Genomic DNA, 144179 nt, shown 5'->3' with positions numbered 1-144179 from the left:
ACTTCGCGGGTGTCTTCATTGCTTTAACGGCATAAGGGGGTGAGGCATCTTCTGTATCATGATTCCCTTCCAGGATGACCATTCCTTGTACTTGACCTTAAATACGGTTATATCGCGGTACTATCCTTGATGGGCGTCTTTGGGAGTCTGAGGGTTCCAAGGTATTGTACTGTGCCTTTTTTTAAAGGGAAATTTATTGTATCCATGGCCTCTCAGAGATTTTTCTTATTTGGGTCCTTGTGGGATTTTTCCTTGCTATGTTACTTGGGGTGTCAATACCTCGATCTAATTCGTCATGCAGGGATAGGAGTCTTTCTATCAGGGTCGCCGGTGAAACCATGTCATCTGGGAATCATTTTAGGACGAAGGGTGAAATTCCTGTCTGGAAAAAAAATGAGTTTCTGGGGAAAGCGTATAATCTAGCTCTTCTGAACTATCTGAGGATGAAGCTTCATTTCTGTTATGTTTTGTTGGGCTTCGCATTTTGTGTTTAAGGACAATAAAATTTTTCATCGCTAAGAATTCATTAAATTTTTAATCATCGCTATCATTTTCGAAATGACCTCGTTTGAAATTAAAAGGTTTTAATTCTCCTAATCTCGACTGAGGTGGAGTATTTTCCGTGTCTGACAAATCAGTTGTCGTAGGTTGTGACACCCATCTTTGTGGAAACTTGGCCCTTTTTATTCGACTAACATGGGTCTTGTAAGTTTTCCCTGTGTCGGGGTTCGCGACTTTGAAGGTGACGTCATTATTTTTTTTTTTATTATTATTCTGTATAGGTCCAGAATATTGACTAGAGAGTTTCTTGCCTTCAGCTTTTGTTTCATTTTTTAATTAAGCGCAGTCTCCTATTTGAAATTTATTTCCTCCTTCATATTTGGTATATTTTTCACTTCTTGATTTACCTTAGACTTTTCTAACTCTAGCCTTACAATTTTGTAAGTCTTTTTCGTTCTATTGATGATTCCTACTTTTAATCCTCCTTGTTTTTGTAATGCTGCTTTGATTCAATAATTTCCTTGTAAGGTATTTTGAAATCATGGCCAAATAATATATAAATAGTACTTTTTTCCCTCTGAGTTCGCACTACTGATTATATTTATCAAATAGGGTAAAAATTGGTCCCAGTTGTTTCTAATGTCCTTCGTGTATATACTCAAGACATTTGAAAATATCTTATGTCTGTTTTTTCGTTAGCTTCCGCGTGATGAGGATAAGTTACTAATTTCTGTATGTACAGGGAGCTTATCAATTCTTTAGTAACTTTAGAGATAAAGTTGCTTCCGTTGTCACTTATTACCGTATTCGGTATCCCGAAGTTCACAGTGATTTTCCTAAAGCCTTGCTTGTCGCGTCTGTGCTTTGATTTTTCAATGCTTTCGCGACACTAAATCCGGAAATATGATCGATAACCGAGTGGATGCAAGTGGATGCGAGTGGATGACCTCTGTTTGAAGCAGGTAGGCCTCCACTGGTTCCATATAGGTCAAAAGAGATAATGTCGAACGGGAATCTTGTTACAGCGGTTCTTCCCATTGGTTGGTTAGGGTAAGCTTAGGGATTTTTTCTCAGGTTGCATTATTCGCATCTATTTACAGAATCGCTATGTTTTGTCAAGGCCGACGGGACGAAAAAATATTGTTTTTATTTGTGAAACGTTTTTGGTTATTCCTAAGTGTCCGCCCGTATCTGAATGAATAAATTCAAGCGCAGGTTGTTATAGATTTTGCGGCAATATGGGGATTACAGAGGTTTGGTTTCTATTTGCTTCGTGGGTTACTATTCCACCAAGAATTTTTTCATCGAAATCATAATAAAATTATCTATTTCCTTTTTAAGTGCCTTTAATTCCTCAGGTAATTCCTTGTCGTGCAAGAAATAATGAATGAGGGCTACACATTTTTTAATCTTTTCTCTGATTCTTTTTTATGTTTCCTAAGGATAAAATTTTATTTTTATTAGAGATAGAATCAAGCATTTCATCTATTCTAGGTAGAGAAAATTTGTCACTAACAACTTTTTTGTTCAAAGCCCTATAATCCACATCTAGCCTAAGGCCATTATTCTTCTTTGGGACTAAAATTACGGGTGCTGAATAAGGGCTTGTGCTTGGACGTATGACATTATTCTTCTCCAATTCTTTGGTTTTATTTATTAACCAGTTCTTGTGCCTTTCTGGAATACGGTAAGGCTGTTTCCCTACTGGTAGCCCTGTAGTTTGGATAGAGGGTTCATAAAATGGTATTAAACCGATATCTTCCTTAGAAATAGAAAATACGTCCTTAAATTCCCATAATAATTGTACAATGTTTGCTTTAATGATTTGACTCAGGTTAATTTTTTCCAAAAACTGGGTTTTGGTTAAAGGATATCTTTCATTTCGAGCGTTAATAATGTTGATAAAATTCCGTCTGGAATTTTCTCCGATACTACTTCCGATTTGCGTTCCGATACCACTTGTATGTCAACTAGGGACGTTCCTTTCTTTAAGGTAATTGTATCATTTTCATGCATAATTGTTATCCATATAAAGCCTTCCCCTGTTTTGTAACTTAGAATCTGTTCCTCACATAACATATGCTTGGGTAAGTTGGCCGCTGAAGACGCAGTTCAAGTCTTGTTTCTACCATTCACCGTATCAATCTTTTGAGAAATCTAAATTCTTTGCACTCTATGGGGGGATTTTTGTTTTGTTCGCGGCAAATTCGTAATATTTTTCCTCAGTATTATTCTCAGTTGAATTCAAACTAGCGTTTTGTTGCGGTCAGTCCACCGAAAATAGTGTCGGTTGCGAGTGAGTCGCGTTAAGATTTATCACGTCCTTCCATAATTCAGGTATTTCCTGAATTTGTTTTTTCCATATTGCTGCCTTTCCCCTATTGTTGCTTTTACTGATTCTATCAACTTGTTGTTTGCATTTACTTTCCTACGAGACAAGAAATGAGGTATAAAAGTCGGTACGGCATTCACTGTTGCATTCCCTTTCCCTACCCGTCCAGGATAAAGATCCGACGGATAGATGAAACTAGCGTTAGCTATATCCAACAACACCCTATTGGACTTTAAAAATTAGCCCCGATTGTCGCTTCATAGGGGACACTTTTACATATTATGAAGCTAGTGGGAATTTGTTTTGTCTTTTCTCACGTTTAGATAAATGGAGCCTTTTAGTCTAATTTATGCCCCGTGATACTAGTCAAACTGCGAGAGGCATGACTCTTACGTTGTTTAATAAATGCCGGTAATTTATTGAACACAGTCGAATTTATTATATTAATAGTCGCACGAGAATCCAGAAGCGCTTTAAAACAAGTATTTGCGACACTAAAATCACTAATCACTAAATGGGTAATATTTTGTTATGAGCACTTAAAGAGGGTACCATTACTGGTTGGGACCTGTAAAAAGTTTTGCCGTCAAAGGGTCAGTCCTACTGGTTTTGGTGGCTTGAGTCGTTTCCCTGAGGGTTAATTGGACAAGTGGGCTCCTTTGGGGAATTTTCACTAACTAAGCTTTCATTGAATTGGCGTGATTGCCAATTATTGTCTCGCAAGTTCGAATTTTTTGTTCCGACGCCTTGCGTTACCTGCTCGCTCCTTGCCAACGAATTTAAATTGGTCCTGTTTCCTGTGGTGCCCCTTTTAAATTTTGTAGGGTAGACTGTCCTTGCATTGAATTGATATGCGCTGCGGTGAAAAATTTGGTTAGGGTTACGGTAATTACTTTGTTTGAAGGGGGTTTGATATGTAAGGAGGTTGGCTAGGGAAATTTAGGGGGTTATAGGGAAGGTTTTTATATCTTCTCTTGCGGTACCCGCTATTGTTTGTACTCCTGGGCAAACGATTTCCATACTTCGAGGGATTTGGGCAGTAATTATTTTCTGGATGACACTCCTTGCAATGTGGCCTAGGCGATTACACCCGTAACACCTTATACGCTGTGGTGAGTTTACTTGTCTTGTCTGGTGTTTAGGCACGAAACGTATCATTCTCTGCCTTGCTGGGGTCAGTGATCTATTTTGATTTGGTCTTTGGGGAGTTGTCTCTTGAAAAGAATCTTTGGGGCGTGTCTCTTGATGTTGTAGGTGTTGTTTCGTCGACATTATTTGTTGATAGTTTCTTGTGTTGTAACGCAATACTGTCTATTTCCACGACTCGTTCTATTTCTTGAACAGCTTGTTCTAAAGGTTCGATATTTTTCACTATTAGTAGGCGATATAGTTGTACAGTATAACTGAGGTGAACTTGTAATTGTTCTTTTTGTTTTGCAGACATTTTCTAAATATTTTTTTTGCTTTTACGGTACCAGGGTTTGTTATTTTCTTACCTTATTGTTTTTGAAGAAAAAAATGATTTTTCCATTAACAATGAACATAACAAAACCTGAAACAAAGCTTGTTTAGGTAAATAGTCACACCACTTGGCCTATATATAAATTAACTTAAGAAAGGTAACGACAACTAAACACCAAAAGCAAAACAATAAACGACAAAAAAAAATAAATAAAAAGCCATTTTGTACCTCCCGTCACCAATCCATCAAACCAAAAAAAACAATTTGATTAACTTAATAAATAAAGAAACCAGAGAACTCATCACCCGTCCTTCTCATAAACCCTAAAACAATGGTCTTTCATCAAACCTCTGAACTTTCTTGGGTTTGTTTTATGTACAATATTATGTGGCAAAATATTCCAGGCAATAAGAAAAATATGGTGCACAGAAAACTTTGATCGTGTAGTAACTATTCTAGGATTCCTATACTCACTTGAACTTCTTGTATTATTCTCGTGATCACTAGAATCCAGAAGAAAAGATCGCTGAAGCACTTTGGCAACAAATTATTTTGGTACTTAATTATAAATAGAGCATTATATAATTTGACCAGACCAAAAATGGACAATATCTTAAGTCCAACATACCTGGACCTCACTGAATAATGTTTATCAACAGTCGTCAGCCCTCTAACCACTTTATTTTGTTGCACTCTCAATGGATGACGATGAACTGCGACCGTAGAAGACTATACAGTAATACAGTATATTAGTTGTGTATGGACAAGAGAGAAATAAAGTGTCCGTGGGATATTATCCGGGAAAATATGCTTTAGTTTTCTTATCGTTCCGATGCTACAAGCAATCTTTGCAGAAATATGACGGACATGATTCTTAAATCTGAGGCACTCATCCTGTGCAACTCCAAGGAACTTAACTGATTTAGCGCGTAAGATGACGTTTCCTCTAATCTGAATCTGCTCAATCCAAGGATAATAATTAGGACTTCTACCATACATCACCAAGCAGCTTTTCTTGTGGTTCAATTTTAGTTTATTTAGTCTTATCCATTTTTAGTTCATTCAATGTATAGCATACCACTTTTCAGAAGATTTAGCATCTCCTTTTATGTCCTAGCAGCCACCGTGTAATTGATAAATCTGCAAAGCTCGGTAAAATAGTCTTAACCTTAAATACTTCACTGGGTAACAGACCACAGCTTACCAGGCACATCCAAGTCATTTATATAGATATAAAACAATAGAAGGCCCAGAACCGATCCTTGAGGAACGCCACATGTTACACTTTTGTCACTATATTTAAAATCCCCTGTTTTTACGTACTGGGTCCGTTTATTCTGAAAAAAACTTGATAATAGCATTGAATTACCCCGAATACCACAATTCTCCAATTTTTTCACTAATATTTCATAATCCACGTAGTCAAAGGCCTTCTTGATATCTAAGAATACTGACGGAACTTTTAGACCACAGTCCAACGCATTATTAACAAACGACGTGAAAAGTGAAATAGCTTGCTCAGTCGACATCGCTTTCCTAAAGCCAAATTGAGCAGAACGAAAAATGATCTTGATACAAGGTGTTGTGAAGTGTTATTTGTGGTATTTGGGGGTTGTTGTAGTCGTAGATGCCTTTATTCTCCCTTTATAGGGGAGATAAACTCTGGCCCTAAGGTAATTAAACTTTGGTAGCGTGCCTTAGGCTATGACCGAACTAATGAGGCGTACCGACTGGGGATGTTCTAGAGGCTAAAATATAGATCGTAGAGAGGTTGACTAAAATACAATACTTTTATTCATTTACCATATAATATAATCGGATATAATCTGTCTACTGGGACTGGCTGTCCCAAGTAGACCACAAGTCTCAATAAAACAACAATAATATATATATATAGATACTTAGGCACTTACAATGATAAGACAAAGTCCAAGGTATTTCTAATGAGAAAACAAACGGGCAGAGGTTCACCCGGCAAGTCAAAAAGTCTGCCTTCAGTCTCAAAAATCGGGGTATATATATAAAAACCTAACCACGTTCTTCCGGTAAATTGACGCATTTAGCCAGGAAATTTGTTATTGAGCAAGTTCCCTCCAAGCCCACACATTCCACGATTTGTATCCTTATCTTAAAAAGTGGTATTTTAAAACTTTGTTTTTGCGTCTTAATATATTTTTATCAATTAATAATTAACTAAATTAGAAAGCTTTACCACAATACTCCCCATTTAAAGAAGAATTGTCCCAATTCTCAATATTTTACTTTTAAAACAACTTAATTTTGTTTAAAGCTATTATGCTGCCATTTTTGGGTCATTTTGTGCATCTATGTTAAATGGGTTTTCTTTGGGCTATGTTTCAGTGCCAACTTTGCACATGTTCCTTTTTTTTGTCAAATAATTACGAATTGAACTTCATCCTTTTTTCCCTTTTTCGCTGTCTATGGGAATGACGAATTCCCTTTTGCACTCTTCTTGTGCATCTTCTGTTTTACTTTGCGCGAAGCGGTTTATACATAATGTTAGTGGTTTTGCTAAAATTATATTTCAAGTTATATTATACAAGTTTATGAATCTTTTGATTTTAAATTTAAGTCTCATTAATAATTTAATTTATACGTGTTATGTGGCTGATACACTATATATATTTCGTTTTAGAAATGCCTTTGTAGTTTTCATATAACATTTTGATTTTTATATTTTCACAAAGCATTTATATATATTTCAATAACATAGGCCATTGGGGTAGGTAGCACATTCTCTAGGCCTAAATTAAGTTCTGATTTTATCGCACTTTTGATGAACTTTAGTAAAGTCTGTATTTCTGCTATAGTTTCCAAATATCAGTTGATCAAGTATGTTTTGGCTTCCGATGGTATGTGATGATAGTATCAGGATATATTTGAACTGGCTTTGAAATTTGCTACTTTCCAACAATGCATCAAAGAAATGAATGATAAATGGATCAAACAGGATGTTATGAAAAATTTGATTTCCAAAAAAATAGATGAGGTTGTCTCTAAAATAAATATCCACATTAGTATGTATATAAAGCTCATGTTTTAGCATGCATAGTAGAAAGAAACACTCAACGTTCGAAAGTTAATTACTTTAATTACTTTCTCCACCTTTTTTTTAATAACTCCAGGAATAATACCCCGCTTATATTGAAACAGTATGTTCCTTGTTGGATTATTATTTCAAACTTAAATACTAAACTGATTATTTTAAATAAAAAAAAAGTATTAATACTTTGACTCGAGGTCAAACATTTACATATACCATTACATCACTAGTTAAATTTTAAAGTAAATTAAAACATAGTATATACACAAGCATTGTGTAATAAACTTACACAAGCATTGTTAAGTAAAAAAAATTAGATAAAAAATTTGTCCAAAAATACATTTTTTTAAAGTTTTAAAAGTTGTTTTAAAACACTCAATAGTCATTTAGTTATACGACAAGCATTTTTTTTCAATGTAAATTTCTCAAAAAGCAACACTAAAATGTGTTATAACTTTTTTTTTCCATTAGCAAAACGATCAAAATACCAATTTAATTACAATCAAAAGTATTACTACTGTCATAGCAAAGAACTCGCTTCACTATTTATCGTACTCTTTTATTTTCATATTTAAGCACTCGTAGTGCCAACCGTTGTAATTATTTTCTTACTCGCTTTCTAAACACAATGTGCCGCTAAAATAGAAACATTCCGTTTCTGGTTCATTTTAATTGTATTTATATTCTTTACATATTAAAATTAGCATTAATTATTAAACATTTAATACCATATTAAACACTCATATTAGTAAAGCATTAATAAATAATTTTTTTTTTTTTTTTTTTTTTTTAACAACACCGCTGATTTATCATTTGACCAGAAGTTAAAAACTTGAAAAGAACAACTACCCCATAAGCATTGGTTAAATTTTTTTTCAAAGTTAATTTAAGACAATATTTAGTAATATAACCACACAAGAAGCTTTTTTTCAAGTAGATTTGTCACAAAGCAAAACTAAAAATTAGTATAACTCTCTTTCTAAAACAGAACACTCAAAATACCAATTTAATATATTTATATATAGTTTATACTGACATAAGTTATGTTGATCCATAACTTAATTGTTTAAAAACAGACAATAACTATGTAATCTTACAATTTATTTAAATATTGCAATGTTTATTCTTTGTACAAATCTTAAATCACTCCAGCAAGATTTTTAATCTGATAAGTCTTAAATGACAATTAAAATAATTACACAATTTTTTTTCAACCTTAACAAATAGACTTATACACTATTACATAGAACTGTGATTAGCCGCTATTTAAAGGCTTAGCAACAGTTCTTACAATACGACTTTGTTATTAAAATTTATACATTTTCAATTTTATACGATGAAAATTTCCATATTTATTAAAGGTTAGCAAAATACATTTATAACTGTATATTTCGTCAATAACATTTGTTCAGCTTACTCTATGTCGGTTCGTTTACACCAAAACTTGAGCATTTTTTTTTTTGAATTTCCGGTCATTGAGACAGTCTAATAGAGTATTCGACTGTCATCTCTTTTTTCCAGTTTTAATGTCCTTTTGGGACAAGGCTTAGCTTACAGCTTATATCTGATAAGCTAAAAATTTTAGCTATTCGTCTTTTTACCTGTTTTGGCACTACCAATTGACTTGTGCCCGTACCCTGAAGGTTTGCTTACCAGGGCTGCCTTCTGGTAGCTTCTATATCGTTTCTAAGTTCTCTTGTCATCTAAAAAGACTATTATGAACCTGCACACAAAATAAATCTGCACACAATAATCAAATTCTTAAGGCTATTATTTGCCTTACTTTCAATTTATGTCATGCTAGTCGTTTTTCTGAAAACGACTTTCACATGTGAGAGCCAAATTTCTTTTCTTGCCTACTTCGAGCAGTTGTCCAATATTTCTATTTATACTGGCCCAAGATTACTCATGTAACGGTGGTTCCGTAGATCAATGCTACTTATTTGTACTTATTTAGTACAATTTTTACACTAGTTCGTTCGGCAAGTTCAGTAAGTGCGTATAACCGAGTTTAACTGACTTCATTCAGTTTATTTTCCTTTTAGTTTCGTCTGACTATATTTTGATTTTCCTTTTTTTTCTTTTTTTTTTTTACTTCAGTTAATCCTAAGTGGTTTTTTCAAATCTTTTTAAGATTCTCCATTTCAATAGGTATTTTAAAAGCATATATTCCTACTTCTCAATTTTTATTAAACAAATTTTACAATTTTCTACGTCGATAGCCATTAGTCGGTCACTGTCATTCTCTCCGAGGTTTTAAGGGGGGGGGTCAATTTTCGCAACATGTCTTATTTTGAAATTATTTAAATTTATCCGTCCAAAAGTGTTTGTGTTTTAAAAATACTGTATTCTCCAGTTGATTTTTAGACCACTTTTAATTAAGTTTTGCGCCGTATTTTTTAGCCCTCATTTTTTCATAAAAATGCAATTTTTACGATATACTGGTTGCAAATTTTATTCTAGATTTAATTACGATCCTTTTTGCCAAGGAAAGAAAGAAAATAATACCATTGGCAAGGCTGAATAGCTTTGAATGCCGTGCTCCGTATCTGCGGTTTATTGATAAGCTTGAGTTTTTTTTGTTGTGAAAGGTTATTTTCAAAAAAAAAGTGGATACGTTTAGTTTCTGTTAGGGTTCGACGGCTTGGGATTTGGGTGTTTGGGTTGGCAACGTGAAAACCAATTGTTTAAACTAGGGATCTCCTGTGCCAATTCGTTTTCTCAGATCCAATACATCGCTAGAGTAAAAATTATTATCTTGAACAATGAACTGTGGTTTGCTTGTGACAATGGGGTTAATTTTTGGCTGATTTTTAATGGATTTTATCGTTGGCTTTTACCTCCTGGTAAGTTTTTAGGTTATACTTTATTTTTATATCGTTTTTCACTCGTTTTGCTTTCTAAGCTTATTCTAAGTGTTGCTTAGCCCTTTTTATCGCTTCTTTAAATATTTTTTTTTCTTTTTACCATTTGTAACTAATAAAAAAAATATCATATTAGACTATAACTAATTATAATAAGATTACAGCTAGCTTGTACATGTTCGGATTCATGTAAACTCTCGCTGTATTTTCCTATTATTATTTTTTTTTATTTTCTTTAAAAAACAAATTTTTTTTAATTTATCCCCCCTGAAAGAAAAAAGTATTTTTTTTCGATATACATATCAAAAGAATCGCATTTCAATGCTGATTCTAAATATGTATAATTTAATTAAATTACTACACCCATTTAAAAGTTACGTGGCCTTACTTATTTTCTTTTTCTATGAAACGAAGCCTAATTCGTTCTTCTAATCTTGACATTTCACCGCCCGCACAGTCTTGTCTCATATTGGAAACAAAATTTGTTGCAGGAGCTTACGATGTCACTTACGATCGGAAATAATAATTTGGCGTTGAAATATGACGTTCGTAATTTTTACTGGTGATATGTATTTGAAGAAAAATTGATATTATGTATGTACCGATTAAAAAGAAAATATAGATATTTCTTTAGTGGCTTTTACTCGTTTGATTTTTATTTAATATTTTTTTTATTATTATTGTTTTATTCAAATATTAATCTGCTGAGGGATGCGCTTGTTCTGCCTTTCTCCGTTTTCTGGTCCGAGTTCTGGACTCCAAATTTTTGCTTTTCTTCTTTATAATATTCGCAAGTTTTGCCGTAGTTCCTATAGTGTGGCTTACAAGGCTCTGATTCCGAGTGCTGTTTTGCTGCCTCGTCAAATCTCTTTAATCGTTGTTTCTCTTGATGTTTGGCTTTTTTCATAAGTGTTTTGGCGACTTGTGCTGCTGACAAAGGAAATTCTTGCTGCCCCTTTGGTTTCTTTACTGTTCTCCATAATTTTTCTCTCAAAGAAGGTTTTCTTGACGATGGTCCAGGTTTTGGAAAATATCCCTTTTTCATTCTATTATGGTGTATTACTTCTTCCTTTTCCTTATGCTGATGTTTTAGAACATATGTTAAGTTATTTGGTAGAATTTTGTCCCATTTCGGTTTTAAGTTTTTTGTTCCTTCCAGATTCGTTTTGTGAACATAAACCAAATCTCCTAGACAGTAACTCTCCTTATTTTTGCTTTTTCTGTCATATTTTTCTTTTTGTTCTGTTTTCGCATCTCCAAGATTGTCTTTAACTTGGTCCATAGCTTTTTTCATTCGCATCGCTATTTCGTGCTTATATTGGTCTAAATTTCAATATATTCCGTCGTTTTGTATTTCATTTAAACACATTTTTGGATCTCTTATGTGTTGCAAAAAAAATGGATTTTCTTATAAGTAGTTGAAAAAGCGGTATTTTTTTCAAATACTGAAAATTGTAAATGTTCATCCTAATTTTCCTTTTACTCTCTAGAATGTATTCCCAGCATTTAAGCTAACTCCCTATGCTTACGTTCAACTTTCCCATTAGCTGCTGCAAGGTAAGACGAGGTAAACCATCGTCTAACCCCCAGATATTCTTTAATTTCGTCTAATAATTTTGCTCTAAAACATGGCCCATTGTCGCTAAGTAAAACTCTAGGAAAAACCCTGTGTTCCAAAAATAGGCGATTGACCAAAACTTTCGCAATGGTTTTTGTCTTTTCATCTCTAATTAGAACAGCGTAAAAATATGAATTAAAATGGTCTACGGTAGTGAGTACAACCTGTTTCATTTCCTATTAACAGGTAAACTTCAATTTGTTCTCAAAACGCGTGTTGACACTATTTTTGTTAACCTAATTCAGCCCCAGGGGTCTTTGGTGGCGACTTTTATTTGGCGCACTCTTGGCATCTTTGTATAAAAGCTTTTACTTTTGAGTACATTTTTGGAAAATAAAAATTTTCCTTCAGCCTCCCCATAGTTTTTGCTTCTCCCATGTGACAGCCAATGGTTGCGTGTGCCATCTGTAAAACTTCTCCTTCCAGAGATTTTGGAATCACTGGAATAATTTTTAAGTCATTTTTTCTATATTCTTGTGATGGTCTATGATGTCTTACTAGAAGATTTTTACTTTCGTCTAGATCAAAATTATCTTATTCCGTTGAAAAATGTTTAAAGTGTTCCGGCAGTTCCGTTCCTTTTGATAAAAAGGATTTCATTGCTAAGCAAAAATCGGCTTTATTTTGATGCTTTGAAATATTTTCATTAGACAGTATTTTTACCCCTTCCAGTTCGTTCTGGATGGTTGTTATCACATCTTCTTTCGTTATCGGGATTTCGTGATAAATAGTCTGGTAAAATATTTGTACGGCCCTTTATATATATATTGGAGTATATGAATATGCTTGCAGACGCAGTATCCACAGTGTTAGCTGGGCTGAAGTATTTTGCACCGTATGTAGCCAAACTAACGATTTTTGGTTTAGTCGTCAAATAATATTTTTCCCAAGTAAAATATTCAAAAATTTTCTTCAAATACTATAACTACGAAACACTCCATTTCAACTGTCGAGTATTTTTTTTCTGATTCCGTCAGGGCTATACTGGTGTAATGAACTATTGATTCTACTCCCTTAATTCTACTATTGATTAACTACTACTATTGATATTGATTATTATTGATTCTACTATTGATTAATGTTTAATAATATGGCCCCTATACCGTACCCCGAAGCATCTGTTTGCAAACAGAAGTCTTGTGACAAATCTGGCAGTTTTAGTAATGGTGCCAGTATTAATTGCCTTTTTATTTCATTTAGCGCGTGTTTTGCGTCCTCTGAACATTCAAATTTACCTGATTTCTTTAAAAGGTTCGTCAAAGGTTGTGCTATTGTGGCATAATTTTTAATATATCTTCTGAAATAGCTTAACAGCCCACAAACTGATCTGCAGCTTTTTTATCTTAAGGAGGCTGTAAACTTTCTATGACTGTAATTTTTTCTGGATTTGGTGAAATAGTACCTTGGTTTATCAGGTGTCCAAGAAATACTAAATCTGGTACCACTATTTTTAACTTTTCTCGTTTTAATTTTATGCTTGATTTTTCAAAATTTTCCAGTTTTTTTCTAAGTCCGACTATAGGGTCTTCCAAGTTTTCATTAAACAGAATTACATCATCTAAATAAGCCAAGGTATCTTTTTTCTTCCTGGTTCGTTGTCTTTTAACACCAAATTCATTAGGTGACTAAAAAAATTTGGACTAAATGATAAGCCAAATGGCATACGTTCAAACGTGAAAGTTCTCCCATCGTCTAAGATTACTGTAGCCTTATGTTTAGTTTCGGAATCTAAAGTGATTTGCCAATATCCTGCTATTAAATCAAAACTAGTGTAATATTTTGAACCCCCTAAGGAATCTAAAATCGAATCAATTCTTGGTATCTTCATTACGTCTTTAACCGTGGCGATGTTTAGTGCTATAAAGTCTATACATAACCTCCAGGTACTATCTTTTTTTCAGACTATCACTTATGGAAAACACCAATCACTAAAGGTTTCTTTAATTATACCCTGATCTTCCAGTTCTTTTATTTGGCTTTCTAGCCCTGGCTTTAAATGATAAGGTGTCTTATACGGTGACGTTTTGATTGGAGGGCCCTCTGTTGATATCTTGTGTGTGATTAAGTGAGTTAGTCCATAATATGATTTGTGTCTTGCAAAAGTCCATTTAAAATCCCAGAGACCATTTTCCATCCTGGTTCTTAAGTTGTTTGTTAAGTTTTTTACACCAAACTGTTGCAAAAAAATCCATTTCAGTTATTCCATACTCTTCTTGGGGGTGGAGGTAGAATGAGGATAGTTGTTTCCGGTTATAAATGAAGTTTTCGATAAATTCTGGACTGTTTAGCGATTTTATTTCTGAATTTGAAATCTGTTCTACTGATCCAAGTTCTACCTGGTTCAGTTTTATTTTATCATTACTTAGATTTGATAGTTTTAAGTATGTTATACCATTTTCAATTTTTATAACTTGATTTTCCACGAAAATCGTTGGGTATTCTTTTATGGCGTACCCCCCTATCACGGCATCCATCGTTTTAACCTTTCCATCTTTATTATTTAGTTTACATAGAACTTGAGTTGTCATTCCCCCTTCTATTTTGATTTTTCCGCTTATTTTTAGGTTATAATTAGAATATTCACTTTATCTATTTGTTGTTAAGCAAATTTAACTATTACTTTCATGTGCTTGGTTTATTTTGATTGTATTGTATATGGTTTCCCATACAATCACATATTTTCTAATCACATCTACTCCTAGAAAACAGGAAAATGGTAGCTGCTTACATATTATTGCTGTTACTGTTATTTCTTTATCCCCTGCACTAAATTTTTGAGGGCATTCTCCCAAAATTGTCAGCGTTTGCCCTGTCACTGATGTCAGAGTATTTAGGCATTTGCTTATTCGATTTTTGACACTAGGAGGAAGATTAATGAATATTTCCTATCGAATTAATGATTTAGATTCGCATATTTCTAGTAAACCTGGTAAATTTTGAAAACACTCGATTTTAAAACAACGCATAATCGGTAAATTATTATTATTTGAATTTGTATCACAACATTCTAAACTATATAGGGGTCTTTGTAAGGAAACAGCTCTGTCGACCCTTACAGGCTGGTTTCTCCGTTTAAATGCCCACTGTTTGGCCAAAAATTTCTGGGATTATCCCAGTTTTCTTCAGCGCTGCTACTTTAACTCTGGGTATTATTAACCGTTTGCCTTCTAGGCCTAAATTCAGGAATATTATTAGGTGTTTGCCAAGTATTATTTGTTCCCTGTCTTCCTAAATGTCTCCCCCCCTGTGTTCTGTATTGTTATCTTGCCTTGTACGCCTGGCCTTCTTTGTGTATTTTATGCCAGCAATCTGCTGCATAGTGGTTCTGTTTGCAACAATAATAGCAATTAAATTTTCTCTTAATTTGTTTGTTTATTTCCTGGTTATTTCTAAATATTTTTGATCTATCCTTGTTGGCTCCCCAACTATCTGTCGTTATTGGGGAAGGGTGTCCAAATTTTCTATAATTATTAGCTGCTAATCCCTTAAGGTCATGAAATCTGTCAGTTATTTCCCTAGACGGTGACCCTCGGCCTCCGTTGCGCCTTTTTGGTTCACAATTTGGCTCTTCAAAGTTCACCGTTTTTTGTCCTCTTTCATATTTTATATTTTCTTGGAGTTCTGCGTTATTTATTGATATCTGATCAAACCTTTTCATAGCCTCGTCCTTTTTTACCTCTGTTTCGAATAGTAATATACCCTGCTCTAAATTTTCATGTTTTTGCAAGAACAATAGACTTAATAAATGTTTTGGAAACCCTTGAGTAAAATTAAGTATTTGAATACTATGTATTGTCTCGTTATTTCCAGCTGTGTCAAACTGTAAACAAATGGATCTACAAATTTTGTCTGCATATTCCCTGATACTAGTTGAGGTATCGAATGTGACTACCTCTGTTCTTAGCCTCTCGGAGATGCTTGTCTCAATGAATCTTGTTTCCTTAATGGTCTCAAAATGTTTAAGGTTGCTTCCCTTTATTCTGGCTGCAACGCATTGCTCTTTGACCTTATCTTCAAAGGATTCAGTTAGTTCGTCGAAAATTTTTAATTTTTCGATAAACTCATCAACATCTTAATTCCCTGCGTATTCTGGTATAATTTTTGCAATTTCAAGTATTGTAGATAGGGAAGTCATTTTTTCCTCTGGTAATGTCATTATATTTCAAATTACTGTTTGGATCTAGCCTTCTCGACCCAGTTTTTCCAGCGGCCACCAGTTGTTATAAATCGTTATTCTAATGTAATTTAGGGTTGTAGTTTTATATGCCTTTATTCTCACTTTTTGGGGGAGATAAACTCTGGCCCTAAGGTAATTAAACTTTGGTAGTGTGCCTTAGGCTATGACCGAACTAATGAGGCGTACCGACTGGGGATGTTCGAGAGGCTAAAATATAGATCGTAGAGAGGTTGACTAAAATACAATACTTTTATTCATTTACCATATAATATAATCGGATATAATCTGTCTACTGGGACTGGCTGTCCCAAGTAGACCACAAGTCTCAATAAAACAACAATAATATATATATATATAGATACTTAGGCACTTACAATGATAAGACAAAGTCCAAGGTATTTCTAATGAGAAAACAAACGGGCAGAGGTTCACCCGGCAAGTCAAAAAGTCTGCCTTCAGTCTCAAAAATCGGGGTATATATATGATAAACCTAACCACGTCCTTCCGGTAAATTGACGCATTTAGCCAGGAAATTGGTTATTGAGCAAGTTCCCTCCAAGCCCACACATTCCACGATTTGTATCCTTATCTTAAAAAGTGGTATTTTGAAACTTTGTTTTTGCGTCTTAATATATTTTTACTCAATTAACTAATTAACTAAATCAGAAAGCTTTACCACAAAGGGACTTCCCAGTTCGCTCATATACTAAATTTTCAATTACTCTAGATAAAACAGTAAGTAGCGATATCGGTCTGTAATTATCCATGTCTTTCGAGTCGCCTCCTTTAAACAACGGTTTCACCTGTGCTTTTTAAAACAATGAGGAAACACTCCAAATTTTAAACACTCATTAATTAAAAACATGAATCCCATACAGATCACTGGGTAAACATCATGAAAAAACTGTAGAGTAATGAGGTCAGATCCGGCAGCAGCATTTTTCATATTTTTAACAGCTTCAGATACTTCTCTTAATTCCTACTGTCTTTAAATAAGCTGACACATCACATTCTTCAGGAAGGAACTGCGTAAACTCACCATCATCATTCTCAGGCGAGACACTCGATCCAATTTTAGATCCAACGGTAGAGAAATGTTCACAAACTGATTTGATATTCACAGTGCCCAGAATAATTTCATCCACACGAGACTGATCTAGTTTAATCACAAATTTAATTAGCCTCCATGTTTTTCCAGGATTACTCTCTGTTTCTTTAAACTTAAATGCAAAATACCCAACCTTAGACTTTCGTAATAAACTATTTAATATGTTATTATAAGACTTATAATCTTCTTCAGTCGCACCTTTCTTCTGAACAAAATCTGAAAACATCTGGTTTCTTTTTTTCATAGATAATACGCGTAATAAACTTTTCGTAACCCAAGGTTTTTAAGTCACGCCGTATCTTCCTACATCTTTAATCCTAAAACACTTTTGAAGAAGACCAACTACTGTATAATACAACTCATCAAACTTATAATAGATATACATTTCATTCTTCAAAAAACTAAAACCAGAATTTTCAAGCTCCTGCTTATACCTTGTCGTCACTTCTGAGTCAACTACACATTTGGAAACTTTAGTTCTCCCACCTCCACTATTTATCTGTCTTGCCTGGGCTACTGTAATCATTACTCCAAAATGGTCAGAAACATCATTTAGTAAGACTGATGGTTTATAGCTGGCTTAAGACCCAAACTTAAAATCAAATCAAGAAACTCTTGAACTAGGTGATTGGAAATCAAGGTGTCACAAATCCAAATTAAAGTCACTACATACGAAACACGGCTGATTAGAGACAGGTAACATGTTCAATTACTCTTCCCGTAAACAAATAAATTCCACAGAATTTCCTGGTGGAGGCCTATAAATCACCGCGACAAAATAATTAAATTCATTACTAGACAAGCTCTAACGACTCAAAAACCATTTCCTTGGGCTTTGTTAATTCCGTCTTAATTGTAACACTTAGACGATTCTTTATATAAACCGCCAAACTTCCGTGTTGATGCAACTCTATTTTCATCACTAACTGATAATTTGGAGTATCTAACAACGACGAATTGTGATCATTTAACCAAGTTTCAGCTAGTGAAATAACATGCGGTCCACTTTCACGTAATAGATCCTACAAGTGCTGGAAAGAAGTGCCAATACCCTGCCAATTCAGATGAAAAACAGAAAGACCATTCGGTCTAACATCACGGCACAGATCTGGAAGAAACTTATAAGTGGCTTTCAAATATCGCACACCAGCACTATTAGAATCATAATCCCGATGAAGAAATTCATCTCCTATATCCTCAAGATGAGTGAAGTATTCTCCAGTTCCCTTAATAAATTTCAATCAAAATTAACCATTATAAAACAAAATATACCTTGTTGATGGACTTGAATAATGGGAGAACCAGAATTAAAATCATATTTTGTTCGCAATACAAAAGGTGAATGTCATTGTAATACGTAACCACACCTAAATAAAAACGAAAACAATATCATGATCATATTCAGTATATCCATTACAAGAAAAATTGAACATACCGTGGAACGGGGTAACTTTGAACTAAAAATCGTGAAAAATTGAGATTTTTTTGTAGTATTTTTCTTTAAACTAGTATTTACTCAAAACTATTTTTGACGTTTGGGGAATACGTCATTCTGTACCGAATGGCAACTGTCCCAAACTGCTAGTCTTCATGTTGTTAGAGCTATACCTGTCCAAAAATGGTGTTCAAAGTTACCTTTAGGGGTTTTTAACTTTGAACACTCAAACACTTCAACAGGTAACTTTGAACAGTCGATGAGTTCTTCTGGCGTAAGACTTCCAGTTAAAAAACACTCGTTTACTGGGAGAAAAGCATTACTTCTAAAATGAAAAGGCAAAAGAGAGTCAAATTAGTGCAGTATCAGCTGACCAAAGTCATAATCAAATACAAATTTTGCGCCGTGAGTGAGTCGGGGGGCTGGAAGGTCTCCCTGTACCTGGTCAGGATGGATTGATGCTGAGTCTTTCACCCTGGGAAAATAGAAGGATCTATCCTTGTTTTTTTCGCAGGCAGATCACGTTTAGCGATCCGTCAGAGGAAGGAGCATCTACCTCCAAAACTGCAAAACACTTGTAAATACGGCCCATGAAGAACTTTGCGATGAACCAACGTCAATCCACGCAGGTTGGTGGGTAGTTTGAACTCGTTGTGGCTACTGCCCCGCTTGACAGCATAGAGAGCCCAGCGCTCGCCCACTCATCATCGTCCATTTCAGACTCGCTCTTGCATCCTGTTGGGACGTCAGTCGTGTCGAACTCGCAATTTGAATGACTTGAATCCTCTGCGTCTCCAATACTTTTCCCTGGTGCGACGCTAAGACGTTTGCGCAAAATTGAAAAATTATTGATTTTCAATAATTCTTCCCTCCAATATTTTTGAATTAATTAAATTAAACTTATAAATTAATTTATGAAAGAGTATCGATTAAAGAAACTGTCTATTGATATAATTAGTATTTACAGAAGAACATGTTTCAAGAATCAGATTCATACTGTAGAAAATGGTATCAGGACTGTTCAAGAGAGAAAGGGAAACTAAGGCAAGCTTCTATTTTAGTATGACTGGGGGTAGAGAACTTCCATGGAAGCTGTTTTTGTAGGGTTAGAGAGGAAGGTTAAATTTTCCAACCCCCTACCCTCTTTAGTTTGCTTTGACATATTTTCCATTTTGGAAAACTATCTTCATGGGCTTTCAATTCCAGTCTTAATTCCCCGACACAGATCAGATTGGTTCTAATCAGGGGAGTGTTACAGCGATTAGACACTCAATTTCGGAAGGTTAGACCACCCCCCCCCCCCTGTTTTGGGAATTATTCCATATTAGTGTGTGTAGTAGCTCATTTGAAAGTCCTTATTTCTCCGATCCAAGAAATATACTTTTTTCCGTGTTTAGAAGCCTTGGATTCAATTTGGTTCCTAAATAAACTTTTTCCTCTCAAATTGAAAGTCCTTGCATAATTTCTATTATGAGGAAGGAGGGCAATGACCCAGCTTTAGCTGGTTATACCCTATAAACCTTTTTTATTTATTGAAAAACAATGTACAGTAGATTCATCATAAAATTCAATTTGTTTCGTATTGTTAAAGGTGTGTGACTTTTTCATTAAAAAAAACAAAAAACTCAAGGAATAAGGACGGAGCTCCTATTCCTCTCCATGTCAAAAAGTTGGTGTGCTGTCATCAGTTCGATGAGACATTTCAAATGAGCTGTAACTCGGCACAAGTTGGAGCAGAAACAAAATCAGCTCAGTACAGAGGAGACTTCAAGGGGTCGGATACTCTGTTTTGAGACTGCTCCATATCAGCTGGTGTAGTAGCTCATTCGAAAGCCCTTTTTTATTCAGTTCAAGAAATATACTTCTCATCATGCTTAGAAGCTTTTGATGCAACTTTGTTCCCAAATCAATTTTATCCTCTCCGATTGATGGCAACGCAGGGCGAATGTCCTGCTTTGAATGGGAATGCTCTACAGAGCATTTTTATTTAGTGAAGAATAATTCACAGTAGACTAATCATAAAAGTCAATTTGTTTCGTATTTTTAAAGGTCTTTGCGACTTTTTTTATTTAATAAAACACTTTTTTTTTCATTGCCCCGATCTTGAAGTTCCATCTATAAGGTCACAGAATCAGAACGAGGTTCCTATCTATTTCAAAGAGTGGATTTGTGTCACAAGGCAGATTAGACATTTACAATGAGCTTTCACTCGGCAGAAGTCAGAGGAGAAACAAAATTACCTCAGAGCAAGAGACTTCCAGGGGTCAGATACTCTGACTACTTCATATCAGCTTGTTTAGTAGCTCATTTGAAAGCCCTTTTTCTCCAATTTAAGAAATATACTTCTCACCCTATTTAGAATCCTTAAAGCCAATTTAGATCCCAAATAAATCTTATCCTTGCCAATTGAAGATCCTTGCGTATTTCAGTTGTGAAAAAGGATGGTGATGGCCCTGCTTCGGCTGCTTTGGCTCTATACAGCGTTTTTATTTAGTGAAGTATTATTTGCAGAATATTTATCATAAAATTCAATTTGTTTTGCATTGTTAAAGGTCTTTGTACCGGAAGAGCGTGTTTCAATGCCCACATAATCTTCTAGGGGAGATTTTTGGGGAGGGGGGGGGATTTCTCCTAAAAAAATTCCACAGAGGGAAGGGGCATTCCCCTGCATGAATGGAGCAACGATCAGACATTAATTAAACAAAACGAGTCATTTCAACTGAAAGTAAGAAACAACATTGAAATTAAAAACGAACAGGGATTATTTAGTATATATAGGGTGCTGCCCCATTCTCTACCCCTCCCTCGTTAGAGTAGAGTTTTTAGTGCTTTAAGAAAGCTTTTTATTCCAATTCAAGGGCTTTTGTGGTTCAGCAGTTGCTCATAAAAAAAAATGGGAGAAAGTTAAACTTAAGCTTAGCATGAGGGGCAGAAGAGGGGGACAGCCCCCTTTACATACATAATAGTATGTGTTCTTCTTAAGCTTTAATGTTTCCCATTATCTTCCGTTGAAAATAATATTTTGTGTTAATGAAATAATAATTTTAGCGTAAAACAAAGATAGATCATTATCAATTGATAAATGAAACTCAAAATTCACAACAACAAATAATTATGTAAAAATTGAAGTCATGGTTTTTCGACCTTTCAACTACGATAAGCAAAATGGCTAATGCAAAATTTTAATCAAATGAAAATAATGAGTGACTTGAATCCAATAAAAAACTGAGTCAAGTAAAAAAAATCTGAATAAAAAAAATATTCATAGTTTTGCATACCTTATACAATTTGGGCATGGTTTTGTCAATATGCCCTATGCCCAATACGGCCAATTGGCTCTAAATTAAAATTACAGAAGTAGATAGGGTTAAATGTTGGATTGTTAAATTACTTTGTGTTTAAAAACCACTATATACAGAATTCAAACTAATTCGTTACTGTACATAAGGAAATCAGTCATTTCATTTTTGTACGCTGCGGGCGTATATGCTGACGTATTATTTTACTTAAAAATAAGCTAGTCAAATAAAAACCTGACTTTTCAAGTCTGTGTTAGAAGCTGATCTATTTTCGTTGCTTGTTTCGTTTTGTGTTTTATGGGCCTCTTTTTTTTCTTTTTTTTTATAGCATCGTCCAAGCAGATTAACTTAACAATTAGTGGCGAGTTTTGTCATCCCGAAATCATCCGCAGTCAAAGAACATGACAAAATTTTTAAACGAGAAAAATCATATTCATGGGGAGGAACCTCGTTCTCATTCTGTCACCTTAAAGATAGAAATTCAAGATCAGGGTAAAAAGATTTTTTTTTCTTAAATAAAAAAGTCACAAAGACCTTTAACAATGCAAAACAACATTGTATAAGTAAACCAAAGGAAAGAGAGCAGAATAGGGAAAACCATGAAAAAAATTTTTGTTGCCCCCTTGTTGGCTACCAGCCAATTGATTTTGACCCATAATAAGGAAAATATAGGTTATAATTTGTGACTGAGTAACCCTAAACCAGTTTTCCACAAGCATTCTTTCTATATTACTTGGTTGGAGCAAAAAAAAAAAAATATCAAATTCTTCATAGTAATGAATAGTAAGTAAATAACGATCCTCGTCAATAACGAACGTATAAGAGCCTAACTATTGATAACATTCAGTCAAAGAATCAGCTTAACACAAGAAAGTTTGTATAATTATAGAAAACACAAGGAAAACAACTTAATAAGGGGCAATTTCGGTAAGAATATGTCGCCAACTTTTGCTTGCATTGCAAGAGTACCCATGAGCTGAGATATTAAGCCACTTTAATCAGAAATGTTTCCCCTGAACGGAATGCTGGGAATTTCTGTATTTTCCCTCTGAACGAATACGTGTTTCACTTTTTATTTTTTATTTTCCGGGAGTGATAGTATTTATCTAGTTGTCACTTTGAAAAAGATTTAATTTTTTACAGTTATGAAGCGTAAAGGTGTCAAATATACTGGCTTTTGGTATTCAAAATTAAATTAAAAATATTGAATTAAAAATTTGTATTTGATTTTTTTAATCCTAGTTTCAATGTTTTGTTTTTAACAAACTACTTTGATAATGCGTTGCTTTTTATAAACACTGAGTCTAAAGACATTAAATATTTTCGTGTTTGATAACCAAATTCAAAACTGTCGTTATTGTTAAAAAAAATATCCGTCCAACGCTTCGGCATTTCTCAACTGAACTAAATGCTAGGAGTTTATATCTTAGTTTTTGTAAGCAGGCTATTGTTTTATAAATTTTTTTAAATTAATTACTTTTTTATTTTTATATACTTTTACTTTAATTGACATACTTTTCCATTGCCTTTATAAAATTGTTTGTCTCTAAGTTTCATTAAATAAAGAAAAAACAAGTTTTTTCAACTGAAAGTAAGGAGCAGCATTAAAACTTAAGACGAATAAAAATTATTACGTATAAGATGGGGGCTGCTCCCCTCCTCAAAACCATACTCATCACGCTACAGTTTTTTGGCACTTTGAAAAAAGTTACTTATTGTTCTAGTTAAACGACCCTTGTGTTTAGGAGTCGTTTTTAAAGAATTGGGACACAATTTAAAGTTTAGCCTAAAGACCGAGATGTTGACGATGGGGAATCCATCTCATAAACGTAATAATTTCTGTTGGTTTTAAGTATTAATGTTGCTCCTTACTTTCAGTTGAAAAACTTGTTTTTTTTCTGTTTTTTTTTAAATAACGCTAGGGTACCTGGCTCCGCCTCGACGGAAAAATCCTCACCCCATAGAAACATCCCCTGGACAATTCAATCCTGGGGAAAATTTACCCGGGACAATTACACTTGACATCTCCACGCGTAAAACTAAATCGGTAAAGACAAAGCATGACATATAAACAAATTTCATGTATGAATTCTGGAAAATCAACCCAGAGTAAAATTTCCTCTGAAAATTTAACCCCCTGGAAACTATCCTCTCCATTGAAAATTCTCCCAGCAAAAAATTCGTCCTCCCCTCCCCACCCGGAAAATGTATGCGTACTTCCCAATAACAAATAAAACAATGAGCGACTTTTATAACTTTTCTCCAGGCACTGTAGGGGGTCATTTAATCTCCAAAGACATAGTTATTGGGCCTTTCAACTATGCTGAATAAGAAAGCTATCTCAAAATTTTGATCGGACAATTTTGAGAAAAAAGTGGCATGGGAGGGGGCCTAGTTGCCCTCCAATTTTTTTGTTCACTTAAAAAGGTCATTTCCGTTAGAATAAGCCCTTCCCCGACGTTCTAGGCCCACTAGGTCTATACAATCACCCTGGGGAAAAAAACACGAACTGTTTGATTACCCATCAAAATCAAACAGTTCGTGGTAACGAACTGTAAGTAAGGAGCGACCCGGCTCAATGGTAACCGAAACTCTAAAAAACGGAATTTTGACACCAATAGATACATCAAAAGAATTAGATTTTAATTTTGATTTCAAATATATAAGTTTCATCAAGTTTAATCTGACCTATCAAAAGTTACGCGCCTGAGAAAATTTGGCTGATTTTCGAAAAAGGGGGGAAAGACCCCCTAAAAGTTATAGAGTCTTAATGAAAATCAGACCATCATATTCAGCGTATCACAGAACCCTACTGTAGAGGTTTCAAGCTCCTATCTACAAAAATGTGCAATTTTCCATTTTTTGCCAGAAGAAAGATCACGGATGCGTGTTTATTTGTTTTTTTTTTTTTTTTCAGGGGTGATCGTATCGACCCAGTGGTCCTAGAATATCGGGGGGGGGCTCATTCGTAAGCAAATTCAAATTTCTAGTGCCTTTTCGAAATGACCAAAAAACTGAGGGCAACTAGGCCCACTCCCACGCTCATTTTTTTCCAAAGTTATCCAATCAAAATTTTGAGATATTCATTTTGTTCAGCATGTTCGAAAATATTATAAGTATGTCTTTTAGGATGATTTAATCCCCCGAAGTTCCCGGGAGGAGGGCTGAAAGTCATGAACTTTACCCAATGTTAACATATAGTATTGGTTATTGGGAAGTATACCGTACAGACGTTTTCAGGGGAGATTTTTCCTGGTAGTGAGGGGGGGGGTCGGGGGTTATGTGGGAGGATCTTTCCATGAAGGAAGTTTTCATGGGGGAAGGGACATTGCTATTAAGGGGACGCCGGACTTCCCAGCATTATTTAAAAAAAGATCAGAAATTAAATATAAAAAACAAGTTTTTCAACTGCAACAGCAGCAACATCAAAACTTTAAACGAACAGAAAATATTACATATATGACTGGGTTCACCCCCTAGTCAATGCCTCACTCTTTAAGCCAGAGATTTTTTAGTACTTTCCAGGGGCGCCAATTAGGGGGGCAGGGGGGTGCCATGCCCCCCCCCCCTAGACTTTGAAAATTACCTTCTTATTTATATTTCACAGCTATTTTCTATTTTAGCTATGTGCTATATTAAACCAGCAACTGGTCCAATAAATACGACCAACAAACTGGTGCCCTAATTTTATAATCTTGTTTTGAAATGTCTAAGAGCGAGCGCGTCTACACTATTTTATTTCCGAGGAGGGTTCATTCAAAACTAAGCTTCATGTGGTCAGTACCCGTTTCGTTATTGTTCTTGTGAAGAATTCGTTGTAAACCATGAGTTTTGTATATTGCCTTTTTTAGTAGCTGGGAAAGGAAATGTGTTCTAGGGTTTCAAGGGGGTTTTGGGCAGCAGATTCTTGACGTTGCTGAATAGTTTATGGGATGACTAGTCCCAGTGGAGTGTATGGGACTGTCATGAACAGGAAATGTGATTGGTTTATGGGGTTTCTAAGCGGGGTAGTTTCACCGTGGAGTATGAGAGTTATTTTCTAAGTGAGTTTCTACGTGTTTCTTCAGTTCTTCTCTTGCCGTGTCTGAGTGAAGTCCTTGTCTACTACTCGTTTAACTATGAGTAAAAAGTGACAACAAACTTTGGATTTTTTTTCGGTGAATATGCGGAAGAAAAATGAAGAAACTTTAGTGCAAGAAACTGGCAATAGTGTCAGCGCCAAAAGTCTCGGGTTAGTTGAGATAAATTCCACCACCTGTGACAGAATTTCTGAAACAAGCGGAACAATAAATGGTTTAGATCAACATGAAAGTTCGGTCTGCATCGCTGAACCCTTTGCGAGTTCCAGTAGCAGTCGAGAAACTCTCTCAGATATCTCTAGGACGTGTCACGACAAACCAGCTCAACCTATTCTTGAGAGATATCCGGCTTCCACTTCTAACGGAAGGAAATTCAGTGCACATCACTATAAGACTTATGAATGGATTGAATACTCAAAAAACTTGAATTCCGTGTTTTGTTTTGCTTGCCGCCATTTTTCTATGGGGACTCTAAGGGCTGGAGAAACTGCTGGAAAAAGGGCTTTCATTGAGTCAGGATTTTGCAAGCGGAAAGACAGTTCTGCTCTATTAAAGCAACATGATGGTTCTGAAAGACATAGGCATTGTATGTAAGCATCGACGGAATTTAAGATAATGAGTAATGATACTTCGAAATCTATAGCGAATGCCTTAATTCAATCCAGATCTCAAGAGTTTCAGGAAAATAGAGATCATGTGAAGTACATTTTTCGCGCTATTTGCTTTCTTGGCCGCCAGGGTCTTGCTTTGAGGGGTCATGACGAATCAGAAACATCTGCAAACCGGGGTAATTTGGTTGAATTGATGGAAGAAATGTCTAAAGGTAACGAAAAGCTGAAGGCCAAGTTACAGCGCCGATATGGTCAATATTGCAGTCATCAGTACCAAAATGACACAGTTAGGCTACACTGATAGGAAATGCCTTGCGCCAAGATATTATTTCAGAAGCAAAATCCGCTAAATACTTCGCTATTCTTCTCAACGAGACAAAAGACATTTCTAGAAAAGAACAATTAGCAATCATACTCAGGTATATATTAAATGGGAAAGTTGGAGCGATCGATCGGCTGCTATCGTATGCAAAAATTAGACGCCAAGAGCTTATCCATCTCGATTCGTGAAACTATAGAAAACCTTGGTGTAGATTCGATACTGTGTATTGCCCAATGTTATGATGGCGCATCCGTTATGAGTGGGGAATTTAACGGAGTTCAAGCAAAGTTTAGGGAGAAGGTGCCTCATGCAGTTTATGTACACTGTCACGCCCACAGATTAAACTTGGTTTTGACTGACTGCCTAAAAAATATCAGCGAACTTCCTGAATTTTTCTCTGTGGTGCAAAGACTTTACGCATTTATATCATGCAGCAATACTCGTCACGAGCTATTTTTGGAATCCCAGCGTATTAGCGGGTAAATAGTCTTGGAGCTAGAGAGGACCGTCCAGACTCGCTGGTTTTACGCAGTCCGCTCTATTTCGAAGGTAAAGGCCAGATTTGATTGTATTGTTGCTGTGCTTGCCGCAGTCTCTGATAGTTCCAACGGCGAGGCAGCTTGTGAAGCAAAAGGACTACTGGACAAAATCAACTCTGCCTCTTTTGTTTCAACTTTACACATAATGGAAAAAGTATTAGTCATTGTAAATTGTTTTTGAGAGCCACTTCAATCCGGAAGTTTTTTGATTTATAAGGCACTTGCACTGATTTCTGGGACATATGAGACACTCCAAAAGCTGAGAAATGATAATGAGTGGAACAACTTAAGCAAAAACATATCTGAATTCTTGGCTTTAAACGATATCCAGGAATCGAAATCTCCACAATCTAAAACCAGTGCTCGAGGCAAGAGATGTCAAGCCAGTTCCATTCGTCTCAAAGGCTTTGTTTCAAACTCAACAACCGTTAAACGCAATATCATTCAGCCAGTTGAATCAGACTGCGGTAAACTTCTGTACTTTGAGGTACTAGATCGTTTGACGAGTGAGTTGGACCAACGTTTCATGCAGAATATGCCTATGCTCGACGCTTTATCTGCCTTCGACCCCTCAAGTTCCAATTTTCTCAAACTTTCGAAAGTGGAAAGAGTTATGTGTCATTATCAAGAGATTCTCAGTGTCGATGACCATGTCATAGAATCCCAGCTTTCTCTTGCAAAGCTGCATCTGTCAAAAAGTGATATTTCAAAAATGGATCTTCTTCGAGCTATCGAAATCTTATCCGACCTTCCAGTTGCCTATTCTGCAGTGCTAAAACTGATGAAGCTAGTTGCTACTTTGCCTGTGACCACTGCCAGTAATGAACGATTCTTCTCGGCATTAGGGCGTGTGAAAGACTATCTGCGATCGATGATGGGAAACAACAGACTCAGTGATCTCATGATAATGGCCGTTGAAAAAGAGGAGGTAAAGAAACTGGATTTGGATAGATTAGTCGACGATTTTGCCAAGCAGCGACCTCGCCGCCACCCCCTGTTTTAGGTATGTTTGCTAAATGTTGTTCTTTTTTTTGCATCTTAATTAAAAGAAAAATCGAAAAAAAATCCTTGCCCCCCCTACATTTTCGTGACTTGGCGCCACTGGTACTTTCATAAGAGATATTTATTCTAATTAACGGCCTTTGTGATTAAGAGGCAATTTTTAAAGAATTGGAACAAAATTTGAACTATCGATCAAAGAGCAACGTATCGACTAGGGGGTAAACCCCCTAATGTATGTATTAAAAATATATGTATATAGAAGTTCGTTACGTAAGTTAATTTGTAAGTTACGTATATTTATTACTAATAAAAACGTTCGTAAATAAAATAAAACAAGTTTCGAGAAAGCCATTTAACCAAATTAAATTAATATTAAAATTGTGTTTTAATTATTCATTTAATGTGAGCCAAGATCAAAACCTGCATTATTTCAAAAACGTTAAAAAATTAAATAAAAAAAACAAGTTGTTTTAACTGAGAGTAAGGAGCAACATTAAAACCTTAAAAGAACAAAAATTGTTCCGTATATGAAAGGGGATGTCCCCTCCTCAACGCCTTGCTCTTTACGCTAAAGTTTGACTCTCTCACAACTCTATTTTTTTTAAACAATAAAAAACTTTTTTATTTAAAAGTTCTTATCTTTTCCAAATCATACCCAGGCCTAGCCAATATATAATTTGAAGTACCGGTCCCTTGAATCCCTTGTCAATTGCTTTTAAAATATGTAAATCAATAATTATACGTTGGTTAGTACCGTCCTACGATTAAATTAATAATTTCAATTTTGGATAAAATTTGAATATACTTTTGGTGAAAGTAATTTTGGTGAAAAATCCTTGTTAATTTTACTACTAAAGAATTTTGATTGAATGAAAAGGAGTATTATTGTTTGTATGGATGGAAATTCTTTGAGACTTTTGATCTTCTACATAAGTGAAGCCATCACAACCTCTAAAATAGGATTTTTTATCGATAAATGCATTATATATATATATATTTTAAGCACATTGAAGTACTTCATATAAATAAAAAAAGAAAAATATTACCATTTAAAATTGCTGAAAACTAAGTTCTTAGCAGAATTTGCCACCCCAAGGAAATTTCATGGCGGGGCTGATGATGACCTACCTTGCCTTTTCCACCTCTGTTTTGGTAGATACGGTAATGTAACAAATGAGCTGTATAGAGAAGCATTCTAATTAATTCCTACTCCCCCTTCCTCTTTCAACGTTTATCTGAACCCCATGAAGAGTAAGCAGTTTGTCTAGTAAAATGCACTTTTGTAGGAATCTACCCAACCCCCACCTAAGCAATGACTCACCCCCCCCTTATTATAGCTGATACGCAATTACATATCACGAAACGTAGCTTAATTTCATTACAAATAAAGCGAATCAACTTGATTGAATCCAGTACTACCACCGTGTCGCATTACTTCTTTTGTAACTGGGAAGCCTAAAATATACTTATTGATACTTGTAAATCTAGCAGCTTCTCAGGATTTTAAGTTGATTGCAAATTCGTCCTTTTCGGGGTAAAGTCGTAGTTTGGTGCCCTTAACCACCTAAACTGTCACACAACCACCACTGCTATTTTGGCGTTCTGCCGGCACACTTGTTACAAAGTTTAAAATTCTCGGGTAATATATTACTTGTTACCCAAACAAAGTTAATCGTGAGATTCTTCTGTATTCTGCTGCACACGGAGAAAAAAAGCTGCTTCACTTTTGTGACCCATGCTGGGTTGAAAGGCATGATACTGTGATGACTTGATTTCATTGATTACAAGGACAGGTATCACGAAAACCCAACCATGGAGGGACGCGAACACTACTGTTTATTGAATAGCAAGAGATTAACATTATCATTATCAACTCGATTGAGAATGAAAGAATTACCCTCAACGACGACTTAAGCGAGGTCTTTGGTTTTAAAATTAATATAATTAAAGCTAAGAATTTCCGTGAAAAGGATCATGTTATTTATGCAAACTATGCACCCAGCTTCTCGGACTGTTGTATATTTATTTACAGCTCGTTTGTGGAACCCTCCAGAAATGGTAACACCTATGTTCCCCGTCTACGAGTTTTAGAGAGAAAAACTTTGCAGAACAATGTTCACCACTCCAATATAAGACATCTCCAGCACATTGGTGCCCATGAGCTGAATTTTAGGGGGGGCTTAACTGGTCTAATCGGCACCTCCAAAGCTGTATAATAGAAATATCAAAACAAAAATATAAAATATAAGGCAGCATCATTCAGCCAGGGGGACTGGAGCCCCCCTCTGCCTCCCCTCCATATGGGCCCCATGCTCCGGCATATCCCTGTAAACACTTTGTATCTGGAACTCGCTACAGGAAATCACTGCAGCAGCAAATCTGAGCTTTTGTTTGAGTTTTTGTTTCTCGTCTTTGTTATTGGTTCGATGTATTTTTTTTTCTTTTTTTTTCTTTTTTAGTGATACTCCATCTTTTGTTTTTTTTTGTTTTTTTTTGTTTTTTTTTGACGGGTAATAAATAAATAATAATAATAATAGTAATAAATCTTTTGATCTATATTTTGATGTGAAACACATCATGCAATTGTATTCTGTATGTCTGTAACCCGTCCAGACTATCCGCTGTCAGGAATAATGGGACGAAAAACTGGAAACATGAAAAGTACCTTTTTCTGTTCTAAGCCACGTTAAAAAACTATTTTTCTTAATCACTTATCGTCACCTTCTTCTTGCAATTTTCCAGAAAAGTCTTCTGTACCACCGTTTTCCTTCGCATTTTTTAATTTTCTGCTCCACTGTTCTTCTGGCCCCAAAAAGGGAAAAATGGCCCGGAAGTAGTAGTACCCAGTTCCCAGTTTTACGTCCCATTTTTCCAGAAAGCATATAATGTGGTTGCGCTACAATAAGAAATTCATTTCTAGAGTTTCACAGATCAACAGCCTGAAGTTCTACTCACAGATCAGCTTTATAGTTTCACTCACAGATCAAAAGCAAAAGTATTCACATTTTTTTTCCTGGGGGCTACTTTTAGCCAGCTTTTTCTAGCAGAACTACTGATTTTCTTTTTACGATCCATGTCTGGTTATTTCAAACTCAGCACCAATCTTTTGAAGCAAACACAGCAAAAACGCGGTCCACGGTTTTTTTCTCATCCCTCTGTTTTTTTTTCTTCAAAATCCTCATTATTTCGTCCAAGACAAAAAGAAAAAATTGTAGCATGAAAGTGCAACAATTTGATCATATAAGAGAAAAGTGTTATATTCAATACAGCACGTTCTACAATACTACACATGATGAAATAGTGCTGAGTAGCACTTCCGTGCTACAGGTGGCAACCCTGCCCTCAAGGTAAGCTCTTATCTTTTGAAAAAATCTTTCATGACACTGAATATGCGTCAAATATATATATTTTCATCTTTAAATTGGTGTTATTCATCTAACACCAAAAGTGATACTGCCAGAATGAGAAGAAAATAAGGATTCGATTGATGCGAATTAAATTGGAAAAATATTATAGAACTATTTCAGTAAAGTTATTTATTTAGCATATACAAACACTGCAATACATATATAAACAATTAGCTTCTATGATAATCAATTTAGTTTCATGAATTTACTATATTTTCTCTTAGTTAAGCAGCCTAGAAAAACATTTTGTGGAAAAATATCGGAACTAAATATCTCTTCATGAACTAACCCTATCCTGATAGTGAGGTGCGTGTTTGTGTGTGTGTGGGGGGGGGGGGGGTGATGTCTAAACATTAACTTAGTTAAAACACAAAAACAAAAAACATTAGCTCAATTAACGACCAGGAACTCACCAGCCTAGCCGCCAACACTCAGGAACTGCTGACAAATGAATCACAAACTCCTTTCACGCCTGCAGAAATCCACTCAGCAGTAAAACGCTTGAGGAACAACAAAGTGGCAGGTATGTGCGGGATATCCGCTGAGCTCTTGAAGTATGCCGGTTCGGCTATGCTACTTTGGCTCCAGAAGCTGTTCTCTGTAGTGTGGGGCACTGAATGGATCCCGAAGGACTGGCATAATCCTGCCTCTCTGGAAGAGAAAGGGGAGCAAAGGAATCTGTTCTAACTACAGAGGCATAACTCTTCTTTCAGTACCTTGAAAGCTATTTGCTATGACCCTGCTGGATAGATGCACGAATATCCTCTGTAGAAAGAGGAGAGTCCAGCAGGCTGGGTTTATGTCCAGGAGGTCCGTTGTAGAACAGATCTTTACTATGCGCCAGCTAATTGAGAATACAAACAAATTCGGGAGGAAAGCATACCTAGCCTTTGTTGGATTCAGGGCTGCGTTCGACTCGGTGGATCGCAACTCGCTCTGGCTGATACTTCGATCTACTAGGATGCCGGCCAAATACACCAAACTGTTTGAGAACCTCTACGAAGAGACAAAGAGCTGCATTAAAGTCAACGGCAAACGGAGCACGACATTCGGTATCAAAACTAGTGTCCGTCAAGGGTGTGCCGCCGCCCCGGAACTTTTCAACTGCGTCACCGACTATGTCATGACACGAACTATAAATCGCCTGCCCTTCGGTCTGTAGTTTGGAGATCGGGTTCTGACGGATGCCGACTTCGCAAATGATCTTGCTCTTGTTGCCGATTCAATTGACCAATTGACTGACGCGCTGTAAGTCCTACAGGAAGAGGCAGAAAATGTGGGGCTGAAAATCAACTAGCTCAAAACTAAGATAATGGCAATAGAGTCCTCAAGCCCTGTCCCGCCCCCCGAGAACATAACTGTCTGCGGAGCTCCTGTTGAAGTTGTAAGAAAATTCACTTATCTTGGCTCCGTGCTGTCCAGTGATAGCTCCATAGATGAGGAAATACGCAGTCAAATGTCAAAACCCTCGTCTATCGTCGGAAGGCTCAACGCTCTCTGGAGAACACCGGACATATCTAGGCGCACGAAGATGCGAATTTATAACGCATCTGTAAGCTCCGTCCTGCTCTATGCAGCAGAAACATGGTCCCTTAAGTTGACAACCCTCAATATTATAGGTGTCTGCCAGACGAAACAGCTCCGTCAGATTGAATGACTTCGGTGGGACGATTTTTTGAGCAGCGCAAGGTTACATACGCTCACCTCCCAAGTGCCCTTCTCAATCCAGATAGCATAGCGCACTCTCAGGTGGTTTGGACACCTGCTACGCATGCCGAAGACAAACCCAGCCATAATAATTTTTATTTTGACCCAAAAGCACATGGCTGGTCCCACCCGAGAGGCAGACCCCGGACCAGGTGGAAGGATAGTCTCAATAAATTCCTGGAGATGGCCAACATTGCTGTCGACGAGGCCCCAATCTTAGCACCAAATTGGTCAGTCTGGAGGAGCAGAGTTGCGACGCTCTCTAAGCCGTCCCCAACGCGGCAGAAGCCCTAAGTCAAGTAAGTCAAGTACCGAAATAATATGCGGCGCATCGTACACCTCAAAGTCCAAAACTTGCAGCCCTGCTGTTTCTAGTGGTGATAAACTACGTTCTTTCGGAAGTTGAGGATCGTTTTAAATACGTTGGTGACTTATTCATCCTGCTAAAATACCTAGTAGACGAATAGTAAGTCGTTCCACAATTCAATTGTTATCTCATATCGACTTTTTGCCCAGTGTAACACACAAGGGTTGCAAATCGACGAAAATAGAACAAAAGTGAAGAGGTTCAACCCTCTAAAATGTGATCTCTCCTGTCCTGAGCCATGGTACCCAGTTAACTGAACCGCAGTTATGCTCGGTGGCACTTTTAGCTCAGACTGCTGCTTTAGTCCACATGTTGTAAACTTAGTAAAGAAAAGAAATTACGCTTTAATATCGGTGGTTACTTTCGGCAACTGGGTTGTCCTACGATGCAACTCAAACTGGCATACCTGTTATGTGTGGCCACTACTTGAGTACGCATGTTCTGTCTGGGGCCCGCAAATGTAAAATACAGAATATTTCAGTGGTGACATGGAAACTGTGCAGAAACGTGCTGCAAAAATCATACTCGGTGCATATTATGTATCTTATGAATTTACTCTAAAGTTTTTAAAAATGCCCTCTCTCCCTGAGCACAGATACGAACTTATCCTAAATTCTGGACCCTCACTACTCGCAAGTCAGAGGCATCGTTTATTGCTGCCACCTCCTTGCTCAAAGCGTCTGCCTATCCAAATCAAGAATAAAATCGGAAAATTGAGATGCCATACCCATCGTTTTGCAATCTCTTTTGTTCATTTTTTTTGTCAGTGCATTTAATCGTTCCTAATTTCTTCACCTTGCAATTTATTGATGTTGTAAAAGTAGCAAAACTAGTTGCGGCCTAGGCCAAAATTATGAAATATTAAATGAATCTTGAATTTAACTTAACAGCTTAGTTTAACGAACTTAAAGATTTGACCATGCAAAAGTAAATCTTACAAGCCTGTCACCATTAGCTTTATCAGAGCATATTGACGGGCGTTAAGATGTTCTTGTAGGTTATTCAATTAGCTAACAATTTCAAGTGTTTAAACTTGAATAATTTTAACAATATCCATATTGATGCTCAGCTTAGATTTTTACCTATTCAATTATATGTACAATTCCTTTAAATATATGTACAAATCTTTCCTTGTTTGTAATAAGATTATATTCTTTTATAAATTTACTCCTGTAATCACTAGTTTTTTTTTATCCAGTTTACTGCCAGTTAATGGGAATCTTTTGTTACAGCAATCATGAAAGCAACACTTTTTGAAGCGCCATGATGATACTTATTTTTGTTCAATTTCTGCGGAATTCTCAAACATCTTCCTTATTTTCAAATTTTGCGCCAATTCAGTAATAAAATTGCATTACGGTAAATAGAGATCTTTTTCATTAAAAATCGAGTTCTAAGTTTCTACCAATTTTTTAAGCCCTATATGGTTGTGAAAGCTTCCGCTGCATCGATTTAAAGAATCAAATTTAATTTTTACTGTCTTTTCGACTTTAAACTATCAAAATTAGCGAGGCGATTATATCACGCAAACTTAAAAAGCTAAGACAGAATCTGGCAGCACACAGTGGCTTTTAGTGATAGAAAACAATTTTTTTTGTCATCTGTGATGAAGAAATTGTGTTTCAATGTTTTGGAAAAATAAATTAGTGACAGCAACGCGGCTTTTAGGCATAAAATTTTTAGCATTTTTTTTTAATTTTTAAAATTTAGAAGCATTTTTAGTAATTTTTAAGGATTCCTTGTTTATTTATTCATATTTCTGGGTATTCTTTTTTCTTTTTTCGAGAAGCATGCCTTTTTTGTTGGTTTCGTTTTTTGCAACAAATGAGACACATAGACTTCGACCTCTCTGTCTACTATTTTTAAAACTAGGTGTCCTGCGTATTGTGTTTAATCAATAAAAAAGTAAAGTATAATAAGTTGCTTTATTTTTAACAAACATCTACAAAAATTATTTAACTGAAACTGTGGTTCTTGGCAAATACCCGAACTTTAGGTAGGATCCAGTGAGAAAACTGGTCTAATGGAAGACCTTAAGTTAACTACAGTTTATATGTTAGTAAAACAACCATATTAAACCCAATACGAATTAGATTTCTCATGGATGGCAAACGGGCTTCATACCTTCCACACTAACTGTTAAAGAATCTGCTTGTAAGTTATTTTGTACTAAAATATAAACGAATACTGGTAATTAATATCATAATAATAAGACTAGATATTTATGGAATTTATCAACATTGACTTTAAAACAGAGCCGTTCTAGCTCAGTGGATTGGTGCGCTGGGTTTGGCATCCTTTGTCCGAGAGGACGGGGTTTCAAATCCTTGTGTACCCAATTATTTGGTTTGGGATGGGGGTCAGTGGCGTGACTCTGTAAGCTCAGCCAGAATCTACCCAGCTTTGAATTTCTCCAACCTGGAGAAATCTGGGGAAGGTAAAGAGGAAGGGTGTGCGAAATCATAGGATGGTTGCCCCCCCCCCCATTGCAGTTACTGAAGGGCCCCTGACTGAAGGGCCAAGAAACGGAGATCAGCACCGCCGGTAGGGACTGTAAAGTCCAATGCCATATTCTTTACCTTTTAAAAGTGCCCCTGTTCTTGCACAAATGAACAGTCATATTTCCCTAATCCCTTTTCCATGCATCGGATTTTCATCCACATTTAGACAAAAGTTACAATGCGTTTGCCATCCACAATGAAATGACCATGAAGATGTTTGTAGGGTCTTTGGTTCTGATATTTAAAAGTCAACTTTAGGTTAAAATTCCAGAATTGTTTACAATTTATCCCTTTTATTCTAACAAGCGCGGATGGCGAACGACCACGAAGATCCTTTCGCCTTTTAGAAGTAGTCTGTAGAGAACAGTTATTATGGCTGATGCGGACAATCAAGGGATCAATATATCATCTTCTTTAAGATACGAATAATACGTTTAAAAATTATTGGTTCTGTTTGATGGGAGAAAGGGCGGTTAGTAAAAACCCCAAGTTTTTTTTGGATTTTTGCACCTCGGTAATATTGCTTTAATATCTTGGAATCACCTACAGAAAATGGAAACTGATACAAATTGTGTTGAATATTTTCCATCAGGTAGATGACAATGTTGGCAGAGAGGAGAGTGATGTAGACCCAACTAAAAAGGGTATCATTCAGAATAAGATATCCATCATTTAGCCTGTAATAAACTATGAACAAATTCCAAGACTAGACTGGAGAAAACAGTATTTGAACGTTTTTTCGCAGGGGAAGGGTTCAAAGACATTTCCTAATGGCGGAAAGGGGTCTGTTTGCACCGTTGCTCCCCTTTCGTCCCCGGACTGGGTGGAAAGATGTCATAAGTAAGGATTTAAAGGGAACTAGAACTTCATAGGAGAGTGATGTCTTGAATAGATTGGGGTGGAGGAAGAACGCTCGCAGCTGTTCAGGCCTCAGGCGGCTTAATGCTGCACCGTGTTGTTAGTAGTAGTAGCAGTGAGTGCTAAACATTTTTAGTATGCCCAAAAACACTCTATAAGTTTGTGGTAGCGAAATGGATTGAGGTCTGCTTGGTCATCTGAGGCCCGAGGTTAGATCCCAGCTGCCGCAAGGTTGAGCGACAGGCTTCCTACCTATCCCTGGACCCGGCAACTCAAACTTCACCAACTCTCGACACCCCACTCAATGGCTCTGGAGGACATTTATCCTTTTTATTGGAGGACGTTCTGTGCAAATGCGAAGGAAAGCTCAACAAATGACCAGTAACGTTAATCCTTATTTGCTGCTAGAATTTGAAAGTTCTCTTGAAAAAGGGATCTTTCAATCTTCATAGAAATTTCCCAGCTAAAACATATTAACCTTCACAAAGAAAAATTACAATATGTACAAAAGGGGCAAATACAGAAAGATGAGAAGACGTACGGCATATGAAACACTACGCTTTTCCACACAAAATACGAGGCTTTAACAACAAAAGGCACCTATATCAGTGATGGAACTCAACAATTTCAGAATTGCTCAACAATTAGTGATATTACAATTCAATTTTAGTGCCATCCTGGTATCGATCACATATACTGTTTTGACCAAAAAATTCACGCAAATTTTTAAATTAATATTTTATAGCTATTTCTGTAAATATTCTAAAGTTTAATCTTTAATTTCAGCAATAACTTTCAACTACTTAAATTCTTTTTCACCATTCATAAGAGTTTGACCAATAAATTGAAGTAACTTCCTTTTGTGACATTCTTTGGTAAAAACAATACAGGCGTTCAGCACATGAACGGTGCTAAAAATCGAACTGAAATAGTGCTAATAGAGCAAACTTGACACAAGGACGGAAATAAATATCAACTAAAATTCTGCTATTAAACTGTATCTTCCATTGACATCAAAAGTGGATTCACATACTCGAAACCTTCGAACTCGGATTGATCTATTTTCTCAATGGCAGTCCTGCAAACAATAAAAAAGATATAAAAAACACTGACCAATGTGCCACTGTTGTTGATCAATGTGATCAATTTTCAGTTGATCATTGATCAAACAACGAAAGAATGAAAAAAAAATAATAAAAAAAAGACAAATAAACTTACAAAGGGGTAAAAACACAACAGACAAAAATAACAAATCTGTACACCATTAATATTTAAAGGTAAACAATTAAACATTTAAGTAATTTGGCGCTGAGGCCAGTGTTCACACTTCTATAGTTTTGCTGTACATTTTTTGGCACTGAATTAAGGGTGGGAAGGCCCCAGGGGTCTAAATTACCAATTTGCACCATTCTTTAGAACTATAGTACTAGAAAAATCAGATATACACATTTTTGAAGTGGTTTACGAAAAATCGAAAACCACTTATAAAAATCCTATTACAAGAAAAAGTGAAAATATTGGCTGAATTAATACAAAATAATTTTAAAATTCCGATTATAACGGGTATTTTTTTTTAATTAGACTGAAAAATCTTCTGCAATTGATAAACGTGATAAAACAATGAAAGGTCAAAAAAAAAATAAACAATGAAACGACGACAACCTGACTTACAAATAGGTAAAGACGTGACGAACAAGAATAAAATCACAACTAAGACTCAAGAGATTTGGCGCTAAAGCCAGTGCTTATACTTCTGCAGTTCGGCTGTGACAATTAGAAGGGGTGACATACGCCATTTTTACAACTTTTCAGGAGAGCCAAAAAACGGAAAAAAGTTTGCCCATGTCGTATGTCTCTTTTTTAGCTTCAAAGTTTGTCCACGTCCAAGATTGGAGTATGTTTCTTTTTTATCTTCGTAACGACACACGCATAAGAAAATTTTTTAAGAAAAACCATATGTCGCCCTTTTAATTATCACAGCCGTCGACTCTGAGCTAGGTTAAAAGTAGCGTATGTCTCTTCTTATCTTCGTAACGGTACGAGACAGGGCATTTCTGGCTGAACCATTCGATTCCTCATGCTAAGTTGACCGAAGACACATACATAATTCATTTTCGACCAAAATGGCATGTCGCCCCCTTAATTATCACAGGCGAATTTTGGTGTAGATTTTTTTTTGGCACTGAGTTCAGGTAAAAAAAAAAAGATGAAACGCTTTACGGCCCAAAATTACCGGTCTCCATCATTCATTAGTTGTACAGTATTTGATATATCGGTTATGCAGGAATTTACAATGCTCCGCCGTGTTTTTTACAAAATCCAGTTAGAAGAAAAAAAATTAAAACCACGACTAATGTCTTACAGAAATATAAAAAAAATATTTGATCAACTAAACCTCTGGACGACTCAATACGCTGAAGATCTAACCCTTTACCGGGAAAAATCTATATTCTTCAGCTTACTTGCTTTTTTTTACTTTTTAAGGAAACTACACGATAGCCGATCGTACCCGGCACCAATGGCCAACCGGATGACTGACGTGGTCCAGCTTGATTTATCGGCAACAGCCTCTTCAGCAATCGTTAGAAATAAAGCATAGTTTTTAAAGTTTTTCAGCATATATTTAATTTCTTCAACATATAAAGTTCTCCTTTTCTTTACATGTTTTGTTTAATTTAGCTTAATCCATTTCTTTTTTTTTGTTTTTTTTTCCGTTGATAAAGGCTTTTGGACGTAAAGTCGAAACATTCGAATTTCTTTACTATTAATTTTTTTTCCCACTGTTTTGTTTAAAATATTAAAACCCGTTTTCACTATATTTTCATTCGTTAAACTTACCTTTTAATAAAATCAATTTTTGGCCAAGAAAATTTGGCGGTTTTATCCGCGAGCCTACGGTTTTAATGATTCTATGTAAGATGACAATTTTCTCATCATTCAACAGCTGAGATCCAATTTTACCCATTTATCAAAACACACTTTTGAAATGCACTTCGCATTATTATTATTAGACTGAAAAATACATTTAAAATAGACAAAAACGCGAAAACGGCAACATTTTCATTTGTTTCGCAGGTTAGATCACTCTCTAAGAAAAAACGTATGCAATACCATAATTCTAGATCGGTGAAAGGACAGATCTGAAACTAAATACTCTAACATTATAAGTCCCTTGTCCTTTCCGTGCAAGTTACACTTGTAGGCTTGTTGCAAAATACTACATTTCACAGGGAAGATAATCCTTAATAGATTAGCAAAGAAAAATAAAATAAAAAATTAATAAGGATAATAATATAATAATAAATATAGTAAAATAACAATATATAATAAATAAGAAATGTGTATGCAGAATAAAAACATATAATAATAAGTCTATAACATATATCAAAAATATATAATATAAATAAATATGTAATATATAAATATAGGAGATATGATGAAAAATATATAATAAGTAACGTGTAATGAATAAATAGTAATAAGATATTATAAATAATAAATGAATAATAATAATAACACTAAAAAAAATAAATTAAAAATATAATAAAACTACTACTTACGGATCATCTGGGGTGAGTTGAACAGGCTCATCAGTGAATTCTGGCGGGAAATGAGCCAAATCTCTTTCATTTTCAGTACGTGGAATATACGGAGGGGATACTTGCTTTCTTTCAAGCTGAAAATATTTAATCAAAATTATTTCAATCCGTCACTATAGAAATTGAAGTACCGAATTTATTTTGAAGAAAAAAGTAAGGTGTTCTATATTCATGGATAAATATTTATTGGTTGGCCTCTTCTGAATGAAACATGCTACAAGAATAAAAATACTCCCATTAGATTCCTTATTCTACGTTATTTCCAAAAATTAAAGCTGCTTTTCTAACAATACACCCTTCCCCTCTGATGGTCCCAGTTATAGCCCGAATAATAAAGTCTAGATCTAGAATTATCACTCTTCTGAATGAAACATGGTATAGGAATAAAAGCAGAAGCATTAGATTCCTTATTTATTCTATTTCCCAACATCCCAGGTGCTTTTTTGACAATGCACCCTCCCCCCTTTAATGATCCGCGATATAACCCTAATAATAAAGTCTAGATATAGAATTATTACTCTTCTGAATGAAACATGCTATACGAATAAAAGTAGAACCATGATATCCCTTATTTTATGCTATTTCCCAATATACCAGGTGCTTTTTGACAACGCGCCACCTCCCCCTTCCTCTGATGGTCCTCGATATAATCCTAATAATGAAGTCTAGATATAGAGTTGTGAATGAAACACTTTTCTGAATGAAACATGCTATACGAATAAAAGTAGAAGCATTAGATTCCTCATTTTATACTATTTCTTAATATCCCAGGTGCCTTTTAACAACGCACCCCTCCCCTCTGATGCTCCTAGATATAGCCCTAAAAATACAGTCTAGAATTACCACTCTTCTGAAGGAAATATGTCATACTAATAAAAATAGTAGTTCAAGATCTTTATACCAATAGCTTCCTTATTGTGCGCTCCTTCTCAAAATCGGAATTATTACTGACAAGCACACTCTATATTATTACTTTAGTTCACTTTATATTTTATACTTTACATCTCATATTTTTTACTTTATATTTTATACTTTTATACTTTATACTTATATTTTATACTTTATATTTTCTATATTTTATTTATATTTTAGTTATTACTATAAAGCACGGTCGTATCCAGAATTTTTGTTCGGAGGGGAGGGGGTATAGTTAAAAACTGTACAAAACCCATGAACAAATATTTTATATGCATTTTTGTTACTTTTTTGCGAGTCGGACAATTTTTTTAAGGGGGTAGTCAAACCCGGTAACACCCCCCCCCCCCGAAAATGTGAAACTGCACTAGGAATTTTCTAATATTAGAATAATAAAACGAACAAGTCATTGGTGCTTTGTTGAAACAGGTTTCTATATTTTTTACCACTGGCGGATCAGGGGGCCGGGGGGACCTTGCCCCCCCCCCCCAAGAATTTTTCTGGTGCCCTCATTCCTTGTTTTTTCTGTTTTCACTTTTTTTAAAATATATTTGTCAATTTCATCAGTTATTGGCGCCCTTGTCATATCCCCCCCCCAAGATTTTGCTCTAGATCCGCCCCTGGTTTCGACCGGATAAAACATAGTTTAGCCTGGGTGAGAGGAATAGAATTATTTCAAATGATTTTAAAATACGGATACAGTATAGAAGGAAACATTACATGGGCGCAGGCACTGGGGGGAATGGCCCCCCTGGAAATTTGGAACTATAAAGTAATTATAAGGAAAGCAAAGGAAAGGTAGCAGAATAGGGGAAAACCATAGGGAAAAATGTGTGTTGCCCCCTTGTTGGCTGCCTGCCAATAGATTTTGACCCATAATCAGGAAAATATAAGTTCTAATTTGTGACTGAGTAACCCTTCACCAATTTTCACAAACATTTTTTCTATAATAATAATAATAATGTATTATTAAAGCTTTTTTACAGCCATATACAAAACAAAAAGAAAAGAAAAAGGATAAATAAAATGAAGACATACTAAAATTACTATCCTTTTAATCAACATTCATACCTTTCAATGCAAAATTTACCACACTTACTACTGTTTGTGGTGAATCTGAACTTAAAATCCTCCGAAGTAGCCAATCATTACCCTCTTTCAAAATTTCTCCCCTTATATGAGAAAGCCGCCGGCATCGCAGGAGGAAATGACCCACCCCAAAACCAATCTCACCACATTTTAGACAAGTACGCTGCGTTTCCGGACCTTCTCTATTTTTCCAAACTTCTTTTCCTTGTATTGGTAGACAATTGGCTCGAAGCTGAATCCACGTTTTCATATACTTACTAGGTAATCTCAGGTTCAAATATGTCTCCTGTCCATAAATCCGCTTTATATCTCTATATAAAGTAAGACTAGTCGACTTATCTAAAGCTGTCCACCAAAGTTGAATTTCCTGGTCGTGCAATCTTGCTTGGAATTCTTTTATGAAGTTTTCTTGGTCCAGTGGTCCCTGTCCTCCATTCCACGCGTTTGAAAAGCCTGTTTCCTGTAGAATTTTTCTGATCTGTGCTGTCCAAGTGGTTTTACTTTTTTGGGTGAGAAGATCTTTATAAGCAGCAAAAATAAGTCTTTCCTTGGGTAAATTCAGGATTTTGAGCCAAAACTTGATCATCTGTATCTTTATTCGTATTTTTAAACTGTAGATGCCTAGGTCACCTTTCAATACTAGAGAGTGAGTTGTTTTATGCAGCCCATATGCATGCCTGTAGCATTGTAGTTGTAGAGTTTCTAATCCTTGGGCAGTCTGGTAGCCCCAAATTTCTGCCCCGTAATGCAGTATGGGTCTTGGAAATTTGCAAGAAATATATGCTTATGAAGGCTGAGATCGCTTATTCCTGTTGTAACGTTGCTTCTGTAAATACCGAAAAGTGCATTTTTCCCTTTTGTCGTAGTTGCTGATATATGTTGTGTCCATTTACCATTTTGAGTTGCTGTAAAGCCCAAATATGTTGCTTTCTCTTCTATTTTTAAAATTTGACTTCCCAAATAAAACTTGGGGGGCAGCTCTGGTTGCTTTTTGTTAAATATCAATATTTGGCTTTTCGATACATTAGCCTTCAGTTTCTTTTTCTGCAGATATTCTGCTAGGATATTCAGTAGAGACTGTAGATTTTCTCAGAATCAGCCAGTAAAATTATGTCATCTGCGAAAAGCAACATTGAAAGATTCAAATTTCCAAGACGAAGTGTTGGTGCCCATTGGCGTTGGAAAAATTGCACTATATCATTAATAAATATACAAAATAATTTTGGAGATAAAGTACTTCCCTGTAAAACTCCCTTACTTACAGGAAAAGAGGAAGAGACAGCCTGTTGTGGAATTTTAACAAAACTTTTAGTCCATGAATACATCGAAGCTATTATATTCATAAACTGATGTGGTAATCCAATTTCACTCAAAGCTTCAAACAACAAAATTCTATCTACGTTATCAAACGCTTTCTGTAGGTCTATAAGCGCAGCGTATAATTTTCTATTTCCTTTAGAATATTTTTGTATCATTGCATTTAAAATGAATACTTGATCCACTGTCGAATATCCCGGTCTGAATCCACTTTGTTCTTCATTTAGAATACTATTCGCCTCCATCCATTTTCCAAGCCGTTTGTCCAAAATTTTTTCCAAAATTTTCCCCCCACTGTTTAAAAGACTTATAGGTCTATAGTTTGCATGAACGGCCGGGCTACCTTTTTTAAATAGGGGAAATACGAGTGAGGTCTTCCAAGCTAGTGGCCAATGTGTCGTAGATATTACTAGGTTAAAGAATGATGTTAACACGGGGATGATGATATTCCTTATCGATTTAAATATCTTAACTGGGATTCCGTCTGGCCCAGGTGCTGAGCCCCCTCTCATTTTTTGCAGTGAATCATTGATTTCTTCTGGGGTAATGGGTTCAAAGAGGGCGTAATCTGTTTCTCTAAGAGGGAAAGGTCCTTGTTCGCAATCTGCTTGATTTATCCTTTCCTCTAGTGTGTTGTTCGTTTTTTCTGCATCTTTCTGTAGTGATTGAAAATGAGATGGCCATGTTTCCGGTGGTGGAATTTTCAGGGAATTCTATATGATCTGGTCGGAGCAAAAAAAAAATCAAATTCTTCATAGTAATGAAAGGTAAGTATATAACGATCCTTGTCAATAACGAAATTATAAGAGCCTAACTATTGACAATATTCAGTCAAAGAATTAGCTTTTTATGGGGATCCTAAATATGTATTTGCTTATTGGTAATTAGTGCAGTTATTAGAACAAAAGAAGGTTCGTACAATTATAGAAAACACAATGAAAACCACTTAATAATGGACAATTTCGGTAAGAATATGGCGTCAACTTTTGCTTGCATTGCAAGAGTACCCATGAGCTGATATATGAAGCCACTATAATCAGAAATGTTTCCCCTGGACGGAATACTGGGAATTTCTGTATTTCCCCCTGAACTGATACGTTTTTTTGTGTTTCATTATCAATTTTTTCCCCAGGAGGAATTGTATTTATCTAGTTGTCACTTTGAAAAAGATTGAATTTTTTCAGTTATGAAGTATAAAGGTGTCAAATATACTGGCCTAATACCGAAAGGTATTCAAAATTATATTAAAAAATATTGAATTAAAAATTTGTATTTGATTTCCTTAATCTTAGTTTTAATGTTTTACTTTGAAAAAACTACTTTGATAATGCGTTTCTTATATAAACACTGAGTCTAAAGGCATTAAATATTTTGGTGTTTGATAACCAAGTTCAGAACTGTGGATATTATTTAAAAAAAATATCCGTCCAACGCTTCGACATAGCTCAACAGAACTATATGCTGGGAGTTTATACCTTAGTTTTTGGAAGTAGGCTATTGTTTTGTGTATTTTCTGTCATTACTTACTTTTTTTATTTTTATATACTTTACTTTAATTGACAAAACTTTTCCATTGCCTTTATAAAATTATTTGTCTCTAAGCTTCATTAAATAAAGAAAAAAAAACAAATTTTTTTCAACTGAAAGTAAGGAGCAGCATTAAAACTTAAAACGAACAGAAATTATTACGTATATGACGGAGGTTGCCCCCCTTCTCAACACCTCACTCATCACGCTACAGTTTTTTGGTACTTTAAAAAAAGTTATTTATTTTTCTTATTAAACGACCCTTGTGTTTCAGGAGTCGTTTTTAGAGAATTGGAAAAAAATTTAAACTTAGTGTAAAAAGAGAGATGTTGGAACCCTTGGTCCCAGTTTTTCAGATAAATGTCCCTCCCAGATTCATTTCTTTCGGCCCCTAATTATTTTCCTTCCTTAAGTAATAAATGTTAATTTTCCTATTATTTTTTTTGACGCCATTTTGGGTCCTCTTAACTGCGTACGTGTTTAATAGACCACGAGGAAAAAAGTGCGCAGTTAGGGAGATTGGCCAGTATATTAGTAGTCCTGGGATTGTCTGGAAAGATTCATTTACCACCCCTAGTAACCCCCAGCGCGTGCTGCGGTTAGCGGGCTTGGAGAATCTGTCCTGTTTCAGTTCAGTTCATTTTATACGTTTGACTTTGAATATAGTACGAATTTTCCCTTTGTACCTATTTTACTTTTCAGCTCATGCCGAAACGAAAGAATTAACTAGAAAATCTCATCAGTTAACAATCACATTGGATGTGGACAGAGATCACCTGATAACTTGATCATAAGGTAACCGTTGAAGCCGTCATGCATGCCTCACTAAGTTGGGGTCCAAGAGGGACTGACCCCCTTCTAAAGAGGACATAGCAATCTTATGTCCCATTTTTGCCTTTAAAAGTGGTGACCCCGCACAATAAACCTCCAATAAGTGGTGCCAGCGGTGCCCACAAATCCAATAAGTGGTGCCAGCGGTTCCCACAAGTCCAATAAGTGGTGGCAGCGAGTTAAGGTCCTATCAGTAAATCTGATAATTAACAGAAGTCCGCGCGGTCGAAGAGACAGGGTCATTTAGCCTACAAAAGTAGCCTATTGTAGTTACAGAGCCTATATATAAAAATCGTAAGGAGAAAATTTTCATCTGAGCTGTGCCTAGTCGGGTAATGATAGGTAATAAAATTTAATAATCAATAAATCACGCGAATAATTAACTTGAGAGATAAGGGAGGCTGAGCCCCCCACAGATAATCGACAAATTAAAAGAAAATTTTTCACAAAAGAATAAAAAGAAACATTGATAAAAGGATTTTCATTTGAACGAAACACGTTAGATAAACCTTAAAATAATGGCGGACAAACGAAGAATGCAGACAAGATCTACCGCGGTAAAACAAAAATCGGATTCGGACACACAATTATATGCGACTCCCGCTGGAAATACCCTAAGAAAAACACCATCAGATAGAACCATATATCACTCAACAGGTGAAATAGACATTTCTGAGACGTGTCCGTTGGAGTAATCGCGGAAATCCAACTAATTTTGGGCCAAAGAGGGATTGTCCCCCTCCAATAAGTGGCATAGTAACTCTTTGCGCTATTTTTGCCTTTAAAAGTGATTACCCCGCATAATAAACCTCCAATAAGTGGTGCCAGCGGTACCCACAAATCCAATAAGTGGTGCCAGCGGTGCCCACAAATCCAATAAGAGATGTTAAGGATGGGGTAAACCCTCATATACTTAATAATTTCTGTTCGTTTTAAGTATTAATGTTGCTCCTTACTTTCAATTGAAAAAAACTTTTTTTTTCTGATCGTTTTTTAAATAAAGACAGGATACCTGGCTCCACCTCCACGGATAAATCGTCCTCCCCATAAAAATATCCTCCACACAATTCAATCCTGGCGAAAATTTACCCCGGACAATTACCCTAAACATCTCCATGCGTAAAATTGAATCGGTAAAGACAAAATGACATATAAAGAAATTTCGTAAATGATTTCTGGAAAATTCACCCAGTGTAAAATTTCCTCTGAAAATTTCACCCCCTGGAAACTATTCTCTCCATTTAAAGTTCTCCCAACAGAAAATTCGTCCTCCCCTTCCCACCCGAAAAATGTGTGCATACTCCCCAATAAGAAATAAAACAATGGGCGAAATTTATAACCTTTCTCCGGGGGCTGTAAAGGGTCATTTTATCTCCAAAGACATAGTTATTGGGCCTTTCAACCATACTGAACAAAAAGATATCTCATAATTTTGGAAAAAAAGTGGCATGGGAGGGAGCCTAGTTGACCTCCAATTTTTTTGGTCAATTAAAAAGGACATTAGAACTTTTCATTTCTGTTAGAATGGGCCCTATCCCAACGTTTTAGGCCCACTGGGTCTATACGATCACCCCTGAGAAAAAAAAAACACGAACTGTTTGATTACCCATCAAGATCCAAACAGAGATCATTGAAATATTGATCGTTTTTTCTGCGTTACCTAAATTATTGCATTCATAAAACTTTACAGTTTCACGAAATGTAATTAAACAAAAAGAAAAGGTATTTCAACTAAAGTAAGGAGCAAGTTTAAAACTTAAAACAAATATAAATTACTCTGTATATAAGGGAGACTGCCCCCTTCTCGACAACTTACTCATTAACAAAAAGCTTTTAGTGCTTTGAAAAAAAAAATCCAATTGCAAATTTTCTTTAAAAACTTGGAAAAAAAGTCAAACTTCACAGTAAAGAGGAAGGAGCTAAGGAGAAGACAACCCCCTTCATACAAAGAATAATCTGTTCGAATCAAACAAATACAACTTAAAAACAATAGGGAAATTTTTTTTTTTCCAAGACAGTGTAATTTATACTAGTGAATATTTCGGCCCAATGTCCAAGGGCCGTCTTCAGCACAACATTAAATAAAAGAAAATATATATATATAAAAACAAACTTACATTAAAATACGAAGTTAAAAAACCGCTTTTAAAAACCTTTAAAATAGCCCTAGTATCCTTACTTCAACGAAGTTCAACCAGGACTGATAAATAAAATGACGAGAGAGGATGAGTTCATTAAAACGAAATAAAATGAAATTATTAACTGCAAGTTTTCAGAGCTAATCTTGATTTTTTAGCAGCTAGTCTTAAAGGCCTTTTTGTAACGGGTTCAATACTATTGTCAATTCGTTTAATAAAACGTTTTGTTAGATCATTTTAAATTAAATTTGAGTATAAAGAATTTAGTGAGTATACTCCCAAGTCCCTATTTAAGGAAATATTTTTATTCATTTTTAGCCTAAGTTTGATTGATTCCCGGACCACCTGTTTTATCCACAAATCACTACTAATGATAGAAGATTTTTCAAAAAGTATTTTGTGGCTGGGATTATCAAATATATGGTTAGCTAAAGCAGGATCAAAGGAGTTATTGGAACTATTAGCAATTACCGCTTTGTCTATGTCTTATTTATGCTGGTGTATCCGTTTTTCTAGATTCTGATGAGTTCTGCCAACGCAGTATTTGCCACAATCGCATGGTATTTGATAAACCCCTCTTTGGCGAGTAACTGGGGTTTTATCTTAACCGGAGTTTAAGAAATTTGTGATTTTAAAATAATTGGTGAAAACTAAATACAGATTGTTTTTTGTGCAAATTTTTTTTATTTTTGTGGTGATTCTTGGGATGTACGGAAGATAGATTATATTAGAGGGGTTTTTTTTTTAAACCTATTGTTCGAATAAGTTTGAAATCTTTTCCTTGCTTTCAGTTGAAAAACTCCTTTTTTTATTTAATCTCTGATTATTTTCCAAATCATACCCAGGCCTAATCAAGATATAATTTGAGGTACTGGCCCTTAAATTCCTGGTCAATTGCTTTTAAAATGCGTGAATCAATAATTATACGTTGATTAGTACCGTCCTACGTTTAAATTTGTAATTTTAATTTTGGATAAAATTTGAACATACTTGAAAAATCGGCGATGAATAGTAATTTTGGTGAAAAGTCTTGTTAATATTACTACTAAAGAATTTTGGTTGGATGAAAAGGAGTATTTTTGTTTGTATGGATGGAAGTTCTGTGAGACTTTTGATCTTCTGCATAACTGAAGCCATCACTACTTCTACAGTAGGATTTTCTTATCGATAAATACAATACATATATTTTATAAATACACTGAAATAATTTATACAAACAGAAAAATATTACCATTTAAAATTGCTGAAAGCTAAGTTCCTAGCAGTATTTGCCACCCCAAGGAAATTTCATGGCGGGGCTGATGATGACCTGCCTTGCCTTTTCCACCTCTGTGCTGGTAGATATGGGAATGTAAAATATTAGCTGTGTAGAGAAACATTCTAATTAATTCCTACTCCCCCTTCCTCTTTCGACGTTTATCTAAAGCCTCATGAAGAGTACGCAGTTTGTCCATTAAAATGTACCTTTGTAAGAATCTACCCTACCCCCACCCAAACAATGTCTCACCCCCACCTAAACAATGTCTCACCCCCCCCCTCATTATAGCTGATACGCAATTACAGATCACCAAACGTAGCCTAATTTCATTACAAATCAAGCGAATCAACTTGGCTGAATCCAGTACTGCTTCCGTGTGACATTACTTCTTTTGCAACTGGGAAGCCTAAAATATAGTTATTGATATTTTTAAATCAATTAGCTTCACAGGATTTTAAATTGATTGCAAATTCGTCCTTTTCGGGGTAAATTCGTAGTTAGTCGTAGTTAGGTTAACCGCCTAAACTGTCATCCAACCACCACTGCTATTTTGGCGACTACCCCCCCCCCCTGTAAAATTTTCTGCCGGCGCCCTTGAAACAGGTATTTTGAAGCACCTGCCCTTACTCCTTCTCCCTCTAGAGGGTCCTGAAATTTGGCTGCATGACAGGTGCATACCTGTTGAAATTTTGACAAAAAAACATTTTACCTTAATTTTCAGTTATCAGTTTCTTTTTCTCTGGCTTTACTTCTGAAAATGCAATTCGTGTTATTTGAGTAGAATTTTTAAGCCATATCAATGTATTTATTTCCAGTTTAGGAAATGTATTTGCATATCTTAGTAGGGGAAAGATACGGAAAAAAATGGTCGAACCAGGAAAAAATTGGTACAGAAATTATTTTTGCACCACTGTGTTCAGAAAAGAGAGCTCTACAACATATCAAAAATCTAAACCTCCATCCCGTTGCGAAATTCCCGTTTTTTCACGTTTTTTGCGCCTATTTTTTAGATATTTCCAGAATCCGAGAATGAGGAACCGTGAAAAAAAAAAGTAGTTTATTGATTGTTTCCCTTTTAAGAAATGATTGTTTTTGGGCTCTTTTATTAGACAGAAACATCACGTTTAATCATTTAATTCTTTTTTATGTTTTGTTTTTGTATGAAGTAAAAAAAATCAAGCGACACACGATCACGGGGTATTTTTCGAAGAGGAGCACGAATTTTCGGTTCATTTTTCCCCATCTGAACAAATAGCCTAGCGGCGTTCCGAATCCATTTCTTTTCCCACCGAGCTTTATTGGTGACGACATTTTCCACCAGCTGGAAAGTCCCTTCTGATATTCTCTTTCTGTTGCACCATGCCTTGATCTTACACTCTTTAGGAAGTTGCTTCAGTCTGCTGAGCCTTGTAGAGCCACCTATCTGCAAAAAAACTCCTCAGATGGAAAGTATTTTGGACAATTTGCACAAAGGTGCAATATGAGAAGATCCCTGGCAAAAATGTCAACGACCCGTATGCCTCACTCGATCAGCTCTGCTTAGCTACCGGGTTCCTGAATGTCCCAAGACCGAGCTGGAATGGATTCATGCAGTCAGTTTTCTCTAACCAAATACATCATGAAACAGGAAACCTTCGCAGCAAGGCAAGCGTCTTGTTTTTGCCCATGATTGACCTCCTGTCTAGCATCAAATCCTGCCTTTACTCAACCTTGGACTTTTTAGCTTCACAAGGCAGAATCTACGGATTCAAACCCGTTCTCACATTTGACCAGCCGCTATAGTGGAAGTCTATGAAGATCCTCAAGTCCAACACGACGAATGAGCTGAGTAGTATTGTTCTCAAGTTAGGCGGTTTTCATTTGATGATGAGTTTCGTCGGAGGCATAGGACCCCTTATGCAAGGTTCTGGTCTGAAAGAGGTTCTGAAATTGGTATACGCGACTGGTGCAGTGCCACACATTCTTTCTGGAAAAGCGATTTCTAGAGCTGTTCGAGCTCACATTCTCGTGAGCTCGGCCATATATGCTCGTCTTCTCGAAGAAGAGCAAGCGACGTTGACGTCTCTAGACATGTCTACTGTCTTCGCTAACGTACTGGATGGATACCTCCCACCCGAAGATTTCAGTCAAGATCCCCAGCTCAAGCAACTTGAAAACTTTCTCAAGCAGAGACGCCAAGACCTGCTGACTCAGCGAACTGCGAAGCTCTGGTTTCAGTATCTTGAAATGGTTGGGATACTGCTTAAGTTCATACGTGCCGAGAGACTAGGTCTGTGGGATATGCACCTGAAATCCGCAGGAGATATACTTTTGCTTCTAGTAGTATCTGCACATAGCCTCAATGTCAAGTCAGTCTGGATATACCAGCAAGAGATGGCTAAGCTTCAAACTAGTCACTCACCTGCCTTTGAAGCATTTGAACAGGGAGGTCACACCATTAGAAGATCAGAGCGACGCTGGGCTGGGCTCTCGGCAGATCTTGTCATCGAGCAGGAGTATATGAGAAGTCTGAAAACATCGGGCGGTCTTACAACTGGAGGTAGGATGACAGAACAGCAGAGAGCCATTTGGGTTCTGTCAAGACCAGCATGCCTGGAGATCAACCTCTTGATGCAAAATTTGACAAAAATTGGTTACTCGACAAGTGAGCAGCGCCGCGACATGAGTTCCAGTAGAAAAGAGCATGACTTCGACGATACCCAGAAGCTCGTCGGATACTTCGGAGAATTTTCTCCGTTCAGAGGTGACAATCAGCTTAGAAACATTGCCAACGGCATAACTTCTTCCCAAGATGTTAATTTTGACGAGGCCGATGTGGCTGGAAAGTTGATTCTATGTAAGATGACGGGAAAAACCTTGAAGGAGCAAGTCTTCAAGAAAAAAGACCAAGTGACCCTAAAGAGTGCCAAAAAGGCGGGGTCCTCTGTGGTAGCGCACATAGATCCGGCGCTCCTTTTCCAGCGGTTTATAATAGTAGCCCAACGAACTGACCTCCGAGAAGAATACTTCAAGTACAAACTTTGTACGATTCCTCCTTCTCTTTTCGAAAGCGATGGCCTTATGAGAAAAGCAAATAAGCCAGAGATTGCAAAAGCAATCTTCCAGGCTTGCGGGATTGAGACTCAGTCACCCTCAAGACCTGCTTCTGCGTGTAACATCGTCTTGGATGATGGTTCTCTTCTAGATCGAGTTCCATGGAAGGTAGGGTCAACCTTCAAGGTCATCTTTGCTTCATACGTCCATTACGTACAAGCAAGGTACCCTAGTGCGATCGTTGTGCTTGACGGATATGAAGGTGGTCCAGCAATCAAAGATGCTACCCATTTACGTCGAGCAAGGATGGTTGGCCGCCAAGTCTTTTTCAGCGAAGAGATGACCCTCTACATGACGAAAGAAGAGTCTCTTTCATGTAAGACAAACAAAGGACGTTTCCTGAAGCTGCTCGGCAACCATTTCGAAGCCGTTGATTTTTGAATTTTCCACTCGGAAGCAGACGGCGACGTTCCGATTATAGAAAAAGGTAGAAGCTGCTAGTCATTTAGACATAATCGTGGTTGCCGATGATACTGACATCTTGGTTCTTCTGATCAGTCGATCTGATTCGCGTTCCGTTCGTTTATATTTATAACCAGAATCTAATTTTTGTAGTAATAGTTCAGCGTGGGATATTATTGAGATGAAGCAGAATCAAGGAACAGATGTCAGCAATCTCAACCGTTCTGTCATGCCGTGCTAGGTTGTGACACAACCTCTCACCTTTACGGAATAGGAAAGGGCAAAGCCGTTCAGCTGCTACTTTCCAACAAGAGTTTCAGGGACAGCGCTGCTATATTTGGCGATAAGCTCGCATCGCATTACGATTTTGTGGCAGCAGGAGAGCGAGCATTGTTGATACTGTACGGTTGCCCTGATGTTTCGAACCTGGACACTGCCAGAAAGCTAATCTTTCACAGAAAAGTGAGCACTGCCACCACTTTCGTGTATCCACAAGTACTGCCACCGACTCAGGCAGCAGCGAAGTACCACTCGCTACGTGTCTACTGCCAAGTTCAAATCTGGCTCGGGAACCCAGTAGACCCTTTACGCCTGGGATGGAAACTGCAGGATAACGAAGTTTTTGCGCCAATAAAAACAGATCTCCCTGCCGCTCCGTCTCAGCTGCTGAAAATTATCAAATGCTCGTGTCGTATTGACGGCTGTGATACTGAAAATTGTACCTGTAAGAAAAACGGAGTTGAGTGTACTATAGCCTGCCGTACCTGTAAGGCAAGCTCGTTCAACAATTCGAAGTTTCAAGAAGAAGAACTTAGTGAAGAAGAATAACAGTTAACTGTGATGATGAAAAATCTAGTTCCTACATTTTGATGATGTGCAATTTCTATATATTTGAAAAATAAGATAAAAGCTTTTCTCTGAACACATTAAGTTAGAACCTTGTCTTGGCGCTGAGGTGTTTGGCGCTGAGGTGTTTCGTCATTCCTGTTTATTGTTGTTTAGTCTTTTTTTTTCTAAGCCTTTCGTTTACATAGCCAAATATACTACAATACCGACAAACTTTTTCCGCAGAAGACCTTGATAAACGCTGGTAAGAGTTTTTTTTCACAACTAAACAGTTTTTTTTCCCCCTTTTTTTTTTTTGCTAATAAATATTTTTCTTTTGGTCAGGTAACGAAATGAGTATCAGAAATGAATTCAGAGCCAAAAGCTGATCTAAAAAGATGTGTAAAACATTATAGTTTACGTTTTTAATTTTTTTTTCCCGATTTTTGAGAAAATAAATAAAAAAACATTAAAAAAAAAAACATTTCGCATCGAGCTAGAGATTTAGATTTTTGATATGTTGTTAAGCATTTTTTTTTCCGGTCCGGATGGTGAAGAAACCATTTCTGTACCAATCTTTTCCTGGTCAAAACTTATTTTTCTCCTACTATCTTTAAAACCTTATAAATTGGGATTGAGCTAAGTTGTGAAGATGAAAACAATTATGTTGTACTTCCTTTAAGCAGAAGATCTATTTCGCAAGGTTTCACTTTTATACCACACAAATTTTTAAAGGTCATCAAAGGTCAGGACCAATTAGAGCGAGAAGGAATGGAGGTAGGTATTCCAAAATACCTTCCCAGGACATACTTTAGCCTGTAGACCCATCCCTGAAAGTTTCATTTTCCTAACCCAAATCCAAGATAGCCATAAGTGGCTAAAGTAGAATTTTACCCTTCTTTTATCTTATTCACACAAGCCCGTACCCAAGATGTTTTTTCGGAGGGGGTTTTACTCAAAGATTTTTTTCGGGGGGGGGGGGGGTGGCGTTTACACAAAAAAAAACTAAAAAAATGTATAATAAAATTTTTTTTATCCATTTTTGTTACATTTTAACGAGTCGAAAAAAAAATTCGGAAGGGGTTCAAATCCCCCTGGTAAATTTTTACCAAATCATATTATTGACTTACGAATTGACACTCGATGCCTTTTTTATGCTCTTTACGAATATAATAACATTTTTTTCGGAAATGAATTTTAGCCCCCACCCTTATATATACCAATTCAGGGTATATATTTGCATATAGGGGGTGGGGGAAAGTTTAATCTTACCTCTCATTTACATCATAAATAAAATTTACCCCCACCCCCCTAATGTGCAAATATATACCCTGAATTTGTATAAATAGCAGGGGCGGATCCAGGATTTTTTAGGGGGGGGCGCAAAATAGGTTGATCCGAAAATTTGAGTTAATTAGGTAAATTACACTACTTTGGACTACGCTAGATGGGAGCGCCCCCTTCCCTGGATCCACCACTTATAAATACGGGTGGGGGTAAAATTCATTTCCAACAAAATGCTTATTATAGCCTATTTGGAAAGTGCATAAAAAAAAGGCATAAAAAATCGAGTGGTATGTTTACTTTATTCATAAGTTAATAATAGGATTTGGTAAAAACTTACCACCCCTAAAGCCCTTCTGGGTACGGCCTTGTATTCACATATTTGCTTCAGAAGGGACCAGCCACTAAATATTTACATCCATTCAATTTGTGATCTACGTAGATATTTCCAAAAAATGGGCTTATAACAATGAAAACCTTTTTATCAGCTTGATATTTACAACGGCTTGTTAGCTCAGTTGGTTAGAGCGTCGTGCTAATAACGCGAAGGTCGTGGGTTCGATCCCCTCACGAGCCATATTTTTTACCTTTGATTAAACTTCTTTTCGGGTACCTTTTTTACATTCAGTTAGTAAATTTTTATACCAATAGATATTACTTTATTTTCTCTTATATTTCATTAGCCTAAATGAGCATTTTCAAAAAAAAGAAATGGGATTAACATCATTTCAATAATAGAGAATGGTGGGTAAAATGAACAATAGTAGGATTATAATAATTACTTTGTAATAGTATAATTACAAAAATGAATGTTATAAACAAAGAATATTACCAAGATAATCTTTGAATATTACCGACACAGACACCCCTTTTAAACTGAAATTAAATTATAAATAGATACAAGAAATGGTCCCTATGTAACATGCCAGTACTCACTAACTTCCCCAACTTCTTAATCCCCATATAACATCTCCCATTTGAAATCGTATCCACCCATTCCTCCCGGGAAAATTTCCTGCTTCAGGAGGAAATTTTCGAAACAAAACGTATTTCAGCTGAAAACAAATTTTTTCATTGTTTATTAAATGTAATAAATAAAATGAAATGTTGTTTTATTAGAGCCTGGTTTAAATACAAACTTGTACAAATTTGACAATTTACAAACTGATTTTTCACCCAAATTAACTGTTGTCAATTTTTTTTTGCCAAATTACCAAATACATTTACTAATTTGGCATATCAAAAATTGACAAGTCACCCAAGTTATCCCTTGTGAATATTTTTTGACCAATTACCAAACAACATTACTAAATTACCGTTTTGACAAATACGACAAGTTACAAATTAAGATTTTAGCCAAATTATCCATTGTCAATTTGTTTTACGAATATACCAAACAGTATTATGAAATTACCAACTTGACAAATTCCACAAATAAAAAATTTACATGAAAAATTAATTTAAGTCTGTCAAAAAGAACAAAAACTTGTTTTCACTTTTAGAACATTGATGATATACTCATCATTGTTCTCAGACCGCTGATAAGAGCAGAATGGTGATAGACGTGTGCATAAATCGACCAAAGATGTAAGATCTTAGTTCAAAGGTTTCACTTTTAAGCGTTTTCTGACAAAAGATGTAAGATCTTAGCACAGTGATGAGTTAAAAAACGGCCCTAATATACTCAGATAATCTTCTGACTTTTAGATCTTGTATATTCTTGGATCTTGTATATTCTTAGATCTTGCATACTAAGGTAATTATTGTAGGATAGCAACATATTTAGTTAAACAACAAAGTTTAATTATTGCATAATAATCCGACGACTAGTCACACTATTAAAGGCCACAAAAGCCATAATAGGCAGTACATACCATAACCCAGTCGACCGACTTATAGAAGGGATGCTGCATGATATCGTCGAATCCGGATTCTTTCCTACATCCAAGACGATCAGCTGGGTTTTTGTTCAAAAATCCCTTCAAAATTGATGACGCTTTTACGGACAGAGAACGAGGAATGCGAATTGTCTTCTCCAAAATAACTATAAAAACAAATAACGACATAATATCTAGGGGAGGATCTAACGGGCATATGCCCCCTGGCAGCTGACACCAATTATCATTATAACCAAAACCTTCAAGTACTAAATCCTTCAGAGGGGAACTCGAGACAAATAGATTTCTCACGGACGATAAATATGTGATTACTAGTTGGGTAGCCAATGAGAAGCCAGAAGAAAATAGCACAACTGCCCACTCGTACTTCGTCCTTTAAGATGGCATGGATGTATAAAGAAATAGGTTCCGAACATTTTTGTAGAAGACTTGATAGGATAAATAAAAGACGCTCTCCTTCTCGTTCATAATGAAAAGACGCGTGGGTATCGCTTGGAATTGTTTTGTTTAGTGCCTTACAATGTCAGGTCTTACCAATAAACGGGAAGACACTTATGATAAAAATATGGAGGTCTGCATTCTTACAAAGCTACTGATTTCCTATACTCTTTGGCGGCATTTGCACTACACATGCCTCAAACCGAAAAAATAAAAAATTGTGGCTTGCTCGTATCCATTCAATTAGCAATACATCCTGCTTTTTAAGCCTTCCCTCAATATGTCCCACTCTCTCGCTTTTCTGTTGATAAGACTGCCTTTTTCAAGCTTCATCCAAGGTATCCAGATGGGTGGTTTTGTAAGCTAAACAGCAGTTGGTGACTTTGGTCAGAGACCTCGAGCATGGCTAGTGCCGCAAGGCACCAACCCCTAGCCCTTTTGAAGGTCATCACAAGCCATGAAGTGGCATTACTTGACATCATTGGCCTTTCCTTATATCATAAAGCAAACGAGAATCTATGTGACTTGAATACACAAACCAATCCTATATCTGGTGATTAACTAACTACCATGACTATCGGCATATCATTAAGTAGCTGATGGCACCATGAGTCTTACTATAATAAATAGCAACAAATGACTTCCTTTTTAACTATTTTTTATATATAATTCACAAAACTAACCAATTAAACAATTTCCTATACAGAATCAGAAATAGTGACACTCTACTCAACTCGCGCAGTGATTCCTAAAATTGCTATCGCCCCCTCTTGGAATGCACAAATTATTCATTTCCTCGCTAACGTTGGAATTTCAATTAAAATGAATATGTATTAAAATAACCATAAAAATAATAAAAGACATAAAGAAAAAGTGAAAATACGAATAATTAAATTAAAACATTAAATTAAATAAAAAATGATTAAAGTAAACGCTAACCATTCTTCCACTCAATTTGCCCTTAGCTAATGTTTACAAAGTAACATGTCTTTAATATTAAAACCTCTCATTGAAAAGAACTTTTTCAATTAATGAAAATAGTTGAATCCCAAGTGGTGCTTTTACAATTTAGTTTTTTGTCTTTTTTGTATTGTTTGTTTTATGTATTTTGCTGGGTTTATTTTTCTTTTTTGTGCTGCATCAGTTCTTATTTACTACAAACGTGAAATACTGGGTTTCCAGTTTTATATCTTCATTTCTTCTCCATTCTACATTATATTCTTCATTTATTCTACATAATAGTAAAGTTCAAAAAACTTAAATAACAATTTATTAAGTTATTAATTCAAATAAACGTAATCTATTAATTCGCATAAGCTATTGATTATTAATCACACATATTCATATCTCTTATGGACTAGATAGAAAGAATAGTTACCTTGAAACAGGAAATCCTCGGTATTTTGATCGGGATTTTCTGACGCCCCAACTATGTCAAACGGACTTCTTCCAGCCAACATCTCAAAGAGCAGGACACCCAAAGCCCACCAATCGACACTGGGAAGGCAAAAAATAAAATATTACCGTATGATGAAAAGTTCAAAAAAAGAAAATAATCTGAAGCCCCAAATAAAAAAAAATGTTGAATTATACGACCCAAAGGGACAAAGGATAATGACCGTCCAGAACCATTGATGCACGCCAGCCAGGCTGCAGATCAAACTTGCAGCATCTGGAATCGAACACGAGCTTTCGTATTACCAAGCAGTGATCAATCCACAGTGTTATCACAGGGTAAATGACACAACCAATATTTCAACTCATTTTATGTTAAGGGGTATCAATATGGGTTATTTAAGATTTATTTATAATATTTGTTATATATTTATTTATATTATGTTAAGGGTTATTTTTTCACAGGGACAGGCAGCCAGGCTTTAAACCAACCTTGCAGTAGCTGGAATCGAACATGAGGCTTCGTATTACCAAGCAGTGATCAATCCACAGCCCTATCACAGGGTAAATGACACAGACAATACTAGTTACATTTACTTAATCTACTGAAGAATTGTCCCATTCCAAATTAAACCTTTCAACTCATTTTATATTAAGGGAACTCATTCTTTTCGGATTCCGTACCGCTACTGTCGAATTCAAACACCTTAATTTACAGCAAGTGTTATATGTGTCTGAACCGAACGTACCCTAAGGAGAGATGTACGTACCCTAAGTACGTACGGAAAGAACGTACCCTAAGGAGAGAAGTATAATCCAACAGGTCATCTTTTATATTTAGATGTTATATACAGGGACACCAGATCACAAAAATGCAGGGGGAAGAGGGGACAAGGATTTTTTTCAAGTTTTTACACAAAAATATGTCTTAAAAATCCATGGAGGAGGGGCATATTTTTCAATTTTTTAAACCAAAATACGAAAAAGAAGGTATTTTTTGAAAATATAGGGGGAGGGGGGCAATTCCCCCTTTCTCTTTCCAATTTGCGCCTCTGATTACATTACTGACTGTGCCTAATCTAGCCATATATACAACATTTTTGCTACAATAAACATTGACTGGGAGTACCTAACCTTACATTTTAACTTTTAGTAACAACAACCTTCACAGACAATATTTTATGCAATTTAAAATTTATATGCAAAAGTTAATGCAGATTTTTTTTTTAAGGACACCCTAGACGGCCAATCATTTTGATCAAAAGCTTCAGTCAATCAATTGATTATAACATGATTGACCGTTTAGGAATCGATTGAGTCATTCAAGCTTTCTATCAATCACCGTCAACCCCTGACTCAAACGTCAAACAGGTTCCTAGATGGTCAATCATGCTTTAATCAATTGATTGACGGAAACTTTTGATTAGAATGATTGACCGTCTAGGGTGTCCTCTAAAGGTAGAACCAGACACGTAAAATTTTCTAGAGAGGTTGAAAAGAAGCCCTCAAAAGCTGAAAGGAAATCCATTCAGAAGCAAAAAAAGGAAAGCTTTTTACATCCAATAAATCCAGTCCCTCCATCCGTTTATGCACCCCTCTCCCACGAATTGTGTTTTTCATAATTACTATTGTTATATAAAAAGGGAATAGTTTTAGTAAATGTAACGTTATAAAAAAAGAATGCACTCCAGTTATAAATATTTCCAATTAATGCTTATAATTCTATAAGTCTTAAATAGTGATAAATGATCCTGTAACAAAATGAAACCCCTTGTCTATATATGGTATCCCAAGAGTAGCAATCAAGGATTGTGAGTAATCAGCACTGGTTACTTGTGAGTAATTGGTAGAGGGTATATATAGGTATCTGATAATCCTAAATCAAAAACTTCAGACCTAATAAAAATTGATTAAATATATTTTTTAAATAAATTATATTTATATAAAAATAATTTATAATAAAAATTTATAAATAGATCTATAAAAAATTGAATCAATATAGGCGGGGAAATATTTATAAACAAAATAAGTTTATAAAAATTTATGCTGCAATTTTTAGGTCTGTTCTAGTTAGCTGGATCTGTCCATTAATATTTAATATATTGAGCCAAAACTTTTTTTTATGATATCTTTATTAGCTTGTTCTCATGGAAAGAACATTAATTTTTCCTTCGCAACATCGATTGAGGCAGAAAAACGCCAGGGGAAGCGGAAAACGCTAGATTAAACGGGAAAACGCCAAATGAGATGGGAAAACACCAGGGGAAGCGGAAAAACACCAAGTAAGGCCCAAAACCCTAGGTGAAGCAAAAAACACCAGGACCAGCTGCAAGAGAAAGAAGAAAGAGAACATGAAAATACAATCAACCTTATAGGAAAGGGTTGAAGAAATTCAACTTGAAAAATACCACGTCTTTTCCCGAAAATCTTATAGGAACCCATTCACCCTTTCAGGATTTAGTTAAAATCCATGCGTCAAGTCCTACCTTTAGTTTTCACTTCGCTATACCTACCTTGCATCTTGTTGTTTTATTTTAGAGTTGTGTTTTTTCAATCGTTTTCAGCACTGCGGATAATATCTGCAGTTTATTTTCCTACTGCCGTTTTTTCCAGCACTGCGGATAATATCTGCTGTTTCTTTTCCTACTGCCGTTTTTTTTTCAGTACTGCGGACAATATCTGCTGTTTCTTTTCCTACTGCCATTTTTTCCAGCACTGCGGATAATATCTGCGGTTTCTTTTCCTACCGCCTTTTTTTTCCAGCACTGCGGATAATATCTGCTGTTTCTTTTCCTACTGCCGTTTTTTTTACCGCCCAGCGGATAATATCTGCCGTTTGTTTTCCCACAGCCGTTTTTTTCAGCACTGCGGATAATATCTGCAGTTTCTTTTCCTGCTGCCGTTTTTTCCAGCACTGCGGATAATATCTGCAGTTTCTTTTCCTACTGCCTTTTTTTCCAGCACTGCGGATAATATCTGCCGTTTCTTTTCCTACTGCCGTTTTTTTCCAGCACATCGGCTAATATATGCGGTTTCTTTTCCTACTCCCGTTTTTTTTACAGCACAGCGGATAATATCTGCAGTTTATTTTCCAACTGCCGTTTTTTTTCCAGCACAGCGGATAATATCTGCAGTTTCTTTTCCTACTGTCGTTTTTTTCCAGTACTGCGGATAATATCTGCTGTTTCTTTTCCTACTGCCGTTTTTTTTCCAGCACAGCGGATAATATCTGCAGTTTCTTTTCCTACTGCCGTTTTTTTTCCAGCGCTGCGGATAATATCTGCTGTTTCTTTTCCTACTGCAGTTTTTTTTCAGAGCTGCGGATAATATCTGCAGTTTCTTTTCCTACTGCCGTTTTTTTCCAGAACTGCGAATAATATCTGCAGTTTCTTTTCCTACTGCCGTTTTTTTCCAGCACTGCGGACATTATCTGCAGTTTCTTTTCCTTCTGCCGGTTTTTTCCAGCACTGCGGATAATATCTGCAGTTTCTTTTCCTACTGCCATTTTTTCCAGCACTGCGGATAATATCTGCTGTTTCTTTTCCTACTGCCGTTTTTTTCAGAAATGAGGATAAAATCTGGAGTTTATTTTCCAACTGGCGTTTTTTTCCAGTACTGCGGATAATTTCTGCTGTTTCTTTTCCTCTTGCCGGTTTTTTTCCAGCACTGCGGATAATATCTGCAGTTTCTTTTCCTACTGCCGTTTTTTTCCAGCACTGCGGATAATATCTGCAGTTTCTTTTCCTACTGCCGGTTTTTTCCAGCACTGCGGATAATATCTGCGGTTTCTTTTCCTACTGCCATTTTTTCCAGCACTGCGGATAATATATGCAGTTTCTTTTCCTAATGCCGTTTTTTTTCAGCGCTGCGGATAATATCTGCAGTGTCTTTTCCTACTGCCGTTTTTTTACAGCACTGCGGATAATATCTGCAGTTTCTTTTCCTACTGCCGTTTTTTTTCCAGCACTGCGGATAATATCTGCAGTTTCTTTTCCTGCTGCCGTTTTTTTACAGTACTGCGGATAATATCTGCAGTTTCTTTTCCTACTGCCGTTTTTTTCAGACCTGCGGATAATATCTGCAGTTTCTTTTCCTACTGCCGTTTTTTTTAAGAACTGCGGCTAATATCTGCAGTTTCTTTTCCTACTGCCGTTTTTTTCCAGCACTGCGGATAATATCTGCAGTTTGTTTTCCTATTGCCGTTTTTTTTTCAGCACTGCGGATAATATCTGGAGTTTCTTTTCCTACTGCCGTTTTTCCCAGCACTGCGGATAATATCTGCAGTTTCTTTTCCTACTGCTGTTTTTTTCCAGCACTGCGGATAATTTCTGCTGTTTCTTTTCCTACTGCCGTTTTTTTCCAGCACTGCGGATAATATCTGCTGTTTCTTTTCCTACTGCCGTTTTTTTACAGCGCTGCGGATAATATCTGCAGTTTCTTTTCCTACTGCCGCTTTTTTCCAGTACTGCGGATAATATCTGCTGTTTCTTTTCCTACTGCCGTTTTTTCCAGCACTGCGGATAATATCTGCTGTTTCTTTTCCTACTGCCGTTTTTTTTTCCAGCACTGCGGACAATATCTGCAGTTTCTTTTCCTACTGCCGTTTTTTTTCAGCACTGCGGATAATATCTTCGGTTTCTTTTCCTAATGCCGTTTTTTCCAGCACTGCGGATAATATCTGCAGTTTCTTTTCCTACTGCCGTTTTTTTCCAGCACTGCGGATAATATCTGCTGTTTCTTATCCTACTGCCGTTTTTTTCCAGCACTGCGGATATTATCTGCCGTTTCTTTTCCTACTGCCGTTTTTTTCCAGCACAGCGGATAATATCTGCTGTTTATTTTCCTACTGCCGTTTTTTCCAGCACTGCGGATAATATCTGCTGTTTCTTTTCCTACTGCCGTTATTTTACAGCACTGCGGATAAAATCTGCTGTTTCTTTTACTACTGCCGGTTTTTTCCAGCACAGCGGATAATATCTGCAGTTTCTTTTCCTACTGCCGTTTTTTTCCAGCACTGAGGATAATATCTGCAGTTTCTTTTCCTACTATCGTTTTTTCAGCACTGCGGATAATATCTGCTGTTTCTTTTCCTACTGCCGTTTTTTTCCAGCACTATGGATAATATCTGCAGTTTCTTTTCCTATTGCCATTTTTTTCCAGCTCTGCGGATAATATATGCAGTTTCTTTTCCTACTGCCGTTATTTTCCAGGACAGCGGATAATATCTGCTGTTTCTTGTCCTACTGCCATTTTATTCCGGCGCTGCGGATATTATCTGCAGTTTCTTTTCCTATTGCCGTTTTTTTCCAGTACTGAGAATAATATCTGCTGTTTATTTTCCTACTGCCGTTTTTTTCCACCACTGCGGATAATATCTGCACTTTCTTTTCCTACTGCCATTTTTTCCAGCACTGCGGTTAATATCTGCAGTTTCTTTTCCTACTGCAGTTTTTTTCCAGCACTGCGGATAATATATGCAGTTTCTTTTCCTGCTGCCGTTTTTTTCCAGCACAGCGGATAATATATGCAGTGTGTTTTCCTAATGCAGTTTTTTTACAGCACTGCGGATAATATCTGCTGTTTCTTTTCCTACTGCCGTTTTTTTCCAGCACTGCGGATAATATCTGCAGTTTCTTGTGCTACTGCCGTTTTTTTCCAGCACTGCGGATAATATCTGCTGTTTCTTTTCCTACTGCCGTTTTTTCCAGCACAGCGGATAATATCTGCAGTTTCTTTTCCTACTGCCGTTTTTTTTAGCACTGCGGATAATATCTGCTGTTTGTTTTCCTACAGCCGTTTTTTTCCAGCACTGCGGGTAATATCTGCTGTTTCTTTTACAATTGCCGTTTTTTTCCAGCACTGCGGATAATATCTGCAGTTTCTTTTCCTGCTGCCGTTTTTTTCAGCACTGCGGATAATATCTGCTGTTTCTTTTACTAATGCCGTTTTTTTCCAGCACTGCGGATAATATCTGCAGTTTCTTTTCCTACTGCCTTTCTTTACAGCTCTGCGGATAATTTCGTGAGTTTATTTTCCTATTGCCGTTTTTTCCAGCACTGCGGATAGATTATTCAGTTTCTTATCCTGCTGCCGTTTTTTTCCAGCACTGCGGATAGTATCTGCTGTTTATTTTCCTACTGCCGTTTTTTTCCAGCACTACGGATAATATCTGCAGTTTCTTTTCCTACTGCCGTTTTTTTTCAAGTTCTGCGGATAATTTCTGCAGTTTATTTTGCAACTGCCGTTTTTTTTCAGCGCTGCGGATAATATCTGCTGTGTCTTTTCCTATTGTAGTTTTTTTTCAGAGCTGAGGATAATATCTGCTGTTTCTTTTCCTACTGCCGTTTATGCCGTTTATGTTTATGGTGTTTCCAATGGTAAAGTTTTCATTTCGTTCCAACACCATTTCTGAGGGTTTTACGCTCTTTTTTGAAACTCCAATAAATTCAGTTTTGCAGCAAGTTTTACCATTAAGATTAACCGAAATCATAGGTATCCTGAACAGCTTTAAATGGCAATTCTTCCTCACTTGACAGTTTTTCTAAAACAATTTTTTTTAAGTTTTCAGTAACTATGGGCTAGAATTCGTTGTTTATCATCACTGCTTCCCATGCGAAAAAGTTATTGTTCTATTTGCTCAAATGAGGTATTGAAATTCTCCTAACCGAGGTCTTCGGTTATGAAGATTCCAATGATGCAGTTTTCATTTTGACCTTACACCATTTTTGAAGAGTTTCAGGATTTTTCAAAATCCAAACAATTTTTTTTCGTAAGAAATTTTTACCATTAAGATTAATCTAAATAATAGTTACCAATCCTAAGTCAGCTTTGAAGGGCGATTTTTCCTCACTTGCCTTTTTTTAGTACGTTTTTAAATTTTTGGTTACTATGGTATCGAATTCACTGCTTACTAGGTTGCGGCACACCCCACAATTATGATGATTGGCATTTCGCTGGGTTACGCTATGACGGCGATAATCTTTATTTCAGACGAGCGTAGGCTTCGTCACTTATCAGTTAACCGTACTTTGTTACCAGAATGGTCAATTACCTAACAAATTCTTTGTTCAAGGACATTTTTGACAAATCAAATTTCTGTTTCAAATCATTTTTTAATCATTATTAATACATAACGCTTCAATCCTTTAACATGGATTTAATAGAAACTAAAAAACTACTAAGGACCAATTCACAATGAAAGTTCACCGATATCGAGATTTAGCTAATGTTAATTTGAGCCAATCAGATTTTCCAACAAATTTTCTAATAGGCTGAAAAATTTTATGAAAAATTCTGATTTGCTTAAATTAGCGCTATCTAATTCCCAATATTAGTAAAATCTCATTGTGAATGGACCTTAACGGTACTGACGGTGCAGCATTGCGACGCTAAACTATTTTTCTTTAACAAACTTATTCTTAATTTATTAGAACTGGCAATCAATAACAGATCTTTGTTTATTGACATCTGACCTGAAATATCCAACATGTAGGAGTATTCTTTTATTCATAAACAATTTTTAACTGAACACAAAAATGTTAGGGCTAGGTTAGATGGGCCTGTTAAAGCTTTTCCAATGCAAATACAACAGGGGCGTCCCGAGAGGGGGGGGGCCTCGTCCCCAAATTTTTTTGGCATTCGGTAAAATTTCGGCAGAAATTTTGCAAAATCGGCCAAAATTTAGCAAAATTCTTGATTTCTGCAGAAAATTCGACATAAATCAGGTAGCAATTCGGAAAAATTTACGAAGATCGCCTTATTTCTATCTTAGAGTTTACGTGTTTAACAGGTTTTACTCAGTCACCACTGGACGACCATCGGGTTATACTCCGTTAACCTCAACAAATGAAAGTGTTTTAAAGTTTAGGCACTTTATCTACGCTCTAAAATAATACTCAAGTGCTCAATCAGATGTTTGACTCTTGAGATATTATAATCATGTCGTTTTGACATGGACGCACTAAAAGTCTTTCGACTTAGTTCAATATCCCACTCAGCATTCCATGCAAATTTCAACTTAATACCGTTAGCTGTTCCAAAGATATTTCAGATACCTCTTTTTGACAATCTAGATACACGACATAAATGTATTTTCGATAGTGTTTGCTTTATGAGTGTTGCAGCAACATTTCCCCTATAAAAATTATCTTTATCTTTAGCTTCTTTTTTATAATTTCTATAAAGCTGACAAAAAAGTTTTAATTCACAATGAATTTGCTGTAACAACACCGATACTAATCAATAGCAGGCAATTTTAGAAACTTTATATGAAAGTTCTGGACCTATTTCAAAGAAATAATATAAGACACTGAAATTTTCATTTAAACTTTTTAATTTTGAATCAATTTTTTTACGAGAATACTCGCAGGAAAAAAGCTTACTTTTAGTAAAGCTTTAATCTTGATTTAGTCTTTTTTTACCTGAAAAGTGATAAAAATTGCTTGCATTTAGGAGAATTACTATATGAATAAAATTTTTGGTAACAAAATATAAGGACGATTTCAAACAAAATTTTTAGGGACTAGCGATAGTTATTCTCCATTTAGTGCCAACATAGTAAGTAGTCAAACATTAGGTACATTTACACATATTCATATAATTCATCTAGAAAGAAATTGAATACATCACTTGATGCCTTTTTATGCTCTTTCTAAGTTGAATAGTCGCTTCTGAAAACAATTCCGTTTTGAGCCTTTAAAGCGGCTCAAAATAGCCTATAATAACCAAAAGTTTAAAGAAAAAAAATTCAAAGAAACTGTCTAGTGAGAAACAATTGCCACTGGTTGCTGATTCAGGAATGGTAATTTCAAATTTCCCTAGTCTTATTAGTAAAATGCTATTTTGAAAATAACTTTGTAAAAAAAAAAATTTAATAGCCTGAAACCCCTCCGAAAAGACGTCACAGCAAAACAAAAGTGCATCATTGGAACCATCTTTGTTGAAAACTCTAAATAGGAAACTTACAGCCCCAATCTTGAACAACAAGGAAAATGAAATTTTTGCATAGGTCGCACTGATGCTTCCTCTTTTGTTTTTCTAATAAGGGTACTGTAATATCATAAAAGTAGTTGTAAATCTTTGAATCATTTTTTGGTCTCCAATTACCTTCAAATGGCTCAAAGATCATTGAATTACCCTTAGTCTATGCCTGTCTATCTTAGTTCTAACCTAGGATGGATGATAGACCATCATCAACAAGTGAAATTAATCATTTTCATGCAACTTGGAAAAAGTTATGCCAGCTTTACCTCTCAAACAGACTATCTGTTTTGGCTTTTCTCTAATTAGCCATGGCTTGGCTCTCAAGTCTTTCATCATTTTCAGTCCGTTGATTTTTGAATTATCAACTTAGTGGGAGTGATGAAAGACTCGAGAGTCAAGCCTAGTTTTAAAGCTGGTTTTTATATCTAATTAGTTTTTAACAAATTTTTTTAGTTTTACATCACAGTCTAAAAACTGTAGACAAGGTAATAAGTTACATTTTGAGGTCCCACTAAGGGCAACTAAAATTTTGGAAGAAACAGCTAGCGAGAAAAATAAGAAAGATAAAATAAAACTATCAAGCCGTAAAAAGGATAGAAAGAGAAAAACATGTGGCTATAAAAGTTAGAAATTGATGGAAAAAAAACAATCGCTACGTCTGGTGGTAGACAAGGTTCAGATGCGCGAGATGACTAAGTATATATTTGTATATATTTTCCTTTGTAGAGAAAAATAAATATGCATTAAACTCATATTGTCATAGGTATTTATACCTGAAGCTGTATTCCTCTCCTCGCAGGATTTCTGGGGCTATGTAATTTGGAGTCCCACAAAAAGTAGATGTTGTATCGCCTGGTCGAATACCCTCTTTACACATACCATAGTCAGTGAGTTTAATATGCCCTTCATGGTCCAACAGTACATTATCCAGCTTCAAATCACGATAAATAATACCTGGAAGTACGTCAATTTTGGTCTATCATACGAATAATGCCAGCAACCAAAACGATTAAAGACCAACTTTTAAAAAAGTGATTAAATATATGAAAACAAACATTTCTAAAACAAACATAAATGATCTAGCTAGATAAAACAAAATATCTATATAATACCCATGGAAAAGACATCTGTCTAACATAAAAAATGGGAAAAAGTTCTGTAAATCAAAAAGACAACTAAAATTGGTCAGTAATGCACTTCACAAATATTATATCTGTTACATTTTTTCCCTTTTTGAAAAAGAAAAATTATAAATTTAGTTTTGAAAAGGAGAGGAAGTAATACAAACAAAAGTGTTGCCAGTTATTTGGTGAGTGTTTTGGAGACTCACACACAGTGGCGTAGGAAGGAGAGTGGCAGTCCACGGATATTTTCTTAGGAAACAGCAGTAACTATAGGAAACTAAGAGACAAGGGTCGGCAGTAAAAAAAAGAGGAAAATATGAACATCATGAGCTCACTAGGGTAATTCAGGAATGTCTTTCGTAAATTTTTTTCTTTTGGGAAAAGATGGAATGTGTTTAGTGCAAATTTTGCTTTACGCAAGGCGAATCTGTAATTCGTAAACGTCCCATTTAAATTGGTCAAGGAACCGTTGGGTTACGTAAGATCTGTGAGAATGGGCATTATCGTAGATCAGAACGTTTCCATGCCTCTTCTTCTTCAGCCTGTGTTTTCTTCAGTTTTGGATAGACGTTAACAAGTTTCTTAATAATAATCTACGATAGTTGCTGTTCCCGGCTGTATTAACTGCACAAGCAATACACCTCTTTAATCCAAAGAAGCAGTTGCTGTAGATCTTGCGGCTGTTCCATTTTTGGGGAGAGGGGGGGGGGAAGGTTTGTCTGAGAAGTTTTTGTGCATCTATTATTGTGCATTTTTGAACATGTTATCAACTAATACTAACATTTTTGCCGGTTTGGTAATAGTAAATCCAAACTGACGAGGAGTTAAGCAGACCAACCATCATAATTCACTCCAAATCCGCTGTTGTGCATTTTCTAACATAATGTCATGTTATCAACTGACATTGACATTGTCATCGGTTGGTAGCAGTGATTCCAAAATGGAGAAGAGCTTAAGGAAACCATCACAAGTCACTTCGAATTTGTTGCTGTGCATTTACGAACATGTTCTCATGTCATCAACTGACACTAACATTGTTGTCGGGTTTGTAGTAGCGATTCCAAACTAACAAGGAGCTGAAGTAAATCTTAAGAACTCACTTCGAATCCGTTGTTATGCATTTTCAACCATGCTGTCATGTTATCAACTGAAACTGACATTGTTGTCGGGTTGGTAGCAGCGATTCCAAACTGACGAGTAGCTTAAGGAGACCGTCACAACTCACTGCAAATCCGGTGTTATGCATTTTCAAACATGTTGTCATATTTTGGAGTTCCCGGAAATCGTCACATCTTATTGGCGATAATCGCTACTGGCAACACTCCTAAGGAAAGAGTATTACTAAACTTGTTCACAGATACGACAAATGTCTCAATCAGTAAGGTAATTATCAAGAGAATTAACCTTAATTGCATTTTACTTTTGACCATTTTTTTTTTTTATTCCCCCATCTTTCTTTAGAGCCAATCAGAGATTGAAAAAACCTTGTACATTTATTTATTTTCAATTTCTGTCTTTTTTTATATCCAGTAAGTTAATCTTACATAAACCAATATAAGAAAATCTTTTTATATTGTCACAATTTTTTTATCAATTAATTTTTATAATTTTTAACTAATTAACTATTTTTATAATAGTTTGATAGTTAACATAGTCACGATAAATAAAATTCAAAAATAAACCAAATTACAACACTCACCTCGTTTATGTAGAAAATTTAAGGCCAATGATATCTCAGCAGAATAGAATCTGGCATGTTCCTCAGGTAGGCGGCGCTGACGCTGCATATGATACATCAAATCCCCACCCCGAACAAATTCAATAACAAAGAAAAGACGCGAAGCAGACTGAAAGCAGGAATGAAGACCAACAAGGAATGGATGATTTGATGCTGTTTCAAAAACATGTTTCTCAGTTTGTACCCAATCAATATCCTGGAAATGACCATATTAAAAGACAAATATTTGTCGAAAGAAGTCTATAAAGGTAAACATACAAGGGTAAAAGTTGAGAGAAGAGGTAAAAGTTTATGAAGAAAAATGTTACAGAACATTTTACAGTAATTGTCACCTCATCAAACTTTTCTTTTTTATGGTTGTAGGTGTTCATAGTGGTGCAATAACCTACTATAGTAGCCCAATTTTGGATCCCCTTTAGTGGAGCCACAGCCAGTACCTACCATTGACAAAAAAAGGCCCAGTTAATCGATGAATCTCACTATGACCTTCTTGTCTAAGGACTGTCCTCAGTTTTGACCAATATGTTTTCGTTGTACGAACGAACCCACTGAAACTACTAGAGGAACTGTTTTAAAAGTGAAAGAACCCAGAGAAACAGTTTCTATTTCTCTGGAGACAATCTTTTTTTTTTGCATGTTCGGTTTCATTAAAAAACTTGTTTACTATCTGGCTACTGCGTTTCTCAATAGTTAGTCCTTTTTATCCCTAAATTCACAGTGCCAGGTACAATTAAATATCTTATTCACCGCTAGTCTTTAATCGAGGTTTATAGATGACTATTGAATCTTTTTTTTTTTGAAAGAGTCAACAGAGAAACTTTTAAGGATTCCTTCCTTAGGAAGATCATTCCAGATCAAAGTGCAACGTCGGATGAAGCTGTTCTTCAAGTACTCTGTTCTCGGCTTTCCACCCACACGATGATTGGACCGAGCTGTGTGCCTTTATGTCTGTATTGTTAGTTGGACTATTGGGGGAACAATACGAGAAAGCTCTAGAGAAGGAGATGAATTCAGGTACTTGTAGAAAACAGGCATCGACGCTACATCAAACTTCTCACTAACAGACTAAAGAGAGTCGTGAGGAACGACTAGATCGGCCCTAGTAGCCCTATTTTAGATCTTTTAGAATGGCGTCAGCAACGTTTCCGGAGCACCAGCATACAGCGAATATCCATACTCGACATTGGGTCTGATGCAAGACTTTTAAAAAGGGATGATCGAGCAGTAGAAGGTTTTTGTAGCAAAGCGTTATCACCAGCTTTCTTGCGCACGAGGTTCTCATCCGACCAAAGTGAGTGTTCCAAGAGAGATATGTGGAGAAGTAGACTCAAAGGAAACGAAGCTCGTCGACTTGCTTTATAGCTTCGTATTATCCTTTTGAGGAGCAATGATACTCTCCAGCTATATACTCTCTACCTTAACCTTTGGCTAGAAAAAGCGTTATCCCCTTTTAAATTTTATTTCGTTTTTTACCCTTTTTCATCCTCATTTAATTTAAGTCCTTGTCATCTTTTCCTTTCTGATCTAAATTTCGTTTTTAACCAAACCTGTGGCAACGTGGAATTTGTAACGTGGCAAAGACGAAGTATTTTCGCGTTTCGAATGCCAGAACAAAAATGAGCGACATTGGGAATATATATATATATATATATATATATATATATATATATATATATATATATATATATATATATTCTAATATTTTTTCCTCTTTCCAGTAGAACCTGCTAAATGATATATTTTCCATAAAAAGTCTTATAATATGACCAGGAGTGGCCCTAAAATCGCCACTATTTCTCAGATCAAGTTTCAACAGCAAGATATCCATAACTGAATACATCTGAAGATAACTATAGCTGGAGAGCATCATTACTCCTCGCATATAAGGTTTTTGTAAAAAAAAGAGGTCCTAGTGCCCTTTTTAAGAGTCAAAATGATCGGAGTGATCTCCTTTAAAGGAAACCTTTAAAGGGGCTAATTCAAATCAAAATTAAAAGCTCTAGCGCCCTTTTTTAGAGTAAAAAGAAATTGGAGGGCAAACAGCCCTCCTCCCAAGGCCATTCATTTTTCAAACAGATCAAGTCAAAATTTTGAGACGGCCAATTTTTCAGCACAGTAGAACGGTTCAGCAACTATGTCTCTAGGGATATTGTGCATGTCAATCCTCCCCCTCCTACAATAATGTAACTGGCCCATTTATTTTTACGCTAATTGTTGTTTTGAAATTATATCAAAAGGCACTGTTTGTGGTTGCCAATAAGAAACCTCAGCATTATATCGAGAACAGCTGGGGATATTAAGTTAAACTTTCGGGGCTTCTACTATTACTACTTCTGCTCTTAGAAATTAAATAAATAAAAAAAATACAAGTGTATCCAGGTTGTCAAAGAACATAAATAGAATAAATTGGGAATGATAACAAGTTTTATTTTTCAGGTCAACTTGAGGAGGTATAAAATTAAATTAAACAATACTATTTGTATCCGGAACAAAAATTGTTGAAAAATTTTCTCCAACATTCAAATAGCAAGCCAAACTATGGATTCTTATAGAAAGAAAAAAAGAAAAGATTTAAAATATTATTTTTCCATGAAAAAGACTATTTCAATAAAAACGAATAGAAATTAGTTTAAAAAGCCTTTTTCACAAAAGAAGTTTTTCAAAGAAAATTAAAGATCTCTATTAAGCCAAAAATGAGCAGAAATAAAGTCAAATAATCTTCAAAACGTAAAACTACCACATATCATTATCAATAAATAAATGAAACTCAAAACGAACAGAAATTACAATAAATAACCGAGTCAAACTCAAAAGGAGCAAAAATTAACACGAGTAAGGCTGAGAACCCCCCTGCATTCTCAAGACCAGAACGTAATTTGCATTTTACTGAAAAAAAAATACATTTTATATGTCTTAACTTTTTTTACTTTAATGAAAAAAATATTAAAACATTAAGGAATAAATATCAGTATATTTATATTAAACTGACAATCCACGGTCATTTTTTTTTTTTTTTTTTTTCAATAAAGTGTTTTGTGGTGTTTCAGTTGCATTTATTTACTGATGGTGATTTGTGGTAGTTTTATGCTTGGAAAATTATTTGACTCAATTTCGGCTCATTTTTGGATTAATGTAACTCTTTACTTTTCTTTGAAAAACTTGTTTTGTGGAAAAAAAATTTAATTAATCTCTGCAAAAATCCATTCTGGGTGTGAATCTCATTTTGAGACGCCGAGAATGGGTGTGCCACTTGCCCTTATTTCCGACAATATTCGGTTAATATCTTATAGCCTACTCTGCAAGGTGTTCTGGTAATACGAATTCAGACACCTCCCTCCATTAATTCCCCACGAGGCACATCAGGTCTTTATCCCCAAAAGCAAGAACTAGGAGACTAGCATTTGCCTTCTACAAAGTTTGGTTCAAATCTTGCCACCTTTTCCAATAAATGGTTTAACAACATGACTGATCCCTTAATCTCCTCCCCTCCCCCCCCCCCCGCAGGGAATTGATTATGTCAAAATTCCTGAAAAGCACAACTAGGACGCTTCCTCTAACTTCCAAAAAAGTTTGATTGTGATCCAATAGCCTCTTTTGGTAGGTGTTCTAATCACAAAAATATATTTAGAACTCCCTCCCTCCACATAGGGACCACCAAGCAGAGCACTTACTCTTAATACTACTACAACTAGGGTATTAGAACACTACTACTACTACTACTAACAACAACTGACTGCGGCACCAAGCCGCCTGAGGCCAACAGAGTTGCGGACGCTCCTCCTCCGTTTCAATTTATTCAAAGCCTTTTAATCCTCTAAAGAATTTCCAATTTCCCTTAAATCCTTCCTTACGACCTCCTCCCACCCATTCGGGGACGATCCATTTTTCATTTGGCCCAAGATGGTTGGCCAAAAAGGACGATCATTGGCAATGTGTTTCATCTACAGAACATGCCCTATCTATCTCAATTTTTCTCTCATTATAGCCCTAGAAAACTAAAGATACATTGACTGATCAATGATACCCTAGGGATCATTGATCAGTCCCTGGAGTTGTGTTTTATTTGTGTGTTTATATTGAGTAAAGTCTAACTTCAAAAGTTCAAAGGAATAAAACCGCATTTTTTGTACAGCATAATGTTTTAAATATGTTCAGTCAGACGGGTGCCCAAAACAATCAGCAAACAATTTCTCTGGAAAATATCTAATAGATTCTCCTTCTTAGAGTACTTATATTCTAATTCCATCAAAGTCGAAACTTTTAACATCAGATCCTATGATTGGCAGATTTGCTTTACCAGAATTATTTCCTAGAAGTCTATAAGAGATGCAAAACCTAGCCTCAGATCACAAAGGGTCAATTTTATTTTTTACCCGACATCGACGCAACAAAATCACTAAGAACTTTAATGTTTATAATTTATGACAGCTTATGGCAGTTTCTTATATTTATGACAGTTTTTTTTACTTCTTATTAAAATTATTGAGCAAGATAAAAATAGAAATGGCTTAAATTTTTTTCTAGAGAATTACTGGACATTTTGCATTCTTCAAAAAAGCATTTCTGCCGGTGTCACGATCCATTTATTGAAAAACTTCATCGTTACAGGACTGGACATCGTTACTGATCATTCCTGGACACCTTTTCACCACCAAAATAACAAAAACAAACAACAACAGTAAAGCAGTAGAGTTGCTCCGCAACATAATTAGGCCTGCGATCTTTATAAAAGCAACAAGTATTTGCAATAAAAATTGTTTGTCATAGCTATCCCTCTTTTTGGCGGTTTCACAACCAAAATAAGAAAAACAAACAACAACAGTAAAGCAGTAGAGTTGCTCCGCAACATAATTAGGCCTGCGATCTTTATAAAAGCAACAAGTATTTGCAATAAAAATTGTTTGTCATAGCTATCCCTCTTTTTGGCGGTTTCACAACCAAAATAACGAAAACAAACAACAACAGTAAAGCAGTAGAGTTGCTCCGCAACATAATTAGGCCTGCGATCTTTATAAAAGCAACAAGTATTTGCAATAAAAATTGTTTGTCATAGCTATCCCTCTTTTTGGCGGTTTCACAACCGTCAAAACAATAAAAATTTATTAGTAAAACTTGATCCCACGGCCCCCAGTACGCTACGATAGGCTACGACAGTATCACAGCGCCAGTTGACTGTGCAAGACGCCGCAGGTTCGAGCCATCCTGGTGGTAGATTTTTATAGAAAATTTCCATTATCGTCGCTTCACCTCATCTGATATTTTATGAATCGTGCATTAATCCTTCAGAGGTCATTCTGACACATCTAAGAGTTGAGGTTACGATAATAAGGCTATATTACAAAAACTGATTATTAATTTGAAAATTGATTCCGAATAAACCAGTATAAGCACGCAGGCAGAGATGAAGGGTTACTTATTTCAGGTCCGTGTATTTCATTCTTGGTCCCACAAAAGAAGTCCTTTAATTTCCCATATCTTCCATATAATTTACCTTTTTGCTTGTTTTTCAAAACTGTATACCTCCTTCCCTAAAAAAATTCCACGTAGACACCTGTAAATCAAAATAATAGCGATCGGTTAGGAAATCGACAGTAAATACCTACTTCATCATCCGTGACAAGTTCTTTTTTTATTACTTTCATGGCATAAACTCGTCTATTCTTCCTTAATTCAACAAGTAATACTTTGGCATAAGATCCACGACCAATAACTCGAACCAACTCAAAATCTTTGATTGAATACTGACGCTGAGTTCCGGGTTCAAGAGCTTCGTCTGGAAAAGAGAGAAAGAGAAACTAAGCAAGAAAGCAGTTTTTACAAACATCTTAATGTAGAAAGTTAATGTAGAAAGCATCTTAATGTAGAAAGCTAATGTAGAAAGCATCTTAATGTAGAAAGCTAATGTAGAAAGCATCTTAATGTAGAAGGAATCTTAATGTAGAAAGTTACTGCAGAAAGCGTCTTAATGTAGAAAGCTAATGTAGAAAGCATCTTAATGTAGAAGGAATCTTAATGTAGAAAGTTACTGCAGAAAGCGTCTTAATGTAGAAAGCTAATGTAGAAAGCATCTTAATGTAGAAAGAATCTTAATGTAGAAAGTTACTGCAGAAAGCGTCTTAATGTAGAAAGCTAATGTAGAAAGCATCTTAATGTAGAAAGCTAATGTAGAAAGCGTCTTAATGTAGAAAGCTAATGTAGAAAGCATCTTAATGTAGAAAGAATCTTAATGTAGAAAGTTACTGCAGAAAGCGTCTTAATGTAGAAAGCAAACTAGTTATAGCAGAAACACGGTATTGGTAGTCGCTACGAAGGTAGTCATAGTAGGAATGACACACAATTAAGTTGGACCTCTAGATTGCAAGTAGCCACAGATTGGTAATTAACAATCTCATAAACCCTTAAATTACTATTTTTTGAGAATGAAAGATTTACTTATAAAGTATAGCAACCAAAGAATTTATTCATATTAGAAAACTTAATGTCTATGTTATCGTGAATGTCCGAAATCTGGTTAATGTCGACATTCGCCGGTGCATGTAAGAAATTCGTTTTTCTCTGCTTGGGTTCAATTAGCTTCGCGAGTACTCTTTTTCAGTCTTATACAAGCTTTGATGGTAAAAGTTAAAGTTAGGTTAGATTATGTTAGTTTAGGTTAGATTATGTTAAATTTGGTTATAGCAGAAATGGGTTAAAAACCTAAGCTAAGCTAACCTAGTCTAACCTAACCTAACCTGTCATCATCAAACCTTGCATTAAACTGAAAAATTTGACTGGCAACGCTGACTAAATCCAAGCAAAAAAAAGTATTTCGGACATTCACCAGTGAATGTCAACATTCACCAATTCCGGACATTCACGGTAAAATGCAAACTTAATGCATATTGATTTTAGCCGTCTAAATTGTAATAGCATCCTTTGAAGAAGGGAAGGGAAAGGTATTAACCCTTATTTTTTATAACTGTTCTCAAAACGAATAAAGAGAAGGGGTTGGTAGGTTTTTAAAAGCGAGTAAAAAAAAGATGACTCGTTTATTAAAAAAAAACTTTTAAAAAACGCATCAAAAACTTGTTTATTCTCATTTTTGTTACATTTTCATGAGTCAAACAGTTTTTTTCAGGGGGGGGGGGTTCAAAGCCCCGAGCCCCCCCCCCCCAAGATACGGCCTTGAAAATTGGGGGGAAGTCGAGAAAATAACTCAAATAAAAACTGGCTTCATATACAAGCGAACCTGATTTTGCTAGTTACGATACATTAAGTAAAATTTAGCTAAATTACACACATATATATCTTTCAGAATTTAGTGATTAAAGTTATAGGCACAATATAGGTTGAAGAGCAGAGGCGTTTTTGGGAGGATAAATATTACTTGGCAACAAACATCTCCAGAGCTTTTATTATTACGCCGATAGACTTGTCATAAGCACATTGTGCTTTGCCAAAATTACTGTCTTTGCCAAAATATAGGCTTTGCATATTGTGTTTTGCCTAAATTACTGTCTTTGCCAAAATATGTGCTTTGCATTTCTATGAGAACAGCGGGAATACTAAACTCATACCCATTTGGTATTTCAGTTGACTATTGAAAATTTCATTCGGTACTTGTATGATAAACCCCCTACCGCTCAAGTTGTTCATTCATTAACGCATTATAGAAGCTTTTTTTTTCGTTAGTTTCTTTCAGTTTAGCGTGCGACGAGACAAAAAGAAATGACAGAATAGATGGAAAATATATAATTTGGGCTATATATTCGTACATTAGGGGGGGGGGTAAAGTATTTGGAAATTGTGAAGTTAGAAAAAAATTCTTAGTACATAATATGGAACAGAATAGAATAGTTTCATTTATACAAACAATCATAGCTTAGAATAAAAACTCCAACTAAATGGCGCTAGTACTTACAACGAAACAAGAAAAAAGAAAAAACACGAGACTAAAACGTGTTAAACATTGACATGTAAAAAGGAACGAACAAATTAGCAAAACGGTTTGTTCTTGGAGTAGGCAATTTCAGTCTCACTTCATTAGCTGACCTTGTGTTTATTTTATTCCTCATAACTGGTGGTAGAATCTCTCTGTGTTTTTCACTGCTAAGAAGAAATTGGCCAAATTTGCAGTCAAACCTAAACGACGTTCGTGAAAGGACGGTAGTTGTAGGACAGATAATGCCTATTCATAACTTACTGAAAGAATAGCTTTAAAGGCTCTTTTTTGTAGTGACTCAAGTTGATCGCATAGGTAACTAGTGTTGTTGACTTGAGGGCCCTATACAGGGCAGGCATACTCGAGAATTGGTCGGATGTATGTAAAATAAGCCATCTTAAATTGGGACAGAGAAAAACCGAAATTAAGACAAGGGTGGGCATCGCACATTTTACTTTTTAGTGATTGTATCAACATGAGTACTAAACGAGCAGTCAACGCTAAATGTGACACCGAGAATTACAGCCAAAGATACGCTAGGATACGGTGGAGGAAGACTGACAAAGTCCCTCTTAGAGGATTAAAGCGAAGGATTTTGGGTTTTCCTTCGTTGATTTGAAGGCTGTTGATAGTACATTGGTCTTTAAAGTTGCTCATTATTGCATCACTGAATTGGGAAACTGTTTCCGACTTTCCAATGAGGTATTTCAGAAGAACTGACAAATCGCCTACGTACTTAAACATGTCTTCAAACCCAAAAAGGACAAAGTTTAATACTGCTAAAAACAACAGCGCTGCAAGTTTTGTGCCTCGTGGAGCTCAGCCCATTCGGAGTTGGTGTCTCCAAGGAAAGGCTGTAGACGCATTGGAAACGGTTTTGCAAAAAATCGATCACTAAAAGGAGAATATGCTCGCGTGCACCCATTACGAGTAAATTTGTCACAGATATGAAATAGCGAATAAGGTCAAACGCTTTTACGTAATCCACTAGGAGAAGACCGACAATCGCACTTCCTCGGTAAAGCCATTCGACAATAAGGTGATACATTCTTACTAATTAAACAGTTGTGCTGCTTCCTTTCAAGCATCCGTAATTATATGGGTCAAGAGAGGGAAAAACCTGTGACATCAGTTCACGGTATATAAACGTTTCTGTCACCTTAGATAGGTTCAGGGTTATTAAGATAGGTCAGAATGGTTGAGATAGGTTGGACGCAAGATTTGAAACCCTTCACTTTGTGTATAATGCGAACGTACGCTCTCTTCCAAGTACTAGGGAACACTTGCTCTTGGAAACACTGGTTAATAATGGAGGAGAGTGGCTTGGCAAGGAAAATAGCGAATTTACGTAACAACTTTAAATGAAACTCGCCAGGGTAGGACGCACAGTTCCTATTCAGCTTCTGAAGTTTCTTGTAAACGGCCAACTTGGAAATTTCACCTACATTATCAATCACTGCTCGAGTAATGAGAGACTCAATTTCTGAACTGGTGATTGACGGAAAGGTGGTAAAGATGCCAACAAAAAAGGAGTTCACTTCCGTAGCCGATAACAAGGTACCATCCTCTTTCAATACCCTTAAGTCACTGGGTGTCATTTTACCAGCAAGTCTTTTTACTGACGAATGCCATTTGTGTGGATCTGTCGTAAGTAAGGGCATATGTTTGTCCTTTACGTATTGTCTCTTCGCTCGCCTGGGCAGTTTGACAATATGGTTCCGTAACTTGGCTGAAACAACTGAATCGCCATTGCTGTGAAGGCGGCAGCGAGTCTGAATTAGGTCCTTGAGGTCGTTTGTGATCCATGGTTTATCAGTATCTGTAACGGTAATGACTTTAGTCTGGAAACAAGCATAGAACTTCTCCTGAAGTAGGCTGTTTACCTTACTGACTTTGACGTTGATGTCCGGCTCGGGGCAAATGTCATCAAATTCTTAGTTGCCGATCCAGCGGCCGAACGTAAAAATCGAATCTTTTGTTAGTGGTCGTATAGTAGTTTTGACTCGTTTGGTTTTGGGGATTGCTGAATTTGCTTCCCAGAAAATTATGAAATGATCAGAATTCTGGAGGGGTCCTGTGCATCATAGAAGTATATAAGGTTCGTTAAAATCAAGTAAAGTATGCTGCCACTCGGATGGGTCGGTATTGCGACAACTTGCCGCAAATTCAAGACACTGGAAATCCACTATTTTTTTTGTTTGGTTCGTCACCAGCAATCACAAAGGCAGGAGAGGCATACTTTTGGCGCATTTTGTCTACGAAAAACTGTATGTGCACAATAAGTTCTTTCCTGTTTCTGGTGCTCTCAGGGTAATAGACCGAAACGAATATCAAACACGAGAATTTCCTTGATAAATGTGTTGGTTTACATTCCATCCACAATATCTCATGCTCGGAGTCAATTGGATCAATTAACAGCTTTGACGGTAGGTCGTCCCGAAAGAAACGTCCTACGCCACCTCCGCGACGATTCAGGTCACAGTCACGACGATTATCAAAGTAGCCAGTGTAGCCTTTAATACGCGCTGACTCAGAAGTAATTTCCCAGAATTCACTTATTATTGCGATAGAAGAGTTGTTCTGCTTGATTCGAGTTTGTCGATTCTATTGTTCAAGGAACGCGCGTTACACACGAGTATATTAGGTTGCTTTTATTTAGCTAAAAAACAGGATGTAGATGCAGGTTGTAGATGAGGTATGTAGAGCAGGTGGTTTTTTGTCACAACCGCTAATCACAACCGGTTCGCTATACCAAGGAGTGAGCACAGACGGCGTTTCATAAGCAAGGAAGCAATTTAATGGTACTAGGCAACTTGGTCCACGCGGCAGGGCTTTAGTCTTGATCCTAGTTGAAATTAACACTGGTATCTTCATCCCTTTTTTTCAATCTACCTCCACGTTTCCCACCATGAGAGCGCTTGATAGATGTTGTGGCTGTGATAGAGCCATCTGGTAGCGCTTTTAGAAGTCCAAATTGCAGTAAGCTAAAAACGTAGATGATGCTACCACCAAGCAAGGTTAATAAAATTCAAATAGGGTGATCTTCTCGTATTTAATTTGCATGACAATAGCACTAAGCAAAGTCAGGAGCACTAAGTCTTTGGTTACTTACACCATCACTGCAGGAAACACTGCAGAAAAAACCAGCACAACACAAGCTAAACTGAGATGACAAAGGTAAGCTATTTCATAGCGCTCACAGCGCCATAGCAGATTAGGCGTGCAGACCCGCTATACCTTACCCCAGTCCCCCTAATGTGCAAATATATAGCCTAAATTTGTTTCTAAAGTATTATATTTTTATCTTACTTTGGTATATTTCATTAGGATTAACCGTCAGAGAAACATATTAGAAGAATATTAGGTAGGGGGTATATCATACAAGTACCTTTCATTCTCATGGCTTTACTATTTTCTTTAAAAAAATCAATTTCTAGTGCCTGGAAAGTTACTGTTTACTCTAGGGTATATGCTCTATCAAATAGTAAAATGTTATAAACAATTCAATGATTTACGAAGCTACAAAAAAGTCATTGAAATTTTAGTCTACGAATCTGTCAATCAAAAAATAGAAGAAAAAAGGCCATCTAAATTCCATACTCCCCCTTAAGATTTATATAGATTTTCACATTTCATGTAATGACCTATTGTTCTTTTTTCAGAAAAGTAATGAATAAGCCATATAAAGTGACAGTTCTACCACTATAAGTATATACATTCGTCTTAAAACTGGCTATACAAATATGTTAAACAGGAAGAAATTATCAACCAAAAAATGGTACAGGCGGCTAAAAAAGGTCATTGAAATCCTAGCATCTGAATCTGTCAAGCGAAAAAGAAAAAAAGTCATCCGAATTTCACCCTCCCCCTACCACCTCCTCAGAATTCTAATTATTATCAAGTTTCTGAAATGACCAAATGATTTTTTTTTTTAGCAAAAAGTGAATAAGGCTTCAACAGTGGTATATCTCTGCCGTTATAAGCATTTTCATTTACAATAAAATTGGATGGAACAACCCTTACCTGCTTCACCATCAACAATAGGTGATATTTCAGCACCTATATCTGAATCCAAGGAGGTCTTACCAAACGCACCAACAGTGGCAGTATCGATTCTCACGGGGACTGAAAGTAAAAAAAAAATAATTTACTCAATTAATTTCACACACATATCCTTAACATCTTTTTTCCTTTTTTTTATTGGACGTTTCAAAGGATTTTCCAATAAAACAGAGGCTTGATAAACGATTAAGTAAAGCTAATAAAAGAAGTTAGTCTCAGGCGAATAAAAGCTGACAACGCCATGTAGCGTTACACAAGAAAATCAAAATTAGTTCAAAAGTCTGAATCCAAATTTTAGGTAATTTTTTTTTTTAGTTTGGTTTATATTAGTCCAGAAATAAAAGAACTACTTGTCAAAAGAGCAAAAGTGCTATGTTTTTTTTTTAATTAGTCTATGTGCAGCACACTAACCTAACCCTAACTATTTAATAATCAATAAAAAATAGGCTACGAACAAAGGAATTCTCAGTAAATTTCGTGTTGGATGTAAATGAGCAATAGGTCTTTCATTGAAATTCAAATTTTAGAAATAAAATTAGGCCTGTTTGTGATTTTTCTACTACTTCTGGGCTAGGCACGTACACAGAAATGACTTTATTACGGGAGGAGGGCAATCATATAAAAGTATTCGATAATTTTGATAGAAAGCGCCAAGAAATTCAAGAAAATTTAGTGATGGAGGGGGGGGGGTAAGGATATCTACAATGTGTAGCTCTACTCCTCCCAAGCATGTGTTCGTACTGGATATTGCTACACTATCAGTGGTGCTAGTAGTTTTAATTCCTATTTAACAAATCTTAAAATGCCATCTTGAAGTTGCTCCTCTTATCAATTTCCCCAATCAATAGGCTTCCTTAGATCAAGCACTTTGATGTGGAGCAACGTGGAGATCCTTGTACAGAAATTTGATATTTTACGTTTTTGAATCGACTTGGCTTACTTGTCTCAAGCCCCGTCCCACTTTGAAGGTCGTCTCGAGGACTCTTTCTTCGTAATGGCGAGGTTGTGGCTTCTGTACGGCTTGCGGTTTTCTATTAGATGGGGAAGGTCCGAGAGTTGGTGAAGCCCGACGTCATCTTTTCATCTCTTCGGCGGACGACCACAAGGGTTAGAACCGTGTATTTAATCTTCATAAAAATTTTAGGGAGACGACACTGGCTCACCCGTTGGACGTGACCAAGCCACCTAAGGTAATGAACCTGGATCTTGGAGGGGATTGTGTGCTGGACAAGGCACCTGAGGAGTTTAACATTCGAAATTCTTTCAAGGTAGGTGATTCCAGCAATTTGACGGAGGTATTTAGTTTCAAATGCTGTGAGTCGGCATTAATACCCGACTTTCCTCGTTCAATTTTCACAAGAGTAGATTGCGATACGGGCGATCAAGGGTATCAAAAGTTACTTACGTTACTTACGCCGTAGAGACATATCCTTGCTCGGGTATAAGGATTTCGAAAATGGGAATCGCAAGGGCGAGTCACTTTTTTGTATCTTTTGAGTGATGGTTGTCGCTGTTGAGGAGACTACCAAAGTAGGAGAACTGGTCAACCCACTAAACACTTTCTCCATTTAGTTTCAGTTCTGGCTTAATTACATTCTGCGGCTTTCCTGAGCAGAATACAGCCTCTGTTTTGGATACTATGTAGGTCATCAGGCGTTTCAGCCGTTTAGCTGATGTCATCAGCATAGACTAGTCCATCTGTATGACCTCCTCTATGTTTTTGCCGCAAGTTGATTGCACCAGGGTGATGACTGCTGTAAGGAAAAGATTAAAAGATCTGAGGACAGGAAGCATCCTTGAAGGACTCCTATGGACGTCTGGAAGTTATTAGTCAGAACCTCACTAGTCATGACACGACTTCTAAATTTAAAGTTTGATAAGGTCGACCAGGTTTCGTGGGATTGCGTAGTCAGGGAGGATGCACCACGTGTCATTCCTCCAAATAAATTACAATGTTAGTTTAGAGCCAATGAAGAGTTCATAGAGGTTACAGGTACATTTCGAATTCAGATATTTTTCCAAATCTGGGAAACTGTAAAATTTTTGTCAACGGTCGATCCCCGAGGAATGAAACCGGTCTAATATTATTCAATGACTAAGGACGACACACCTCGGATCCTCTGGAGTATAACAGACATAAGGATATTGGCAGTCTGGCCTTGTTAGGCTGATAGGACGGTAGTTATCGCTCATCACCTTTGACCCTTTTCGGTGAGGTGAAACAATTGTGGGCTCACACCATGAAATCATGAAATGTTCTTCTTTCCAGGCGACAGGTATGATATTGTGGAAAATTTCTGTATGTCGTTTATACTCAAATCATATCGAGTATGATTCAAATCATAGAACGAATAATATTTTTGTACTCCACATTGTTGTTTTTGCTTTTTGTGGGTAATAAATTTATACTGTATTATCTACGTTGTTACAAATAAATTTATATTATTACATATCTACCCAAAACCCTGGTATATCCGGAAAAGATTCTTTTAAGCAATTAAAAAAACTTACGTCCACCAAACAACATATTTATACACGTTACGGCTTCTTGCATTATTGTTTATTTATCAGGACTCAATAGGAATCAGATATGCTTTTCTCGAAAATAATGTTATCACTTTTATCAAATATCCAGCTTTTAATTGTTATTTCCTATTTGACTTGAAATTATCGAAAACGGATCTTCCGGCATTTCTTGGAGAGTAATTTACCTGCTGTAATCAACACTTCGAGTGGGTTGTTGTACTATCCCCACAAAAAAAAAATTATTCGAATCCTAATTACCCAGAATCCCGGTAAATCGGTGAAAATTACATGCTGATGGGAAGATACAGCATTAAATTGGACCCAAAGCCGGAAACTATGAAAAAATCCAACAAACTCCCTTAACTTTGGTTATAATTTTGTAAGGCCAGTAAAAGCTAAGAAAATTATACCAAAACCAAGCCGAACTGATTTATTTCAGTATTGCTATGAAAGTGTTTTTTTAGAGCTTCAACAGCAGCTGAAACTCATCAGGAAATTTCCGGGTAAGAAATTCTTTTTTGACTTCAAAGAGAAATATGGAGTTTCCCTAATTTTGGGACATTAGTATTTAGGAAAAGCGAAAAAAATTGACTGGGTCCAATAATAGCATACAGTTTAGGAATTATGAAAAATAAAAGTGTGTTGGTGTGCTTAATATTTAATACAAATAGTTGAAAATTAACTGGGCCCAATAATAGCAGACATTAGAGTCTAGAAATTATGAAAAATAAAAGAGTATAGCGGTATGTGTATCATTTAATAGAAATGGCTCATTGAGTCAGAATAAGCGTAGATGTCTGACAAACGAGATCGCAAGGAAGTCCAAAACCACCAGAAAATCTAAAAAAATAAACTCTTGAGAAATAGAGTTATCAGATTTCTTTTTAAAGTTCAGAAGGACAAACAACGTCAAAACGTGTCCAGAAGATTAAAGAAGACGAAGAGGATTAAACCAGTAAATTACTATCAATGAATAGATAAAACCCAAAACAAACAGAAATTAAAATAAATAAAGTCATCAAACATAAAGATAAAAGATACTGATAAATAAATAAACGCTAAAACCGTTAGGAATTGAAACGAATAATAAGTCAAACTTAAAACGAACAGAAATTACAAGAAACTGGAGTAGGGTTACAACTCTTCCCTCCACCCCCCCCCCCTCAAAAAGTAATCCTATAGGCTATTGCATTATATTTGCTCTACCGGAAACCAAATATACTTTAAACATTTTACTTCTATAATTATAAGTATAATTATAATAACCAGTAATTCATGGAAACTAAACCAGTAAAATATCTTCTTCGTAAATTTTTCTGCATTGTTCATTTTAATGAGGGCATCGAAAGGCCAAGTCCAAGCATTATTTTTATTATTTTTCAAATTGCAGTAAAGATAGTCGTGAAACTTGGTATATGTCATTGGGCCCCCTTTTCGGTTTCCTTCTTTGTCTGGATTTTGATGGTAAGCATGTGGAGGGAGAACTAAATTTTCGAGAGGCATTTAACTCTAGGTAGCTTATACGTGGCTTATTTAAGGTGCATGTTCCCTCTGAAATTAGTGATTTCACTTGCTCAGTGAATGGACATATCTGATAATATGAGATCTGATAATACGAGTATTTTGTCTTTTTGGTGCAAGTTACCACTGCAGGCTTGTCGTGGAATCACTAATTTCAGAGTGAGCATACACCTTAAACAAGCCACGTATAAGCTACCTAGAGTTAAATGCCTAAAGTTGAATTGCAACTACTAAATGACCTGTTCTGTAAATGGACTTAAAGTACAAAAAAACAGCTAAAATTAAATTTGATTATTTGAATTGGTTAAATTGGACCTTACACAGGTCCAGGAAATCGTGACAAGCCTGCAGCGATAACTTGCACCAAAAGGACAAGATACTCATATTATCAGTTATGTCCTTTACTGAGCAAGAACTATGATATTACTTAGATATTCTCCCAGAGAAGAATCTAAACTTGCTTTAAAAATGACTAAATTATCCTTTTTTTGACAATTTGTAACAAACTTTCAGTGTATCTTTAATTTAAAAAACTCTGTACACCAAACTTCAAAAATATGATTCAGTTGATGCAGAGAGCTGAATCTCGGCTATGGCAAAACGGAACGAGAGCAGACAAACAACATACCAAACATACCAACATACCAAAACTTTCAAAGGGAGCATAAACCTCAAGGAAGTGAAAACAAAAAACCAACCAGGTGGAGAGGGCGCTTCCGTTCCATCTCCATTCTGTCTTTGTCCCGCCAAACCTGAAGATCGGGTTTCTGGCTCTGGCAACGAAGCTACATGATCCACCGAGCAAGGCACTTTAATTAATTTGTGGCATTTCTTATGAATTAGCAGTTTGCACTGGATGCACTTGAATCCTTGACGACCAAGCCCCCAAATTCGGTCGTGACAGAATGCACAAAAAGCTCTCTAAAAGAAAAAACTGAATCATTATTTTACTTTTGCGTCCAGCATTAAACCATGTATTTTATACCACAAAAAGATGCTTAAAATTTTGGACTACTTAATTCAGGGGGTACACAAGTGGAGAGGGGGCTGGCGTCACAATTTCCTGGACCTGTGTAAGGTCCAATTTGATCAATCCAAATAATCAAATTTCATTTTAGCAGTTTTTTGTACTTTAAATCCACCTACAGAACAGGTCATTTATTAGTTGCAATTCTCACGAATTACAAGCTTTCAATAGATGCATTCGAGTCGTTGACGTCCAAGTTCCCAAATCCAGTCCCAACAGAATGTACAAAAAGCTTTGGTTGCCATTCCCACTATTGAATCATACTGAATTGGGTAGTAAGTAGGTAGTAGGTTATTTGTACTGTGTGAATAAAAGGTGTATAACGAAAAACAATAGGTTCCATTGTAATTGAACCCTCGTGTAAATGAACTCATGTAACTGAACTCTCGTGCAACTGAATCCCCGTGTAACCCAACCCTCGCGCAATTCAACCCTCGCGTAACTGGACCCTAATGCAGCTGAAACTTCATCCAACTCAACCCCATTCAGCCAAACCTAATGCAACCTCATTCCCTCAATCCTCATTCCAATATCTTGGAAAGGTTTTTCTCAATCCTCATTCCAATATCTTGGAAAGGATTCTATAAAAAGGCCCAAAACTTAGAAAGCACACAAAGATATAAGAAAGTTGATTCAGAGCTACAATAAACTTCATAAAAATTGCCAATAAATCAAAGCAAAAACATTGAAAAAAATAGATCTACTCTGTATACTTACGGGTCCCATCTAATAACAATATAGAATAAACCCTAAGGGACAACTTGGTCTAAAAAAAATATTTTTAAGAATTTGTTTTGCAAAAATACCATTAGCATAAAATCGAAATTTTGGAAAAGAAAACATACATTTATTAATAAGCATAGTTTTGGAAGTATCTAGAGATCCAAGCTATTTTTTTAATTTTCCACAGAGTTGTTTAAACAACCAAACTTTCATTTAATTTAATTTGTAAATACGAAAGATAAACATTATTTTCAAAAGAGAAACAAGTTTAGTATTTGTTTTCCTTCATAAAAAGAAGTCAAAATCGTCAAAATTATGAATGGCTGGCTGTTAAGCCACAACCAAAAACAAAAAGCAGCCAAAATTATTTTTATAGTTCGCTTTATACAAGACAGAAAAAAAAACAACCAGATTTATTTCAGTGTCTGCTATACTGGGTGTTATTACCTGGTTAGTCTTATGTGAAATGACATAAACAAAATGCTTTTACGTAGCTTCAGAAATCAAACTGAGCATAGGGAACCGGGTATAAAACCAGTCTTTTCACTTGCCCCTCGATAAATCCTTACCTGAGCACTAACTGAAAAGCTAATGGTTTACATAAAAATAAAAAAAAAAAAAAAAAAAAAAAAAAAAAAAAAAAAGTTATCGGGCCATGATTTTGGCAAACTTCGAGCTTCTAATCAGCGCTGGTTCAAACTTATTATAAGGTTTTGGGTTGAATTGAGTCAAACAGCTTGATTTTAACGGGGTTTGGGAAAACGGGGATTCAGTTGAACAAGAGTTCAGTGAAAGAGGGTTCAGTTTATTTGGTTGGAGTTGGAGGGGAATTCCGTTGAACAATTGTTCATTTGCACGGGGGTTGAATTAAACAGGGGTTCAGCTAAATGGAGGGGGGGGGGTTCAGTCTAACGTCCGTTCAATTGCATTGTGGTTAAGTTAAACAGGGTTTCAGTTAAACGCTGGTTCAGTTGCACGAGGATTCAGTTGCAGGGGGGGTTCAGCTACACAAGGGTTCAGTTACACTAGGGTTCAATTACATGGGTTCAGTTGGACGAGAGTTCAGTTACACACACCTGAAAATGATAAAATCATTAATCATTAATCACAAATATAATCGTGAAATTGTTAGGGCTTGAAACTATTTGAGAAGAAAAAGCGAAAACCAGTGAGCAAAATTAGGTCTAAAGGGGACAAAGTGTAGTTTGGAGGGGGGGCTAGGAGCCCCGTTTCCCATTTTAGTTTACACCGTGTTTTTCAGTAGTTCAAATGTTTTACACCATGGAAGATAGTGTAATAACGGAAAATTCCTTTTTTGGTTGTATGAATCACCAACAGTTTTTCTTCCCAACATCCTTGTGGGCAAGGCCGTATCCGGAGGGGTGGGGGGTACGTGGTTTGAGCCTACTACCCCCCACCCCACAAAAAAATCTTTGACCGTCTCATCAAAACGTAATAAAAATACATATTAAGCAGATTTTTTATACGTTTATTAAAGTTCTTTTGTACCCCCCCCCCCCGAACAAAAATGTTGGATACGACCTGGCTTGTGGGATAGATTTAAGAGGGTAGTTGTGTCTTTATATTTCAAAATTGCTGCGTACTATGGGTATGACTATTTTTCTGTCCTTTATAGTTGGGATTTCTGAGAATGCTTGTGTTAATGGTTGGTCAAATCCCATTTCAGTGATTTTATCTTACAAAACTGTATAGTGTTTCTTTTCAAACCATACACATGCAAAACAGACAAGAGAAAGGGGAAGAAAGAAAGAAATACCGAGGGAGAGAGAAAGATGAATGTATTCTATGTTGTATATTTACATATTATACCAGAAACAATATCTGTTTCTGTCATAAATACTCCCAATTATAAAAAAAAGATTTAATGTTTCTGTGAAAAAAAATGTGATTTTTTAGAGCATTGTTAAAAAAGTGCCTTTCCGTTCTTTTGTAGTTTGAAAACTGCAAAAAAATACCCAAAAATTGAGCTTTCAGATCATTGTTAAAGCCTGGCAGACATCCAACGGAGACTCTAAATAGATCCCGCTAAGCATACAAACTCTCAAAGCATGAGAATCGTGGGGCAGTCCCAATGTAGGAATCTTCAACTATTGCTGGAGGTAAAATAATTAAATAGGAAAGATCGCTGTTTAGAATCTATGCAGACACTAAGTTCTTTCGAGAAATGCAATATAACCTTTGAATTGATAAAAAAAAGAATTACTCTTAAATCAGACTCTTACCTAATTATTAAACACATATTGACATGGTCAAATGGAAATTATATAATTTCTTAGGCGAAACCTCAAATTTCTCATAAATAAATTGTTTTCTAAATCCAATTCTTAATAAAAAAAAAAAAGATTAAATAAAATAGTTACAACTGCAAAAGAAATTCGAATAATAGTATTTCTGAGCAAAGACTAAAAAAAACCTTGAATGTGAAAAACAACACCAGCCAGTTGTAATTAATGCAAACAGTATCATTTATCTCGTCACGCTTCATATTACAAAACATATTCAAATAAACTAAGCAGAAAATTAAAACTAAGAAAACAAAACAATATAACTTAATGGACAGTACCTCACGCCTAAAAGAATTTTTAATTAATTTCAAGTGCTCTTAATAACTTTAACAGATCGGCATTTCTTTCAATCAGATATTATCCTTCCCACAAGACTAACCGATACAGACTTCCCATCCATGCCAAAAATTGATCTGGCAATACGCCCCTGCTCTATTCTTTCTAAGAAATAAAATTGTTCCGTAGCGTAACTCTTTCTTTGAGAATAAACCTATTAATTTGATTGTATATAATACACATCAAGGGCGGAGAAACGAACTAGTAATCCGCGCCACTCTAAGAGGGGCATTGGAGTTGTGAGGGTGCTGAATGGAAATAATAGGCCGATATATCACCCTATACAACTAATCAAAATTTAAATAAGAGCTGCAAAATCGTTTTGACGTCTTTTCTCGAGGCCATAATAATAAAGGCCAAACTTACTAGAAAAACTGGGAAAAAGTCACAATGTCAATATTAAGTGCTGAGTTTGTTCCCTTTTGCTCACAAGGAGCAAAGTATCTTAAGATGGTTGTCTTTTTACCGGGCTACTTCGTATGGAAGGGGTGGTCGTACAAACTTGGGACAGGGGTAATTCGATTAGATATTTAAAACGCTAGTGCCCTTTTTAAGAGTCAAATATGGTTAGAAGGCAATTAGCCTCCTCTCTTCCATTATTTGCCCCTGTACCCCCTCCAAGACACCGGATCAAAGTTCAAAATAGTCAAAAGATCTATTGAGCATGCATTCTGAGTCGACGTGGCCCACGCACAGGGGTCCTAAACTATGAAAACTGCCTATTGGTTATAAATAGGTTTTATAGTGGAAAAGACCGTAGTGAAACGCAAGTTCATGGACACTAATACATAAAAAAAAAACGTTGGCCCCAGAATACGAGGCCCAACAATTAGCTGAAACTCTTGTTTTTCATCGGCTTCTACTATACTTGTAAGTCATTGGGGCCCCAGTGCAGAGAAAAAAAAACACAACAAAAACATTACTTCATCAGGAAATAGGGCTCAAATAAGGACCAGTAATCTCAGGGTCAATGGGCCACTAATGCAAAAAATGAGCAAGGCTTACTAAACACAGACCGGAAAAGGGATCAAACACTTTGTTTTGATCGGCTTGTAACTTATTTCTTCAAGCCCCTAGGTCTTTTAGAGATCGATCTAGGACCAAAGGCGCCTTAAATTTTTGTGACAGAGAGGGAAGGGACTAGAGGTCCCGAAAATGGGAAGAACAGCTTTCTGTTTCTGATTGGCTTGGGACTTGCACCTGCAAGTCCCAATGAAAGAGAACCCTAATGTAAAATAGACTAAATAAAATCTACTTCGGATTGACTGCAAGATTTCCCTTAGAAAGGCCTGAAAAACTTTTATTTACTATCGGAGGGGAATTTCGTCTTTAGAGGCAGTTGACTCAAATATCTCCAAACATACAACAAAAAATTTCGTCCGTCAATGGGGCTCGAAAAGGACAAAATCTTTCTCCCGGCGACTTGAAAATTACATCCATTAGTCCATGGGACAAGGAGACCTAAAGAATCAAATAACTTAGACCCTGACACGGAACCCATAAAATGGTCTTAAGAGAGTTTATGTGTAACATACGATAACGTCACTTTTATTTGTGGTAATTTTTGTTCGTTTTAAGTGGAGTCGATGAATCATTTTAATTTCAGTTCGTCTTAGGCTCCATTTCATTTGAAATTACGGACAGAAACAAGCTTAAACCGAACAGAAATTACTGTTTATGAATAAATAAAACCTAAAAGGAACAGAAATTAAATAATGACAGAAAAACGAGTAATCACAGAAAACGAGTAATCACAGAAAACGAGTAACAGATAGAGTAATCAGGTCAAAGTTGAGCCAATCAGAAATTACCACGAATATGAGTAAGGCTACCACCATCCGGCCGCGATAATTAAAAGAGCAACATATGCCATTTTGCTCGAAAATTAGTTAGGTATGGGTAGTGGGTAAACTCAGCACGAGGAATTGAATGGTGCAGTCAGAATTGTCCTATCTTGAACTGTTCCAAAGATAAAAAGAGGCATACGCCACTAATTGCCGTATGTCTCATCCGGTCTTGTTGCAATTCAGAATGACAAAAGAGAATTATCTTATGGAGTTATAACATGAGAACCTGGCATTTGTCTACTTTTTTGTCAAGAAAAAAGGAGACATACGCATAAAATGGAATAATTTTGAATTAACTCGGAATACTTGAGTTTAATTTATACCACTGATTATTATCCTTTATCTCCATTAGTCTCATCCTTCCGATCGACAACAGCCGACAAACTTTCTTTCCGTTTTTTTTTGGCTCTCCTTAAGGCACAAAATAGCCTATGTCGGGCTATTAATCATCATAGCCTGTCGGGCATTAATCATCATAGCCGCACCTCCCTAAGCCTTATAACGGCCAGACCGTCATTTGCGCTTTACTAAAACAAAATACATTTCAAACAGTTTCTCTTTCTCACTTTATTATAACAATGGAAATTGACAAATCGCAGAAACTTTCAGGAACAAGTAATATTATACTTTAAACAATCGATCAGCTTTCCATTAGTTCTTTTATGTGATTAAATAAAAAAACAAGTTTTTTTAACTGAAAGTAAGGAACGACGTTAAAACTTAAAACGAACAGAAATTATTCCGTATATGAAAGGGGCTGTCTCCTCCTCAACGCCTCGCTCTTTACGCTAAAGTTTTTTATTGTTTTAAAAAATAAAGTTTTGAGAAAGAGTCAAACTTTAGCGTAAAGAGCGAGGCGTTGAGGAGGGGACAGCCCCTTTCATATATAGAATAATTTCTGTTCGTTTTAAGTTTTAACGTCGTTCCTTACTTTCAGTTAAAAAAAACTTGTTTTTTTATTTAATTTTTAAACGTTTTTGAATTAATGCAAGTCTTGATTTTGGCTCACCGTACATGAATAATTAAAACAAAATTTGAATATTAATTTTACTTTTATTTGGTTAAATGGCTTTCTTGAAACTTGTTTAATTTTATTTACGAACGTTTTTATTATTAATAAATATACGTAACTTACGAATTAACTTACGTAACGAACTTCTATATTCATATACGAATATTTTTAATACGTATATTAGAGGGTTCGCCCCCTAGTCAATACCGTGCTCTTTAAGCTAAAGTTCGAATTTTGTTCCAATTCTTTAAAAATGACCCTTAATCACAAAGGCCGTTAATAAGAATAAATAGCTCTTATGAAAGTACTAAAAAATCTTTGGCTTAAAGAGCGAGGTATTGACTAGGGGGTGAACCGAGTCATATACGTAATATTTTCTGTTCGTTTTAAGTTTTGATGTTGCTCCATACTTTCAGTTGAAAAACTTGTTTTTTTATATTTAATTTCTGATCTTTTTTTTAAATAATGCTGGGAAATCCGGCACCTCCTTCATAGCAATGTCCGTTCCCCCATGAAAACTTCCTTCATGGGAAAATTCTCCCACATAAGCCCCCTACCCCGCCCCCACTACTAGAAAAAATCACCCTGAAAACGTCTGTATACTTCCCAATAACCAATACTATATGTTAACATTGGGTAAAGTTCATAACTTTCAGCCCTTCCCCCGGGGACTTCGGGGGGATTAATTCATCCTAAAAGACATAGTTATCATATTTTCGACCATGCTAAACAAGATGGCTATCTCAAAATTTTGCTCGGGTGATTTTGAGAAAACAAGAGGCGTGGGAGGAGGCCTAGCTGCCCTCCATTTTTTTTGATCACTTAAAAAGGCCACTAGAACTTTTAATTTCCGTTTCAATGAGCCCTCCCACGATATCTAGGACCACTGGGTCGATACGATCACCCCTGGGGAAAAAAACAAAAATAAAGATGCATCCGCGATCTTTCTTCTGGCAAAAAAATGCCAAATTCCACATTTTTGTAGATAGAAGCTTGAAACTTCTGCAATAGGGTTCTCTGATAAGCCGAATCTGAGGGTGTCATTTTTATTAAGGTTCTATACTATCCAGGGGGTCTTTCCCCCTTTTTTCGAAAATCAGCCAAATTTCCTGAGGTGCGTAACTCTTGATGGGTAAAATTAAACTTAATGAAACTTATATATTTGAAATTAGCATTAAAATCTAATTCTTTTGATGTATCTATTGGTTTTAAAATTCCGTTTTCTAGAGTTTCGGCTACCATTGAGCCGGGTCGCTCCTTACTTACAGTTCGTTACCACGAACTGCTTGACACTGATTATTACTTAGATTATCATTTAGATTGCGTCATATATCACATACAGGAAAAAGCCCTCGATGTTTTCTTTGCTGGATGTAGTAAAGGACGGCCATACACTTTGTATATCAGTTGTGGATTTTGTCTTTAGTGAATGAATCTCTCTCCTTCTGTCACTTCTTCTTTCTCCTTTTTCTTTCTTTTGTTTTTTGTTGTTTTTTTTCTCTTTTTCTGTTCTTTCTTTTGTTTTCTCTTTTTTTTCTATTTTTGTCAGTACTTGTTTTTTGAATTTTATGTGCTTAATCGATTAATAGTTTAATAGGCCTAGGTTTTGTTTCCTGATTTTCCAACTTTTACAGGCCATAGAGCCTTTGTGGGATCTCTGATTTTGTTATTAAGTTGTTTTTTTTTGTTTCGTTCTTTTTTTGAAAAAAATAAATGTATCTAAAAATTGGGATTTTCCTTTTTTCCTGTTTCGAAAAACAAACACCACACTACAGTAAGTTTAAATCGTTTTAAGAAAAGCGCAAATAACGATCTGGATTTCAAATGGTTTAGGGGGTGGTGGCCCAACTCTTATTTGTGGAAATGTCCGTTAAGTTTAACTTTGACCTGACTATTCTTTTAATTTGTATTTGTTTTCCATTTGGATGTGAAAAAATATTTATTTTGTGAGGAAGGATTAAAGACAGTACTAAAAGATAAAAAGACCCCAGGTGCTGATATTGTGGTAAATGAGTTCCTTAAAAATGGAATGTGATGAAATTACAGATAAGTTACTGAAGATTATGAAATTAATTATTGAAAAGAGGAAAGTACCTAGTGATTTTAGGAAAACTAATTAAACCCATCTATAAGAAAGGTGATAACAGTGAGTGTGGCAATTATACAGGCATAAGCTTGGTTTCTGCAAGAAGCAAATTACTTAGCATGATGATGCTTTTCAGACTTAGAGACGCTGTAGATAAAGTTCTTAAGAGAAGAATAGGGCGGTTTTAGGAATGGGAGAAGATTCGTCGACAAATTTTCACTTTTAAATAAATAATTGAGAAGTGCAAGAGTCATCAAATCCCATTAGTCTAAATAAGACTAATATATATTAAAGTGACTACTTCAAAGTACGAGAATATCATTGCTGCGGTGCAGTTAAGGTAGAAAATGGGTTAATATCAGGTTTTAATTAAATGAGCAGTTAAGCAGGGTTGCGTTCTATCACCATTTATATGGACTTTTTAAGGACCTTGTCTTAAGGAGCACGGTAAAGGCAATGGAAGAACTCGGAATCAATTGGGGTAGTAAGGATCTCCTAGACTTAGATTTTTTAAGCATCCAAGATGAAAATATTATGAAAAGAAATTAATTTTTGGAATTTTTGAGAGTTTAGAGTGCAAGAATAGGTTTGAAAATTAATATTAAAAAGAATAAGTCACTAAGACTAAGAATAAGTGAAGGCGATGAGGTGATGTTGGGCAACGACAAGATCGATCAAGGGGACAGCTTCATTTACCTATGAAGTGTTATTAGTTATGACGGTATGCGCAGTGAAGACGTTAAAAGTAGAGTAACCAAAGCCCAGAGTGTTTTTTTCAGGATTGCAAAAATGTTTTGAAGAATAGGAAAATAAGTCTGCAAATCCTGACTAGAATAATAGATGACAGAGGTACAGTGATGACAGAGGTCAAGCATAATTCTGAAGCGTAGGTTTCATTTATTTTTTTTAATAGTAATTTCTGATCGTTTTCAATTTGAATTAGTATAGGAATTTATTTCTGCTTATTTGAAATTTAATATGGTTCTTTCAAAAACTTTGTTTCGGAAAGTTTTTTTTCATTAATCAGCAAGAGATAAGAGGCTTATTGGGGCTGATAGCCCACATTATATCTTGGTTAGGCCTGAGTATGATTAGAAAAACGATGAGAAATTAAATTAAAACAAGTTTTTGACCGAAAATAAGGAGCGACATTAAAACTCAAAACATGCAGAAATTATACACTGTATGAGGGGGTTGCCTCCCCCTCAGTCCCTCACTCTTAACTCCAAAGTTTGACTTCGTGTTCCAATTCTGTAAAAATAACTGCTGCAACATAAAGGCCGTTCAATTGGAATAAGGAGTCTGTTTGAAGCACTAAAAAACTTTAGTGTAACGAGCGGGGGACTGAAGAGGGGGCAGCCCCCCTTACACACGGAATAATTAATGTGTGTTTTGAGTTTTAATGGTGCTCTTTACTTTCCGTAATTTTGATCGGACGACTTTGGCGAAAAAGGGGCATGGGAGGGAGGCTACCTGCCCTCCAACCTCTTTGGCCGCTGAAAAAGGGCACAATAACTTTTGATTTTCGTTCGAATAATCCCTCTTCCAATATTCTAGGACCATTAGTTTGATACGATCAACTCTGGGGAAGAAAAACAACAAAAAACAAATTAACACCTATCCGTGATCTGTCTTCTGCCGAAAAATATAAAATTTAAAATTTTTGCAAATTGGAGCTTGAAAACTTGAAAGGAGGGTTCTCTGATATGCTGAATATGATCGTATGATTTTCATTAAGATTCATTGACTTTTAGGGGGTGTTTCCCCCCTTTTTCGAAAATCAGGCTCATTTTGTCAGGTTCGTAGCCATTGATGGGTAACACTAGACTTGATAAATTTTATATATTTGGAATCAACATAATAAGCCAATTCTTTTGATGTATCTATTGATATCAAAATTCAATTTTTTTAGAGTTCCGTTAACTATTTTGTTATTATTGAGTTCGTTACTACGAGCTACAGAACAAACATGCACTTGAGGGAGGGCACACCCTAATATGATTACTCAACACTAATACAAAACAGCCAAAAATCAACAAATAAAAATAAACTAAATATACAAATAAACTAAATATATGTTACAGATTAACCTTACCGTAAATACAGAGACGATGCAACATATTCCTAACAATGAAATACATATCATTTTTGACCTGCTAAACGAAATGCTACATTTTGCAACAGCCAGAGGAATTTCTAACGATGAATCATTAGAAACGAGTTTTTCCAGCCCTCCCAGCATTATAATCTTCTTAGCATGCACATTCAATTTTGTGCGCAATTGTATAATACACGCATCAATACACTTCCCAGTGGATCATTAAGAGGCATTCTAAGAGCCAGAGCGTCAAACTGGACCTGGTTTCCAGTCCTGACAAGGTTGAGATAAATAATAATCAGAAGTATTTTATTTCAGCTGGGTTGAAAAAACAAATAGTTTACTTACTTTACTGGATTATTTAATCGTTTATCGGAAACTAAGAGATATTTGACAGACAATTTAAAAAGAAGATGAATTTTATGAGGATGTTCAAAAACCACTATTTCCAAACGCCCAAAAAAGTAAAAGAAAAATCCTGCTACGCAGAAAAATGTTTGTTTTTAGAGAATTAAAAATGAAAGTAAAGGATAGTCATAACATAAGAAAAAATGCAATTTTTTAGTAATGCCAATGCAAATGAAGGTGAACGGTCGAAGTAAGACTGGGTTTACGCAGTAAAACTAAAGAACATTATGAGCCAATCCCTTGGCTCTTCTGGGTTTTCATTTTTTTCAAGGGGAGGTTAGACTATGGCGCAGGGTTTCTCCCAATGTTTTGACTGCAGATCCAGGCGTGAATGTAGAACATCAGTTCAAGGGGGACCAATACTAAATTAACGCAAGAAAAAAAAAAACGAAAGAGTTAAATTTCCACACAAGAAAAAACTTTTACTAGACCCTCTTAAGGCTTGGACCCTCCCCTGCTGTCTCAGGGCCAGCCTATGTAAAATTAAAAAGGTTAGGGTAAAGCATAGCATATATCAAATACTCAACCTAACCTAGGTACCTTTTTTCCCCCTAAACCCCAAACAGTTTAAATATTGTAAACGCAATAACAAATCACGCTTTGCGAACCATTTATCTAGCAAATACCCGTATGTCTGGTTTCCTTGTACAGTATATAGCGGTGGTTGACATATAATAGACAAATACCATATATATATATATATATATATATATATATATATATATATATATATATATATATATATATATATATATATATATATATATATATATATATATATATATATATATATATATATATATATATATATATATATATATACATATATATATATATATATATATATATATATATATATATATATATATATATATTTATATATATATATATGATTTGCTGCATTGATGAATCCTATTAACAAATTGCAAAATTTGTGCATTACTGTTTTGTCATTAGCATATAAAGAAAGAGTTCTGATACTAACTACTTGACGCAACTAATTTGGCCTTGAGGCAAGCAAACAAGAACATGAGAATACATTGGCGAATCTCAGTGGAGCGCTTAGCGACTGCGATTGATTATTTCAGCGTCGCGATGAATGCTCTGTAACAAGAATCAAACAGGAAACGACTAGGCTTTAGTTGAGATAAAAACAGTGTGCATTGAAACAAATTTTTAAATTATTTTCTTTTGGTGAATTTAGAATGGAATGGCGACTAAGAATGGACCCAGGGGCAAATCAGCCTTGGGCAGTTTCTTTTATAAATGAAGTGAAATCTCGACCAGTGCTCTATGTTAAGAAAGGAAGATCGAAAACCCCAGGAGAGGACACGAGAAAAGAATGGCAAGAAATCGGGGACAAGTTCGGTCTTGAGCGTGAGTAGTCTAATTCTCTTACTTCACATCAAATGAAAGGATGAGTTAGGTGATTTTTCTGGAAAAAAAAACATGGACGAAACCAAAGTATTAGTCTACAGTTAGGCCCACTCGAAAGGAAACGCTAAAAATTCTAAAACTACTACTAACAACTCACCGCAGCACCAAGCCGCCTGAGGACAACACAGCTACGCACGCTCCTCCTCCACCCCAATCTATTCAAAGCCTCCCTTTTTACACCCGGCCACGAAGTTCCCATTTCCTTTAAATCTTTCTTTATGATGTCCTCCCACCCCAGACGAGGATGACCTGCTTTCCGTTTTGCCCTAGACGGTTGGCCGAAAAGAACAATCTTCGGCAATCTGTCATCCTTCATCCGCACAACGTGGCCTAGCCACCTCAACCTTTCTTTCATTATAGCCCTAGAGAGCGGTATTGAACCGCATTTTTCGTATTGCCTATTGTTTGAAATACGGTCAGTCAACCGGGTACCCAGAAAAACCCTTAAGCAATTTCTCTGGAAAACATCTAGCAAATATTCATCCGCTTTTCGGAGCGTCCATGCTTCAAAGTCATACTTGACCACTGTCACCACTGTAGCTTCTAATATTCTAATCTTGGTTTGCAGACTTATCTTCCTATTCTTCCAAACTTTTTTCTATGGCGAAAAAACACCCTGAGCCTTGGCTATTCTGCTTTTAACATCTTTGCCCCCACCATCATTACTAATAATGCTACCAAGATAAGTGAAGCTGCCCACTTGGTCAATCTTTTCGTTACCCAATGTCACCTTATCATCTTCACTTATTCCTAGCCTAAGTTATTTAGTCCTCTTAACATTAATTTTCAAACCTATTCTAACACCCTGTACGCGAAAAGCCTTTAAAACTTCATTCATTTTGCTCACACTTTACTCTAGAATGCTTAAATTACCAGCATAGTCCAGGAGACTTTTTCCTCTCCATTTGATTCCGCCTCTCATTGCCTTCCCTTTGATGCTTAAGACGAAGTCCATCAAAATAATCCATATAAAGGGGGATAGAACACAACCCTGCTTAACTCCTAATTTAATACAAAACCAGCTGCTAACCTCAATTCCTACCTTAACCACAGTAGTGTTATTCTTGTACAGAGCACTAATCACCTAAATGTATTTGTCTGGTATACCATAGAAGGATAAAAACCTTTACCAAAGCTTTTCTATAAACAGAATTGAACGCTGGCTCATAATCTATAAAACTGAGGGTCAAAGGTGTTTGAAAACTCAGACACCTCTTAATTATTAGCCCAACAGTGAAAATTTGGTCGACACATCCTCTACCTTTTCTAAAACCGCACTGTTCTTCTCTTAAAAACATTGTCTATGGCATCTCTCAGTCTAAAAATATCATATTACTAAGTCATTTACCACCTACAGAGACCAGACTAATGCCTCAATAATTACCACACTCATTTTTATCACCTTTCTTATAAAGTGGCTTAATTAAGGTTTTCCTAAAATCGTTAGGTACTTCCCCTTTTTCAAAAATCATATTTATAATCTTCAGTAACTTATTTCTAACCTCAGAGCCACCATATTTAAGAAACTCATTTACAACCCTATCAGCACCTGCAGCCTTATTATTTTTTTAATCCTTTTATTGCTGTCACTAATTCCTCCTCACAAAACAAATCTTCCTTCCCATCACATCCAAGGTATCACAAACTTTTTCATTTTCCTCTATATCTTTTCCTGCAACTCTATCTCGGTTAAGCAAATAATACTAACTTATATTGGTAGAGGCCTAGAACTAGGGCTATTGAAAAGGAAACATTTTCAGAAATAAAATTCTTACTTAGTAATATGCAGAGTAATTATAGTAAACGCATTTAGACTGCAGCTCCACTATACTTTACTCCAACCCCTTAAAGTGCAAATATATAGCCCAAATTATATGTTTCCCACGTCCACGTGTTCTTTATTTCGTCACAGTTGATTCAATCAACGGGTACATGGGTTGAAACAAGAGTGAAGCACGGTAATATGAATCGGAAATATATAATTTGGGCTAAATGCTTGCACATCAAGGGGTTTTGGGGTTAAGTATAGTGTAAGCAGGTTCAAAATGTGTTCACTTCACATATTATGTATTTTATGAAGTAAGAATTGCTTTCTTGACAATTTTTCTGGTAAAATTCTAGTTTAGCTGCTTTTTACTATTTTAGAAAGGGGTTAGGTTATGGAAATGAAACTTTCAGGGATGGGTCTACAGACTAAAGTATGTCCCAGGAAGGTATTTGGAAGTAACTATCTCCACTCTTTCTCCCTCTGGAGAGCCCTGACCTTTGGATGACTTTGAAAAATCTTTGTCTTATAAAAGTGACATCTTACAAAATAGATCTTCTGCTTAAATGAAGTACAAAAAAAACAGTTTTCAGATTTACAACTTTGCTCAATCCCAATTTATGATGTTTCAAAGATCCACAAATACATTTCCTAAATTTTGAAAAAAAAACATTAATAGGGCTTAAAATTCTATTCAAATAACAGGAACTGCATTTTCAGAACTAAAACTCCTTTCCAATATAGTAAAAAGTTGCTAAACAAGAATTTTCGCAGTAAAAAGTACTAAGACCTTTAGCCTAAAGAACGAGAGCTTGAAGAGGGGACAGCCCCCTATTCGTGGAATACTTTCACACTGAAAAGTGAAGTTTGGTGACAATAAAATATGATGAAAATACAATACTTTATTAGCAAAATTGTGAAGGTCGTTTGTGAATTATTAAATTAGGAGCTTCTGTGTCGGCTGACCGTCTCAAAGACAAAGAAAATTTCATTGTTAACGCGATTCTTGACCTAGTTATTTTTAGTCCATTATTAACGCGATTCTTGAGGACACCGGTTAGTGTGCTTTGGCCAGTGATAGAATCAAAGTATAATCATCTACTGAACAAGTACAGTCAAAACTCTCCAAAAGTGACCCCGCGTACCTCAGCGCCTCTAAACGCAAAATGTTGTACTACTTAATCGCTCCGAGCCAATAAATTAAATAATAAATGCTAGACCTACGGAACAAGTATAATCACCTACGGAACTTGTGATTTAGTCGCCAGGTTCGCATAGGTATGGAATCGTCTCCAGAGACGCGGACAAAGGGTCACTTTTTTGTGTGGAGAGGATAGGTTTTGTCAGTACTTGTTCCGTAGGTGATTATACTTTGGATAGAATAAAGTGTGTCACCATTGATGTTCAAGAATTATTGGTACTGGTTAAGAAAACGGTAAGCGCGCGACAACTGTATTGAAGATCAGATAGGATAATAATCGGGTAGTTTCCATTGTATAGTGATTGAACAAAGGTGTCTGTAGTATATTTAAGCTTTAGTTTTTTTAGCATTAGGGATACTAAAAGGTACCTAGGTTGGGTTAGGTTACGTAAATAAGGTACTGGCGCGTTAAAAGTACACTTTTATATACTAATGAGAGACGAAAGTCACCAGACTGGTTATTTTCAAGAGACCGCTATGGAGAAATGGAATGCAAAGAGTAGTTTTCATTGCGTTTACGAAATTTAAACTGTTGTTTTTTGGGGTTTAGGGGGAGGGAAGGTACCTAGGTTAAGTTAGGTTACATATTTAATATATGCTATGCTTTACCCCCCCCCCCCCCACCTCCCCTAATGTGCGTATATGTAGCCCAAATTTGTTTATAAACTATTATATATTCAAACTATTTTATTTTATTTCATTAGCATTAACCAAACTTGACTTTTTAGAAAGGCCCATTTAACGCACCAGTACCGTATTTAATATATGCTACGCTTTGCTGCCAAAACAAAAACACGTTGATAATTTTTTCGACACGAGCGCCAGTTTCTATTTTTTACCAGTTTTCCAGACTCTTTGATGAGCTTGGGAGCCCTTTTCTTACCAACCAGATAAGATACTTCATCGGTCTTCCTTCTTGCCTGATCATGAATATGTTTAATTAGGAGTGTTTAATTAGGACGTGGCAGCCCCCCTAAAATACAGAATAATTTATGTTCGTATCAAGTTTTAAAATTTGTCCTTACTTTCAAATGAAAAAACCTTTTTCTATTTAATTTTTGACTGTTTTCAAATCATCTCATGAAATCCACTAGACCCCCCCCCCCTCGTGTAACACTTCGCCTGGAAAATTCCCCCGGAAACTTTCCTTCCCACGGAAAATTCTCCCGTGGGAAATACCTCCCTCCACGCAGAAAACTGCCCCAAACAATTTCCGTATGTTTCCTAACAACAAACGCTATATGCGATCACGCGAATATGGGCGAATTGTGTAACTTACAGCCCTTTTCCAGGGACTATGGAGGGTCATGCCATCACCAAAAGCACAGTTATTAGACCTATCGACTATCCTGATAATGCCTACCTTAAAATTTTTATCAGATGTCTCTGGGGAAAAAAGGGCGTGGAAGGAGAGCAAGATGCCCTCCAATCTTTTTAGTTTCTTAAAAAGGGAACAAGAACTTTTGATTTTCGTTCCAAATGAGCTATCTTCTTATCTTTTAGGACCGTTGGTTCTATACGATCACCCCTGGGAAGAAAAAAAACAACAACAAATAAACACGCATCCGTGACCTTTCTTCTGCCAAAAAAAATACGAAATTCCATATTTTTAGAAATAGGAGCTTGAAACCTCTACAGTTCTATGATATGCTGAATCTGATTGTGCAATTTTCGTTAAGGTCGCTCGACTTTTAGGGGTATCCCCCCCTTCGAAAATCAGGCAAATTTCCTCTGGCTCTTAGCTTTTGATGGGTACCTTTAAACTTAACGAGTTATATGCATTTGGAATCACCATAAAAAGCCAATTCTTTTGATGTATCCATTGTTATCAAAATTCCGGTTTTTAAAGTTTAGGGTACTATTGGACAGAGTCGCCCCTTAGTTACAGTCTGTTTGAAATGGCATTAAGTGTTTAATAACAGTTATCATAAATTGAAAGATGCCATATAATATAAATATATCCTTTTTTACAGTAAGCAGCGCAATTTTCAATTACAAAAATCAGCGCATTTTTAGTCTGGTTGTGTATGCGATACGCCACAGACTAACAAAATTAGTTTAAAGTTGATGTTAAAGTTGTTTTTGGATTTGACAAATCTGCAATTGTTGATACTTTTAATTTCTTTTTTTCTTTTTTTAGCAATCGACTGCCAGAAGAAATGGAAGTGCTTCCGAGATGTGTACATCCGGGAGAGGAAGAAGGAGGTTGATAAAAGACGGTGGTACTGGTACCCGTTTCTAACTTTCTTAGAGCCCCATGTGATAACAAAAAAACCTGGCTTTGATTCTTTTCTTGATTACGAAGCAATAAATGGTGAAGCTTCCAATCTAACGCAAACGGTAAGCACTTATTTTATTTATTCAGTTAATTTTGGACAAAATGAGTGTATTTGACAGGGCTAGTTTCTCCACAACTTTCAAATTAATTGGGGATCATTTATACTGCCCTACTAATGTTGAAAGGCATGTTTTTTTTGAACTAATGAAGAAGGTAATCCTGAACTGTTCATTTCTGAATTTCCTTTTCTTATTTAACATTAGAATCGTATCTAGAATATGTCCTGTTCAGCAGAATCTAAGTATTTGCAAAAATCATAAAACAGGAAAAGTTTCGTCCAGATGGGTGTCTAGTTGGACTTCCAGTTGTTGCGTCTAGATGGGTGTCTAAACAAGTATCCATCTTAGTGTCTAGACAAGTGTCTCCAGACAAAAATATTCAAGCAATTCCTGTTCACATTTAACATGCGGTGCTCGGCTGCAACAGGTTTCAGCTGAGCGCCCCGCTTTAGAGTATGTACCTCTGTGTCGAGAGTTTGAAGTTCAACCAATTAGAAAGCCTCTTTTGTGCTATATTTGTCACATATGCTTGAGAGTAGCGATTGCATGTATGTTCGGCTGAACCTATTGTCTTAAGTGTCTAGACATGTGTCGGTCCAGACATAAATATTCAAGTAGTTCCTGTTCACATGTAAAATTCAGGTATTGACTGTGACAATTTGCAGCGAAGCATCCATTTCTAGAGTATATAACTCTGTGTCTGGGATTTCAAATTCAACCAATTAGAAAGCCTCTACCGTACTATATTCATCACATACGCTTAAGAGTGGTGCTCACGTGTATAATTGGCTGACCTCCCATGCTTAAGCAAGTTCTTAGCCAGACATACAGGTCTATGCATGGACGTCTTGCTGGACGTGCATGTGAAGGTCGCTTAAACCTATGGATTATAAAGATTCTCAAAAAGGTCTATTGGGAGGGGTAAGAGTGCTTACAATTTTGTTTGAGGGAAGAGGCGGAAATATTCTGCCTTGCCTCACAAAAGCGTATACGCTACGGTCTCTTGGGGCTCTTTTTTTAATGCCTATAACCATGATTCCCAACATGGAGCGTAGGCCCCATCGGTTGGGCATGGCAATATATATATATATATATATATATATATATATATATATATATATATATATATATATATATATATATATATATATATATATATATATATATATATATATATATATATATATATATATATATATATATATATAGTGATATGGCATCACATGCATATGCATATATACATATAAAGATACATGATAGTATATTATATGACGTCATACATATATATATATAGGTATATATATCCATACATAGTATATATATCAGTATATATATATATATAGTATATAGTCATATATATATATATACTATAGTATGATGGCATATATATACTATACTATCATGCAAACATGTAAAATGTTGAATGAGGGGTGCATCAGGTTTTAGAAATGCCTAGGTGAGGTATGACCCAAAATCGATTGGGAACCACAGCCGTAGATGCTCTCTGACCAGTTACGACACATAAAAGCTTGAATTCTACAAGTATATGTTTGGAAGGGTCAGAATAAAAATGAACCAAACTTTTATTTTTAAGAATTTCGAGGGTTTGACATCTTCATTGTTTGGGTGTAAAACGAGCTACGTTTTGATTCAATACAAAATAAGCTAAGTCCTGGCTTGATGCCAAGCCAGATGCTTTTGTCTAAGTAAAAGGATTCAGAATCCACACTGCAAGGTGTCAGGTATTCCCCTTAATGCTCTTTAAAATTATGACTAATAAAAACTATATTAAATGCGATTAGACAAGTAAGGGAGTTTTTTTTTTTTCTTTTTTTTTACACAGATTACTAAAACGTTGCCCCACTATACTTTCCAGGGGGTTTTCAAAACTAGGATTATAATGTTTCCAGAGAATCCCATTTGCTGAGCTCTCTTGCTGGTGCCTTTTTTCTGAATTAGATTGAAAAAAACAAGATAATAGTTGATGAAAGGAAGAGTAAATAGCCTTAAGCGCTTCCCCTAAAGGCAGAAATAAAGTCAACAAAAACAATTTTTATTGTTGCCCACACAAATTGCAGATACTCTAGCGCAGTGGTTAAAACAAATCATGTAAACTCTCAAAGCACTCATGAAAAAGAACGTGCTTTTCCTATAGTCAGTTCTTACACAATAATGTAGGCCTTATTTTCAGCTTAAATGTTTAGTTCCTTTGCTAAGAAATAACAAATTCGTCTACATAAGCACGTGTGCGATATGAAACCTTAAAATCACCATACCTGCGCAATGGGGGGATCTAAGGGGATACATATTCATTCTTTCTAGAAGACAAGTATTAAAAACATTCAAGGGTAAAAGCTTCCAAAAAAACTAAGAAATTTCGTTTTTTATTTCAAAATTTTAGACTACGTTTTTTTTTATGTACTTGGCATGAAGAGGTGACTACCCTCTTTTAATTCGCTTCAAAGTACACTTACCTCGTAACTGATATGCGTTGGTATGGTATGATTCAACCAAATTACTTCATGAACTGACAAAAGGGCACGATTTTATATTTATTTTGAGACTTACCAAAGAGTATGGGCAACTTATAAAAATAGAAATTGGCGCTAGTGCCGATCAAAAATTCATCAGCGCCATCTAACATTTGGCGTCTCTTGGCATTTTTGACTGTGTTTTTCTCAAGCTTTTAATTGTTTTTCTCTGAAACTAAGATAAGACACTTATTTCTACATTAATTTTGCAAGTAGCATTAATTTTGCTTACAGTTATACTGAAAAAACACCTTGAAACGCATAACATAAGATAGCGTTGATGTTTTTTTGGTCAGCACTAGTTCCAATTACCATTCTTAAAAGTTACCCATACCCTTTGGGGCATACAGTAGATAATTACAGTCAGATCAAGATATATTTTACACAGGGAAACTTAAGTACTTCAAAAAAGAATTTAAGCTCATATATACTCGTATATATTAGATTCTTCAAGTGCAGCATTACGATAAGAAAAAAATGACTTCAGGATTTGTGAAGACTTCTGTGGGCGGTACTTAACTCCTGTGCAGCACCCAAAAAGAAGGAGAAGGGGAGTTGTAAAAAAAAATCCAGCACAGTTGTTGAGTGGTCTATAAATAATGTTTTAGGAAAGGATTCTCCTCCCAATTTTTCTCTTCTCTAGCAAGTGGTTTTTATCCTTAGTACAATAGTCATGAAATAGGCTTTAAACGGTTAAAAAATAACTGAATGTTCCTGTAGGAATGGATAGTAACTTTGATAACACTCGACAATCATATCTAATGACCATGATTAGATTCACAGTCTAAAAGAGAAAAATAGTGTCTTATAGACGTTAGGTATTCGGAAAATTCATAACTTAACGCAGAAAAGGAGATTAAAAACTTTTGAAGATTAGATCTCCAAGCTTTTGTAAAATTGCATCTCCAATAATTTTGAGATTTTAAACAATTTGAAGAGAAAAAAAGAGTCTGATAGTTTTTGGTCATTCGGAAACTTCATAACTTAACAGAGAAAAAGATTTCAAAAACAAAAATTCCCACTTTTTACACTGTAATAAATAATTCTTGGGTTAGTTTTGGAGCCATCTTAATCCATGTATCTTTTTTCAGGGCCCCATGTCAGTAAAAGAAGAAGTGTCTGAACATGAAGAAGATGAAAAGTCGAGCTCAACACGTTTTATGCATGAGATTGGCTCTTATTTAGAGCTAGTACAAACTGAAGAAGCGTCTAACGACACCAGACATCAACATAAGGAAGAAGAAGAAGAGCCACGGTCAAAACGGTTCAAGCATTTCAATGGCTCTCCCATAGAGTCGGTGCAGAATGAAAGAACCCCTAGAGACGGTTTGCCTTTAATTAGAGAGGAGGATGCCGATGAAGCTTTTTGTCGATCTGTGGCAGCGGATTTGAAACAGCTAAATTCCAGAGACAAGGCCTTGGCAAAATATAAAATACAAGAAGTTTTATATAAAGTGACATCTGGGATCTACAAAGAACAGGTCACCAATAAAGAGACATCTGGGACTCATGAAGAGCAGGCCACCAATGAAGTGACATCTGGGAGCTACGAAAAGCAGGCCACCAATAAAGAGACATCTAGGACTCATGATAGTCATGAAGAGCAGGCCACCAATGAAGTGACATCTGGGAGCTACGAAAAGCAGGCCACCAATGAAGAGCTACCTGGGATTTCTGAACAGCAGGCCACCAATGAAATGACATTTGGGAGCTACGAAAAGCAGGCCACCAATGAAGTGACATCTGGAAGCTACCAAAAGCAGTCCACCAATCAAGTGACATCTGGGATCTACAAAGACTAGAGCACCAAGGACTAGCTAAATTTTAGCTCTTTCTATTTTTTGTTAAAGTTTTAATTTATTTACTTCCTTGTTGAAATGATATAAAATGTTGAATCGTACAGTAAATATTTATCTAGGCTTAATTTGTAAATAGCTAAGTCGAAAGACAAGCGACATCATGGTACGAAATCGAATACATGTTTTAAGCTGTAGTGCCACATTTAGTGTTTTAAATCATCAGTTTCAAATTGAATAAACAGATATAAGTAGAAAACCCCGTAGTTATTGCTTTTGATTTTTTCTGTAGATCGTTTTCAGGTGCCTCACTCTGAGAAGTTGATGCATTTTGGAATAATAGTCGGCAGAAACCCGATAAAAATAGCCATTTTTCCCTGGGCATCTTGAAGAAAAAAAAACTTATAATCGATTATGCTTCAACTGCTACTAATATTCACATATTGATCAATATACGAGGAAAAACATTTTACTTAAAATAAAAAGCATTTTATTTATACATTTTACTCGCAAATGTACCCCCTCCTTTAAATAAAATTCGATATCAACCAGACCTGGAATATCCTTCTACAATCAAATATAGGCTAGGTCTAATGATTTTGATGGGTCAAGGAATCCGCTCACAAAGAAAACAACAGATGCAAGACAACGGGAAATATATTAACTGGGACCGTACACGGGACAATCGGGAGGAGGGTGGGGTGAATTTGTGATTGCTTTCTGCAGTTAATTTACTTCAAAACTGGAGAGCGGATCCTTTATCACAGAATAGACAAAAAAGGTTTTCTAATTTGACTTTCTGGTTTTATTAGATTTTTTGTTTTGAAGTGGCTTCAAATGTCTGAAGATGTTCTTCCTTTTTTCGCAATAATTTAAACTGTTCACCAAAGAAAATTAGAGGATAAGCTAAATTGAATTTTAATTTATTTCTGAAAATACACGGTTCTGCTGAGTATTACGGATATTTTTATGCTTACTGGTAGCTTAGCGTCTTTTAAAAAAAATTGCGAAAAAAGGGGGGTTGTTATTTTGCGCCACACTTTTTATATGATTTTAGCTCACGAAACTCAATTCAAACCCTGTAATAAGTTTACAACGAGGTGAAATCCAACTAGATTTGATTCCTGTCGGGATCTAGCTTAAACAAAAAAAATTATATAAAAATAATCTTACCCTGTTAAACCGCTTAGGCTGGAATGAATGTCCGTTAACCTTATACAGCTTACGCCATCTTCTTGCTCCTCTCCTATAAATGCTCTCTGCAAAAAAGAGACACATGTAGAGCATACATTTGAAATGAAATGAATTATTAATTGGTAATCAAATAAGAAAATATGCTTCCACAGTTCCGGATTTTGGTCAACTATTTGCAACACAATTTTTCTTAGCTGGAGAATTCGTGAAAAGACGTCTTGAAAAAATGTTGTGGTTGAAGTGAACTGGCTATTTTCACCAGATAGTGTATGAGCTGGCAAGAAGACAAACATTAACTATTGATTACATTTAGTTGACTCAAAACAATGACGGTATAGACTAATTGGCTCACAACAGCAATGGTACAAGGTACTTTCTCTAGACAACACAGTACAGGGAACAGTGTCCCAACGGATTAATGTACAATATATAACTTAAAACTATAATAGTTATGTATAAGTTATAAAGAATCGCTATTTGAAGCTAATTTAGGAATGGTTAGTATTATTTTCATGATCTTGACGGTAAAATTTTATAGCGAAAATAAATTTATGAAATTACGACAACTATCCTGAAACCCCATGAAAATTGTGCCGGATCGAATAAAGTATTCAGATGCTCGTTTGACTATTTTAATTAACATGGCGTTCATTTAAATTAATTGCAATGACTTACTGACCAAGCGCTATCATCATGCTGTATTGAGCAAGATTTAGAGAGTAAAGTTGATTTCTTGAAAAAAATCTTGCAGACCCCATAGAACCTTTAAAACGAATAAACAATTGCAGATTATTGAGCGTTGAAGTAGGCTACATTAAGAAAATAATAATAATTGTAACGGGTTGCAATAAGCGCTATAGGACACAAATTTAATATTCGTAATTCCTTACTGAACGCCAAATACAAAAAAAAATCAATTTGCAATCAAACAGTCCCTGGTAACAGACTGTAAGTAAGGGGCAACTCGGCGCCAAAAATTTCAAAGGATCTTAATGAAAATCACACCATTAGATTCAGCATATCAGCAAACCATAAAGAATAGACTTCAAGCTCCTATCTACAAAAAGTAGGATTTTGTAAAAGAAAAGAAAAAAAAATCAGATGAAAGATCGCGGATGTGTGTTTTTCTGTTTTCTGTGAATGATCGGAACGAACCAATGGCCATAGAAGATTGAGAGGGCAACTAGACCCCCACGCCTTCTCTTTCCCCAAAGACACCCAATCAAATTTTGAGATAGTCGTTTGATTCAGCATAGTTGGAAAGTCCAATAATTGTGTCTTTGGGATAAAGTAACACCTCATAGTCCATGAGGAAAGGGCTTTAAGTTACGCAATTTACCCATTGTTCACATATAGTATATGTTACAGGGAAATAAATAGGAATTTTAATGGGGGCGGGGGGAATTATCTGCGGGGAAGAATTTTCCAGGGGGAATTCTACGCGGGGAAGGAGGGAAGGAGATTTATTAGTATGATTTGAAAAACGGTCAAAATTAAAAAAAAAAGAAACTTTTTTCAACTGAAAGTAAGGTGCAGCATTAAAACTTAAAACGAACAGAAATTATTCTGTAAATAAGGGGAGCTGCCTCTTCCTCAACCCCGCTCTCTACGCAAAACTCTGACTTTTTATCACAGTTCTTTAAGAAAGACTGATCACACAAGGGCCGTTGAATTTGAATGAGAAGCGTATTTATAGAACATTGAGACTTTAGGGTAAAGAGCGAGAGTTGAGGAAGGAGGAACCCTTTTCATTTATGGAATAATTTCTGTTCGTTTCAAGTTTGAATGCTGGTCCTTACTTTCAGTTGCAAAACTTTTTCTTTTTTTTCTAATAAGCACAATTGAACGCGGGATAAGTTATTACTATTCCTAATTGACTACTGATGAAAAATAAAGATCAGAGGTTGTTACATGTTCAAAAATAGCAATAAGTTTAAACAGCTACATTAAATAACTATTTGATGGAGAAATGACTGTCAGTTCGCTTTTTTTCCGAAAGCGAAACATAAATCTTTAAACAGGGGACTTGTCGGTCATGTGTCAATCCTAAAATTCGGTAGCCCCCTTCTCAGGCGGGCTGGCCCTATTAGGCTTAGGTCGCTTGTTCGCCTGTGAGATCAAGCAAATTTAGCCCCCCGTATTGCCCGTCAAGAGCCAACCCTAAAACCTGTGTCATCCCCATTGCAATGCCAGTGGGCTTTCACAGTACGCTAAGCTCATATAATAGAAACAAGCTGAGTTGCTCAATTGCCTCAAAGTCCTGTGGACATGGTCAGTCATAAATCTTAGACAAAAATTTATTTGGGGTCTCCCATTGCCTTGAAATGACTCATAGAACTGATAGACTATTTGTCAGGCCTTTTAACTTTTAGTTACTATCTAGTTAAAAGACTTAGTGGCCAGTTACGCCCTTTTCTATGGCTTCTGCTGCAATTTTATTTATGACAATGTACTGTGATTAGATCAATTGGAAACTAGGAGTCAGGATCAGAACCAGTTATAAAAGGTTTCACAATGAAAAAAAAACAATGAAAAAACGAGAGTATGTTTTTAGAGTTTTTAGCAGAAAGCTGTTTCGGAAAGAAACCCGGGCAAGGTGAAGCACCGACCAATAAAAGGGTCCACCCCACTAACAGTGTGATCTTAATTGATTACAAATGCACTATACTCTTCAATCATTAGCAACAATAATTATAAAGAAACCTATACCAAATCATTCTTTTCTTTTTTTTTGTGGGGGGGGGGGGCTATCCCATAAAACTATTAAACAAGATTGAAAATTTAAAAGTCATGGGAAATGTTTTGAAATTAAAATTAAAAGCCAGAAATAAAAAGTTGCACAAGATGAAGCTTTATATTAAAAAAATTCTCGCGAGTGATACCAGAAACGCCCATCAAAAAGCATAAAAATTCTAGTGGAAACGAATTAAAAATAGCAAAAAAAAAACAGATAGGTAAAAAATAAACAACAACAAAACAAGATTGAAAATTCAAAAAGTACTTACTATCTTCTCCCTGACAGAGTTGGCCAGGTGCAAGCGGAATATTAGGAAATACTAGAATAGAAAAATATGTAAAGATAAAATAAAAGACTGAAAGAAAAAGCTGTTAATTACTATCGGAGCTACGAATGTAGCATTAATGTTCTTTATCCGAAATACGTAAATTACTAAAAGCTTAAAATAGGTTAAATTCCAATCACATATTTGAAAATTACGCAAAAAACAACTTTTTGTTTTAGCTTTCTACGGTGAAAGAAACTGAAAGGAAATTGCAAGGCCACCAAAACATGAAGAGCTTTTACAAAGTTATCCATTGCCTCCTGTAATCACCTTTAAAGAAATTGAGCGGCCAACACTTGTAAATTTAGCAACAGAAGAAATCCCACAATTTCTAGAGCTATGGTTCAACGATAGAGAAACAGGGGGACTACTTGCGAAAAAAACTAGCTACTAAAAAAAAATCATGTTCTTTTACTGGTTTATACTTTCATACAGGCAAACCAATTAGGTGAAAGTTAACTTTTCCTTCCTATTACTGGGTCAAAATTTCAACACTCATTAGGTTGTGAAAAGGCTTTCACACCCTAATTTCTTATTTTTCTTTCAGAAAATAAGAAACAATGTGACTGGCTTAGGATATTTTATTACAGATGTAAACCAATGAAAATAAAGCACACTTTTCTACCACAGAATTGTAGAAAGGTAATTTCTCTGTTTCTCCTAGGTTCAGCTATCTAATAAATTGTTTCTGAGACCGTACTGGCAAAGCATGACAAAAAGAAAAAAAATGTAGTGAAGAACCAAAATCGATAATAATCCCAGGCAGTGAAAGAAAGAAGAATAGTTTCCCAATATTTCGGTCGAGACCACCACTTAACTTTCCTAGGGGCAAAATTAGGAGAAAAATCTGAGGGTTTCTTTCAATAGCTGTTTCTTTTTTTTCAGTGGCTGTGTCTATCCTTGGTTTGGCATAACGTTTTCCGTTAGGCTATCTATTTTATTTATTCTTAAGATATAATCGACTCAAAAAAAGCCCAATCTTATATTTTTAGGACTTTAGAGGAGATTAAATTAAGATCTTTAAAACTATTTGCAAAAATAATTGTTCCTTCGAGGATTTAAACAAGAAAAGATTGGTAAAAGTGCATTGAAATATAGTGCGACTTGAATTTTATGATACATAAATCATACTAGGGGATTTTCAAGGTAGAGGGGGCGAAACAATTTCAACCCTTTTATGACCAATCTCCCCTCTCTTCTATGGAGGAAATACTTATCTCTAACTTCGGCCAGTGGATAAAGATCAAAAGAAAATGTTCGCAAGCTGGCTACCAAAGCTGGTTTAGCTTCCCATCTGGTATTCGCAACTAGCAGAAAGTTGCCAGACCACGAGAAGACGGGAATTGCTAGCGGGAAGTGCTACTGGCTGCTGTTTTTCTGAAAGCTGTTACTTGGCTACAGGGCCGTAACCAGGATTTTGTTCGGTGGAGGGGGGAGGAGCTGATAAAACAAATCCTATTGACTGAAATAGATTAGTGACTATCAAGGTCTCTGCGTGCAAAAATTTGTTTAGATGTATTTTTGTTACTTTTGTACGCGCCAGACAAAACTTCAGGGGGTTCAAACAGAGTACCCCCCCCCCCTGGATACGGCCATGCTTTACTAGTGTGTCAGATTCAAATTGTTGCACCTGGGACTTTAAAATAGCCTGCAAATTTTACTATTTTCGTAAAAAATTACTTGTAATTTTGTGAATAACTTATTTTACAATATGAATAGTATTTTCGAAACCTTAACTGAGTATTACCAAATCGTAACTAAGACTACTGCCTGTTCCTTGTGGCAATTACTCATGTCAATTTATTGAAATTAGTTGATTAAGATAATGTAACCGCGGTCAATTTTCGAATACTCACTTTTCCAGTCGATATTCACGGGAATTTGCACTAGACGATGAATTAAAATTTTCGATAAAAATCGGCACGTGGCCGATTTTTAAATATTTTCTTTACCAGTCGATATTCGCCGAAATTTACACTAGATGATCAAATCCAAATTTCCTCGAAATATTTGTAGTGAGCTTTTTGTGCTTCAGTACTACTGTTGTGAATTAATCGCAACTGGGATAAGGTGCGGCTAGCTGCACTTTTTTTAACAAAAGAAAAACGGATAAACCAAACGTTTCTTCTTTTTGAAACACGATGATGTATTTTCTTTTCGCCCGTTTTCGTCTTTTTTCTTTTCGTCCGTTGATGAAGTGGGAAATCTTGACTCTTTCATATAATAATAAAATCAAAAGAACTATAAGACGTTATGCACTATCTCAGTAGCTACCCTCCAGTTACATCGTGGATTTTAATTGTTTGATGACGATAACTTTTAAAAATCCAGGATTGAAAATCTCAAAAATTGAAATTGTATTTCAGTCTTATCTAAATTTCTTTTGTTTAATTTTAAAAAAAATGATTTTTCTCATCCCCCCCAGTTAAGGGGGGGTGAAATTTTCAACATCCCACCCTTCCCACGGGGAAAAGAAGACAAAATGAGACAGCGTTCCGCTACACAAGATTAATTACATTAATTACCTCGGTTGCAACCATAATGCGTACAGGTCTGCTTCTAATTTACGCTGGTTACGACTGTTTCAGAGATCTGTCATCAGAGCGTAGCTAGGTTTTCAGCATCCGGGGATAGCGTTTTTTCCAAACCCCCACCCCCCATCAGCATTTACAAACATATAAGTAAACGAAAGTGTAAAAAAAACTCATTATGACGCCTCCTCAGAGGCTGCGACCGAGGAAAGCCCCCCCCCCCTCACTGCCGTCCCACGAAGCAATGCTTAGGCGGAGTTTTACTATATAAATAGTCAAGAACCAATAAGTCAAATTGTACATTGGTTTTGTGCAATTTGAAAATTAAAGGAATTTGTGCTCTACTGGTATACGGATATTGTGGTTGGAGATTCAAAAGATGTTGAATCGAGAAATGTACACAAGTCATTAGAAATAATTTTGTTCATTGATAAGGCTGGGTCAAGTATATATGATTATATTAATTTAAGTCACATCTTTTTTCTTTGAACTCAATTTCTTCTAGCTGTGCTTTTTTTTCTCAATTTAATTTCAAACTAATCTTGATCGAAAATATAGAAATGTGTTTTGAAAACACATTATAAAGAACCATTTCATTGTTGTGAAATGACACCTCTTAATACTACCCCCTTCCTATGAATAAAGAACCAGATAAAACTGTGAGACGCAACAAAAGATCTTAGAAACTTGAGGAATAAGATCTTTTGCGCTTAAACATGGCTCGTTTGGATATTATCTCCTTTTTGGTGACACCTAGTTACGCCACTGCCTGTCATTGACATTTTTCTATTGTATCGTTGCCAAAAGTGTATTATACACAATAGTAAGTTTAGGTAGGCTGATATGGCTCTTTGGATCTTTTGGATCCTTTGTCCACAAGCTATCTCCTTTAAGAAATGAATGAGATGCGACTTTTCTTTCTGGGTTTTCTTCTCTCTCTTATTTTCGAGGTTTTCCATTTCTCTTTATTTGTTCTTAAGTATTTTGCTGATGTCCCGTATTTCAGCATTTTTTGCTGTCTACCCACAAACAATTTATGTAAACAAGTAGTGTAATCCTGAACATCAAAGTCAAGTTCCTTTTATGGATTCAATGAAACTGTCTGATCAACAAATAACTATTTTAATGATAACATTGGAATAAAATTGTAGGGACAAATATAAGGTATTCATCTGTGCGAAATTTATGTGGTATAATTCTTCAAAACAATTCCTTGATCATAAAACAGAGAATCAGAACCATACCCGATGAGCCGTGTCCGAGCCTAGATCGAATGTAATCATAAATTTCAAAAATATTGAACATAGTTTCGCAACTTTCATATAATATATTCGTATTGACGATTGATTACCCCCCCCCCCCCCTCTCGGTAAAATTCCTGTGCATGTGCAGCTGGAAATCCAATTTGGTACAGAATATTAGCTTCAAAAGGCAACACTTTGTAGCAAGGGTGTATCTAGAATTTTTGGTCAGGGGGGGGGGGTCACAAAATACTTTAAAAACGCATAAAAATTTGTTCATATGCATTTTTGTTACGTTTTTACGAGTCAGGTAAATATTTCGGGGGGAGGAAAGTCATTAAAACCACATTTTTTAGGGAACGCGGTGAAAGCCCCCCACCCCTATACAAGTGCCTTGGGATTGTTACAGAAACATGTAGTAATAAAAGAATTTAGCGAAATAACGTTTTGCCACTGGACATTACAAGTGAATTTAATTAGTTCCATATAAAAATGAACTTCAATAGACTTTCCCGCTTTTACCTTGTCCTTACATCCTTTTCGTTTTCATAATTTGTTCTCTATTTCGCTTTTCTCTATGAACAGGTTTGAGCCTCTTCTTTGAACTTTTCTATTATATTTTTAACACTAATTCATCACTTATGATTATTAATTATATATCTGAGTTCAAATTTACCGAAAAAAGAAACAAATGAGCTTCATTAATTTCCGGCCGCTGAATTCTCGATTCACTCCAAAAGAAAAATCACATTTCCAGTGAAACTTACCAGAGTGAAAGTGACCAAAATGGCCATAAAAAAGGAGGAAACAGTCAAATACAACAGGTTTAAATATCAGTTATTCTTTATACTTTTTATCGGTTTGTCTTCCTCAGTCAAACCAATCAATGGTTTAGTCAGACCATTTCTTGTGTATTTACCTTGTTCTAAATATTTTCCGTAATAACAAAAGGATTATATGCACTACAATCTATAAAAATGAATAAGTGTTCTTGCAATTCTTTTTACAAATTTTTAAAATCCGGTAATTGTTTTTACTAAACATTTTACAAGTTAAGTAAATCAATACTGATACAGCAAAGTTACAACCATATTACAACTCAAGCACAGGGGGAAGAGAGTTCGATGTATCAGCTTAACATATAAGTGAGAGGAGGTTAAATTTAGTTAAACAAGTTACAAAAAAATAAAACAAATTTCAGACAAAAATAAAACAAATCAAGAAACAAGCCGCAAAAAGAAAAAAGAAAGAGTAGAGATAGAATAGCACAAATCCTCCCAACACGATAATAATTGAATCCAGAAAATAGCCAGATCCATCAACCTAAAGAGCGATCGATACCCTAAAGGATGACCCTCTAGAGCAGAGTGGGCACCTAAAAAAAGCAGGAAGGGGGGCTGGCTACCTTATATTTCTTACATATTCCCTTCATGATATCCCATAAAGATACCACATGATAATACCATAAAGAATCAGCCTATCTCATCCCCTATATACATTTTTGGTTTGAGTGGCGAAACTTTGAGTGGCCAAACTAGTAAGAATTGATTGGGCGGTCTTGCCATATCTTGTAGAGCTTGGATAAGAGATCCGAATAAACAAGAGAAAACCAAAGCCGCCATCTAATTTTCCCAGAGACCTTAGAAAAATCATTTAACTTCTCCCGTCTAGTGTCAGAGATAAGGATATTTGGATTCAATGAAACTTGTATCTTCAGAAAGTGTTTTTGATTTTTCAATTAAACGGAGCAGAATTTTCTTTTCAAATTTCAGGAAAGAGCAGTCGCTAAAATTCTTCTAGTGGGCTTGCTAGGAAAAACACTTGAAATCAGGTCAAAGGAAAAATCATTTGGTCAATTTGACAGCTTTGGGAGTTCCCTGTGTCGCTACCCACTTTGATTGAAAACCTAGCCAACACAAGGATTTTAATGCCTTTTCAATCAAACTTCATAGTCGAACCACAAATCATCAGTGGCTTTCAATGATAGTTAGACTCCTGGGAAAATTCGCGAACAGACCCTTTGTCTTTCAGGCGACCAGCCGACGTTGAGGTACGCAAAATTTAAAAGGCATCGAATCCGCGCAAGTCCCTACATCCCGACAAAAGATAATCACTAAAACATATATTTTCACTAAGAAATCTTTAAACTTGGGAATTATTTCAGTCGGATTAAACTTATGATAAATTTATTTGCGAAATGTACCTGAGTAAAAATTAAGATAATTTTGATGTCAGTAGAGGAAGATGAAAGGTCATGGAGCGAACATGGACAGAAGAAACAGGGGTCGGAAATATCCCTATCTTGAAAATATTTTGTTGAAAATTCAATTACATAATACACCATTGCTGTTTGTAAATCTTTGTGTTGTTTGAGATTAAATATATCAAAAAGGACAAAAAAAAACTTTGTGAACAAACCATGTATAGTGATTTCAGAGTCCTTATTGAGCTCATACAATCTAATAGCCTCAGCGAGCTCTTCTTGACTCGATATTGTGCAAGGATCACCTAAAAGTATAGAATTTATTACAAAGGGTGTAAGAAAAAAAAAAAAAAAAAAATCCAACTGGCCAATCAATGACACAGATGATGTTTGAAGACCTGCAGCAGCGCAGTTAACAAGTCTTTGTGTTTATATCAAACATCACATTAAACAAAAGGGGTTGTTAGAATATAAACCAAACCTAATTCGAAATTCTAATTCGAGTCAACGTGCTTGCATTGAAGAGCGAAGTGTCTTCCATGTATTATTTATTTCCTTATGTTTTCCCCTACCAATTCAGATGGAGGAGGCTATCGTGGAAAACTGGGATGGGGTTCGTTCCCTAATAAACTAAGAGTTCTAGTGCCTTTTAAAAGGACTGATATCGGGTCCCCCAGGACATTAGCTCTTTAAATATGTGAAAATAAATATATTTAAAAGTACCCTTACACTGAGTGACCAAAAAAGTGGACGCCAATTTTCTATATACTTCATTGGTGAGCTTTGTGTAAGAACTCAACTTAACATTGATTATAAATAGTTAATTATGTTGAAATCATAACACTAAGATTTAGCTTTGAAATAAGTCTGGAAAAAAAAATCATTTTCGAATTTTTGATAAAAAAAAATTTGGAAGGTTACCGCATAGGAAATTTAGCATTCAGTTCCAAATGCAGGAAACAATAATTTTATTGAGAAAAAAAAATTCTTTCGAACAAAAAAAACATTTAATTATCAAGGAAGTTCCAGAAACAGATAATTTTAGTAGTTCCAAAATACTCCCAAAAAAAAAAAAAAGATAGGTGAGCTAGAGATAGAGCATAGGGAGCTATCTTTGAAGGCCTACTTCTCATACCAAAAATGTTAAAAATTTGTCCTGGCATATGTCAAATTTAAAACATCTGCGACTATGAAGATAAGCATGCCTGAATATATGTGGAACTTAGTTCATCCAGCTACTGAGCATTAATGAGGGAATTGAGTAGGTGCCTATGCACTTATATTTTTCTTTTGCAAAGAAATAACATTATTTCTATTGCAGTTATTCAAAGTTACTCACCATTCTATTTTGTATATCTACCATTTTATTTTGCAAAGTTATTCTGGCATCAGATCAATGGTCGAGTAAAAAGATCCATTTTTCTTTCACTAATGAAAAAAAACATTTTTAGAAACATCTTTTTTCAAAAGAAATTAAAGAGGGATTTCAAAACTAAAATGATCCATTAATAATCAAGCCTAACTTAAGGATTAGAGATATTGCTATGGAAGAATAGATGAAGCCTAAAACGAACAGAAATTAAAATGAATAATCAAGACATAACTTAAAACGATCATAATTACCAAGCATAAGAGTAGCGCTACCACCCCCTTAAACCTTAACATGGCAAAAATGTCATTTATGCTTTGCTGCAAACAAAATATAGCGCAAACAGTTTTTTTTTTTATTTTAGAGAAATTGCCTACGAATTGTTTTCGGTCCTCGGTTGACTGACCGCATTTCAGATGAGATGACTTTTATTTTCAACTAATAATTACACCATACTTAACTGGCACTGACCACATTTTTTAAATAACATTATCAACAAACGTAGAAATGGTAAGAATGTATGACGTTTTATTAAGCCACTATTGTGGCTTGAGCAGCGTCACACAATCTTTCATCATAAACCAAACTCATTCACTCTTTCTACTATTTTCATACCATTCAATACATTTAATTACATGAGCTGAAATCAGACTAATGAAACTAGATTGGTTGTTTAAGTATGGTAATATATAAAAGAAAGAATTCCTGGAACAGGAATTCCTGGAAACAGTAGGCTGTACGAAAAGTGTGGTGCAATCCCGCATTCCAGGGCTATAATGAGAGAAAGGTTGATGTGGTTAGGGCACGTTCTGCCGATGAAGGATGACAGAAGGATACTTGGTGCTGCGGTGAGTTGTCAGTAGTAGTAGTAGTATCACGACATTGAAAAATATACAATCGTTTGAACTTCCAGGAATTCTTTCTTTTATATATTACCATATTTAAACAACCAATCTAGTTTCATTAGTCTGATTTCAGCTCATTTTGGTTTCAATGTAGCTCTGGTTTTCTTTGAACAAATTTCCTAGGGGAAAGTAGTTTTTTAAATCAATTTTCATAAATGACTTCCAATTTCCCTGTTGTTCCTATTGAAGGCTTTCTCAGCTTTTTAGTTAAAAATACAAGGCTAGATTTGAATATATGTATAGGTTGATAGACAGACAAAATTAATTTAACCCAAAAATGGTATCAAACTCCCACCAAAATGATGTGGCAGCAAATGCCTCCTCCCCCCTACCCAATTACATGCCAGAGGATATACCTAGGATTAGATAATTAAGAAACTGCTTTGTTCGGCCTTGTAAATCCATTTGGAGCAATCTTGCTCAGAGGCTATCCACTCACCGCCATCTATCAGATTTCTTCAAACAAACCTTTAGCAGATACAAAAAAAATAGATAAAAAGCCACATATTGAGTATGTTAATGCAACTGACACCACGAATTTTTTTTACAAAAAACACCGTACAGATACAAATGAAAAAAAAAGAAATACCATAAATTAGTTTTAATATATTTAAGTATTAACATATATATTAGTACTAATTGCATAATAATATATATAATACTTATAGAATAATATGTGTATAAGTATTAATATATACATATGAAGTGTTAATATTTAGAATATACTGACTTAATATATAAAGAATATTATTATATTCGACTTTACCTTCTTCATCAATCCATTTCATGGTAAACAGCTGATCTTGGCTAAAATGACAAATATCACGTAGTTCATCTTTTAGCCTTTGAAGATCTACTTTAGGATCAATATAGGTTACTAAGATTTCCCTAGAAAGAAAAATTTATCTATTAAAGCTTTCAGAAAGAAATAAAAACCTTAAGATCAATCAAGTAGAAAAAAGGATGCCATTTTGGGTTCTAACAACACATCAGCCACTTGGTATATTAGCCCCCAGTTTTTTGGTGGGGATAGGGGCCAATACAGGAAAGTGTTTTCAGGATACATTTCTTCTGAGAGGGATGCGTGGACTATTTTTTTTAAGGAGAGAGGACTCTGTCCCTTCCCATTGTGTAGGCTACATATGTGTATAATTATCTTTGGTTCAAGTTGTTATTTTTGTCTCTGCTTATTTGTGTTGTTTTGTATTCGCATTACTCCCTATTCATATTACTTGTTTTCTTGGTGAGTACATTTTTTTAGAGGTCTGGGTTTTAAATAGAGGACCTTCAAAGGATGAGATGTTCAGTTATCTTGTCTTAATTACAACTGCACACACAACTTTCCAAATCATAGCGCTTCCTTGTTATTGAAAGTTGTAAGAGCTGATGCAGTTTCATTGAAGCAAATTTTGTGAGGGCTGAGGGACCAGAGCCCCCTCCCCCACTGAAAAGAACATCCCTAGGGAACTAAGAGTCCCCTTCAGAATTTATCTATCTCAACAATCAGCCGGGACTCATAAATTACTAAAAAGAGTATTCTTTTGATTGACCTGCAAACTTAGAATAGGGACGAAGACTCAACAAGGGCCTTTCAAGGTAAGATGAATTTTAAAGCTTTTGTATTTAACAACATTCTGAAGTCAAATAAGAAACTCATCACTTGCATGTCTCTTTGGCCTCTTGTTGGAGAGGGGGGTACAATTGTCAACTATTATCTCTAAACTGCATTGTATAAATCATTAAATCTAAGAACGCACATACAATACAAAAAAAGAAAGTAGTCATTGCAGGCATTCTAAGGTTCAAATTACTCAGTAGGTGGGCATAGCCACTATCAGGGTGTCCCCATAATGGCTTTAATACCTTCTGTTTCAAAGAACTTATACTAATGTACAATATTAACATTGACACCATCATAGACAACCGCTTTTGGTCTGTTCAAGTTTGGAGTACATTCTCTTTCATTAGTCAATATGTCCTGAGTTTTCTGCTTAGTGATCTAAAAATTTTAATTTTAACTCCCATATTAGCTCTGATACTCCCAAATGAGACATTTCTATGCCACTGAGCTCCAGTTCTTTGAACTTTGAGACTTCAGGTTTCAGGCCAGATCTTGGCAGCCAATTTAACTGCTAAAAATATTTAACAAAAGCTCTACTGTCCACCGTACACAATCAACAGAATATATTGGCTTATCTGCATCACTGCTCAAGAAGGAACCAGGGTGAGCATTGGTGATCCAATAACTTTAAGAGCTGGGAATATTCGTTACCTCTGATGCAAGAGTGTTGTGGAGACCACATCAGTGTAATTCAATTTCTGTTTGACCAGTAGCCTGTTTAATGCATCATAGCAATCAGAATCCCTTTTTCGGCTGCTCTCAATATTCTCAAGAGAGCCTTAAGCCAAAGGTTAAAGTTATCAATAATTTTTATTCTTTAAATGAAACATCCATTTTGTGCTCCATTTTTGTAATATAACTGAAAATATTAAAAGAACTGTATTTTCTTTAATATGTGTTTTTTTTCTTCTTTTTTTATACAATGAATCATATTAGCCTTTTGCATATGTTTTTTTTTTTGTTTTTTTTTTTTTACCGAGTACAACTATCTATTGGGCACTAAAAGTGCCCTATGTATGTAATATGTAATAAAGTGCCCTATGTATGTAATATGTGTGGCAATTCCACGTTTGAGGCTCTCATCAGATTCAATAAGGATCACTAGGTACTTAAATTCTTTCATCTCCTCAACCACATCAGTTCTGACTTAAAGTAGGGGGTGGAAGGTAATTTATTTACACTATTTTGCATGATTTTTATTTTCAGTGTACTAATTGACAGATATAATGGCTCTGTATTTGAGACCTAGGTGATGTTCTACTGGGGTTTCTCTTTTAAGCAAGATCAGGGAACTATTTCTGTTGTTTTAAAACAAATGGTGTATGGAGACCACAGTTCATATAATTATCCAGTAAGCTTATCGCAGATCATTTCTGGTCTTCGTTCTCGGTGCGAACAAAAAGCTCCTCCCACTTCTTTCTGCATTACCGGGTTAGTCTGTTTCCGATTGTTTCCAACAAAGTGCATTATTCGTAATAGCGGGTTTCCTCTTGTTTCCGATTATATCACAGTCTGACTTGTCTACCCGTGAAAAGATCTGATGCCGCCTATATTTCTATCTGCAAAAACGTTCTCTGGAGCACTCGCACCTTGGTCCGGGTTTTTATAATGGGTGAGATAGAGAAGATCATACTGGATAATTATATAAACTGTGATGGAGACAAAGGAAGGAAAATTTAAAATTTCTAAATAAGTGAGTCAAAAACCAATGTAACTTGGAATAGGGAAATGTACCCTATTCCAAGCCAGCTACCATTCCACCAGCATGTCCGTTTTTGGTCATCAATTATCAAAAATGTTGTTAGATTATACGTTTTTCTCCTATTCGGGAGGAAGGAGTTATGGCTAGTAAGTGGTTCAACAAGGATATCTTTAAGGAATTAGGAATTAAATGGCAATATTGTTCATGTTAGAACTGTAGACTTCAAAATATTAAGTACATACTCTATAATGGTGAATTTTTCTTGAAATTTTGTAAAACGCTTGACAAACACTAACTTAATGTAAAACCAAAACAATGCTTTTAAGTGCCTGTAACAGGTCAAATACCTTAAACTGAAGGTAGATTTAAAAGAAAAGTTGGTAAACTTGACTAGTGTTTGATTAGATTGCTAGTTGAAAGATTAACACACATGTTCCTTCCCAATATATCAATTGCTATTATGGAAAGTGATTCCGACCTAAGGCTAATTAGCCCTATGCCGTGTTCAAACGTTTAATGATTTTGCTGGTTGCTCTTTCAAATTGGCAATATAAACCAAATTTGATGAGAAATTTTGGGGGTTCTGAAAGACAGAAGAGGATTTCAAGAGAAATTGCCTGCAGATTGTTTTGGGTACCCAACTGACTGACTGTACCTCAAACAGTAGGCTGCATGGAAAATGTGGGTCAATCCTGCTTTCTAGGGCTATAATGAGAGAAAGGTTGAGATGGCTAGGACACATTCTGCAAATGAAGGATGACATTAAGTTGTTCTCATAAATAAGAGATGCACAATTTAGCTGTTATTCCCTTTTTCTAGAATAAAAGAGTAAAGGTTAAGTCCAGATTCACATTTGGAGGAAGCTCTGTGATATTATGAAAACCACTAATTGATTCACTTTACCCCTATCCCCAGGGGCGTCTTTAGGGGGAGGTGGGCTGTTCCCCCATAAATTTGGGAAAATAAATATTATACAGCCCATGCCCCTTCACTATCTGGATATGAAACCCTCTTACCCCCTAATAAAAATGCTGGAGATTTGCCCCTGCCTATCCCCCCAATCTGCTGTGTAAATATGCAGCTTACTATAATTGTTAAATAATGAACACTTGGAATGTCCAATAGATGGTTAAAATACCTGATGATAAAATGCATGTGAGTCAGGTATTAAAACTATTTGCTATTGTAGTGGTAATATAAATAGTTAGTTGTATATTTATTTTTCAAAGAAGGAATGGGGACAAAATGAAGCAATGAAGCTTTTGGGAGTGTTTTAGCCTAAAGTAATTTTTAGAATTGTCTTTTAAAAATAGTGCTGAAGATTATCCTTTTCAGTCATACATCTTTGACCAAATGAAAAGTAGTTTGTCCCTAAATAGGGTGGGAAAATGTTATTAGAAACAGTTTGAAGAAAATTGGGACTTCTTTGGAGGGTATAAAGAGGGGAGCTCTGAATATATTGAGATGAAGGAGGAGCTTGCGCAGCTGTGTTAGCCTATGGCAGCTTGGTGCTGCAATGAGTTGTTAGTTTAGTAGTTTTCAGAATTCCTTTAAAGAATCATGCTCCTGATCTTAACATTTACTGAACAGAGTAAAACAGTAAAATTACCTCTTCTTTATAGGTCTTTCAGGCTTTTGTCAATCTTTGAAAATAATTGAGTTATGTGAATGAAACTTATAGGAATTGCTCCAGAGCCTCATTGATCCCAAGGAAAGAATTTTGAAATACCTACCTCAATACTTCCCCTCTTCAAAGAGCAATGATCTTTGGCACAGCCTACTACTTGAATGAAACACAAGACAAGTTTTTTAAGCCTCATACCTTTGCTTGATCCTGATTTACAATGTCTTAAAGACTTGTAAATCTATATCCTAAATCATAGGCAGCGCAATCGCGCTGCCTAAGTAAAGAGCTACGTGGGTACAATATATTATTGTGTTTTTTTTTCTTAGACCAGGGCACTTTGTATTGAAGGAGTTGTCGTAGAAACTTCGAAAAGGGCTCATTCGATTCGAAATTGGAGTGGCTTTCCCCTTTTTAATAGTCGAAAGTGATTGGAAGGCAACTAACACCCCTTCCAAGCCCACCATTACCCCAAACACATCCAATCGAAATTTTGAGACAGCCATTTTGTTCAGCATAGTTGATTTCCAGATAGAAAATATGTTTTCGAGGAGGACACTCCCCCACAACCCTCAGGGCAAGGGTTTTAAGTTATGCCCTGGGGGCATATAAGAACGATGTTGGCACAATGTATTATTTATTATTTTTTTCCTTTAGACCAGGGCAACTTCGTATCGAAGAGGTTGTTGTAAAAACTTCGAAAAGGGCTCATTCAGTTGGAAATTGGAGTGGCTTGTGCCCTTTTTAAGAACCGAAAGTGATTGGAAGGTAACTAATACCCCGTCCAAGCTAACGATATTACGAAACACATACAATACAAAATTTTGATATAGCAATCTTGTTGAATTTAATTGATCTCCAGATATAAATTATGTTTTTGAGAAGTACACCCCCCCGCAACCTCCAGCCTAAGTGGTGTAAATTATACCCATGTGGCATAGATGGTTCTTATAGAAAGTGTTATCGTAGAAATTTCAAAAAGCGCATTCAATTGTAAAGTGAAAGGTCTAGTACCCCTTTTAGTATTCGGAAATGTTTGGCGGGCAATTAACACCCCTCTCACGCCCACCATTTCCCCATACACATACAATCAAAATTTTGAGAGAGCCATTTTCTTCAAAGTAGTTGAAAGTTCTGAAAATTAGGTCTTTGATGATGACAGCCCCCCCCACAGCCTCCGGGCAAGGGCTGTAAATTATGCCCTGGGGGCATATAAGGTTTTTATAGAACGCGTTGTCATAGAAACTTCAAAAAGGGCTTATTCGATTGGAAATTGAAATAGCTAGTGCCTTTTTTATTAGTCGAAAGTGATTTGAGGACAACTAACCCCCTCTCATGCCCACCTTTTCCCCAAACACATACAATCAAAATTTTTAGATAGCCATTTTATTCAACATTGTTGAACGTTTTGGAAATTAGGTTTTTAAAGATGACAACCCCTCTCCCCCCCACAGCCCTCAGGGCAAAGGTTTTAAGTTATGCCCTGGGGGCATTTAAGGTTTTTATAGAAAGCGATGTCGTAGAAACTTCAAAAAGGGCTCATTCACTTAGAAATTGAAAGGGCTAGTGCCCTTTCAATTTTGCCTCAGGCAAGGGTTATAAGTTATGCCCTGGGGAAAAATAAGGTTTTCATAGAAAGCATTGTCGTAGAAACTTCAAAAAAGGCTCATTTGATTGAAAATCGAAATGGCTAAAGCCCTTTCTAATAGTCTCCTCTCACGCCCACCTTTTCCCCAAACACATCCAATCAAAATATACCCTGGGGGCAAATAAGGTTTTCACAGAAGGTGTTGTCGTAGAAACTTCAAAAAGGGCTCATTCGATTGGAAATTGAAATGGCTAGTGCCCTTTTAATAATCGAAATTGATTGGAGGGCAACTAACCCCCTCTCACGCCCACCATTTATCCAAACACATCCAATCAAAATTTTGAGATAGCCATTTTGTTCAACATAGTTGAAAGTTCTGGAAACTAGGTCTTTGAGGATGACAACCCGACCACAACCCTTAGGGCAAGGGTTATAAGTTATGCCCTGGGGGCATATAAGGTTTTCATAGAAAGCATTGTCGTAGAAACTTCAAAAATGGCTCATTCGATTGGAAATTGAAATGGCTAGTGGCCTTTTTAATAGTCGCCTCTCATGTCCATCTTTTCCTCAAACACATCCAATAAAAATTTTTAGATAGCCATTTTATTCAACGTAGTTTAAATTTTTGTAAATTAGGTATTTAAGGATGACAACCCCCCCCCCCCACAGCCCTCAGGGTAAGGGTTGTAATTTATCCCCTGGGGGCATATAAGGTTCTTATAGAAAGCAATGTTGTAAAAACTTCAAAAAGGGCTCATTCAATTGGAAATTGAAAGGACTAGTGCCCTTTTAATAGTCGAAAGTGATTGAAAGGCAACACCCCCCTCCCACACCCACCATTTCCCCAAACATATCCAATCAAAATTTTGAGATAATCATTTTGTTCAATGTAGTCAAAAGTTCTGGAAATTAGGTCTTTTAGGATGATAACCCCCTCAAAGCTTTCAGTGCAAGGGTTGTAAGTTATGCCTTGGGGGCATATAAGGTTTATATAGAAAGTTGTTGTTGAAATTTCAAAAAGGGCTCATTTGATTGGAAATTGAAATTGCCCTTTCTAATACTCATTAGTGAGTGGAGAGTAATTGATCCCACTCTCACGCCCATCATTTCCCCAAACACATTCAATCAGAGTTTAGAGACAGCCATTTGGTTCAACGTAGTTGAAAGTTTTGGAAATTATGTATTTAAGGATGACAAACCCCCCAGAGCCCCAAGGGCAAAGGTGGTAAGTTATGCCCTGGATAATAAGGTTTTATAAGGTTTATAACATATAAGGTTTTTATAGATAGAGTTGTTGTAAAAACTTCAAAAGGGGCTCATTCAATTGGAAATCGAGAGGGCTAGTGCTCTTTTTAACAGTCGAAAGTGATTGGAGGGTAACTAACCACCCTCTCACGCCCACCATTCCCCAAAACACATACAATCAAAATTTTCAGATAGCAATTTTGTTCAACATAGTAGAAATTTCTGGACATTAGGTCTTTAAGGATGACAGCCCCCCCAGCCCTCAGGGCAAGGGTTGTAAGTTATGCCCTGGGGCATATAAGGTTATTATTGAAAGCGTTGTCGTAGAAACTTCAAAAGGGCTAATTTGATTAGAAATTGAAAGGGCTAGTGCCTTTTTAAATAGTTGAAAGTGATTGGAGAGCAACTAATGCCCCTCTCATGTCCACCATTTTCCCCAACACATCCAATCAAAATTTTGAGATAGCCATTTTCGTTAACATAGCTGAAAGTTCTGGAAATTATGTCACAGAGGATGACAACTACCCTCAAAGCCCTTAGGGTAAGGGTTGTAATTTATGCCCTGGGGGCACATAAGGTGTTTATAGAAAGCGTTGTTGTAGTAACTCAAAAAGGGCTCATTTGATCGGAAATCGAAAGGCCTAGTGCCCTTTTTAATAGTCAAAAGTGATTGGAAGGCTTGACATTTTTATAGTAAAGATCAACGTGGGTATAATGTATGATTTTTTGTTGTTGTTGTTGTTTAGACCAGGGCACTGGAGTTGTCATAGGAACTTCAAAAAGGACTCATTTGCTTCAAATAGAAAGGGCTAATGCCCTTTTTAGTAGTTAAAAGTGATTAGACGGCAACTAATTGCCCTCCCACGCCCACCCTCCCATTTACGTTAATGTTTAAAAACTAAATGTTGCGTTAAGATTAAATCAAAATGCACTATGTTAATGCTAATTTCTAATAAGACATCTCAGCAGTATCCCAATTCCCAAGAACGACTGAGGGTATTATGTTCAAACTTTCGGGGCTGCTTCTGCTCTTAGAATTTGACCAAGTCAAAATAGTATAAGTGTATCCAAGCTATCAAAGAAAGTAAACAGATTTTTTTGTGAATGGTATCAAGTTTTCCATTTCAGGTCAACTAGAGGAGGTATGAAATGAAATTAAACAAACTTGTGTCCAGATTTTTAAAAGGATGTATGTCATTAACAATTGCTGAAAATTTTTCTCCAGCATACAAATAGCAGGCCAAACTATAAAGACTTAAAAAAACAAAAAGATTTAAAGTATTATTTTCTTTTTCGCTCAAAAGACTATGTCAATATAAAACAAACAGAAATTAATTAAAAAAAAACTTTTTCAACAAAATAAGTTTTTCAAAGAAAAGTAAAGAACTACATTAAAAAGAAATGAGCAAAAATAAAATCAAATAATCTACCAAGCGTGTAACTACCACAAATCAGTATCAATAAATAAATGAAACCCAAAACAAACAGAAATTACAATAAATAACCAAGTCAAACTCAAAACGAGCAGAAATTAACATAAGTTGGGCTCAAAACCCCTATGCCTTCCCAAGGCCAGAACATAATTTGCACTTTCTGAAAAAAATTCCAATGATTGTGCATTGTCAGTTTAATATACATATACTGATATTTAGTAATCAAAATGTTAATATTATTTGATTTATTAAAGTTATAAAAGTAAAAACATTTATATTTTTATAAGTAAAGCACAAATTATGTTCTGGCCTTGGGAAGGCATAGGGGTTTTGAGCCCAACTTATGTTAATTTCTGCTCGTTTTGAGTTTGACTCAGTTATTTATTGTAATTTTTGTTTGTTTTGGATTTCATTTATTTATCAATGCTGATTTATGGTAGTTTCACGCTTGTTAGATTATTTGATTTTATTTTTGCTCATTTTTTGTTTAATGGAGTTCTTTACTTTTCATTGAAAAACTTATTTTGTGGAAAGTTTCTTTAATTCATTCAAGAAAAGACCTGGTATTGCCTAAAATTATGGTAACATAATAGGAATTTATGAAGTAATCAAAGTAGTAATATCATCCAAATCAAAAATGACCAGCCAGTTGGTAAAATTCACCCCCCCCCCAAAAAAAAATCTTGCCTAATGACCCCTCTGTCAGGGGGGGGGGTTAAGCAAAGCAATGCACTTTCATTATTGATATAAGTAAGTATTTATGATTTTTTAAAGTAGTTTTTAGAATTTTTAGTAACTGTTTTCTACTTGGCTATAAAAAAAAAAAAAAAAAAAAAAAAAAAAACTGTCTTCCTACTTTAGTAACTGAAATAAATGAGCACTTGACCAAGGTCTACACCCTACTCATCCATCCAGTTCCCTAGGACAAAACAGTATATATCCAATCCAATAATCCGAAAATCAAGTCCAAATTAGAGCAAAATCAACATCAATAAGTATATATCAATGTTCCGAAACCAAGCTATAGCACCTTAAATCTACAAGGACTTTATATTCCCAAGGTGATCATCACATATCGGGGCTCATCAGATGAAAACTCATTGCCTAAATGGGTTTTGGCGCTTAAATTTCATTACCCAGGCAAAATGAGCGCACCATGCCATAATCGGGTATACCCCTATGTAGTGACACCTATGGAATAATCATAAACAAAATCCAAAATATCCCAAAAATATAAAGGTTTTCATGAGTCAAGAAAGCATAAAACTCATTTTAACAAAGAAGCTCAAATTTAAACTCAAAATTACAAACAAAAACAGTGCAATTTTAAGAATAAAACTCAATTTTAACAAAAACAATGCATGACTACACCTGGGGCAATCTAGGGGGGAGAAATGAACTGTGAGAAAGCCAACCATGATATCTAGAAGGAGCACATAAAAGGGAATCAAATGGTACTACTTTTATTTTAGTAACAAGATTCCTTCTGAAGTGGTTATCCACTAAAGTACTATTTATCTCTTAAATTTAGGAAATAAAGGAATAATTCTACATTAGGGACTTGTGTTCATCTTGAAAAGTAGGTGAGTTGGGTGAATGAAACCAGGGCCTAAAATATACCCTGGGAAAAACTGCCAAGCTAATATGTGCACCCTTTTCTTGTTTCTAGGGTTTAAAAGATTGCATATTTGATAGGTCTACCTATCTAAATTCTGACTAAAAGTGTTTTACCTTGATTTAAACATTGTAATTTATTTTTGGATTTTGTTTTGAAAATATAATTCCTGTTATTTTGCTAGAATTTTAAACCATATCAAGTGTTTTTCCTAAATTTAAGGAACAGGTGTTTTATAACTTACAGATCTTTTAAACCTTATAAAGTGGAATTTGGCAGAGCTATGAGGCTCAAAAAGACTTTTTATGTGCCCCATTTGAACAGAAGATCTATTTTGCAATGTTTCACTTCTATAACACAAAGATTGTTATAGGTCAGTGCCCTTTGGAAGAAGGAGGAGTGGAGGTAGGTGTTTCAAAATACCTTCCCAGAAGATCATTAATAATCTGGATGCACTCCAATTCAATTCTCTGAATACTGATGGAATTGAGTCTGTGTGGATTAAATTACAGAATCAAATAATTTCAATTGCAGTGGGTGTTGTTTATAGAAGCCTCAGTACTCTGTTTGTTTTGCACTCTGAATCTAATTTGGCTGCTATGTTGTCTCATGTGATGTCCAAATTTGCCAGCTATGATCTTGTCCTTATGGGGGACTTTAACCTTCCTGAAATCCAATGGATTGATGGATCTGGTTTTTGTAATAGAGATTCTCCTGTTTCATCTGCCCTCTCTGGTAATTCCCTCTGTCAAACAATCTCACAACCAACTTGTTACAGGGAAGGTCAAGTCTCCAACATTCTTAATCTGGTTATACTCAGTAACTCTGACCTTCTTATTAAGAATGTAATAACAACGCCTATTGGTAATAGCAACCATGTAGTAATTATTTCAGAGCTATGTCTGCCTACCAAACAACCTTCCTCTAAGCAACAAAAATATGTAAGCTACAAAATAGTATCTGATAAACTTGCCAAAGTCAATTGGAAAACGCTTATTACTGATGATATTGAGGAGAGTTGGTCAAATGTAAAGACAGAAATTCTAAATGTTGAAAAGTCATGCACCAGAATTTTTCAGGCAAAACAGGCAAAAAATTTACCTTTTTTAACTACTAAAGTAAGCAAGCTAATCAATCGAAAACACAGAGCATGGAATTGCTATAGAAAAATAAGACCACAGAAAATCATCTAGTCTTCACATCCTTTTGTAATCAAACAACAAACCAAATAAAGGAGTTGAAGAGAAGGTTTGAGGAAAAACTGGTTGAGGAAGTTAAAGATAACCCTAAATCTTTGTAATGTTATGCCACTCAAAAATGTAGCAGCAGACACACAATCCCAGATATCCTCCATGATAGTAAATCAGTTGATGATCCTGAACTGAAAGTTGAAATTTTTAACCAATATTTCTCTTCTGTTTTTTTTTTTTTTTTGTCCAACTCTAGTATTGTATATCCTACACCTCCTTTATATGATGCATCACATAATATGGAACTAATTCTGATTACAGATACTTTGGTCCTAAAAGAACTCACATCCCTCAAACTGAATAAATCTGCCAGCCCAAATGACACTCACCCACATATCCTACATGAATGTCATACAGTTTTGTGTCAACCTCTTTCCCTACTGTTCAATTTATCATTAAATCTTTCTAGGCTACCTCAGGACTGGAAAACTGAACATATAATTCCTATTTTTTAAAAAGGTAGAAAGGACCTTGCTGAAAATTATCAACCCATCAGCATGACATCAGCAGTTGTTAAGGTTCTTGAAAGAATAATCAATTCAGCAGTTTTTAAACACCTTGAAGCAAACAATGTCTTACACAGTTCATAACATGGCTTTTGTTCTGGAAGAACTGTTGACACCAATCTCCTTGAATCATATGATCACACCACCAAGTTGCTTGATATTGGGGTGCCTGCTGACATGATTCTGCTTGACTTTTCTAAAGCTTTTGACAAAGTGTGTCACAATCAACTTGCAATTAAATTATGCACAGTAAAGCACAAAGAGAAATCCCTGCTCAGGATCCTTGATTTCCTTTATTTGTGCAATCAATGTGTTCAGTTATTTGATGACTCTAATAATTGTATTATTTCTTCCTCAATGTGTGTTCTCAGTTGAGTTCCTTGGGGAAGTGTCTTGGGTCCTATACTATTTAATATCTTCATCAATGATGCTCCTTCCATTATCAGCAGTAAATCAGATCTTTATGCAGATGACCTGAAGCTTCTTGGACCAGCTTTGTCCTGTGAAGATCATGCCCTGCTACAAAATAATCTTCAACTGCTGGGTCACAACAGGCTTCATGGTCAAAACAGGTTTACTAAGCTAGATGCCAAGTCTGGGTATTGGATGCTCAAACTGTCAGAACCATCGTCATTGATGACAACTTTCAATACACCCTTTGGAAGATATTGATACATGAGAATGCCTTTTGGGATTGTGTGTGCTCAGGACATATTCCAACAGAAAATGGAGGAAACGTTCAACAATCTAGAAGGTCTAGGTGTGATTGTGGATGACATAATAGTATCTGGTAAAGATGACGAGCATGATAGAAACCTTTTATGCATGCTAGAGAGGGCCAGAAAGGAAGGAGTGAAATTCAACCCTGAGAAATGTATATTTGATGCTCACAGTATCCCTTATTTTGGCCACGTCATCACAGCTGAAGGCATAAAGCCGGATCCAAGGAAGGTTCAGGCTATAAAGGAAATGCCATGTCCTACAAGCAAGGAGGAGCTCATGACGTTTTTAGGAATGATCAATTTCCTATCCTGTTACATTCCAAATCTCTCAACTTTGAACCACTCATTAAGAGAGTTAGGAAAGCAGGATACATTCCAGTGAACAGATGTTCACAAATCAGAGATGGAGAAGATCAAGGTTTCTATTTGTCAGAACCTAGCTGCATTCGATGCTCAAAGTAAGGAAGTAGAGTTGAAAACAGATGCGTCAAAACATGGCCTCAGGGCAGAGCTTTTAACTCACGGACAGATTGTAGCATTTGCCTCAAAAGCATTGAATGAGACAGAACAGCGCTACTCACAGATCGAGAAGGAGCTGTATGCAATCATGTTTGGCTGTCGGAAATTTCACCAATACATTTATGGCCAAAAAGTCAAGCTGTACACAGATCACAAGCCTTTGGAAACCATTCTGTCAAAGCCTTTGTCTCAGGCACCACCAAGGCTGCAAAGGATGATGCTTCAGATACAGCCATATGATTTGGAGGTTCACTACATTAGAGGCAAAGATATCCCAGTAGCTGATGCCCTGTCAAGACTGCACCCATCTGAAGAAAACAACGATTTTCAAAATGAGGTCGAATTTCATGTAAACTTGTTTGTTAAGCACATACCTGTTAGTGATACAAAAATGGAGCAAATCCGAAAAGAAAATCAGCAAGATCCAGTCATGCAAACCCTCATCAAAGTAATCCAGGAAGGGTGGCCTGTTGTCAGAAAGTCTTGTCCAAGACCTGTTATCCCATACTGGAATTTCAGAGAAGAGCTAGCGGTTGTTGATGGCATCATCTTGAAGGCTGACCGAATTGTCATTCCTTTAGCCATCCAGCCAAACATTCTCAAGCAACTGCATGCATCCCACATGGGCATGAAAAAAGCCAAACAGAGAGCACAAACTCTGGCTTTCTGGCCAGGAATGAACCATGGAATAGAACATTTTGTAAAGAGCTGCAAATCGTGTGGGAAATATGCACCAAACAACCCCAGAGAGTCTTTGCTTTCTACTCCACTACCCCAAGGCCCAAGGGAAGCTATCGGTGTAGACCTTTGTTAATTGGAGGGCAGAAACTAACTCATTACCAGTGACTACTATAGCCGGTTCATTGAGATTGACAAGTTGAACTGCACAACTTTGTCAGAAATCATCACCAAACTCAAGTCACATTTTGCTAGATATGGCATACCATTGAAGATTTGGTCAGACAATGGGCCACAGTTCTCATCCAGTGAGTTCCTTAGTTTTCTGCAACTGTACAACATCCAGCTCTGTACATCAAGCTCAAACTTCCCACAATCGAATGGACATATCGAAAAGGCAGTAGACATTGTGAAAAGAATCATGCAGAAAGCAGTTGACTCCAATTCGGATCCTCATCTTGGTCTTCTTGAGTACAGGAGTACTCCAATCAGTGGATCTGCATCACCGGCTCAACTGCTCATGAGCAGGACTCCGAGGTCGACCCTACCAACTATCCAGCTGCGTCCCAAGGTAATACCTAGAAAAGAGATCATCAGGGTTCATGAAAGAAACCAGTGTAGGCAGAAAACCTACTATGACCGGCATGCAAAAGACTTAGCTATGCTGAGTCCAAATGAAACAGTTTGGATGAAACTGTCAAAAGAAGATAAGCAGTGGAAAAAAGGGATAGTTCTTTCAATGCCAGAGCCAAGTTCTTATGTAGTACAAACGGAAAACAGAAATACTTACAGACGAAATCGCGTGCATTTGAAGCCTAGATTCACTGAGCCAGGGGAAACTGAAATTAACATTCCACACAAACTTGTAGACTCAGATGAGAGCCAGTCCATTGCGCCAGGTCCATTACTTGAGGGTACTGAGTCCCCTGAAAAACTAGATGCTACCAGTCTGACTATTGCTACTCCACCAAGGTTTAGACTTGATGAAAATGCTGATGTTCCAGCCACACCGTTTGCAACTCTGAATCTGGTTCCAGTGAACAGTAATAGGAATTCTAATACAAACAGGACTCTACTTGGGCCACTTGTGTCAAGATATGGAAGGCCCATAAAACCAAGACAGATTTTTGATCTGTGAATAATTAAATGGAACTTTTTATGTATTTTCAAATACTGTCTCATAATTATATTTAGCACCCCAAATAACAACTATCTGATAATTATGTTTTAACACCTCTACCAGTATGTGCTTGTAAATGTTGGTTGGCTTCAATAAACTGATTCAATGAAACGTCTCTCATTGAATACAACAGGCTGAGGCCTGGCTTCTTGAATTCAATGTTGCCAAGTGCCATATCATTCACTTTGGCAAACTGAATTCCTACCACTCTTATTCTTTCTTAGGCCACCCACTCTCCTCTGTAAATAATGAGCAAGATCTTGGTGTCACTATTGACAATGAATTAAAATTGAGCACTCACACTAAGAGGTCTGCTGCCTGGGCTAGTTTGACCTTGGTACTGATTAAGCATAATCTTTCCTCTTGTTCTCCTAAAGCCATCAGTCTTCTTCATAAGGGACTTATGCATCCTAAGCTTGAAGTTGGAATGTCCCTTGTCTCTCTATATTTTAAAAAAGACATAAAATTTCTTGAAGCTGTGCAGAGATGTGCTACTAAAGTGATATCTGGCATGCAAGAGCTTTCCTACCCTGTAAGACTATCAAAGCTGAATCTCCTTATACTTATTTACAGGAGAAATAGAGGGGATGCTATTTTAGCCTTTAATTTATTGAGGGCTAGTATTCTCAGCATTATCCCCTACTGTTGGTACCAATTCAAAAACTAGAGGTCATCACCTGAAACTTGTCAAGCAGTCTACAATTTCTAGAGTCTGTACTCATTTCTTCTCAATACATATTTTCAATAATTGGAACAAACTATCAAATGAAACAGTTACTGCTGAATCTGTTGACATTTTTAAACAAAGGCTAGATGCTGAGTGGTCCTCCAGAGAGTGTAAACTCAATTGGGATGCTATTGAAGATGGAACTGCACCAGTGAACCTGTACACAACTAGTCATCATTCTGGAGCTCTACAAGGAGAAATACTTAGATTCCTCCTAGCTGCAATTCAAGGTAATGTACCCATGCATCAAATGACATTTTCACTTTTATCTTAGCTAAATAATGTGGCCCACTGCAAATTTACCATCAAACCTTTAGAATTTTATGCTGAATCCAAATGTTTTGTTTATTTGTATTGGAAAAGAACCCCCTAATGTGCACAAATATACCCTTAATCATATATATCAGGGAATTTAACCTAAATTGGGCAAATATATACCAAATCATATTATTGAGTAAGGAATAAAGTGAATACACCATTTGATGCCTTTTTTATGCTGATTACAAATATAGTAATCATTTCTATTGGAAATAATTTCAGCCCCCCTCCCCCCCCCTATATATGCCAATTCAGGGTATATATTTCTATATTAGGGGGGGGGGAGGCAAATTTTATTACTGATGTAAATGGGAGGTAAGTTTAAACTTTACCCCCACCCCGCCACCCTAATTTAGAAATATATACCCTGAATTGGTATATATATAGGGGGGGGGGGACTAAAATTCATTTCCAATAGAAATGATTAGTATATTTGTAATCAGCATAAAAAAAAGGCATCAAATGGTGTATTCACTTTATTCCTAACTCAATAATATGATTTGGTATATATTTACCCTAAATTGTGCTTAAATAGGCCTAGCCTAATGGGAATTCCATTTCCCAAAATTGGAGCTAATGAAAAAGAGACTTCAGACCCAAAATTAAGATAATTTTTAGTCAAATTTAGACAGGTAGCCTATAAACCTGCCATTTCTGCAACCTTCTAACCTAAGCCCTAGAAATAAGGAGAGGGTTGAGATCTCAGCTTGAAAACCCCTTCCCAAAGAATAGTTCAGGCCTTACCTTCATTCTTGTAAACTTCATTCACCAAATCAACCACTTTCCAAGACAGCAAGAGGTAAATTTTTACCAAATCATATTATTGACTTATGAATAAAGTAGACATACCACTTGATGCCTTTTTTATGTTCTTTCCAAATATAATAATCATTTTTGTTGGAAATGAATTTTATCCCCAACCCTATTTATACCAATTCAGGGTAGCCTATATATTTGCACATTAAAGGGGTGGGGGTCAATTTTACTTCTGATGTAAATGAGAGGTAAGATTAAACTTTCCCCCCCACCCCACTAATGTGCAAACATACACCCTGAATTGGTATATATGAGTGGGGGCTAAAATTCATTTCCAACAAAAATGATTACTATATTTGTAAAGAGCATAAAAAAGGCATCAAGTGGTAGGCTATAGGCCTATTCACTTTATTTGTAAATCAATAATATGATTTGGTAAAAATTTAACCCAGCAAGAAGCTTTTTAACTACGAATTTACTGATCTTTATTTACTTTTTTTGTGTTAGCTCTTTCAGTGCTAAGCCTAGCCTAGCCTACATCAAATTTTTGACATACCCATGCAGGGCAACAAAACAACAGAAATGTTCATACCCATTAAATGCCAATTTTAGTTTAATTTCCCCAGACTCAATGACATCAAACTCAACAGCTGGAGGCATCCTACAAGGTGCCAGAAGAAGCCTTTTTAAAAAAAAAGAATGATAAGATAGGATAGTCTAGGCTATTTATTTTTGTTTTGACAGGAATGGATTAGACGGCACTGTAGAGCCGAACAATTTTATTTTCTAGATAGCTCTGAAAGTCTTTGATGAAGTAGTTCAGCTCAATCAAACCCAGGCTGAGGTAACCAACAAAATTTGTTCATGGGAGCAGGGTTTACCAACTGGACATATTTTTATGTCCAAAGTACACATTCCCATGTGCTGGGACACAATGACATAAGCCGCGTTTTCAGGCTTAGTGGGTTCGAACACGGGTTGTTCTCGTCTAGTTTCAAGTTTTTAGTTTTTCGTCTAGTTTTGTCTAGTTTCAGCGGGTTCGAAGCTTCAACCCCGTGTTTGATGCACTAGATGCACTGCTGCATAACGCTTGATGCACTAGACACGAACAACCCGTGTTTAAAGACGGGTTGTTCACGGATCAGCAGGTTCGAACACGGGTTGTTCTCGTCTAGTGCATTAAGCGCTGTGCATCAGTGCATCTAGTGTATCAAACACGGGGTTGAAGCTTCGAACCCGCTGAAACTAGACAAAACTAGACGAAAACTAGAAACTTGAAACTAGACGAGAACAACCCGTGTTCGAACCCGCTGAGCCTGAAAACGCGGCTATAATAAGACAAGTAAAGCGGCGTTCACAAGCATGTCTAGCTAGAATCCCATAACTAGTCAGAATCCAATGTCTAGGCAACGACCGTTCACATTTAAAATTCGGTACTTAGCTAAAACTACAAATTTAGTTTCCAATTGTGATTTCTAGCCAATCAACAGAGCTTATGCGGGCAAAACTTTCAAATATTATAATCCTTATTTTACTATCACAAGCTAATGGATGAGATAAGCCAAACAATTGCCTTAGTGTGCTTCATTATTATGTCTGGTGTTGCATATTTGCCTAAAATGAAAAAAACAATTAATTAGAAAAAAAAAACTAAATTTCAGTTTATAAATGTAAACAAAAATGATGAAAATAGCGGATCTTGACACATTCTGATTAGGTGCGATCGAAAAATTTAGACATTGAGTTCTAGAGTCTAGAACGCAATGTCTAGCCTAGCGCCTTGTCTAGCATGTCTAGCTAAGCGCCGAATTTTACTTGTGAACGGTCGTTGCCTAGACATTGGATTCTGGCTAGACACGTGTCTAGACATGGGATTCTAGCTAGACACGCTTGTGAACGCCGCTTAAGGGACATGTTTGGGACATATTTTGTAAATTTATCACACAAAACAGAATATGTCCCTGCTGGATACGTATTTTTGTACAAAATGTCATTTTTAACCGCGGTAGTGTCAAAACTACTTATTTAGCACTAAATTTACTTAACTAATTGCTTTCTACTGATTTTTTACATTTTATACTGAATTTTTCGGAGTTGCTTGCTTTTTCCCGGAGACAACTATCTGCAAATACCCTTGAAATTCTTTAAAGTTTGTATTCTTTCATCTATAAACGATTGTATTTCTCCTTACTTTTACGCTACAGTCAAGATAATAGGCCAGCAGGCATCTTTTCCGTCAACAACCGCTTCCGGCTTCCAATAATCAGGCAAAAACATATATCTATTTATCAAGTATTACTAACTGAAAATGAAAAGTTAACAGAAGGAACAATTTGAATTTTTAAGGGTCTGGAATCAATTTTGATATCAATAGATATATCAAAAGAACTAGCTTAGTGTGCTGATTCCAAATATATAATATTCATTAAGTTTAGTGTTACCCATCAAAGGCTAAGAGCCTGAGAAAATTTTTTACGATTTTTGAAAAAGGTGAAACCTCCCTTCTAAAAGTCAAAGAATCTTCATGGAAATCACACCATCAGATTCAGCGACTCCAGAGGTTCCAAGCTCCAATTTATAAAGTGTGAAATTTTGTAGTTATTGCCAGAAGAGGGATCACGGAGACGTGTTTGTTTGTTATTGTTGCTTTTTTCAGGGGTAACCGTATAGAACCAAGGGTACTAGAATGTCACGAGAGGACTCGTTCAAAGGAAAATTAGAAAATCTAATATCCCTTTTAGGCGACCAAAAATTGAAGAATCACTAGCCCTAATCCCACGCCCTTTTTTCCTGAATGTCGTCTGATTGAAATTTTGAGACAGCCATTTTGTTCAGTATAGTTCAAAGGTACAATAGATATGTCTTTGGAGATGAAATGAACCCTCAGAATCACCAGAGGAAGGGCCGCAAGTTATGAAATTTGCCCATTGTTTACATACAGTGTTTTTTTTATAAAGAAATATACCGACATTTTCCAAGGGGGGAAGGAGATCCTTTTGAGGTGGATTTTGTACGGGGAGAATTTCCCATTACGATGGATGTTTCTGGGGGTAAACTTTTCAGGGACATTTTACACGGGGAATTTGCCAGAATTCGCATGCGAAATTCGTATTATTTGTCTTACTTTCTCGTTGTTTATCCCATTGTACATACGGAGACGCTTTGAGGGAATTGTCAGGGGGAAGTTTTCAGCCGATTTGGAATTTTCTGAGTGATCTTTGTGGGGGGGGGGATTATCACCAAGAGAATTTCTCCATGAGAAATTTTCTACGGGGGAAATTTTCCAATGGGGGGGATATTTTACACACAGGGATTTTTCCCAATGACCTTAAAAAGAGTCAGAAATTAAATATAAACAAGACTGTGTTAAAATAAAAGTATGCTCAGGAGTGTTTTTCAGGCAAGATCGTAAGCAAAAAGTTTTCTGTGAAGAAATCGCAGCGGGGATGGAATCGTCCGGGGGTAATTTCCCGCCGAAAGAATTTTACATGGGATAACCTTTATGCAGAGGAATTTGTTGTGGGGGGATTTTCCATAATGGTGGTTGGATTTCCTGGAATTATCTGAAAAACGATAAAAAATAAATATAAAAAAAACAACTTTTTTTCCATTGAAAGTAAAGAACAACATTAAAACTTAAGACGAACAGAAATTTATTCCGTATATGTCGGAGGCTGCCCTCTTCTGATTGTCCCCCTTTCTACGCTAATGTTTACCTTGTGTCTCATATCTCTAAGAACAATTCTTGAAACACAAGGTCCGTGTAATTAGAATCAAAACCCTTTTTATAAGTTCTTAAAAAACTTTAGCGTGAAGAGAGGGGTATTGGGAAAAGGACAGCCCCCCTCACATACAGAATAATTTCTGTTCGCTTTAAGTTTTAATACTGCTCCTTACTTTCAGTAGAACAAACTTTTTTTTTAATAAATGAAGGAAAGAACAATAAGGTCAAAAGATATTTTCTATTTCTAACCAAGGCCCTTACTGTAGAAAGGTTGTCGTTGAAACTTCAAAAGCTGCTCGATTAGAAATTTAAAGTTCTACTGCCCTTTCTAAGAATAAAAAGTGATTGGATGGCAAACATCTCCCCCCCCCCCACGCCCGTCATTTCCTCAAACACGTTCAATATAAGTTGTGAGATTGT

At 36.0% G+C, this 144179-nt stretch overlaps 3 protein-coding genes across 4 annotated transcripts; 2 read left to right on the top strand and 1 right to left on the bottom strand.

Annotated features, from left to right (window-relative positions):
• The first annotated feature begins 32553 nt into the window (after positions 1–32553).
• On the top strand, positions 32554–32982 carry LOC148950773 (uncharacterized). The gene has a single exon (XM_089090396.1). It carries the CDS (start codon positions 32554–32556, stop codon positions 32980–32982), a length of 429 nt encoding a protein of 142 aa, XP_088946522.1.
• Positions 32983–35800: 2818 nt separating this feature from the next.
• aPKC (protein kinase C iota type) lies at positions 35801–140771 on the bottom strand. Of its 2 annotated transcripts, none has more exons than XM_089090444.1 (14): positions 140628–140771; positions 123318–123439; positions 120493–120582; positions 114246–114296; positions 111220–111305; positions 87835–88057; positions 83051–83152; positions 76710–76879; positions 71068–71302; positions 69018–69198; positions 59246–59364; positions 57406–57575; positions 40814–40929; positions 35801–38331 (listed from the first exon to the last, which is right to left on the bottom strand). In XM_089090444.1, exons 1-14 carry the CDS (start codon positions 140693–140695, stop codon positions 38244–38246), a joined length of 1821 nt encoding a protein of 606 aa, XP_088946570.1. In that variant the 5' UTR covers positions 140696–140771; the 3' UTR covers positions 35801–38243. The 2 variants fall into 2 exon arrangements, with proteins under 2 accessions (XP_088946570.1, XP_088946571.1); XM_089090445.1 differs by lacking the exon at positions 140628–140771 and adding an exon at positions 140024–140124.
• On the top strand, positions 100111–110298 carry LOC148950772 (uncharacterized). Its single transcript, XM_089090007.1, has 3 exons — positions 100111–100356; positions 105523–105722; positions 109342–110298. The coding sequence occupies exons 1-3, from the start codon at positions 100185–100187 to the stop codon at positions 110050–110052; spliced, it is 1083 nt and encodes a 360-aa protein (XP_088946133.1). The 5' UTR covers positions 100111–100184; the 3' UTR covers positions 110053–110298.
• Positions 140772–144179: the final 3408 nt, after the last annotated feature.

The sequence above is a fragment of the Artemia sp. Qi Xiang Cuo genome, chromosome 6, assembly GCF_049724085.1.
Source record: "Artemia sp. Qi Xiang Cuo chromosome 6, ASM4972408v1, whole genome shotgun sequence".
NCBI classification, from domain to species: domain Eukaryota; kingdom Metazoa; phylum Arthropoda; class Branchiopoda; order Anostraca; family Artemiidae; genus Artemia; species Artemia sp. Qi Xiang Cuo.
Note: the sequence above shows the minus strand (reverse complement) of the source record. Positions and strands in the feature narration are given on the sequence as shown.

Excerpts from the sequence above, each read along its gene's own strand:
- LOC148950773 (XM_089090396.1), top strand. The coding sequence starts at position 32,554 with ATGACCCTGCTGGATAGATGCACGAATATCCTCTGTAGAAAGAGGAGA.
- LOC148950772 (XM_089090007.1), top strand. The coding sequence starts at position 100,185 with ATGGAATGGCGACTAAGAATGGACCCAGGGGCAAATCAGCCTTGGGCA. Across the intron at positions 100,357-105,522 it reads GGACAAGTTCGGTCTTGAGC|CAATCGACTGCCAGAAGAAA; the intron begins GTGAGTAGTCTA and ends TTCTTTTTTTAG. Across the intron at positions 105,723-109,341 it reads CTTCCAATCTAACGCAAACG|GGCCCCATGTCAGTAAAAGA; the intron begins GTAAGCACTTAT and ends ATCTTTTTTCAG.
- aPKC (XM_089090444.1), bottom strand. The coding sequence starts at position 140,695 with ATGCCTCCAGCTGTTGAGTTTGATGTCATTGAGTCTGGGGAAATTAAA. Across the intron at positions 83,153-87,834 it reads GGAAGCGCCCTCTCCACCTG|TCCCCGTGAGAATCGATACT; the intron begins GTTGGTTTTTTG and ends TTTTACTTTCAG. Across the intron at positions 57,576-59,245 it reads CGAGGATTTCCTGTTTCAAG|TTATTTTGGAGAAGACAATT; the intron begins GTAACTATTCTT and ends TTGTTTTTATAG.